Source organism: Thunnus maccoyii, chromosome 15, assembly GCF_910596095.1.
Source record: "Thunnus maccoyii chromosome 15, fThuMac1.1, whole genome shotgun sequence".
In the NCBI taxonomy this organism is placed as follows: Eukaryota; Metazoa; Chordata; class Actinopteri; order Scombriformes; family Scombridae; genus Thunnus; species Thunnus maccoyii.
In genome coordinates this window covers 19,274,240-19,385,710 of record NC_056547.1, presented here as the reverse complement: position 1 = coordinate 19,385,710, position 111,471 = coordinate 19,274,240, and the positions used below count along the sequence as shown (strand labels likewise).

At 39.7% G+C, this 111,471-nt stretch overlaps 8 protein-coding genes across 13 annotated transcripts; 7 read left to right on the top strand and 1 right to left on the bottom strand.

Annotated features, from left to right (window-relative positions):
• Nucleotides 1-2,059: 2,059 nt before the first annotated feature.
• fam133b (family with sequence similarity 133 member B) lies at nucleotides 2,060-9,652 on the top strand. Its single transcript, XM_042436635.1, has 11 exons — nucleotides 2,060-2,223; nucleotides 3,274-3,371; nucleotides 5,716-5,794; nucleotides 6,330-6,449; nucleotides 6,537-6,569; nucleotides 6,754-6,828; nucleotides 7,115-7,213; nucleotides 7,370-7,408; nucleotides 7,531-7,620; nucleotides 8,625-8,675; nucleotides 8,917-9,652. The coding sequence occupies exons 1-11, from the start codon at nucleotides 2,200-2,202 to the stop codon at nucleotides 9,010-9,012; spliced, it is 804 nt and encodes a 267-aa protein (XP_042292569.1). The 5' UTR covers nucleotides 2,060-2,199; the 3' UTR covers nucleotides 9,013-9,652.
• A 13,744-nt stretch (nucleotides 9,653-23,396) lies between these two features.
• LOC121913014 (progranulin-like) lies at nucleotides 23,397-30,599 on the top strand. 2 transcript variants are annotated; one of them, XM_042435629.1, is made up of 13 exons: nucleotides 23,397-23,535; nucleotides 23,649-23,721; nucleotides 26,285-26,342; nucleotides 26,654-26,797; nucleotides 27,096-27,224; nucleotides 27,403-27,573; nucleotides 27,685-27,816; nucleotides 28,020-28,190; nucleotides 28,302-28,433; nucleotides 28,637-28,807; nucleotides 28,919-29,050; nucleotides 29,229-29,399; nucleotides 29,982-30,599. In XM_042435629.1, exons 4-13 carry the CDS (start codon nucleotides 26,654-26,656, stop codon nucleotides 29,988-29,990), a joined length of 1,362 nt encoding a protein of 453 aa, XP_042291563.1. In that variant the 5' UTR covers nucleotides 23,397-23,535; nucleotides 23,649-23,721; nucleotides 26,285-26,342; the 3' UTR covers nucleotides 29,991-30,599. The 2 variants fall into 2 exon arrangements, with proteins under 2 accessions (XP_042291563.1, XP_042291562.1); XM_042435628.1 differs by having other exon boundaries at nucleotides 26,928-27,224.
• A 10,726-nt stretch (nucleotides 30,600-41,325) lies between these two features.
• On the top strand, nucleotides 41,326-67,223 carry LOC121913768 (progranulin-like). 3 transcript variants are annotated; one of them, XM_042436572.1, is made up of 17 exons: nucleotides 41,326-41,476; nucleotides 41,590-41,662; nucleotides 44,278-44,335; nucleotides 44,641-44,784; nucleotides 45,083-45,211; nucleotides 45,390-45,560; nucleotides 45,672-45,803; nucleotides 46,007-46,177; nucleotides 46,289-46,420; nucleotides 46,624-46,794; nucleotides 46,906-47,037; nucleotides 47,241-47,411; nucleotides 62,242-62,373; nucleotides 62,577-62,747; nucleotides 62,859-62,990; nucleotides 63,194-63,364; nucleotides 67,182-67,223. In XM_042436572.1, exons 4-17 carry the CDS (start codon nucleotides 44,641-44,643, stop codon nucleotides 67,200-67,202), a joined length of 1,980 nt encoding a protein of 659 aa, XP_042292506.1. In that variant the 5' UTR covers nucleotides 41,326-41,476; nucleotides 41,590-41,662; nucleotides 44,278-44,335; the 3' UTR covers nucleotides 67,203-67,223. The 3 variants fall into 3 exon arrangements, with proteins under 3 accessions (XP_042292506.1, XP_042292504.1, XP_042292505.1); XM_042436570.1 differs by having other exon boundaries at nucleotides 44,915-45,211; XM_042436571.1 differs by lacking the exon at nucleotides 67,182-67,223 and adding an exon at nucleotides 63,948-64,555 and having other exon boundaries at nucleotides 41,327-41,476; nucleotides 44,915-45,211.
• Nucleotides 67,224-73,314: 6,091 nt separating this feature from the next.
• On the top strand, nucleotides 73,315-76,225 carry LOC121913101 (progranulin-like). Its single transcript, XM_042435770.1, has 6 exons — nucleotides 73,315-73,548; nucleotides 73,874-74,017; nucleotides 74,148-74,444; nucleotides 74,645-74,818; nucleotides 75,277-75,420; nucleotides 75,737-76,225. Exons 2-6 carry the CDS (start codon nucleotides 73,874-73,876, stop codon nucleotides 75,863-75,865), a joined length of 888 nt encoding a protein of 295 aa, XP_042291704.1. The 5' UTR covers nucleotides 73,315-73,548; the 3' UTR covers nucleotides 75,866-76,225.
• A 432-nt stretch (nucleotides 76,226-76,657) lies between these two features.
• On the top strand, nucleotides 76,658-82,933 carry LOC121912619 (zinc finger protein 333-like). Its single transcript, XM_042434853.1, has 7 exons — nucleotides 76,658-76,928; nucleotides 78,793-78,891; nucleotides 79,206-79,358; nucleotides 80,049-80,174; nucleotides 80,329-80,361; nucleotides 81,495-81,653; nucleotides 81,738-82,933. Exons 1-7 carry the CDS (start codon nucleotides 76,739-76,741, stop codon nucleotides 82,472-82,474), a joined length of 1,497 nt encoding a protein of 498 aa, XP_042290787.1. The 5' UTR covers nucleotides 76,658-76,738; the 3' UTR covers nucleotides 82,475-82,933.
• Nucleotides 82,934-83,645: 712 nt separating this feature from the next.
• Nucleotides 83,646-104,367, top strand: LOC121912617 (serine/threonine-protein phosphatase 6 regulatory ankyrin repeat subunit A). Of its 2 annotated transcripts, none has more exons than XM_042434850.1 (29): nucleotides 83,646-83,965; nucleotides 92,389-92,472; nucleotides 93,291-93,369; nucleotides 95,653-95,723; nucleotides 96,285-96,485; nucleotides 96,559-96,646; nucleotides 96,819-96,961; nucleotides 97,123-97,230; nucleotides 97,317-97,421; nucleotides 97,997-98,075; nucleotides 98,275-98,389; nucleotides 98,721-98,803; nucleotides 98,885-98,948; nucleotides 99,076-99,144; nucleotides 99,327-99,467; nucleotides 99,583-99,694; nucleotides 99,868-99,894; nucleotides 100,312-100,386; nucleotides 100,527-100,728; nucleotides 100,910-100,997; nucleotides 101,150-101,267; nucleotides 101,389-101,608; nucleotides 101,719-101,806; nucleotides 101,897-101,980; nucleotides 102,085-102,233; nucleotides 102,320-102,402; nucleotides 102,673-102,755; nucleotides 102,866-102,957; nucleotides 103,042-104,367. In XM_042434850.1, the coding sequence occupies exons 1-29, from the start codon at nucleotides 83,939-83,941 to the stop codon at nucleotides 103,338-103,340; spliced, it is 3,177 nt and encodes a 1,058-aa protein (XP_042290784.1). In that variant the 5' UTR covers nucleotides 83,646-83,938; the 3' UTR covers nucleotides 103,341-104,367. The 2 variants fall into 2 exon arrangements, with proteins under 2 accessions (XP_042290784.1, XP_042290782.1); XM_042434848.1 differs by lacking the exon at nucleotides 83,646-83,965 and adding an exon at nucleotides 90,224-90,394.
• btd (biotinidase) lies at nucleotides 104,347-108,507 on the bottom strand. Of its 2 annotated transcripts, XM_042434852.1 has the most exons (7): nucleotides 108,420-108,507; nucleotides 108,028-108,188; nucleotides 106,915-107,064; nucleotides 106,586-106,740; nucleotides 105,491-105,668; nucleotides 104,818-105,393; nucleotides 104,347-104,738 (listed from the first exon to the last, which is right to left on the bottom strand). In XM_042434852.1, the coding sequence occupies exons 2-7, from the start codon at nucleotides 108,079-108,081 to the stop codon at nucleotides 104,466-104,468; spliced, it is 1,386 nt and encodes a 461-aa protein (XP_042290786.1). In that variant the 5' UTR covers nucleotides 108,082-108,188; nucleotides 108,420-108,507; the 3' UTR covers nucleotides 104,347-104,465. The 2 variants fall into 2 exon arrangements, with proteins under 2 accessions (XP_042290786.1, XP_042290785.1); XM_042434851.1 differs by having other exon boundaries at nucleotides 108,028-108,477.
• Nucleotides 108,508-108,582: 75 nt separating this feature from the next.
• dmac1 (distal membrane arm assembly component 1) lies at nucleotides 108,583-110,189 on the top strand. The gene is made up of 2 exons (XM_042434854.1): nucleotides 108,583-108,955; nucleotides 109,861-110,189. Exons 1-2 carry the CDS (start codon nucleotides 108,745-108,747, stop codon nucleotides 109,923-109,925), a joined length of 276 nt encoding a protein of 91 aa, XP_042290788.1. The 5' UTR covers nucleotides 108,583-108,744; the 3' UTR covers nucleotides 109,926-110,189.
• The last annotated feature ends 1,282 nt before the right edge of the window (nucleotides 110,190-111,471 follow it).

The window sequence follows — 111,471 nt, the reverse complement described above, 5'->3', positions numbered from 1 at the left end:
TACTGTGTTGCACCAGTTGAATAAAAAGCAGCTTTTTATGAATGTTGTTTTGGACTCATTTATACCTGTGACTGATAAATTAACAAATTGTTCGGCAAATGTTGATTTAATTTGTAATTAAACTTAGAAATGCAGTTTGCGCCACACTTTTCTTAACAATATGCTTCTACTTCATACCAGCACAAAGGATCAGATGAATGCATTTTTAGATACAAATGTAGTTGTCATGAATTTGTGTTTTCAGTAAATAAACTGATGAAGAGCATGTGCACATGGCCTAGTACTAAGTGGTGTAAATATACATGGTAAATAATTCTCTCAAATGACGAATGCACCTTGGCAGAGGGTTGTATTATGACACACACTCAAGTATGACTGGTTGACTACATTTTGTGTGGCATCAAGACCAAAGTAACAACATAAGAATGAGGAAAAAAAACATCTACTATTCTTCATGTTTGCAAAAAAGGTCCATACTCATGACTCCAAAGAGTTTCTAGAGAGCTGATGTTAAGGTGCAGGAGCTTACTGAAGGCCCATGTTTAATTATCCTGGCTTGGGAGCCACACTATGGAAAGATACTGCTCTACACAGTGTCAACAAATGCACCTGAGAGACAGTACTGCTGAAACAAACAACAACCTCAGAGCCAGATGAGAGGGTGATACTCATACAGAAGATGGCAGTAAAGCAACTCCCAGCTGCCGTAGAACATCATAGATGAAGAAGGAGAGCCAGCATCTGAAGAAAAGTGCAAGGCTGATAATGATGTGCAGTTCATGCACATGCAGGATGAACTCCTTAATACATCATCATACATGATGTGCAGTTCCTGTATCTTCCAAGCACAAGCATCATGTAATACAGTGCACGCTGAAAAGGTGAGAACAGGTGGGAAAATGTCACATACAGATGGTAAGTGAAACAGTGGAATCTACTCGGCCCGTGCTTATCACTCACTGACTCCTTCACTGTCTGTAGCCAACCATACAACAAGACAATTCATGGAAAAACAGTGATTTCCTGCAAATATTTTGTGGGCATCACCAAACTAAATTAGAAGATCAGATGTTATTAAAGTTGTGGTGGATGCTGCAGAGGCTTGAGGAGAATTTAGGCCTAGAGGAACCACATAATTAGAGATTGACACCAGTCATTTGGGTAGGTGTTTTCAATGCTATTAAATAAAATACAATACAATGATGGAAACAGTGTAGAGGAATCTATGGATAGATATGGATTAGTATGCTTGAGTGATGGTAAAGGAAAAGGTTTTATATGAGATCAGAAGCATGGTGAACATTGGGCAAGAATGTGTCAGGAGAGGGAATCGGACACTAAGGCAACAATTGTTTAAACTTGAACTGATGATAACTCTGATGCTGTTAATCTACATTTCTTAATGGAGGAAATGAGCGAAGCTATGAAGAATGAGGGGAGAACAGCAGCTAGAAAAGATGGCTATGAGATATTTAAGAGATAAGATGATTCTGTAACATGAAATACTGGATTTTAGAAACACTTTTTGGAGAGAATGAACCTTTCCTGCCTCCTGGAAGCAAACAGTAGTGATCCCAATTCTAAAGCCAGGGAAAGATGCTTTGCAGTGTGTTTTATTTTCCAGATTAATGAAGAAGTGGAGAAGCTGGGAGTAGGAGAGGTATGGGTGGCCCCTTTAATAGCTATACTGGTCAAGTATCTCACCATGAATACCAACATGAGAAGTGGATTTCAGTAGCCTATTTTAGAAAACATGTATGACATAGCAGTGCCTATGGAGACATGGTGACAGAAAGACCAACAATAATCTGTTTTGGCTGTGAGCTCAGCAGTGTTTATGGTGTGCCTGCACATGTTGGGGTCAAGGGAAAGTATGTTGAAATGAAAAGGACACTGAGGAGAGATGTAGACCTGAAAGTATGCTTTGGAAAAAATATGTAGAACAGCAAGATGGCAGAAAAAGAAGGGGCTCCACCACCACAAAAACAGTGTCAGGAATGCAATCTCACACTGACCAGTGGGAGGCAGCAGTGCGCCGCAATGCGTCTGCCGGAAATTAGAAGGAGTAAGAAGGAGAGGAAGCCGAAGAAGAGCAAAAAGCTGCAGAATAACCCATTTTGAAGCGGCTAGGTCAATGTTAGCAAGGTAACACTAATGATTGTTCATGCAGTTGGACATATTTCCCATTGCTAACTCGACATGGGGAAGAGAGACAATCGAGTGGTGAGTAATTTTACATATGCTTTGTATAAATCTGAGAAAGTAGCCAGTTAGCTGGGTTACACATAAACAGAGCCTGAGGATAGCGCAGCAACTAGCGTTAGCATAGCTACGCTAGCTGATGCTAGGCCTTGACAGTGGCGATAGCGCAGCAACTAGCGTTAGCATAGATAGATACGCTAACTGATTCTAGTAGTCCTTATCAGTTAAGCCACTCGTTAACAAATATATTTTTTGGAAATGCAACAGAATGTTTTTCAATCAATGTCAGATTGTGTAGGCTATAATTAGCTCCGTGAATGGTGTTATAGTTAACGTTAAAAGCTTGAGGCCAGCTCTAGCAACAAATGCTAACTCTAGCTCATAATATTTAGCTCTAGTTTAGACGTGGTGATGATGATGATGATGATGATGCTACGCAGCGTTTTTTCGTTGCTGCAGTCTGTAGTCTGGATTTAGCCCTGAAACACTCGCAGAAACCTGTGAAGCTAATAATAATGGTTTATTTGTTTGTCTTGTTACTCTATGTGTTTAACGTTAGCCGAGTGCTATTGGTAAACATTAGCGCTTTGCTAATGCCAAGTGAAACGTGTTGTTGTTGTTGTTTTTCTTCTATATTTAGTCTATTTTTATGGCCAACAGAATTGCTTGCTGACAGTCTGGGCGGTATTAAGTTTGGTATTTTATTTGCCAGTTTATGTAGAACAGCTAACTACACCGTAATTTTACTATTTTCACTGAAGTTACTAAGTACAAGTCGCAAATGTTATGGTAATTGCATTTTTATGATTATTTTGGAGGTGTAGTATTTGATTATCTTTAATTGCTTTTCATCAATGTTATAACACGTCTCTCTACTTATAAAGCTGGCAAATGTGTTTATTTCAATAATCTCCATTACAAGTGCGTAAAATGGAAGATATTTTAAATTGTATCAAAGTGTTGTATACCTCACTGGCACGAATTATGCTTGTTCTCTAAGTAATAAATGGAAAAACAATAAAACTGAAGTTTAAAAACCGTGTAAAATGTTTGTCCTGTATGATATTTCAGGCTTACATTAACCCCATTGCTGCTGCACGAGCCAGGGGACCGGTACAGAACGCCGGACCAAGCATACAGGATTATTTAAGTAGACCTCGACCAACATGGTGGGTACAGGACAGACCTTCCCAGACACCTACACTGACATAAATATTTGTTCCTTGGTAATACAATTAAAATATCTGACAAGACACTTTCTCACAGCTGTAGTTCTGTTACTTCCACTTTCCAGTCTTTCTATATATCACAGCTTGATGTAGCATTTAAGGATGTTGTTGTTGGGAGGATTTACATTTTGTATAGCCAGGGGCTCTCCCTACAGACAGCCAGAATCAGCACCAACGTCTTATGGGCAAAAATAGATAAAGAAACAGTAAAAGACAAACTTAAATAGGCCACAGCTCACTGATTTGGATTATACTTATTCATTGTGTGGAGTTGGCAGTGATGTAGGTATGATTGTACTTTATCCTTCAAAAGATGTAATTAAGGAAAAGTGAGATCACTTTCAAGAGAGAGGATACTTCTTAAGACAAATTGTTTTTCAGCATTGTGACCTGCATGTGTGTCTAGTTTGTGCCAAAGGGACTGACATTTTTTCATATTGCTAGACAGAAATTGGGTTTTTCTGAAGTTTGATGATGTAATAACACACATCCTCATTAACTCAGCATAACAGACTCATAGGTACATGATTCCTTAGGTTTTCCATTCATAGAGTGAGGTAGTTTTGTTCAAATTTAATGTCACTGCATCAAAAATGTGAGTTTTCATTCAGCTTGTCTTGCAGAAAGTAAAATTCTTGTTTGTGGCAGGGTTGAGCTGATTTAGAAAGATATGAATGGATGTGAACAGGGTATTTTCTTGCTTATCCCTTTACTCCAATTGGATTTTGAGTGGATACCTTAAATCAATCAATCCAGATCTTACCACATCTGAGATAGCTCTGATAACTGAGAATTCTTCAGTAAAATGAGCTCTAATCTTAGCCACAAGGGGGCACAATTAATTCATTATGTGCCACAATCCACTGCCAGTATGAAAGTATCTTTTGCATGGATGCAAGAGCTCCATCGACAGACAGATTTCTGTCAGAAGTGAATTGTTCTGTCCTAGTCTGTTTATTTTGACCACTAAGGCAAAAAAAGATTTTACTCTGCCATCGCATTTCCGCTTTTCGCTTTGTATACAGTTAAACAGCAGGGGAAAGAGACGCTCGTTGTTCCAGACATCAACGCTTGTTCCGGCTTCCCGCAGTTGTATATGCATCGATATACAATTATGTTTACATAATACAATTTAATTCTTACAAGAATAAAACAGAGGATTGTGTTTATATAACACAATTTCACTCTTGCAATAATAAAAGGAAGGAATAGTAAAGAGTATATTTTTGTGCCTCTTTATTTTAAAATGGGCGAAATCATAACCTCCTTGGCAGAAGTAACTATATAAAATGAATGATAAACAAAAGTAGAACGTGGTTGCTCAACAACTATGCTAAAACAGACTTACGGCTGCTGACCTGTCGTTAAAACAAACCAGGAAATCTGGCCTTGCCTTAGTTGACAGCTAGTCTTTCAACTGCCAACAGAGTGCACAGGCTGCCAGTGCCACTAGGAGGATCCTGGCCTCTCTCAGCATGGCAAGTTTCTTTAATAATATATTTTTAAAAAAGCAGTTGTTTATTAATGAAAATGAACCAATAAGAGTTTTAACAAAGAACCAAATTGACAAGAGTAATGATTGTCAGTGTGCAGTCACATATGTTAATATGAAAGTGACAAGAATTTTAACTTTTTTCATTTACTGACTTATGTAGATTCTGGTTGACTTTAAAGTTGACAGATAAGTACAGATATTTGTATTATTTTTATTCTAAGATATAGTTGGATAGTTAAAATAAGTTGGCCTACAAGTTTTTTTTTGTTCAGTAAGGAGAGAAATAGGACTTCTTCATCACTAGTAGCATACTTTTTGGAGGTTAAATGTTTTATTTTATACATTTGATGCATAAATTGGTGCCTTTGCCAGGGATAAAAATGATGGCCAGAAGGCACCAAATTGCACCACTGGGGGGGGGGGGGGATTCCTGGTGACTTTGTATGACAACCTGGACACCAGCAAAAAAAAATTCAGTTGAAAAATTTTTTATCATCAGCACGGGTGCTTCTGCATTATGCAAAGAGAAAGGTGTTGTCACTGTCTCCTTTTCTGGCACAGCAGTAGTAGTTAAATGACTTAATTGAATTGTAGTTAATATGCATTTAGAGAACAGGTAAGAATCTTGATCAATTGAAGAAAGTGAAGAAAAGCACAATTAAACCCAAATCTCCAGAATGGTTGTGCTTCATTTTGAGTGGACCTGATCCTCCCACATATCTGCTGACAAAAGTGATGGATTTACATCATAACTTGTCTTACTAAATATTTTTCTTGTGTTTTGATCAGGGAAGAGCTAAAGGAGCAGTTGGAGAAGAAGAAGAAAGGGTCTCGAGCCCTGGCTGACTTTGAGGACAAAATGAACGAGGTGTGTTTGTAGTATGTAGACTGATGTATTGACCCATGATGATCACCCATCAGCACCTGCTGTGAGTGTCAAGAGGGATTTGGCAAGGCAAAAAATTCTGTACAGTACCTAATACAGATGTTGCCAAACTTATTGGTACTCTTGCATTTTATTGAAATAATGCACCAATAATGCATGTTTTCCCTGAACAGTGTTGAAATTAAAATATCTTCCATTATCAATGCATGTCTATGTTTGGTTTGCAGTGGAAGGAAACCAAAAAGTTGTGAAAATAACTTGATTCATGTCTGTCCTACAAAAACGTTCTAAAATAGCAGTCAGATTCAACTTAATATCAACTTAATACCTTTTTTTTTTTTTTTTTTAAAAAGGTGGAAGGGTACCAATATTTTTGGCCATGTCTATATATTATGTTTTAAGTTTACTACAAGACTGTTTTGTATTAAGTTGAAAGTGTAGCTGCATCTGGGGAACAATAAGCAATACAGTAGAAGGGCTCAAATACTAAAATTGTACAAATATTTACTGTTTTCAGAAATGGAGGAAAGAACTGGCCAAAAACCGAGAAAAATTATTAGGTGGAAATGACAAAGAGAAAGACAAAAAGGCAACGGACAAAGAGAAAGAAAAAGAGGAGAAGAAAGAGAAAAAAGAGGTACGGTATTCTCCATTCATCAGACTTTACAAGTATCTCTATTTTAAAGTTCATCATTTCTCACTTTTGCTTTTCATTTGTCTTTAGAAAAAAAAGAAAGAGAAGAAGAAATCCAACAGGGTGAGGAGAGACCTCCAGTATTTTGATGGCTGACTGTGCCACAGTACTGCTTTACACACATACGCGCACACACTGTTGTTCTTTGAGCGAGTCTCTTTTTGAATTTTAATGTAGTGTTCCACTTTTCCAACAAGCAAATAACCTCAAGTCTAATGAACCCTGCTTTCATTGTGTTTTGGTCAAGCATTCTTCATCTTCTTCCCCCTCCTCATCGAGTTCTGATTCCTCCAGCAGCTCCTCCTCAGAATCTGAAGACGAGGTAAGTCACTACAGACTTAAATAGTAAAATTTCTTTCCAAATTACTAAACATAAACATTTTGTGTTTACTCTAAAAAAAGAAAAAAAAAGGGTACCAGGGTTTTAATAAAGATCAGTGGGATGTTGTTGATAATTGGAGCAAATTGGTTGACAATTAACAACTGGTCAGAAAAAATTGGACGATATACAGTTTTAATCCTGAAATCCAGCTCCATAACTCCCTTAAATTGTTGTACATATAATGCAGCATTACACTATTTGACTGCATTTCTATTTGTGTGTGCAGGATGAAAAGAAGAGTGTGAAGAAAAAGCGGAAAAGAAAGAAGTCATCAGCCAGGAGAGCATCAGACAGCTCAGAAGCAGAATCCGATGCAGAAATCAAGGTTTTTATGTCTCTTTTTTTTGACAGCACAGTTTGATTCTCTTTTTCAGTATACTTTATTGGAAACAGGCTCCAAAAATGTGTCATCAAACAATATTGCTATAAAATTACTTATAAATTAGTCAATCTAAATGTTCTTGTTTTATTTTCCAAGAAGAAGAAGAAACGAATCAAGGAAGAAGGAGATAAAGATAAGGTAATTTACTCTCATTGAGTATTTCTTGAGCTGTATTTATGCAGGTCAAGTTGAGTCACACAGTTTTTCGTTCAGGTGTTGTAAAGCATTTATAAATGTGCTGTAAATCTTGTGTCCCTCAGGAGGAAAAGAGCCGTAGAAGAAAAAGGAAGTCTGAGCGGAGTTATAAAGACTCATCTTCAGAGTCGTCTGCTGACTCTGAGGGAGAAGAGGTACTAAGCATTATTACATTGTTTCAGATGAAGAAAATTCTGAAAGCTTCTTATTTAACCCATAAAATTTAATTTACTAAAAGTTTGTCAATTGTCCCACTTGAATGAATATGAATAGACTTGATAATTAATCCATCACCTTCTCTCTCCCTCTTTGTTCCTTTTACTTCTTTGTTACTGCTATTTAAATTTTCGAGGGTAAAAATCAAGTATCGCAGCAACTATTTTTTGCTGTTGACATCAAAATGTACTAACGTTTTTTAGTCTTGCTTTAGTCTATCTTTTTAGCCATTTTTGTTTGACCTTTCACCGATCAAGCATTTTATAAGAAAGCTCTGTGACTGTCAGCAAATCGTTGAGTTCTCCCACGTACTGCAATATGTCCTTATTTTATTTCAAAATTTAATCAGAGGATAAACCCCTTGAGATGCACCATCTTGTTTTTGAGGGGGTCTTCAAGCACAGAAAATAATAGTTACAACATTTAAACAAAGCAAAATACATTAGTAATGACAATTATCATTGATTTAAATAATACAATAACATGAAACAATCAACATGGTAACATCAACATGAAGGGTAACATACACAGAAGGGTTCTCACACCATCCCAAAGCCCACCTGCCACATCTGTTACACAAGTCATCTGCACAAAGAGTGAACAAGAAATGAAATAAATGAATAGATAAAATATCATGTCAAAGTATTGAGTCTACTTATAAACAAAAATGAGGGTACATACAATCAAAAATAAGAACAAGTAGATTTAAGGTAGACAAGCGAAGAAGTTTTGAAGTCAAAAAGTTAAAATTGTGTCTCCCAATATCTTTAAAGACTCCAGGCACTGTGTGTCTGAGTGAATATGATGATGAAATTTGGTTTGGTGTAGAATCCCTTGGTAAACACAAGATTATTATGAATCAATGCTGTTACATGGAATTCATTTTTAGGAGTGGGAGTTGCTCAGGTCTTCCCGCTTTAATTTTGACTTTTCCCTCCCATAGGCTGAAGCCAAGAAGAAGAAGAGAAGTAGCGAGGAAAAGGAGAAAATCACAGTGAGCATTTTTCTTAAATGACGGTCCAACTTACTGAGAACAAATGAAATTTCAGTTAATTCATTTCAATTCAAAATGTATTTCTATAGAGATGTTAAGTCTAATAAAGAAAAACATATGTACAGCTACACCTTCTAACAAACCAGTACTGTGAATTCATCTGTAGAATTACTGTTGAAGTGAAAAAACACCTTATTTGGAAAAGCTTGCAGTGCTTAACATGAATGTTTTATGTACACAGGACAAATCCAAGAAGAAGAGGAAAAAGAAGCACAAGAAACATGGCAGAAAAAAGAAAAAGAAGGCAGCATCTCAGTCAGACTCAGAGCTCGACTAACAACCGTTGCTTTACGGTTCTCTCATGACAGTTCACAAGTAGTGTTATTTTTGCCTTTGACTACCAAAAACTTCTCCCATCCAGCTTTGGTCATCACACTTGAACAAGGAGACCTACAGACTTGTAATGCTGGGGTTCTGTGATTTGAAATGAAAACGAGGGAAGCACCCATCCCTCTTAAGTGGCAACTACCGGTACATATCTTTTGTTTTTTATCACCATGCTTTTTGTAGATAGTTGTTTGAGTTACACTCAACGACAGGACTGAAGTGAATTCCACAACTTTTGTTGTTTTTTTTCCCCCTCATCTCAGAGATTTCAGTGTGACTGGCACTCACTGTCACCTTCAGTATGCTGGCCCTCTAGGAGTTCCTCTCTCTGCTTCATACCTGACATCTTGCATTTCTAGTTGCTGGATGAGGCTGTTATGCTAGTGCCTGTGTGATGCATGTAGACCAGATGACCTGATGTCTCGCCAGCCTCATATTGAAGTTGGACTTGTGATAAGAAATGTGAGCTATACAGTCAACATTTATACAAGGGATAATTGTTCAGTTCGATGAATTGTTACACAGCAGTGTAAATGTATAATCAATGGGAATTCATTAATAAAGTATTGTTTTAGCCTTTATTGTGTTAACTTGGGTACAAACTTTTACTGTGTGCTGTTTTTTTCCCCTTTATTTTTGGGGTGTATATATGGGCAGAACTGGGCAGTTTTCCTAAACCACACTATGACAAAGCCCATGGGAAGCAGAGGCATCAAATGGTTCAGGATGAGATCCAAGCTGAGGTGGAGGAAGAACGCCACAGCAAGATGGTCAGTATGTACAAACAAGGCACCTGGACCAGGTGGGGAGCATGCAGAACCTTGCAAGATCACCTGATCAGAGCTCTGGAGAGCCGAACCATTGCACATCAAGTTTCTCATCCAATTAGTCTACAACATTCTCCCAAGCCCAGCCAACCTGCGTAGCTGGGGCATGGCAAGTACTCCAGCATGCCGACTGTGCCAGAAGAGAGGCACCTTGGAGCACATCTTGAGTTGCTGCCCAAAAGCATTGGGGGAAGGACAATACCGCTGGTAGTTCTAAGGTCTGTGGCAGACGCAATTAGCACAGCGATGCAAAACAGCAAGAATCAGTGTGCCCCCAAACAGTCCATTACCTTTATCAGAGCTGGGGAGAGGGTAAAGCATCAGCCTAGCTCCTCAGGAGGGCGTCTGTCACTGCACAGGACTGGCAGCTCCAAATCGACCTAGGAAGGCAGTTCAGGTTCCCAGAAAACATTGCAACTACTTCCCTCCACCTAGACATGGTGTTAACATTGGAGTCTACAAAGCAAGTGGTCCTGCTGGAACTTACTGTCCCCTCGGAAGACCGGATCGAAGAAGCCAGCAAGTGTAAAAAGGGCGAAATACGCTGATCTTGTCTCAGAGTGCTGGAGCAATGGCTGGAGAGCCCGCTGTGAGACAGTTGAAGTTGGGTGCCGGGGCTCTGTTGGCCATTCATTACAGCGAGCTGTCAAACTCCTTGGAGTAAGAGGACTGCAGTGCAGAGGAGCCACAAAGAACATTCTGGCCTTGCAGTGGCTGTGGATCCGGAAGGGGGATCCGTGGTTTAGGGCACCATTTGGACACAGGTTGGGGATTGATCATCTCTAGGTGAGGGTGTCTGATGAATAAAAACCCCTTAACACCCTATGACCTTGGGTTCATCACTGATGTGTCCAAATAGCACCAGAAGGTGTATTATAGAACTGATATGCAAACGTTTGGGCACATCTTGACAACACAGCCTCTTAAGGATATGGATAGTGTGGTTGAAAAAGTGATTTAAATACGTTTAATTAAAGATGACATTTTTCATGAAAAGAAATGGTGGTCTTCGTACTTGAGAACAAAGCATCTTCAAAGAGCTTTAGATTTCATATTATATGACATAAGAGTAATTGTCTGTCTTTGCAAACATGTGTACTCGCACTTCATTTGGTACTCAAATGGTTAAGGAGTAGAAAGCAAGGCTGGAGATAAGTCTAACCATCAAGTACCACAAACAAATATATAGTCATAATTCCTAGAGAGAGAGAGAGTAGGTGCGTGTGCGTGTGCGTGTGTGTGTGTCCACTACGCGGCCTCAGCCAGTCTTAGACTGGATTCATCCTCCTGAGAAACAGTGAACCAAAGCTGTTTCACTGAACCTACTGCAACAGTTCTCATCTGGCTGTTACTCTGGTGACCCGAGGATCACTGAGTCTGCTTCGCTTTGCTCGGCGCTTTCCGGGAAGTTCCTCATCGTCAGCACTTCATCACCATGGAAACAATAGGAAAACCATCTACCAAGCTTCTGTCTCAGAGTTGATGCAATTTTTATTGGCTGTAGTTAGAGTCTTGACCTTCATTGCGTTTTTGACTCGTTTTTGATAACATTGATTTACTAATTCATTCATTCTGTCGGCAATAAATTGTTGAATTAATTCACCCATTCATTCATGCATCCATCCATCTATTCATTCATTCATTCACTCATTCATTTTAATTGTATATATGTACATATGCTTAGTGTTTCCCTATTCATCCCTTTTCATTGGTAGTTCAATAAATATATTGATTTATAACCAAGTTGTTGTATCTGTGTATTCATTTATATCAGAGATGGGGGTCACTGTATTCAGAGGTCATGGCTTTCAGATATAAGACTGATTAATTCGATTTAATTATTTTTCCTCCTAATTAATTAATTATCAATTAATTAATCAGTGGAGGTGGTGCCCCTATCAACTTAACGAGTACATAATATTAATTTCAAGTGTAGTGTTATTCCTACATGACTAAACATAAAAAACATTTTGTGACCCTACACACCTCACTCCAACCCTGAAAGACGAAACTAAATTGAAGGGATATCTTGATCCCAATCTGAATCGTTCTGATTGTTTATTCTCAATTAGATCTTTATTGTTTTTTCCAACACAATACAGCTCTACAGTCTGCACTTGGCTTAAAGTAAGCTTGAATATAAATGAATGTAGACAATTCAGTTTAAATAAGGCCAGTTTGACAGCTCTGCATTAAGAAAACATAAACTGTATAACAGCTTTACCTTTGATGGATTTGCATAGAGTCTTAAAGTATTGTATAATTAATAGGTTAACTCTAAAATATGTGTTATCAAACAATATTGCCATAAAATTACTTATAGATTATTCAATTTGAATGTTCTTGTTTTATTTTCCGAGAAGAAGAAAAAAATCAAGGAAGAAGGAGATAAAGATAAGCTAATTTACTCTCATTCAGTAAGTCATTAGCAGAAACTTTTTCATGTTATCAATTAGGCTGACCTCGTCAATACTTCCACAAATATGAGATGCAGTTAAATATAAAGTTGCTGCAAGCTATTTCTTGTGCTGTGTCTATGCAGGTCAAGTTGAGTCAAACACTTTTGAGTTCAGGGGCCAGACGCATAAAACTCTGTGTAGATTCATGAATAAAACTGTGTGTACGCGCAAAGCCAGAATAAAATATACGTATTCTTTTCGTCAGATTTATAAAGCTGTGCGTACGCATGGTTCTGTTTTATAGATCTCAGTCATTAAAGAACTGGACACACGTGCACGAGCCTAATTTCCACTCCCACAATGAGCCATAAATGGAGGAAGACACGCACTGATCCAGCTGTTTTCGTATCAGTTCGCCGCCTGTTCCACCAGTCTGTATAGCTGTCAAACGGGATAGAGGAAATGCCGTTTACCGATTGTGTTGCACCGGCGAGGTTGTCCAACAGCAGAACAGCTGTCACTACGCACGACCATTACGCACGGCTTTATATCGTCCAAATCATGAATTCATCACACGGACCTGTAAACCATCATCAGCAGTGATATCTCAGAAATGTAATCAGTGATTAGTTTGTAGCGCTCATATCTAAACCGACTTTACAAGGTGTGACAAAACTAAGGATAAAATAAAAAGAATATTATGAGCAAAATAAAATGTTGACTCCTATGTAAACTAAATGAATGGTTAAACTAATCACACAAATGTAATTAATCAATGTTATGTTCATAAATGTGCCTTTGATTGGCATTTTACAAATCTCTGTGTAAACGCAAAAAAAAACAACAACTAACAAACAAACAAAAAAAACCTAACAAAAATGTTTTGCTGAAAGATTCCGTCTCTCACCTCATATTTCATCTTCACCTCATCAAATCACCCTCAGATCGCTTCAGGACAACATGTGTATGCCTGGCCTAAAGAATGCGTGAGGTGTGTTTATAAGCGGGAAATGGCGTATGTGCGGTTTTTGAGTGTACGCATCATTTATGCATCACGTCCCAGGTGTTATAAAGCATTTATAAATGTGCTGTAAATCTTGTGTCCCTCAGGAGGAAAAGAGCCGTAGAAGAAAAAGGAAGTCTGAGCGGAGTTATAAAGACTCATCTTCAGAGTCGTCTGCTGACTCTGAGGGAGAAGAGGTACTAAGCATTATTACATTGTTTCAGATGAAGAAAATTCTGAAAGCTTCTTATTTAACCCATAAAATTTAATTTACTAAAAGTTTGTCAATTGTCCCACTTGAATGAATATGAATAGACTTGATAATTAATCCATCACCGTCTTTCTCCCTCTTTGTTCCTTTTACTTCTTTGTTACTCTTATTTAAATTTTCGAGGGTAAAAATCAAGTATCGCAGCAAGTATTTTTTGTTGTTGACATCAAAATGTACTAACGTTTATAGTCTTGCTTTAGTCTATCTTTTTAGCCATTTTTGTTTGACCTTTAGCCGATCAAGCATGTTGTAAGAAAACCCTGTGACTGTCAGCAAATCGTTGAGTTCTCCCACGTAATGCAGTATGTCCTTATTTTATTTCAAAATTTAATTAGAGGATAAACCCCTTGAGATGCACCATCTCGTCAAGCACAGAAAATAAAAGTTATAGTAACTAACTGATGAAAAAAACTACTCCATCTGTCTTTTGGTACAGATTTGTGGTGATGTGTGTTCATGTCGTGACGCTCTGAACCAACCAGACATTTCCTGAAGAAAAGCTTTCCGTTTGTTGAGCGGTCGTTATCACGTTTAACTGTGATTGGCACAACGGTTTTAACTGGATGAGAAAGTATTTCACATTTATTTAATCACCACGCCCACCGATCTATGTTCACCTTCGTTGCGCTGCTGCACATACATGAAACAAAGTAGCAGGTGCGCATAGAGACGCCCATACAGTCGGTGCGCCTAAGACATACCACCTTGCGCTTGTCGTTGCACTTGCGTGGTTAAAACAAGGCCCCCTGTGCCCACTATGTGGTGTTAGAGAACACCCACTTATTATACGTTATGTTGCAGTATAGTATATCATGTGTACACCACACCATGTGAATTTTAAGTAAGTTGATGATGTTTGTCACATAAGGCTGATTTCCTGTTGTCAGCAGGTGGTGCTATGACTATGACTCAATATGAGCAGGTAGATGTCCTCAGGCCTGGACTCTTATCGAACTTGTGAAATTTGGAGCAGATCGGACAATATAAAGTCAAGTTACAACAGTTTCCTCTTTCATGGCGAAACATGCAAGTCTTCCGCATCGCCATGGCAACACTGTTCCATGGAAACTCAAAACCGCAATTTTGCATTGCACTTGTTTGTGTAGGTGAAATGAATGTTGCATCAATTACGAAAGAAGAACTAGAAAAGGTTATCTGAAGTATACGGTGACCCCGATCCTAAGAAGTGATCGTTGGAAAAGGGGGGCTAAATGCAAGAACTAGAGACTTTACAAGACAGGCATGACTCCATATATGGGATTATTATTGATTATCTTGCAGGAACAGGTGTCTGCAGACAGTGAAGTGTGACTACACACAAGGTGCTTGTGTTGACAGTTGTGTTGGGCACAGGATGAAAGTATAAAGTGTTTGTATGAGCTGTTGAAGATGCTCCTCTTGCTGCAGAGCTCGGAGAGCCTGTATGCATATGCTTTAGTGATTTATTAAAGGCAGTTGGACGGTAGGAAAAATACTGTGTCTCTGGTATTTAATTACCTTTGTCACCTAACTAGACAGGCTGACATTTCAGCTGCAACAGTCAGTGGAGTTGTGAAAAATTCCATAAATGTAAATTGCCTAAAATGGTGTGTTATCATATGACCTATGACATCATCATTTGAGTTATCGACTATTCCTTCACAATTTAGTATCACATTAGTCTGAGGGTTATATCAACCAAATGTCAAATGAATGTAATAAACCCTCTAGGAGGAGTTTAAAAAAGTTTGCATAAAATACAAGAAAAACACACAAAATTCAAAATGGCCGACATCCGGTTGGGCAAAGCCCAATCGCTCTATATTCTTGCAAAATTCACGGGTTCTGATGTGTGCGCCCAGTTTTGTGAGCTTTCAAACACCCCTAGCACCTCAAAAACAGCTTCCTGTTTCATGGCAAATTATGCATCACAATGGCAACAGCATTTGATGAAAACTCAAAACCTTTGCAATTTTGCATTGCGAGGGTCTTGAGATTTTGTTGACCAAAGTTGAGGTGATATGGAGGAAAAAAATAATATTAGAAGTGTACTGTTGTATAAATTACTATATTGTTGTATTTATTCTTTGACGATTGTTAATCCAGTGTAGAAGTGTGTTCAACTGATCAGTTTTGTCTTTAAGGAACATGATGCATTCTTGACCCTGTCCATTGACCTCTTAAATGTTGTAATCACATCGTTCTGTTTTAAGCAATATCTTACCAACAAGGTGCAATATGCAACTTGTTTGTGTGGTGGAATGAATGTCAAGTCAATTAGGAAAGAAGAAATAGAAAGGGCTATCTGAAGTGCATGATACACAGTGACCCCGATTCTAAGAAGTGATCATTGGAAAAGGGGGGCTAAATGCAAAAGCTGGAAACTGTACAAGACAAGCATGACTCCATATATGGGATTATTATTGATTATCTTGCAGGAACAGGTGTCTGCAGACAGTGAAGTGTGACTACACACAAGGTGCTTGTGTTGACAGTTGTGTTGGGCACAGGATGAAAGTATAAAGTGTTTGTATGAGCTGTTGAAGATGCTCCTGTTGCTGCAGAGCTCAGAGAGCCTGTATGCATATGCTTTAGTGATTTATTAAAGGCAGTTGGACGGTAGGAAAAATACTGTGTCTCTGGTATTTAATTACCTTTGTCACCTAACTAGACAGGCTGACATTTCAGCTGCAACAGTCAGTGGACCTGTTGAATCCTCTGGGAGGAGTTTTGAAAAATTCCATAAATGTAAATTGCCTAAAATGGTGTGTTATCATATGACCTATGACATCATCATTTGAGTTATCGACTATTCCTTCACAATTTAGTATCACATTAGTCTGAGGGTTATATCAACCAAATGTCAAATGAATGTAATAAACCCTCTAGGAGGAGTTTGAAAAAGTTTGCATAAAATACAAGAAAAACACACAAAATTCAAAATGGCCGACGTCCGGTTGGGCAGAGCCCAATCGCTCTATATTCTTGCAAAATTCACGGGTTCTGATGTGTGCGCCCAGTTTTGTGAGCTTTCAAACACCCCTAGCACCTCAAAAACAGCTTCCTGTTTCATGGCAAATGATGCATCACAATGGCAACAGCATTTGATGAAAACTCAAAACCTTTGCAATTTTGCATTGCGAGGGTCTTGAGATTTTGTTGACCAAAGTTGAGGTGATATGGAGGAAAAAAATAATATTAGAAGTGTACTGTTGTATAAATTACTATATTGTTGTATTTATTCTTTGACGATTGTTAATCCAGTGTAGAAGTGTGTTCAACTGATCAGTTTTGTCTTTAAGGAACATGATGCATTCTTGACCCTGTCCATTGACCTCTTAAATGTTGTAATCACATCGTTCTGTTTTAAGCAATATCTTACCAACAAGGTGCAATATGCAACTTGTTTGTGTGGTGGAATGAATGTCAAGTCAATTAGGAAAGAAGAAATAGAAAGGGCTATCTGAAGTGCATGATACACAGTGACCCCGATTCTAAGAAGTGATCATTGGAAAAGGGGGGCTAAATGCAAAAGCTGGAAACTGTACAAGACAAGCATGACTCCATATATGGGATTATTATTGATTATCTTGCAGGAACAGGTGTCTGCAGACAGTGAAGTGTGACTACACACAAGGTGCTTGTGTTGACAGTTGTGTTGGGCACAGGATGAAAGTATAAAGTGTTTGTATGAGCTGTTGAAGATGCTCCTGTTGCTGCAGAGCTCAGAGAGCCTGTATGCATATGCTTTAGTGATTTATTAAAGGCAGTTGGACGGTAGGAAAAATACTGTGTCTCTGGTATTTAATTACCTTTGTCACCTAACTAGACAGGCTGACATTTCAGCTGCAACAGTCAGTGGACCTGTTGAATCCTCTGGGAGGAGTTTTGAAAAATTCCATAAATGTAAATTGCCTAAAATGGTGTGTTATCATATGACCTATGACATCATCATTTGAGTTATCGACTATTCCTTCACAATTTAGTATCACATTAGTCTGAGGGTTATATCAACCAAATGTCAAATGAATGTAATAAACCCTCTAGGAGGAGTTTGAAAAAGTTTGCATAAAATACAAGAAAAACACACAAAATTCAAAATGGCCGACGTCCGGTTGGGCAGAGCCCAATCGCTCTATATTCTTGCAAAATTCACGGGTTCTGATGTGTGCGCCCAGTTTTGTGAGCTTTCAAACACCCCTAGCACCTCAAAAACAGCTTCCTGTTTCATGGCAAATGATGCGTCACAATAGCAACAGCATTTGATGAAAACTCAAAACCTTTGCAATTTTGCATTGCGAGGGTCTTGAGATTTTGTTGACCAAAGTTGAGGTGATATGGAGGAAAAAAATAATATTAGAAGTGTACTGTTGTATAAATTACTATATTGTTGTATTTATTCTTTGACGATTGTTAATCCAGTGTAGAAGTGTGTTCAACTGATCAGTTTTGTCTTTAAGGAACATGATGCATTCTTGACCCTGTCCATTGACCTCTTAAATGTTGTAATCACATCGTTCTGTTTTAAGCAATATCTTACCAACAAGGTGCAATATGCAACTTGTTTGTGTGGTGGAATGAATGTCAAGTCAATTAGGAAAGAAGAAATAGAAAGGGCTATCTGAAGTGCATGATACACAGTGACCCCGATTCTAAGAAGTGATCATTGGAAAAGGGGGGCTAAATGCAAAAGCTGGAAACTGTACAAGACAAGCATGACTCCATATATGGGATTATTATTGATTATCTTGCAGGAACAGGTGTCTGCAGACAGTGAAGTGTGACTACACACAAGGTGCTTGTGTTGACAGTTGTGTTGGGCACAGGATGAAAGTATAAAGTGTTTGTATGAGCTGTTGAAGATGCTCCTGTTGCTGCAGAGCTCAGAGAGCCTGTATGCATATGCTTTAGTGATTTATTAAAGGCAGTTGGACGGTAGGAAAAATACTGTGTCTCTGGTATTTAATTACCTTTGTCACCTAACTAGACAGGCTGACATTTCAGCTGCAACAGTCAGTGGACCTGTTGAATCCTCTGGGAGGAGTTTTGAAAAATTCCATAAATGTAAATTGCCTAAAATGGTGTGTTATCATATGACCTATGACATCATCATTTGAGTTATCGACTATTCCTTCACAATTTAGTATCACATTAGTCTGAGGGTTATATCAACCAAATGTCAAATGAATGTAATAAACCCTCTAGGAGGAGTTTGAAAAAGTTTGCATAAAATACAAGAAAAACACACAAAATTCAAAATGGCCGACGTCCGGTTGGGCAGAGCCCAATCGCTCTATATTCTTGCAAAATTCACGGGTTCTGATGTGTGCGCCCAGTTTTGTGAGCTTTCAAACACCCCTAGCACCTCAAAAACAGCTTCCTGTTTCATGGCAAATGATGCATCACAATGGCAACAGCATTTGATGAAAACTCAAAACCTTTGCAATTTTGCATTGCGAGGGTCTTGAGATTTTGTTGACCAAAGTTGAGGTGATATGGAGGAAAAAAATAATATTAGAAGTGTACTGTTGTATAAATTACTATATTGTTGTATTTATTCTTTGACGATTGTTAATCCAGTGTAGAAGTGTGTTCAACTGATCAGTTTTGTCTTTAAGGAACATGATGCATTCTTGACCCTGTCCATTGACCTCTTAAATGTTGTAATCACATCATTCTGTTTTAAGCAATATCTTACCAACAAGGTGCAATATGCAACTTGTTTGTGTGGTGGAATGAATGTCAAGTCAATTAGGAAAGAAGAAATAGAAAGGGCTATCTGAAGTGCATGATACACAGTGACCCCGATTCTAAGAAGTGATCATTGGAAAAGGGGGGCTAAATGCAAAAGCTGGAAACTGTACAAGACAAGCATGACTCCATATATGGGATTATTATTGATTATCTTGCAGGAACAGGTGTCTGCAGACAGTGAAGTGTGACTACACACAAGGTGCTTGTGTTGACAGTTGTGTTGGGCACAGGATGAAAGTATAAAGTGTTTGTATGAGCTGTTGAAGATGCTCCTGTTGCTGCAGAGCTCAGAGAGCCTGTATGCATATGCTTTAGTGATTTATTAAAGGCAGTTGGACGGTAGGAAAAATACTGTGTCTCTGGTATTTAATTACCTTTGTCACCTAACTAGACAGGCTGACATTTCAGCTGCAACAGTCAGTGGACCTGTTGAATCCTCTGGGAGGAGTTTTGAAAAATTCCATAAATGTAAATTGCCTAAAATGGTGTGTTATCATATGACCTATGACATCATCATTTGAGTTATCGACTATTCCTTCACAATTTAGTATCACATTAGTCTGAGGGTTATATCAACCAAATGTCAAATGAATGTAATAAACCCTCTAGGAGGAGTTTGAAAAAGTTTGCATAAAATACAAGAAAAACACACAAAATTCAAAATGGCCGACGTCCGGTTGGGCAGAGCCCAATCGCTCTATATTCTTGCAAAATTCACGGGTTCTGATGTGTGCGCCCAGTTTTGTGAGCTTTCAAACACCCCTAGCACCTCAAAAACAGCTTCCTGTTTCATGGCAAATGATGCGTCACAATAGCAACAGCATTTGATGAAAACTCAAAACCTTTGCAATTTTGCATTGCGAGGGTCTTGAGATTTTGTTGACCAAAGTTGAGGTGATATGGAGGAAAAAAATGATATTAGAAGTGTACTGTTGTATAAATTACTATAATGTTGTATTTATTCTTTGATGATTGTTAATCCAGTGTAGAAGTGTGTTCAACTGATCAGTTTTGTCTTTAAGGAACATGATGCATTCTTGACCCTGTCTATTGACCTCTTAAATGTTGTAATCACATCGTTCTGTTTTAAGCAATATCTTACCAACAAGGTGCAATATGCAACTTGTTTGTGTGGTGAAATGAATGTCAAGTCAATTAGGAAAGAAGAAATAGAAAGGGCTATCTGAAGTGCATGATACACAGTGACCCCGATTCTAAGAAGTGATCATTGGAAAAGGGGGGCTAAATGCAAAAGCTGGAAACTGTACAAGACAAGCATGACTCCATATATGGGATTATTATTGATTATCTTGCAGGAACAGGTGTCTGCAGACAGTGAGGTGTGACTACACACAAGGTGCTTGTGTTGACGGTTGTGTTGGGCACAGGATGAAAGTATAAAGTGTTTGTATGAGCTGTTGAAGATGCTCCTCTTGCTGCAGAGCTCAGAGAGCCTGTATGCATATGCTTTAGTGATTTATTAAAGGCAGTTGGACGGTAGGAAAAATACTGTGTCTCTGGTATTTAATTACCTTTGTCACCTAACTAGACAGGCTGACATTTCAGCTGCAACAGTCAGTGGACCTGTTGAATCCTCTGGGAGGAGTTTTGAAAAATTCCATAAATGTAAATTGCCTAAAATGGTGTGTTATCATATGACCTATGACATCATCATTTGAGTTATCGACTATTCCTTCACAATTTAGTATCACATTAGTCTGAGGGTTATATCAACCAAATGTCAAATGAATGTAATAAACCCTCTAGGAGGAGTTTGAAAAAGTTTGCATAAAATACAAGAAAAACACACAAAATTCAAAATGGCCGACGTCCGGTTGGGCAGAGCCCAATCGCTCTATATTCTTGCAAAATTCACGGGTTCTGATGTGTGCACCCAGTTTTGTGAGCTTTCAAACACCCCTAGCACCTCAAAAACAGCTTCCTGTTTCATGGCAAATGATGCGTCACAATAACAACAGCATTTGATGAAAACTCAAAACCTTTGCAATTTTGCATTGCGAGGGTCTTGAGATTTTGTTGACCAAAGTTGAGGTGATATGGAAGAAAAAAATGATATTAGAAGTGTACTGTTGTATAAATTACTATATTGTTGTATTTATTCTTTGATGATTGTTAATCCAGTGTAGAAGTGTGTCCAACTGATCAGTTTTGTCTTTAAGGAACATGATGCATTCTTGACCCTGTCTATTGACCTCTTAAATGTTGTAATCACATCGTTCTGTTTTAAGCAATATCTTACCAACAAGGTGCAATATGCAACTTGTTTGTGTGGTGAAATGAATGTCAAGTCAATTAGGAAAGAAGAAATAGAAAGGGCTATCTGAAGTGCATGATACACAGTGACCCCGATTCTAAGAAGTGATCATTGGAAAAGGGGGGCTAAATGCAAAAGCTGGAAACTGTACAAGACAAGCATGACTCCATATATGGGATTATTATTGATTATCTTGCAGGAACAGGTGTCTGCAGACAGTGAGGTGTGACTACACACAAGGTGCTTGTGTTGACGGTTGTGTTGGGCACAGGATGAAAGTATAAAGTGTTTGTATGAGCTGTTGAAGATGCTCCTCTTGCTGCAGAGCTCGGAGAGCCTGTATGCATATGCTTTAGTGATTTATTAAAGGCAGTTGGACGGTAGGAAAAATACTGTGTCTCTGGTATTTATCCGACCTTGTGCGCATCAGATGGAGTGGCGGCCTTGGTATCGCTACTGGAGTTCAGTTGACACGGCTCTGAAATGTCATTCTTATCGGACACTGTGTGAATGCATAAAATCTTATTTCCTAGTTGAAATTTGGTCTTAGATGTCTCAGAATCATGTCCTTTTGTGACACAATGTCCGCTGCTGCTTTGGTGATTTTATCAACAGGATCAAACTAAATACTTGCTGCAGAAGTGCGGCAACAATGTATTATCCATTGTTGAGTTGTCGTTATCACGTTTAATTGTGATTAACACTGTTAACTGTTTCAGAGCTTTGAGACCAGTGATGTGATTGGCTAGGAGAGTATTTCACATATATTTAATCACTACACCCACTTTTCTATACTCACCTTCACCCAGCCCTTTTACACATTTCACTGCTGCACATAAATGAAACAAAATAGCAGGTGCGCATAGAGATGCCCATATAGTCCGTGCGCCTAATACTTACCACCTTGCACTTGTCGTTGCACTTGCACGGTTAAAATAGGGGCGGAGCTGACGAAAGCCAATGTGAAATATGTCTGAAATGAGACGTGCTGGCATTTTCTCAATATGACTATCAACAGATCATTTTCATTGTCTATTTTTGCTGAGAACTGTGCGCGTCACACAGAAAAAATAGGCGAGACCCCGAATCTCTAGATTTGGCACCTACGTGTGAGATGTGTGGCATACGCGGGCTGTGTGGCTGCTCTGATCTGTTAGCATGGGTGCCAAAATGAAAAACAAGAGGTTCTGCAACGCACACACGTTGCTCATGCAGGCTGTGTCCCAGGTGTCACCACTGCAGGTCAGACTGTGTGGTAGACGCCAGGGCAGGGAACGTCTCTGTCAGGGAACTCCAGCACGGAGATTCGCTGACATACTGACATACGGAGCTTCTTCCTAGCACACATGCCTGTACCTACTGTGGATATGTGTGGGTTTACTGTGGGGCATTGTAGGCAGGGCAAATCCACACTAATCCCACATGGGCCCCATGTAGATTAGCCTATGCAGGGCCCACAGCAGTTTTGCCCTTGGGGCCCCTATGTGGGCTTTCTGTAGGCAAGCCCACAGTTGGACTTGCCCACAGAAAACCCACATGGGCCCCCCTGTGGGATAGTCCGTGCAGGGCCCAAAGCAGTTAACCAAAAGGACTGGAATATAAAATTTAAATCTCTACATTTGATATGAAACATATTGGTTTTTGTCACTTTATTTGAAGAGAATTGATTTGCTGTAGTTCTTGTCACTGTTTGTTAAACGTTTTGATCTGTGAAGGTCTTTTGATTGTTTTTCTCACCCTAATAGTGGAAAATGATTATCTGATCACCATCAGCTGTGCTACTAGGGTGTGGCCTATATAACATACCAGTGCCTGTGTCTTACTATGATTGCTGATCTTGAAGAAGGCCTGAGGGTCGAAATGTCATCCAAATAAAAGGGAAATGCATATGGAGCCAGAGTGTGCAACACTTTTTTCCTGCTCTCAAGTCTGCTTCCAGTGATCAGCACCTCACTACAACCCTTGGTGGGCGTTACTTTTCCATTATGTACAAAAGCTTCAGAAACCTTGTGTTCAGATTTTTTGTTTGTTCTTATTGATTTTGTCGAGTATTTAACATTGTGGTTCCCCATGAACAGAAGGACCAGAAGATAAATGGCAGAGATCCACTGATGCCCCTGATTTTTTCTTCTAACCTAGCTGTGAATAAATGTAAGTGTTTGAAACATAAACTTAATTTATTACTGCTACTTTCAACAAGTGCAATTATTCTGAATATGCATCAATACTAATCTATGCTGCAAGTTGGACCCTTTGAGCTGTGGGGCCAACTGTGAGCCTGCAGCATGCCCTGCAGGTGCAGCCCACTGTGGGCCCTATTACTGGCCTGAAATGCGGGGCTCTCATGGACCCCACACTATGGGGCCCAGGTGGTGCCCCAGTGGGGCCCACACAGCCCACCTTGGTATGCTGCAGGCCGACAGTAGGTCCCAAATGGGCCCACACAGCCCACTTGGGCATGCTGCAGCCCCACAGTGGATCCCAGTGGGACCCACACTCAGTGTGGGCTGTTCCACTGGGGCACCACCTGGGCCCCATAGTGTGGGGCCCACACGTGCCCTGCATTTCACACTGGTAACGGAGCCCACAGTGGGCTGCCCAAACAGGGCCCAGCAAACATGTCCCTGTGGGGCCCAAGTGGGGCCACTGCAGGAAGATAAATGAGGCCCACAGTGTTTACTGGGTAGGAAATGTCAGACAGTGCCAATTTCAAAGCTTTACAAATACTCTGATTCTTCAAACCTTGTGCAAACATTCGGCAACAGTGGGTTCCTCTAAGCAGCTGTGTAAGCTGTGTAAGTTACTGATGCCCACAATGCAGGGGAAGACTACAAGAAGATAGCAAAGTGTTGTCAGCTTGCAGTTTCCACAGTGTGAAATGTAATTAGGAGATGGTAGTTTAGGGAAACTGTGGAAGTCAAGATGAGATCTGGAAGATCAAGAAAACTCTCATAGAGAACACAACCCCCATTTGACTGTAAAAATTTGCAGGAAGATTTAGCAGACTCAGGAGTGGTGGTACACCGTTCCATTGTGCAGTGATGCTTATACCAACAAGACTTTCATGAAGAGTTAGTAGAAGAAAACCTTACCTGCGTCCTCATCATAAAATCCAATGTCAGAAGTATACAACAGAACATCAGGTGCCTGATGCATTTTGGAAACAAGTGCTGTGAACTGATGAAGTTAAAATAAAACTCTTTGGCCACAATAAGTTAAGGTATGTTTGGAGAGGAAAAGGAGCAGCATTTCATGAAAATTACACCTTGCCAACTGTTAAGCATGGGAGTGGATCTATCATGCTTTGGGGTTGTGTTGCAGCAGCCAGTGGCACAGGAAACATTGCACGGGTGGAGGAAAAAATGGATTCCAATCAATTACCAGCAAATTCTAGAAGCAAACATCCCACCGTCTGTTAAAAAAAAAAAAAAAAAAGCTGAAAAGAGGATGGCCTCTACAACAGGATAATGATCCTAAACATACCTCGACATCCACCATGGACTACCTCAAGAGATGCAAGCTGAAGGTTTTGGAATGGCCCTCACTTAAACATAACTGAAAATCTGTTGGTGGATCTTAAAAGAGCTGTGCATGCAAGATGGCCCAAGAATATTGCAGAACCGGAGGCCTTTTGCAAAGAAGAATGGGAGAAATTTATGACATACAAAGTATCTACGCATTGACGTTTGCAGAAAGTATTGTGTTTTATATTCCACATCCTAAAGAGGCTGTGTTTACATCTTTTCAATTTAAAAATCATCAAAATATGTCATTTGTCAAAGGGTGTCCAAACTTTTGTATACAACTGTATAGAAATCAAACAAAGCAAATATTCATATGACCCAACTACCACTGGATTTGCATTCACTGTTTGTTACCCTGCCCACTTTTTATATCAAGCCATCATTCTGCCCAGTCTCACTTCCCTAAAATTTGTGTATAGCTGCTGTAACAAACACAATAACTATTACGCTAACCTCATATGCCACTTGAGTTACTGCAAGTAGTTTCAATAGTTTCACAATGTACAATCTATCATTAAACTGCTGTATATCACACTAAGGGTGTTACTGAACCAAACAATAATGTGAGATTGTTTTATAGCCTCCTTAGTAGTTGAGGGTTACAGACCCAGTTGCCTTGTGCAGTTGATCTCAACCAGTTCATAACCAACCGACCTACCAGAATATCATGTGTTTCCTCATAGCTGTTATGACTGAATCGTTTTTGACTTAAGAGGGAACTTATAATCTTGATGATACTTTAATGTCTAGTGTAAAACACAGATACATTTTAAACTATGCTAAACAGAAGTTCAGTTCTGAAATGTGCTTTAGTTGGTTTTATGGTTTTAAAAGTCATATTAGCATAACATTTGAACCTTTCACCCTACTAATGTCTTTCTAAATAGACAATATTTCTGAGTGAAGCTTTAGCAGTAAGTTTTGTATTTAAACAATGTAATTATATCACAGGTTAATGTGAGCTTGTAAACTCTTATGTGTGTGTGTATGTTTTTGCAGCATCATACAATAATTACCAAACCCTCCTTTTAAAATCCAAGTGTGGCTGAATGGGGGTGTACCTCCAGAAGCACCTTACTGTCCTAATTTGACAGTCATAGGATGTGGGTGTGACATAAAGTCCAGCATCCAGTTTGTTTAGTGGGAGGGCCAAACCTACCATATAAAGAGTGGCGGTGTCTGTTGTTCAGTACAGGGGAGGTGTGAGGCGTATGTCAGGAGGCTGTTGAATCACTTCACAGACAGAAGGTAAGCAAAAATCTATGAATCCTTATCAAACCCTTGGCGTAACTGCCACCAGTATGGTGTTTTATAAACAGTCACAGCTTTTATTTATTATGACTATACAGTGAGGTTATATTTCTTTAATACATGCTAAAATGAAACTAAAAGTTGCCAGCAACACCTCAACGAAATGACAGTAAAAGTGTAAGATGTAGTTTAAGTCACAAATTGACTGAGGAACTGGAAAGAATGTGCAGTTGTTGCTCTAAAATTGCCCACAACGTATCACATTTGGCTGAATCAAATAAACTTCATGTTAATTATCTCTTGTCCAGATGTTGAGGATCACTTTATGGCTGTTGGTGGGAGTGTGTGGGTTTGCATCTTGCAACAACATATGCCCTGATGGGAACGTCCTCTCAGATCTCTCCACCTGCTGTATGACTACAGATGGATATCGCGCTTGTCCATATCCCAACGTAAGTCAGACATGTTCATACACTGCATAACTTGACCTGTACTTGTGAAGACTTGACATATTGGTCCGGAAAAGTGTTGTCAGTATTTCATTGATATTCTCTGCGTGTCTGTATTCATGTGCGTCTCCAGGCTGTGTGCTGCTCCGACTTGGAGCACTGCTGCCCCTCAGGGTTTCAGTGTAACCTGGGTACCCAGATGTGTGAGAAAGTAAATCAGCCATGGATGAACATACCCATGGTGAAGAAGGAAGCTTCAGAGAAACCAAGCACCCTTCTTATACCCTTCTCTCCCCTTCAGGAGCTCAAAAACAACCTAGACCAAAAAAAGAGTTCAGTTGTCAACTGTGACAACAACCATAACTGTCGTGGTGGCGAAACCTGCTGCAGAACCATATACGGTACCTGGTTCTGTTGCCCCTTCGCCTCTGTGAGTTGACCCAGTAAATACTCCTGCAATAAGAAATGACAGTAATTTTCATGGCATCAATTCAAAGCTTGTAACTCAAATGTTTCAATTGCAATCAAATTTACAATTCAGTGTTGTCATCTTGAGGAGTGTTAATGCTCTTTTGAATTGATTATTGTATAAAATGTCTGTCTTGTAGGCCACGTGTTGTGCTGATCGCAGAAACTGTTGTCCATATGGCCAAATCTGTGCCCGTGACGGGAAGTGTGTGAGGCGAGGCCTGAGATATCCTTTCTCCCCTATACAAGCTCTATCTTCAGTCCCTGCCTCTCTCATTTCAACCTCAGAGGACAAAGACAACCTGCAGGAGGTAGGACATATCACACTGTATGTATGTCACTACTTTATCTGAACGATGGTGGTGAAGAAGGAAGCTGTAGAGAAACCAATTACCCTTCTTCTACCCATTTCTCCCCATCAGGAGCCCAAGAACAACCTAGACCAAAAACAGAGATCAGATCATCTGTGTGAACATGGTCTCAAATGTCGTTTTGGCCAAACCTGCTGCAGAGGCGAAGGGGATAATGCCTATTTCTGTTGCCGCCACCATGCTGTGAGTTGACTCAGTAAATACTCTTGTGCAATAAAACACATTACAGTAATGTAATATTCTTTATTCTCTATTTTCATGGCATCAATTCAAAGCTTGTAACTCAAATGTTTCAATTGCAATCAAATTCACAATTTAGTGTTGTCATCTTGAGGAGTCTTAATGCTCTTTTGAATTGATTATTGTATAAAATGTCTGTCTTGTAGGCCACGTGTTGTGCTGATCGCACAAACTGTTGTCCATATGGCCAAATCTGTGCCCATGACGGGACGTGTATTACGCGAGGCCTGAGATATCCTTTCTCCCCTGAACAAGCTCTATCTTCAGTCCCTGCCTCTCTCATTTCAACCTCAGAGGACAAAGACAACCTGCAGGAGGTAGGACATATCACACTGTATGTATGTCACTACTTTATCTGAACGATGGTGGTGAAGAAGGAAGCTGTAGAGAAACCAATTACCCTTCTTCTACCCATTTCTCCCCTTCAGGAGCCCAAGAACAACCTAGACCAAAAACAGAGATCAGATCATCTGTGTGAACATGGTCTCAAATGTCGTTTTGGCCAAACCTGCTGCAGAGGCGAAGGGGATAATGCCTATTTCTGTTGCCGCCACCATGCTGTGAGTTGACTCAGTAAATACTCTTGTGCAATAAAACACATTACAGTAATGTAATATTCTTTATTCTCTATTTTCATGGCATCAATTCAAAGCTTGTAACTCAAATGTTTCAATTGCAATCAAATTCACAATTTAGTGTTGTCATCTTGAGGAGTCTTAATGCTCTTTTGAATTGATTATTGTATAAAATGTCTGCCTTGTAGGCCACGTGTTGTGCTGATCGCACAAACTGTTGTCCATATGGCCAAATCTGTGCCCATGACGGGACGTGTATTACGCGAGGCCTGAGATATCCTTTCTCCCCTGAACAAGCTCTATCTTCAGTCCCTGCCTCTCTCATTTCAACCTCAGAGGACAAAGACAACCTGCAGGAGGTAGGACATATCACACTGTATGTATGTCACTACTTTATCTGAACGATGGTGGTGAAGAAGGAAGCTGTAGAGAAACCAATTACCCTTCTTCTACCCATTTCTCCCCTTCAGGAGCCCAAGAACAACCTAGACCAAAAACAGAGATCAGATCATCTGTGTGGACATGATCTCCGATGTAATGTTGGCAAAACCTGCTGCAGAGACTATAAGGATAATACCTATTTCTGTTGCCCCTTCGCCTCTGTGAGTTGACCCAGTAAATACTCCTGCAATAAGAAATGACAGTAATTTTCATGGCATCAATTCAAAGCTTGTAACTCAAATGTTTCAATTGCAATCAAATTCACAATTTAGTGTTGTCATCTTGAGGAGTCTTAATGCTCTTTTGAATTGATTATTGTATAAAATGTCTGCCTTGTAGGCCACGTGTTGTACTAATCGCAGCAACTGTTGTCCACATGGCACATTCTGTGCCAATGACGGGAGGTGTGTGAAGCGAGGCCTGAGATATCCTTTCTCCCCTATACAAGCTCTATCTTCAGTCCTTGCCTCTCTCATTTCAACCTCAGAGGACAAAGACAACCTGCAGGAGGTAGGACATATCACACTGTATGTATGTTACTATTTTATCTGAACGAAGATCCACTCAGAAAAAGTTAAAGGCCCTGACTTTAACTTTATCTGAATGGATCTTTTCCCTGATGGAGAAAAGATTATGTCTTTTCTCAATCAGGATTTGGCAACATCTGAAGTCAAATGTGCTAAGAGTTTGTGGGTTGTTTGCACTATCAATCAAATCTGATAGAACCTGATCCACACAATCCTAATTAAGATTATTAGCTGAGTTTTTGAGTGTTAAACCTGCAATAATCAAGATTTTTCTATTATCAATCAGTCAAAAATGTATGTGTATGTGAAGGGTTTCACTTGTGAGAATTATGTGTGTGTTATCCTACTCTGCTCCCCTGAGCTCTATGAAGCGCTTCAACTCAATTTTATGGAATAAAAACAGCCACAGCCTCTGATTCATTCTCATCACTCTTGTTGCTGGTTGCATCAGACAACTGTTTGAATCTCATTGCACTGACTATAAATTTACATGCTTATGAATCTTCACCTTTACTGCAGTAATTTAGGAGGCAGTATGTTGTTCTAACATTGGTACTGATTTCAGGACCAGTGATGTGCAGACGGTCGGCACTGCTGTGATTATGAATATATCTTTGGCCACTCCTCCTTGACATGCAGAAGATCTGAAGTACTTTCAGATCCCCTCAGGAACACAGGAAGACACAAAAACAGACTGAGGATGTGTTGCTAATGTTTCTGCACTGCGCTTACTAACTATGCATTACAGCTTCAGTAGAGAAAATGAACACAAACTGATCAGATTTTTTGATTATTCACAGACCTACAATACAGTCTAATGAGTAAATAATCTGCTTACAACCTCAAATGATTGTTTCCCTTATCCATTGTGCATTTCATTTTCAAATTCATATTTTATTTGTCACATACATAATCATACACAGTACAATGTGCAATGAAATGCCTTATGTACCTGTTCTGGATCAGTTACCACAACAGTAAACAAAACAGTAATTTGAAAGAGCGATTCAAATTAGACACATGTAAACAGTACACAGAGTTCCAGAGTCCTAGTTCAGTTTCAGTCTAGTGCGATTTCCTGCAAAAAACAAAAAAATCATGCCAAATCATGCTAAGCTTTATTCCTTTCATGATCTTCCTATTGAAGCATAATAAAAATAATAAAAAAAATATGCAAATGTGATTGAAAATTTCTCCATCTGTTTTGTTGTCTCATGCCACCTGAACTTGATGTGTCACTGGGCCATAGACCACTCACCTGACCTTCCAATCATTTGATATAGTTATTACATTTGGATATTATAATTTAGTGGTGAAGTAGAATTATAGCTGACCTTCTAGTTAGCCTACTACCCTTCAGTGAACTGTGGTCTTCATCAAGGTGCTCATACTTTGTAAGGAAAAAAATGCCCTACTCTGCCTCTGATTGGCTATTACTCGTTATCTTTGTTGGTTAGATTGGTTAGGTTTAGGCATGAGGAGTGAGATGATTGGGTTAGGTTAACAATATCAGGGTCAGAGCCAATCACAGGCAGTGTAGGGTGGGTAATGCCCACTGGTACACTTTGGCCCAATCCCAAACCAGTACCTACCCACTACCACTTCACCACCAAGTGTCACTCCAAATCAAGTTACACTCACAGCTGTGGAGGGCACGTCTAATTGTCTTTGATTTATTGATTGGGACAATGAGCAGTTTTTAAACATTAAAGATGCACTGCACTGGAGTTAACTCGAGGCTAATTTGCATCCGATGTCCCCCACAATCAAAACATACAACAGCACAACAACAAACAGTACAAAGCAAAAAACACACAGAGCACACCATACATAATATAAAATACAAAGCTACACACAACAGCACATCACATACACCCACAATGTCAATTAGAAATTAATAATGTAAACTTGTCAAATTAAAAGCAAGACTACCTGTGCTAATGAGAAGATCATAGATGGAGTTTAGACTCAGTGGTCACACAGCTGATTCGTCTTTAGTAGATTTATTTGGTCTTGAATGTATTGATTGAAGGGGGAGAGTATAAATGGATAGCCAAATTATGGGACGCCCCTGCCACTCTACCAGAACCAAACTTTCTATCACTTTACAGCTGTTAGTGGCTCCGACTGGCTTCCTATCACCGTTTCTGTTGTAGCTTCTAGGAACACTGGTTTTGTTTTCTGTTTGAACACTTTATCCTTGTATGAGACACGGAGACAGCTGTTGTTAACATGGACCAACAAACCACCACCGGCTCCTGAATTCTGATGGGCAGCGTCAAGTAATAATGTCAGGCAAAGGACATAAGTAGCTAGAAAAGCTCTTCAGTGAAGCTAAAGTTTTTAAACTTGACATTAGAGTTGTTTAAATGTCCAGTTTATCTGCTGCTTCTGCTTTACATTACAGTAATGTTAATGTAGCTGATAGTTTGGATGACTTGACTGCAGATGCATTCCCACAGTGTGTCGTTTGTCAATTCAGTTTGACAATTACTGTAATTGACACCATACAAGTTAAATTTCTGCTTCATGCTCTGACAGATTTTCTCAAAGGAAAGGCTTTTACATTTGCAGAGTGAGTGAAGGACTCAGGAGAGAAGAGACAGAAGTGAGGAAGAATCGCAGGATGTAACATTAATGGTGTCGAAAGAAAAATGAGGAAGAAAGTAAGGAACTGATTCAAGAAGGAAGAAGGTGCAACTGATTGAAGATTTAAAGAAAGAGTTTAAGGAGGAAAGAGAAACACATAGAGGCAGCCCAGGTGTCAGAGACATGAGTAAATACAAAGCAGGAGGCAGAAAAAACTGGTAAGGTCTGTAAGATTAAAACCTGCTATGAAAGGACTTACAAATCTTTTAATACAGGTACTAACACTACACAATAACTCTATTAACATGATGTTTTCTGAAGATGTTAAAAGGTTGTTGACCTCAGTAACTGTTGTAAACACAGCAGTAAAACTGACAGATAGTTTCAGTCATTAGAAAACACAAAATGCAGATTAATCTGACTGATTCATCTTTGAGTCAAACTGTTGTCTTAAATTGTTTTTAAGTTTGTTTTTAATTCTTCATAAATCAGTTTTGTTATTTCGTTATATTATAAATCTATATTAAGGACCATATAGACGGTGTGAGATTTGTTTTTAAGATAGAGACTGATTGGTCCATTTATCATCCATAAGGTCTATGTTTATTTACAATTTACAATTTCATTTAGCAGACACTTTTATCCAAAGCAATGTACATCTGAGAGCTGATACAACACAAGCAGGGATCTAGTCAGGAGAGAACAACGTGAGTAATTGTCATAAAGCTAAGTTTGAGTCCGATAGGACGTAGATGCTTAGAGTGCATAGAAGCAGATTTTTGTTGTTGCTGGAGGGTGTAAATGGATAGCCAAATTATGGGACGCCCTTGCCACTCTACCGGAACCAAACTTCCTGTCACTTTACAGCTCTTAGTGGCTCAGACTGGCTTCCTATCACTGTTTCTGTTGTAGCCTCTAAGAATGCTTGTTTCATTTTCTGTTTGAACACTTTATATTTAAGCTGATCTTCAAGTTCAAGGTACAATAGTTTCAAGTCGCACCATCCGTCGCTATCTGAATGAAAATGGGCTCCATGGTAGAAGACTCAGAAAGACCCCGCTTCTAAGAGGCAGACGCAAAAAAAAGCCAGGCTGGACTTTGCCAAAAATGCACATTGACAAGTCAAGGTCCTTCTGGGAGAATGTGCTTTGGACAGATGAAACACAATTAGAGCTTTTTGGTAAACCGCATCAACCCTATGTTTACAGAAGGGTCTTCCAGCAGGATAATGACCCCAAACATACATCAAAAAGCACCCAAGAGTGGATGAGAAGACAACGTTGGACTGTTCTGAAGTGGCCTGCTATGAGACGGCACCCATCAAACCTGAGAGAACTGCTCCAGTTCTCACCAGAAGGAGAGTGACCCAAACTACCAGTGAAGAAGTATAGAGACTTAATTCAGAGTTACAGAAAGTGCTTCACTGCAGTTATTGCCTCAAAAGGCTGTGCTACAAATATTAAGTTAAGGGTACCAGTTTTTTTCGCCAGGCCATTTTCATTTGTTTTATTATTGTAAATAATATGTTGTAAATCAAAAGCAAAGTTTCAGTCATATTCAATGTGAAATAAAGAATGATGGATAGCATATACTTCTGTCAAATTGATACAGAGATTTTTTTTTTTTTAAAGGTGGAAGGGTACCAATATTTTCAGCCACATCTATTCATAATGTTTTAAGTTTACTACAAGACTGTTTTGTATTTAGTTGAAGGTGTAGCTGCATCTGGCAAACAATAAGCAATACAGTAGATGGGCTCAAATACTCAAATTGTACAAATATTTACAAGAATTCGAGTTCTGATTCCTCCAGCAGCTCCTCCTCAGAATCTGAAGACGAGGTAAGTCACTACAGACTTAAATAGTAAAATTTATTTCCAAATTACTAAACATAAAAAACATTTTGTGTTAAGTCTAAAAAATGGATTCCAGGGTTTTAATAAAGATCAGTGGGATGTTGTTGATAGTTGGAGTAAATTGGTTGACAATTAACAACTGGTCAGAAATAATTGGACTCTATGCAGCTCAAACTGATGGATTTCAAAATGGTTTTGATCTGTAATCCTGAAAAAAACTCCTTAATTTGTTTTACATATAATGGAGCATTACATTATTTGACTGCATTTCTATTTGTGTGTGCAGGATGAAAAGAAGAGTGTGAAGAAAAAGCAGACAATAAAGAAGTCATCAAAGCACCACTGGCTCCCCCTGCAGTAAGTCTAAGCATAGTGCCACCCCAAGCGCTCATTCAATAATTCCTGTCATAATCACGACCAGACATATCACCAAACAAACTTATGGTGTGAATTTTAATAATCTCTATGCGCACATAAACCACCATCTACTAATCAAACCCTTAAGAGAACTTTGCCAGTGACCCTGAATATGGCACTTTTGAATATTAGATCGGGATATTTATTATTAATCACCTGATTTTAGATAATAATATTGATTGCATGTTTAATACGGATGGACCAGCTGCTCTTATTGAAACCTCACCACCAAACTGCAATTTTTCATACTCCTCCAGGAAAGGTTAAAAAAGATGGGAGTAGAGCAACCATCCTCTCTGCGTTGCTTGGTTTTAAAGATATTACATTTGATAAATACACATTTTTTGAATATCACTCCATTATTTTTAACAGCCGTCCTGTACTGTGTATCATAGTTCACAGGCCACCCAAACGATGCTCTTCCTTTGTTTTCGATTTTTCAGAAGTACTCTCAATAATCCACACCAATTATGAATTGTTATTTTACGTCATTTTAACTTCCATGTGGACAATCAATCAGACTCTTTTACCTTGGAACCTTTTAAATTTGCTGAATTGTGTGACTTTTATCCAACATGTTACTCAGCCAACTCATAAGAGAGGCCACACTTTAGACCTTGTAATAACACACGGCCTACCTGCCAATATGTCTTCAGTTGTGGATGTAGGCATCTCTGATCATTTCTGTCTTTTTTACTGTCAGTGGTTTTCTACAACAGTATATTCCAGAATGAACTGTCTTACTGCTGAAGTGGCTGATTGATTGATTGATTGAAATTATTTATTAACAATATAAAAGATATACAGCATATATAAATAAATGAATCATGTATGCACAGCCTCAACCAGGAGGCATCATATCTTAAACATAATAAAGCTCAAGAGCTTATTTCCATTGTGGTCCTTTGGGTGTAGCTGTGTGTTTGACTGTTAATGTTTAAGTGAGTATATGAGCACAATTAGTATAAGTTAATGCGTGTGAGTGTGCACGTGTGTTCATGTGTGTATGTTTGTGGGAGGTGGAGGGGCGGCAGAGAGAAGGCAGCAGTACAATATGTATTCAGTACAGTGTATCCTACCAATTCAATAATTAATTAAAATGATTGAATTATTGAAACAGATGAAATAGTTATATGTAGGACCAGCTGCTACTCAGCCAGCGCTTTAGGGAGGACTTCAAGTTTCCAATAGAACTAATTGACTTAAGTCTTGCAGGTAACACATTCCACATAACTGCTACTTTATATAAAAACAAGTCCTTTCCCACACAGCTTTTAAATCTGCATGGCACAAAATCAGTGGAGCTCCCTCTAGTGGGATAACTGTGGACATCGCTGACCTGAGAAAAATAATTACTGAGATATTGTGGTACCACATGATTGACAATCCTGTGAACAATACATATTTTGATATATGATCTCTCCTCTACTCTGAGCCACTTGAGGCTAATAAAATGATCAGGGAGAAGATATGTGTTCTCTTTTTCAGTATACTTTATTGGAAACAGGCTCTGGTAGTAAAAATGTGTTATCAAACAATATTGCCATAAAATTACTTATAAACTATTCAATCTGAATGTTCTTGTTTTATTTTCCAAGAAGAAGAAGAAAATTTACTCTCATTCAGTAAGTTATCAGCAGAAACTTTTTCATGTGATCAATTAGACTGACCTTGTCAATATTCCCACAAATATGAGATGCAGTTAAATATAAAGTTGCTGCAAGCTATTTCTTGTGCTGTGTCTATGCAGGTCAAGTTGAGTCAAACAGTTTTGAGTTCAGGGGCCAGACGCATAAAACTCTGTGTAGATTCATGAATAAAACTGTGTGTACGCGCAAAGCCAGAATAAAATATACGTATTCTTTTCGTCAGATTTATAAAGCTGTGCGTACGCATGGTTCTGTTTTATAGATCTCAGTCATTAAAGAACTGGACACACGTGCACGAGCCTAATTTCCACTCCCACAATGAGCCATAAATGGAGGAAGACACGCACTGATCCAGCTGTTTTCGTATCAGTTCGCCGCCTGTTCCACCAGTCTGTATAGCTGTCAAACGGGAAAGAGGAAATGCCGTTTACCGATTGTGTTGCACCGGCGAGGTTGTCCAACAGCAGAACAGCTGTCACTACGCACGACCATTACGCACGGCTTTATATCGTCCAAATCATGAATTCATCACACGGACCTGTAAACCATCATCAGCAGTGATATCTCAGAAATGTAATCAGTGATTAGTCTGTAGCGCTCATATCTAAACCGACTTTACAAGGTGTGACAAAACTAAGGATAAAATAAAAAGAATATTATGAGCAAAATAAAATGTTGACTCCTATGTAAACTAAATGAATGGTTAAACTAATCACACAAATGTAATTAATCAATGTTATGTTCATAAATGTGCCTTTGATTGGCATTTTACAAATCTCTGTGTAAACGCAAAAAAAAAAAAAAAAAAAAAACAACTAACAAACAAACAAAAAAAAAACTAACAAAAATGTTTTGCTGAAAGATTCCGTCTCTCACCTCATATTTCATCTCCACCTCATCAAATCACCCTCAGATCGCTTCAGGACAACATGTGTATGCCTGGCCTAAAGAATGCGTGAGGTGTGTTTATAAGCGGGAAATGGCGTATGTGCGGTTTTTGAGTGTACGCATCATTTATGCATCACGTCCCAGGTGTTATAAAGCATTTATAAATGTGCTGTAAATCTTGTGTCCCTCAGGAGGAAAAGAGCCGTAGAAGAAAAAGGAAGTCTGAGCGGAGTTATAAAGACTCATCTTCAGAGTCGTCTGCTGACTCTGAGGGAGAAGAGGTACTAAGCATTATTACATTGTTTCAGATGAAGAAAATTCTGAAAGCTTCTTATTTAACCCATAAAATTTAATTTACTAAAAGTTTGTCAATTGTCCCACTTGAATGAATATGAATAGACTTGATAATTAATCCATCACCGTCTTTCTCCCTCTTTGTTCCTTTTACTTCTTTGTTACTCTTATTTAAATTTTCGAGGGTAAAAATCAAGTATCGCAGCAAGTATTTTTTGTTGTTGACATCAAAATGTACTAACGTTTATAGTCTTGCTTTAGTCTATCTTTTTAGCCATTTTTGTTTGACCTTTAGCCGATCAAGCATGTTGTAAGAAAACCCTGTGACTGTCAGCAAATCGTTGAGTTCTCCCACGTAATGCAGTATGTCCTTATTTTATTTCAAAATTTAATTAGAGGATAAACCCCTTGAGATGCACCATCTCGTCAAGCACAGAAAATAAAAGTTATAGTAACTAACTGATGAAAAAAACTACTCCATCTGTCTTTTGGTACAGATTTGTGGTGATGTGTGTTCATGTCGTGACGCTCTGAACCAACCAGACATTTCCTGAAGAAAAGCTTTCCGTTTGTTGAGCGGTCGTTATCACGTTTAACTGTGATTGGCACAACGGTTTTAACTGGATGAGAAAGTATTTCACATTTATTTAATCACCACGCCCACCGATCTATGTTCACCTTCGTTGCGCTGCTGCACATACATGAAACAAAGTAGCAGGTGCGCATAGAGACGCCCATACAGTCGGTGCGCCTAAGACATACCACCTTGCGCTTGTCGTTGCACTTGCGCGGTTAAAACAAGGCCCCCTGTGCCCACTATGTGGTGTTAGAGAACACCCACTTATTATACGTCATGTTGCAGTATAGTATATCATGTGTACACCACACCATGTGAATTTTAAGTAAGTTGATGATGTTTGTCACATAAGGCTGATTTCCTGTTGTCAGCAGGTGGTGCTATGACTATGACTCAATATGAGCAGGTAGATGTCCTCAGGCCTGGACTCTTATCGAACTTGTGAAATTTGGAGCAGATCGGACAATATAAAGTCAAGTTACAACAGTTTCCTCTTTCATGGCGAAACATGCAAGTCTTCCGCATCGCCATGGCAACACTGTTCCATGAAAACTCAAAACCGCAATTTTGCATTGCACTTGTTTGTGTAGGTGAAATGAATGTTGCATCAATTACGAAAGAAGAACTAGAAAAGGTTATCTGAAGTACACGGTGACCCCGATCCTAAGAAGTGATCGTTGGAAAAGGGGGGCTAAATGCAAGAACTAGAGACTTTACAAGACAGGCATGACTCCATATATGGGATTATTATTGATTATCTTGCAGGAACAGGTGTCTGCAGACAGTGAAGTGTGACTACACACAAGGTGCTTGGTTTGACCGTTGTGTTGGGCACAGGATGAAAGTATAAAGTGTTTGTATGAGCTGTTGAAGATGCTCCTCTTGCTGCAGAGCTCGGAGAGCCTGTATGCATATGCTTTAGTGATTTATTAAAGGCAGTTGGACGGTAGGAAAAATACTGTGTCTCTGGTATTTAATTACCTTTGTCACCTAACTAGACAGGCTGACATTTCAGCTGCAACAGTCAGTGGACCTGTTGAATCCTCTGGGAGGAGTTTTGAAAAATTCCATAAATGTAAATTGCCTAAAATGGTGTGTTATCATATGACCTATGACATCATCATTTGAGTTATCGACTATTCCTTCACAATTTAGTATCACATTAGTCTGAGGGTTATATCAGCCAAATGTCAAATGAATGTAATAAACCCTCTAGGAGGAGTTTGAAAAAGTTTGCATAAAATACAAGAAAAACACACAAAATTCAAAATGGCCAACGTCCGGTTGGGCAGAGCCCAATTGCTCTATATTCTTGCAAAATTCACGGGTTCTGATGTGTGCGCCCAGTTTTGTGAGCTTTCAAACACCCCTAGCACCTCAAAAACAGCTTCCTGTTTCATGGCAAATTATGCATCACAATGGCAACAGCATTTGATGAAAACTCAAAACCTTTGCAATTTTGCATTGCGAGGGTCTTGAGATTTTGTTGACCAAAGTTGAGGTGATATGGAGGAAAAAAATGATATTAGAAGTGTACTGTTGTATAAATTACTATATTGTTGTATTTATTCTTTGATGATTGTTAATCCAGTGTAGAAGTGTGTTCAACTGATCAGTTTTGTCTTTAAGGAACATGATGCATTCTTGACCCTGTCTATTGACCTCTTAAATGTTGTAATCACATCGTTCTGTTTTAAGCAATATCTTACCAACAAGGTGCAATATGCAACTTGTTTGTGTGGTGAAATGAATGTCAAGTCAATTAGGAAAGAAGAAATAGAAAGGGCTATCTGAAGTGCATGATACACAGTGACCCCGATTCTAAGAAGTGATCATTGGAAAAGGGGGGCTAAATGCAAAAGCTGGAAACTGTACAAGACAAGCATGACTCCATATATGGGATTATTATTGATTATCTTGCAGGAACAGGTGTCTGCAGACAGTGAGGTGTGACTACACACAAGGTGCTTGTGTTGACGGTTGTGTTGGGCACAGGATGAAAGTATAAAGTGTTTGTATGAGCTGTTGAAGATGCTCCTCTTGCTGCAGAGCTCGGAGAGCCTGTATGCATATGCTTTAGTGATTTATTAAAGGCAGTTGGACGGTAGGAAAAATACTGTGTCTCTGGTATTTAATTACCTTTGTCACCTAACTAGACAGGCTGACATTTCAGCTGCAACAGTCAGTGGACCTGTTGAATCCTCTGGGAGGAGTTTTGATTTTTTTTTGGTATTTATCCGACCTTGTGCGCATCAGATGGAGTGGCGGCCTTGGTATCGCTACTGGAGTTCAGTTGACATGGCTCTGAAATGTCATTCTTATCGGACACTGTGTGAATGCATAAAATCTTATTTCCTAGTTGAAATTTGGTCTTAGATGTCTCAGAATCATGTCCTTTTGTGACACAATGTCCGCTGCTGCTTTGGTGATTTTATCAACAGGATCAAACTAAATACTTGCTGCAGACGTGCTGCAACAATGTATTATCCATTGTTGAGTTGTCGTTATCACGTTTAATTGTGATTAACAACGTTAACTGTTTCAGAGCTTTGAGACCAGTGATGTGATTGGCTAGGAGAGTATTTCACATATATTTAATCACTACACCCACTTTTCTATACTCACCTTCACCCAGCCCTTTTACACATTTCACTGCTGCACATAAATGAAACAAAATAGCAGGTGCGCATAGAGATGCCCATATAGTCCGTGCGCCTAATACTTACCACCTTGCACTTGTCGTTGCACTTGCACGGTTAAAATAGGGGCGGAGCTGACGAAAGCCAATGTGAAATATGTCTGAAATGAGACGTGCTGGCATTTTCTCAATATGACTATCAACAGATCATTTTCATTGTCTATTTTTGCTGAGAACTGTGCGCGTCACACAGAAAAAATAGGCGAGACCCCGAATCTCTAGATTTGGCACCTACGTGTGAGATGTGTGGCATACGCGGGCTGTGTGGCTGCTCTGATCTGTTAGCATGGGTGCCAAAATGAAAAACAAGAGGTTCTGCAACGCACACACGCTGCTCATGCAGGCTGTGTCCCAGGTGTCACCACTGCAGGTCAGACTGTGTGGTGGACGCCAGGGCAGGGAACGTCTCTGTCAGGGAACTCCAGCACGGAGAGTCGCTGACATACTGACATACGGAGCTTCTTCCTAGCATACATGCCTGTACCTACTGTGGATATGTGTGGGTTTACTGTGGGGCATTGTAGGCAGGGCAAATCCACACTAATCCCACATGGGCCCCATGTAGATTAGCCTATGCAGGGCCCACAGCAGTTTTGCCCTTGGGGCCCCTATGTGGGCTTTCTGTAGGCAAGCCCACAGTTGGACTTGCCCACAGAAAACCCACATGGGCCCCCCTGTGGGATAGTCCGTGCAGGGCCCAAAGCAGTTAACCAAAAGGACTGGAATATAAAATTTAAATCTCTACATTTGATATGAAACATATTGGTTTTTGTCACTTTATTTGAAGAGAATTGATTTGCTGTAGTTCTTGTCACTGTTTGTTAAACGTTTTGATCTGTGAAGGTCTTTTGATTGTTTTTCTCACCCTAATAGTGGAAAATGATTATCTGATCACCATCAGCTGTGCTACTAGGGTGTGGCCTATATAACATACCAGTGCCTGTGTCTTACTATGATTGCTGATCTTGAAGAAGGCCTGAGGGTCGAAATGTCATCCAAATAAAAGGGAAATGCATACGGAGCCAGAGTGTGCAACACTTTTTTCCTGCTCTCAAGTCTGCTTCCAGTGATCAGCACCTCACTACAACCCTTGGTGGGCGTTACTTTTCCATTATGTACAAAAGCTTCAGAAACCTTGTGTTCAGATTTTTTGTTTGTTCTTATTGATTTTGTCGAGTATTTAACATTGTGGTTCCCCATGAACAGAAGGACCAGAAGATAAATGGCAGAGATCCACTGATGCCCCTGATTTTTTCTTCTAACCTAGCTGTGAATAAATGTAAGTGTTTGAAACATAAACTTAATTTATTACTGCTACTTTCAACAAGTGCAATTATTCTGAATATGCATCAATACTAATCTATGCTGCAAGTTGGACCCTTTGAGCTGTGGGGCCAACTGTGAGCCTGCAGCATGCCCTGCAGGTGCAGCCCACTGTGGGCCCTATTACTGGCCTGAAATGCGGGGCTCTCATGGACCCCACACTATGGGGCCCAGGTGGTGCCCCAGTGGGGCCCACACAGCCCACCTTGGTATGCTGCAGGCCGACAGTAGGTCCCAAATGGGCCCACACAGCCCACTTGGGCATGCTGCAGGCCCACACTGGGCCCCAGTGGGGCCCACACAGCCCACCTGGGTGACCAGGGGCATGCTGCAGCCCCACAGTGGATCCCAGTGGGACCCACACTCAGTGTGGGCTGTTCCACTGGGGCACCACCTGGGCCCCATAGTGTGGGGCCCACACGTGCCCTGCATTTCACACTGGTAACGGGGCCCACAGTGGGCTGCCCAAACAGGGCCCAGCAAACATGTCCCTGTGGGGCCCAAGTGGGGCCACTGCAGGAAGATAAATGAGCCCCACAGTGTTTACTGGGTAGGAAATGTCAGACAGTGCCAATTTCAAAGCTTTACAAATACTCTGATTCTTCAAACCTTGTGCAAACATTCGGCAACAGTGGGTTCCTCTAAGCAGCTGTGTAAGCTGTGTAAGTTACTGATGCCCATAATGCAAGGGAAGACTACAAGAAGATAGCAAAGTGTTGTCAGCTTGCAGTTTCCACAGTGTGAAATGTAATTAGGAGATGGTAGTTTAGGGAAACTGTGGAAGTCAAGATGAGATCAGGAAGAACAAGAAAACTCTCATAGAGAACACAACCCCCATTTGACTGTAAAAATTTGCAGGAAGATTTAGCAGACTCAGGAGTGGTGGTACACCGTTCCATTGTGCAGTGATGCTTATACCAACAAGACTTTCATGAAGAGTTAGTAGAAGAAAACCTTACCTGCGTCCTCATCATAAAATCCAATGTCAGAAGTATACAACAGAACATCAGGTGCCTGATGCATTTTGGAAACAAGTGCTGTGGACTGATGAAGTTAAAATAAAACTCTTTGGCCACAATAAGTTAAGGTATGTTTGGAGAGGAAAAGGAGCAGCATTTCATGAAAATTACACCTTGCCAACTGTTAAGCATGGGAGTGGATCTATCATGCTTTGGGGTTGTGTTGCAGCAGCCAGTGGCACAGGAAACATTGCACGGGTGGAGGAAAAAATGGATTCCAATCAAATACCAGCAAATTCTAGAAGCAAACATCCCACCGTCTGTTAAAAAAAAAAAAAAAAAGCTGAAAAGAGGATGGCCTCTACAACAGGATAATGATCCTAAACATACCTCGACATCCACCATGGACTACCTCAAGAGATGCAAGCTGAAGGTTTTGGAATGGCCCTCACTTAAACATAACTGAAAATCTGTTGGTGGATCTTAAAAGAGCTGTGCATGCAAGATGGCCCAAGAATATTGCAGAACCGGAGGCCCTTTGCAAAGAAGAATGGGAGAAATTTATGACATACAAAGTATCTACGCATTGACGTTTGCAGAAAGTATTGTGTTTTATATTCCACATCCTAAAGAGGCTGTGTTTACATCTTTTCAATTTAAAAATCATCAAAATATGTCATTTGTCAAAGGGTGTCCAAACTTTTGTATACAACCGTATAGAAATCAAACAAAGCAAATATTCATATGACCCAACTACCACTGGATTTGCATTCACTGTTTGTTACCCTGCCCACTTTTTATATCAAGCCATCATTCTGCCCAGTCTCACTTCCCTAAAATTTGTGTTCAGCTGCTGTAACAAACACAATAACTATTACGCTAACCTCATATGCCACTTGAGTTACTGCAAGTAGTTTCAATAGTTTCACAATGTACAATCTATCATTAAACTGCTGTATATCACACTAAGGGTGTTACTGAACCAAACAATAATGTGAGATTGTTTTATAGCCTCCTTAGTAGTTGAGGGTTACAGACCCAGTTGCCTTGTGCAGTTGATCTCAACCAGTTCATAACCAACCGACCTACCAGAATATCACATGTTTCCTCATAGCTGTTATGACTGAATCGTTTTTGACTTAAGAGGGAACTTATAATCTTGATGATACTTTAATGTCTAGTGTAAAACACAGAAACTATGCTAAACAGAAGTTCAGTTCTGAAATGTGCTTTAGTTGGTTTTATGGTTTTAAAAGTCATATTAGCATAACATTTGAACCTTTCACCCTACTAATGTCTTTCTAAATAGACAATATTTCTGAGTGAAGCTTTAGCAGTAAGTTTTGTATTTAAACAATGTAATTATATCACAGGTTAATGTGAGCTTGTAAACTCTTATGTGTGTGTGTATGTTTTTGCAGCATCATACAATAATTACCAAACCCTCCTTTTAAAATCCAAGTGTGGCTGAATGGGGGTGTACCTCCAGAAGCACCTTACTGTCCTAATTTGACAGTCATAGGATGTGGGTGTGACATAAAGTCCAGCATCCAGTTTGTTTAGTGGGAGGGCCAAACCTACCATATAAAGAGTGGCGGTGTCTGTTGTTCAGTACAGGGGAGGTGTGAGGCGTATGTCAGGAGGCTGTTGAATCACTTCACAGACAGAAGGTAAGCAAAAATCTATGAATCCTTATCAAACCCTTGGCGTAACTGCCACCAGTATGGTGTTTTATAAACAGTCACAGCTTTTATTTATTATGATTATACATTATATTTCTTTAATACATGCTAAAATGAAACTAAAAGTTGCCAGCAACACCTCAACGAAATGACAGTAAAAGTGTAAGATGTAGTTTAAGTCACAAATTGACTGAGGAACTGGAAAGAATGTGCAGTTGTTGCTCTAAAATTGCCCACAACGTATCACATTTGGCTGAATCAAATAAACTTCATGTTAATTATCTCTTGTCCAGATGTTGAGGATCACTTTATGGCTGTTGGTGGGAGTGTGTGGGTTTGCATCTTGCAACAACATATGCCCTGATGGGAACGTCCTCTCAGATCTCTCCACCTGCTGTATGACTACAGATGGATATCGCGCTTGTCCATATCCCAACGTAAGTCAGACATGTTCATACACTGCATAACTTGACCTGTACTTGTGAAGACTTGACATATTGGTCCGGAAAAGTGTTGTCAGTATTTCATTGATATTCTCTGCGTGTCTGTATTCATGTGCGTCTCCAGGCTGTGTGCTGCTCCGACTTGGAGCACTGCTGCCCCTCAGGGTTTCAGTGTAACCTGGGTACCCAGATGTGTGAGAAAGTAAATCAGCCATGGATGAACATACCCATGGTGAAGAAGGAAGCTGCAGAGAAACCAAGCACCCTTCTTATACCCGTCTCTCCCCTTCAGGAGCTCAAAAACAACCTAGACCAAAAAAAGAGTTCAGTTGTCAACTGTGACAACAACCATAACTGTCGTGGTGGCGAAACCTGCTGCAGATCCATATACGGTACCTGGTTCTGTTGCCCCTACTCCTCTGTGAGTTGACCCAGTAAATACTCCTGCAATAAGAAATGACAGTAATTTTCATGGCATCAATTCAAAGCTTGTAACTCAAATGTTTCAATTGCAATCAAATTTACAATTCAGTGTTGTCATCTTGAGGAGTGTTAATGCTCTTTTGAATTGATTATTGTATAAAATGTCTGCCTTGTAGGCCATGTGTTGTGCTGATCGCAGAAACTGTTGTCCATATGGCACATTCTGTGCCCGTGACGGGAAGTGTGTGAGGCGAGGCCTGAGATATCCTTTCTCCCCTATACAAGCTCTATCTTCAGTCCCTGCCTCTCTCATTTCAACCTCAGAGGACAAAGACAACCTGCAGGAGGTAGGACATATCACACTGTATGTATGTCACTACTTTATCTGAACAATGGTGGTGAAGAAGGAAGCTGTAGAGAAACCAATTACCCCTCTTCTACCCATCTCTCCCCTTCAGGATCTCAAGAACAACCTAGACCAAAAACAGAGACCAGATCATCTGTGTGAACATGGTATCAAATGTCGTGTTGGCCAAACCTGCTGCAGAGGCAAAGGGAATAGGCCCTATTTCTGTTGCCGCCACCGCTCTGTATGTTGACTCAGTAAATACTCTTGTGCAATAAGACACATTACAGTAATGTAATATTCTTTATTCTCTATTTTCATGGCATCAATTCAAAGCTTGTAACTCAAATGTTTCAATTGCAATCAAATTTACAATTCAGTGTTGTCATCTTGAGGAGTCTTAATGCTCTTTTGAATTGATTATTGTATAAAATGTCTGCCTTGTAGGCCACGTGTTGTGCTGATCGCAAGAACTGTTGTCCATATGGCACAATCTGTGACTATGACGGGACGTGTGTGAGGCGAAGCCTGAGATATCCTTTCTCCCCTGAACAAGCTCTATCTTCAGTCCCTGCCTCTCTCATTTCCACCTCAGAGGACAAAGACAACCTGCAGGAGGTAGGACATATCACACTGTATGTATGTCACTACTTTATCTGAACAATGGTGGTGAAGAAGGAAGCTGTAGAGAAACCAATTACCCCTCTTCTACCCATCTCTCCCCTTCAGGATCTCAAGAACAACCTAGACCAAAAACAGAGACCAGATCATCTGTGTGAACATGGTATCAAATGTCATGTTGGCCAAACCTGCTGCAGAGGCAAAGGGAATAATGCCTATTTCTGTTGCCGCCACCGCTCTGTATGTTGACTCAGTAAATACTCTTGTGCAATAAGACACATTACAGTAATGTAATATTCTTTATTCTCTATTTTCATGGCATCAATTCAAAGCTTGTAACTCAAATGTTTCAATTGCAATCAAATTCACAATTTAGTGTTGTCATCTTGAGGAGTCTTAATGCTCTTTTGAATTGATTATTGTATAAAATGTCTGCCTTGTAGGCCACGTGTTGTGCTGATCGCAAGAACTGTTGTCCATATGGCACAATCTGTGACTATGACGGGACGTGTGTGAGGCGAGGCCTGAGATATCCTTTTTCCCCTATACAAGCTCTATCTTCAGTCCCTGCCTCTCTCATTTCAACCTCAGAGGACAAAGACAACCTGCAGGAGGTAGGACATATCACACTGTATGTATGTCACTACTTTATCTGAACGATGGTGGTGAAGAAGGAAGCTGTAGAGAAACCAATTACCCTTCTTCTACCCATTTCTCCCCTTCAGGAGCCCAAGAACAACCTAGACCAAAAACAGAGATCAGATCATCTGTGTGAACATGGTTACAAATGTCTTGTTGGCGAAACCTGCTGCAGAGGCAAAGGGAATAGGCCCTATTTCTGTTGCCCCCTCCGCTCTGTATGTTGACTCAGTAAATACTCTTGTGCAATAAGACACATTACAGTAATGTAATATTCTTTATTCTCTATTTTCATGGCATCAATTCAAAGCTCGTAACTCAAATATTTCAATTGCAATCAAATCCACAATTTAGTGTTGTCATCTTGAGGAGTCATAATGCTCTTTTGAATTGATTATTGTATAAAATGTCTGCCTTGTAGGCCACGTGTTGTGCTGATCGCAGAAACTGTTGTCCATATGGCACAATCTGTGCCCGTGACGGGAAGTGTGTGAGGCGAGGCCTGAGATATCCTTTCTCCCCTATACAAGCTCTATCTTCAGTCCCTGCCTCTCTCATTTCAACCTCAGAGGACAAAGACAACCTGCAGGAGGTAGGACATATCACACTGTATGTATGTTACTATTTTATCTGAACGAAGATCCACTCAGAAAAAGTTAAAGGCCCTGACTTTAACTTTATCTGAATGGATCTTTTCCCTGATTGAGAAAAGATTTACGTCTTTTCTCAATCAGGATTTGGCAACATCTGAAGTCAAATGTGCTAAGAGTTTGTGGGTTGTTTGCACTATCAATCAAATCTGATAGAACCTGATCCACACAACCCTAATTAAGATTATTAGCTGAGTTTTTGAGTGTTAAACCTGCAATAATCAAGATTTTTCTATTATCAATCAATCAAAAATGTATGTGTATGTGAAGGGTTTCACTTGTGAGAATTATGTGTGTGTTATCCTACTCTGCTCCCCTGAGCTCTATGAAGCGCTTCAACTCAATTTTATGGAATAAAAACAGCCACAGCCTCTGATTCATTCTCATCACTCTTGTTGCTGGTTGCATCAGACAGCTGTTTGAATCTCATTGCACTGACTATAAATTTACATGCTTATGAATCTTCACCTTTACTGCAGTAATTTAGGAGGCAGTATGTTGTTCTAACATTGATTCTGATTTCAGGACCAGTGATGTGCAGATGGTCGGCACTGCTGTGATTATGAATATATCTTTGGCCACTCCTCCTTGACATGCAGAAGATCTGAAGTACTTTCAGATCCCCCCAGGAACACAAGAAGACACAAAAACAGACTGAGGATGTGTTGCTAATGTTTCTGCACTGTGAGCGCTTACTAACTATGCATTACAGCTTCAGTAGAGAAAATGAACACAAACTGATCAGATTTTTTGATTATTCACAGACCTACATTACAGTCTAATGAGTAAATAATCTGTTTACAACCTCAAATGATTGTTTCCCTTATCCATTGTGCATTTCATTTTCAAATTCATATTTTATTTGTCACATACATAATCATACACAGTACAATGTGCAATGAAATGCCTTATGTACCTGTTCTGGATCAGTTACCACAACAGTAAACAAAACAGTAATTTGAAAGAGCGATTCAAATTAGACACATGTAAACAGTACACAGAGTTCCAGAGTCCTAGTTCAGTTTCAGTCTACTGCGATTTCCTGCAAAAAACAAAAAAATCATGCCAAATCATGCTAAGCTTTATTCCTTTCATGATCTTCCTATTGAAGCATAATAAAAATAATAAAAAAAATATGCAAATGTGATTGAAAATTTCTCCATCTGTTTTGTTGTCTCATGCCACCTGAACTTGATGTGTCACTGGGCCATAGACCACTCACCTGACCTTCCAATCATTTGATATAGTTATTACATTTGGATATTATAATTTAGTGGTGAAGTAGAATTATAGCTGACCTTCTAGTTAGCCTACTACCCTTCAGTGAACTGTGGTCTTCATCAAGGTGCTCATACTTTGTAAGGAAAAAAATGCCCTACTCTGCCTCTGATTGGCTATTACTCGTTACCTTTGTTGGTTAGATTGGTTAGGTTTAGGCATGAGGAGTGAGATGATTGGGTTAGGTTAACAATATCAGGGTCAGAGCCAATCACAGGCAGTGTAGGGTGGGTAATGCCCACTGGTACACTTTGGCCCAATCCCAAACCAGTACCTACCCACTACCACTTCACCACCAAGTGTCACTCCAAATCAAGTTACACTCACAGCTGTGGAGGGCACGTCTAATTGTCTTTGATTTATTGATTGGGACAATGAGCAGTTTTTAAACATTAAAGATGCACTGCACTGGAGTTAACTCGAGGCTAATTTGCATCCGATGTCCCCCACAATCAAAACATACAACAGCACAACAACAAACAGTACAAAGCAAAAAACACACAGAGCACACCATACATAATATAAAATACAAAGCTACACACAACAGCACATCACATACACCCACAATGTCAATTAGAAATTAATAATGTAAACTTGTAAAATTAAAAGCAAGACTACCTGTGCTAATGAGAAGATCATAGATGGAGTTTAGACTCAGTGGTCACACAGCTGATTGGTCTTTAGTAGATTTATTTGCCCTTGAATGTATTGATTGAAGGGGGAGAGTATAAATGGATAGCCAAATTATGGGACGCCCCTGCCACTCTACCAGAACCAAACTTTCTATCACTTTACAGCTGTTAGTGGCTCCGACTGGCTTCCTATCACCGTTTCTGTTGTAGCTTCTAGGAACACTGGTTTTGTTTTCTGTTTGAACACTTTATCCTTGTATGAGACACGGAGACAGCTGTTGTTAACATGGACCAACAAACCACCACCGGCTCCTGAATTCTGATGGGCAGCGTCAAGTAATAATGTCAGACAAAGGACATAATTAGCTAGAAAAGCTCTTCAGTGAAGCTAAAGTTTTTAAACTTGACATTAGAGTTGTTTAAATGTCCAGTTTATCTGCTGCTTCTGCTTTACATTACAGTAATGTTAATGTAGCTGATAGTTTGGATGACTTGACTGCAGATGCATTCCCACAGTGTGTCGTTTGTCAATTCAGTTTGACAATTACTGTAATTGACACCATACAAGTTAAATTTCTGCTTCATGCTCTGACAGATTTTCTCAAAGGAAAGGCTTTTACATTTGCAGAGTGAGTGAAGGACTCAGGAGAGAAGAGACAGAAGTGAGGAAGAATCGCAGGATGTAACATTAATGGTGTCGAAAGAAAAATGAGGAAGAAAGTAAAGAACTGATTCAAGAAGGAAGAAGGTGCAACTGATTGAAGATTTAAAGAAAGAGTTTAAGGAGGAAAGAGAAACACATAGAGGCAGCCCAGGTGTCAGAGACATGAGTAAATACAAAGCAGGAGGCAGAAAAAACTGGTAAGGTCTGTAAGATTAAAACCTGCTATGAAAGGACCTACAAATCTTTTAATACAGGTACTAACACTACACAATAACTCTATTAACATGATGTTTTCTGAAGATGTTAAAAGGTTGTTGACCTCAGTAACTGTTGTAAACACAGCAGTAAAACTGACAGATAGTTTCAGTCATTAGAAAACACAAAATGCAGATTAATCTGACTGATTCATCTTTGAGTCAAACTGTTGTCTTAAATTGTTTTTAAGTTTGTTTTTAATTCTTCATAAATCAGTTTTGTTATTTCGTTATATTATAGATCTATATTAAGGACCATATAGACGGTGTGAGATTTGTTTTTAAGATAGAGACTGATTGGTCCATTTATCATCCATAAGGTCTAAGTTTATTTACAATTTACAATTTCATTTAGCAGACACTTTTATCCAAAGCAATGTACATCTGAGAGCTGATACAACACAAGCAGGGATCTAGTCAGGAGAGAACAACGTGAGTAATTGTCATAAAGCTAAGTTTGAGTCCGATAGGACGTAGATGCCTAGAGTGCATAGAAGCAGATTTTTGTTGTTGCTGGAGGGTGTAAATGGATAGCCAAATTATGGGACGCCCTTGCCACTCTACCGGAACCAAACTTCCTGTCACTTTACAGCTCTTAGTGGCTCAGACTGGCTTCCTATCACTGTTTCTGTTGTAGCCTCTAAGAATGCTTGTTTCATTTTCTGTTTGAACACTTTATATTTAAGCTGATCTTCAAGTTCAAGGTACAATAGTTTCAAGTCGCACCATCCGTCGCTATCTGAATGAAAATGGGCTCCATGGTAGAAGACTCAGGAAGACCCCGCTTCTAAGAGGCAGACGCAAAAAAAATCCAGGCTGGACTTTGCCAAAAATGCACATTGACAAGTCAAGGTCCTTCTGGGAGAATGTGCTTTGGACAGATGAAACACAATTAGAGCTTTTTGGTAAACCGCATCAACCCTATGTTTACAGGAGGGTCTTCCAGCAGGATAATGACCCCAAACATACATCAAAAAGCACCCAAGAGTGGATGAGAAGACAACGTTGGACTGTTCTGAAGTGGCCTGCTATGAGACGGCACCCATCAAACCTGAGAGAACTGCTCCAGTTCTCACCAGAAGGAGAGTGACCCAAACTACCAGTGAAGAAGTATAGAGACTTAATTCAGAGTTACAGAAAGTGCTTCACTGCAGTTATTGCCTCAAAAGGCTGTGCTACAAATATTAAGTTAAGGGTACCAGTTTTTTTCGCCAGGCCATTTTCATTTGTTTTATTATTGTAAATAATATGTTGTAAATCAAAAGCAAAGTTTCAGTCATATTCAATGTGAAATAAAGAATGATGGATAGCATATACTTCTGTCAAATTGATACAGAGATTTTTTTTTTTTTAAAGGTGGAAGGGTACCAATATTTTCAGCCACATCTATTCATAATGTTTTAAGTTTACTACAAGACTGTTTTGTATTTAGTTGAAGGTGTAGCTGCATCTGGCAAACAATAAGCAATACAGTAGATGGGCTCAAATACTCAAATTGTACAAATATTTACAAGAATTCGAGTTCTGATTCCTCCAGCAGCTCCTCCTCAGAATCTGAAGACGAGGTAAGTCACTACAGACTTAAATAGTAAAATTTATTTCCAAATTACTAAACATAAAAAACATTTTGTGTTAAGTCTAAAAAATGGATTCCAGGGTTTTAATAAAGATCAGTGGGATGTTGTTGATAGTTGGAGTAAATTGGTTGACAATTAACAACTGGTCAGAAATAATTGGACTCTATGCAGCTCAAACTGATGGATTTCAAAATGGTTTTGATCTGTAATCCTGAAAAAAACTCCTTAATTTGTTTTACATATAATGGAGCATTACATTATTTGACTGCATTTCTATTTGTGTGTGCAGGATGAAAAGAAGAGTGTGAAGAAAAAGCAGACAATAAAGAAGTCATCAAAGCACCACTGGCTCCCCCTGCAGTAAGTCTAAGCATAGTGCCACCCCAAGCGCTCATTCAATAATTCCTGTCATAATCACGACCAGACATATCACCAAATCAAACCAAACCATATCACTTATGGTGTGAATTTTAATAATCTCTATGCGCACATAAACCACCATCTACTAATCAAAGCCTTAAGAGAACTTTGCCAGTGACCCTGAATATGGCACTTTTGAATATTAGATCGGGATATTTATTATTAATCACCTGATTTTAGATAATAATATTGATTGCATGTTTAATACGGATGGACCAGCTGCTCTTATTGAAACCTCACCACCAAACTACAATTTTTCATACTCCTCCAGGAAAGGTTAAAAAAGATGGGAGTAGAGCAACCATCCTCTCTGCGTCGCTTGGTTTTAAAGATATTACATTTGATAAATACACATTTTTTGAATATCACTCCATTATTTTTAACAGCCGTCCTGTACTGTGTATCATAGTTCACAGGCCACCCAAACGATGCTCTTCCTTTGTTTTCGATTTTTCAGAAGTACTCTCAATAATCCACACCAATTATGAATTGTTATTTTACGTCATTTTAACTTCCATGTGGACAATCAATCAGACTCTTTTACCTTGGAACCTTTTAAATTTGCTGAATTGTGTGACTTTTATCCAACATGTTACTCAGCCAACTCATAAGAGAGGCCACACTTTAGACCTTGTAATAACACACGGCCTACCTGCCAATATGTCTTCAGTTGTGGATGTAGGCATCTCTGATCATTTCTGTCTTTTTTACTGTCAGTGGTTTTCTACAACAGTATATTCCAGAATGAACTGTCTTACTGCTGAAGTGGCTGATTGATTGATTGATTGAAATTATTTATTAACAATATAAAGGATATACAGCATATATAAATAAATGAATCATGTATGCACAGCCTCAACCAGGAGGCATCATATCTTAAACATAATAAAGCTCAAGAGCTTATTTCCATTGTGGTCCTTTGGGTGTAGCTGTGTGTTTGACTGTTAATGTTTAAGTGAGTATATGAGCACAATTAGTATAAGTTAATGCGTGTGAGTGTGCACGTGTGTTCATGTGTGTATGTTTGTGGGAGGTGGAGGGGCGGCAGAGAGAAGGCAGCAGTACAATATGTATTCAGTACAGTGTATCCTACCAATTCAATAATTAATTAAAATGATTGAATTATTGAAACAGATGAAATAGTTATATGTAGGACCAGCTGCTACTCAGCCAGCTCTTTAGGGAGGACTTCAAGTTTCCAATAGAACTAATTGACTTAAGTCTTGCAGGTAACACATTCCACATAACTGCTACTTTATATAAAAACAAGTCCTTTCCCACACAGATTTTAAATCTGCATGGCACAAAATCAGTGGAGCTCCCTCTAGTGGGATAACTGTGGACATCGCTGACCTGAGAAAAATAATTACTGAGATATTGTGGTACCACATGATTGACAATCCTGTGAACAATACATATTTTGATATATGATCTCTCCTCTACTCTGAGCCACTTGAGGCTAATAAAATGATCAGGGAGAAGATATGTGTTCTCTTTTTCAGTATACTTTATTGGAAACAGGCTCTGGTAGTAAAAATGTGTTATAAAACAATATTGCCATAAAATTACTTATAAACTATTCAATCTGAATGTTCTTGTTTTATTTTCCAAGAAGAAGAAGAAAATTTACTCTCATTCAGTAAGTTATCAGCAGAAACTTTTTCATGTGATCAATTAGACTGACCTTGTCAATATTCCCACAAATATGAGATGCAGTTAAATATAAAGTTGCTGCAAGCTATTTCTTGTGCTGTGTCTATGCAGGTCAAGTTGAGTCAAACAGTTTTGAGTTCAGGGGCCAGAAGCATAAAACTCTGTGTAGATTCATGAATAAAACTGTGTGTACGCGCAAAGCCAGAATAAAATATACGTATTCTTTTCGTCAGATTTATAAAGCTGTGCGTACGCATGGTTCTGTTTTATAGATCTCAGTCATTAAAGAACTGGACACACGTGCACGAGCCTAATTTCCACTCCCACAATGAGCCATAAATGGAGGAAGACACGCACTGATCCAGCTGTTTTCGTATCAGTTCGCCGCCTGTTCCACCAGTCTGTATAGCTGTCAAACGGGAAAGAGGAAATGCCGTTTACCGATTGTGTTGCACCGGCGAGGTTGTCCAACAGCAGAACAGCTGTCACTACGCACGACCATTACGCACGGCTTTATATCGTCCAAATCATGAATTCATCACACGGACCTGTAAACCATCATCAGCACTGATATCTCAGAAATGTAATCAGTGATTAGTTTGTAGCGCTCATATCTAAACCGACTTTACAAGGTGTGACAAAACTAAGGATAAAATAAAAAGAATATTATGAGCAAAATAAAATGTTGACTCCTATGTAAACTAAATGAATGGTTAAACTAATCACACAAATGTAATTAATCAATGTTATGTTCATAAATGTGCCTTTGATTGGCATTTTACAAATCTCTGTGTAAACGCAAAAAAAAAAAAGAAAAACTAACAAACAAAAAAAAAAAAACTAACAAAAATGTTTTGCTGAAAGATTCCGTCTCTCACCTCATATTTCATCTCCACCTCATCAAATCACCCTCAGATCGCTTCAGGACAACATGTGTATGCCTGGCCTAAAGAATGCGTGAGGTGTGTTTATAAGCGGGAAATGGCGTATGTGCGGTTTTTGTGAGTACGCATCATTTATGCATCACGTCCCAGTTGTTATAAATCTCGTCAAGCACAGAAAATAAAAGTTATAGTAACTAACTGATGAAAAAAACTACTCCATCTGTCTTTTGGTACAGATTTGTGGTGATGTGTGTTCATGTCGTGACGCTCTGAACCAACCAGACATTTCCTGAAGAAAAGCTTTCCGTTTGTTGAGCGGTCGTTATCACGTTCAACTGTGATTGGCACAACGGTTTTAACTGGATGAGAAAGTATTTCACATTTATTTAATCACCACGCCCACCGATCTATGTTCACCTTCGTTGCGCTGCTGCACATACATGAAATAAAGTAGCAGGTGCGCATAGAGACGCCCATATAGTCGGTGCGCCTAAGACCTACCACCTTGCGCTTGTCGTTGCATTTACGCGGTTAAAACAAGGCCCCCTGTACCCACTATGTGGTGTTAGAGAACACCCACTTATTATACGTTATGTTGCAGTATAGTATATCATGTGTACACCACACCATGTGAATTTTAAGTAAGTTGATGATGTTTGTCACATAAGGCTGACTTCCTGTTGTCAGTAGGTGGCGCTATGACTATGACTCAATATGAACGTGTAGATGTCTTTCAGTCTGCGAAATCTGGGGCAGATTGGACAATATAAAGTCAAGTTACAATAACTTCCTCTTTCATGGCGAAACATTTAAATTTTCTGCATCGCCATGGCAAAGGCCTTCCCAGACAACTCAGTTCCACACCTGTAAATTGCAAAATGGTGTGTTGTCACATGACCTATGACATCGTCGTTTGAGTTATCGACTATTCCTTCGCAATTTTGTATCACATTAGTCTGAGGGTTATACCAACCAAATTTCAAATGAATCCGATAAACTCTATAGGAGGAATTAAAAAAAGTTTTCATAAAATGCAGGAAAAACGCACAAAATTTAAAATGGCGACATCCAGTTGAGCGGAGCTAATGAAATGTCTGAAATGATGAGAGTAATGTGTGTACCAAATTTTGTGAATATCGGAGAAACTTTATCCCAACTACAGCCCGCCTTGCTTTAGGGGGCACTATGGAGCCCGCTAGACAGGCATATGCCCAATCGCTCTATATTCTTGCAATATTCACGGGTTCTGATGTGTGTGCCCAGTTTTGTGAGCTTTCAAACACCCCTAGTACCTCAAAAACAGCTTCCTGTTTCATGGTGAATGATGCATAGCAATGGCAACAGCGTTTGATGAACAAAGTTCAGTTGTTAGAGAACACCCATGTATTATACGTCATGTTGCTGTATATCATGTATAGACAGCACCATGAAAATTTCATGTAAATCGGATGATGTTTGTCACATAAGGCTGATTTCCTGTTGTTAGCAGGCGGTGCTATGACTATGACTCAATATGAGCAGGTAGATGTCCTCAGGCCTGGACTCTTATCCAACTTGTGACATTTGGAGCAGATCGGACAATATAAAGTCAAGTAACAACAGTTTCCTCTTTCATGGCGAAACATGTAAGTCTTCCGCATCGCCATGGCAACACTGTTCCATGAAAACTCAAAACCGCAATTTTGCATTGCACTTGTTTGTGTAGGTGAAATGAATGTTTCATCAACTACGAAAGAAGAACTAGAAAAGGTTATCTGAAGTACACGGTGACCCTGATCCTAAGAAGTGATCGTTGGAAAAGGGGGGCTAAATGCAAGAACTAGAGACTTTACAAGACAGGCATGACTCCATATATGGGATTATTATTGATTATCTTGCAAGAACAGGTGTCTGCAGACAGTGAAGTGTGACTACACACAAGGTGCTTGTGTTGACAGTTGTGTTGGGCACAGGATGAAAGTATAAAGTGTTTGTATGAGCTGTTGAAGATGCTCCTCTTGCTGCAGAGCTCAGAGAGCCTGTATGCATATGCTTTAGTGATTTATTAAAGGCAGTTGGACGGTAGGAAAAATACTGTGTCTCTGGTATTTAATTACCTTTGTCACCTAACTAGACAGGCTGACATTTCAGCTGCAACAGTCAGTGGACCTGTTGAATCCTCTGGGAGGAGTTTTGAAAAATTCCATAAATGTAAATTGCCTAAAATGGTGTGTTATCATATGACCTATGACATCATCATTTGAGTTATCGACTACTCCTTCACAATTTAGTATCACGTTAGTCTGAGGGTTATATCAACCAAATGTCAAATGAATGTAATAAACCCTCTAGGAGGAGTTTGAAAAAGTTTGCATAAAATACAAGAAAAACACACAAAATTCAAAATGGCCGACGTCCGGTTGGGCAGAGCGAATGAAAACCAATGAGAAATTTGTCCAAAATGATGAGAGTAATGTGTGTACCAAATTTCATGAATACTGGAGCAACTTTATCCCAACTACGGCCTGCCTTGCGTTAGGGAGCACTATGGAGCCCGCTAACACGCATAAGCCCAATGGCTCTATATTCTTGCAAAATTCATGGGTTCTGATGTGTAAGCCCAGTTTTGTGAGCTTTCAAGTACTCCTAGCACCTCAAAACAACTTCCTGTTTCATGGTGAATGATGCATAGCAATGGCAACAGCGTTTGATGAACAAAGTTCACCACTATGTGGTGTTAGTGAGCACCCATGTATTATACGTCATGTTGCTGTATATCATGTATAGACAGCACCATGAAAATTTAATGTAAATCGGATGATGTTTGTCACATAAGGCTGATTTCCTGTTGTTAGCAGGCGGTGCTATGACTATGACTCAATATGAGCAGGTAGATGTCCTCAGGCCTGGACTCTTATCCAACTTGTGACATTTGGAGCAGATCGGACAATATAAAGTCAAGTTACAACAGTTTCCTCTTTCATGGCGAAACATGCAAGTCTTCCGCATCGCCATGGCAACACTGTTCCATGAAAACTCAAAACCGCAATTTTGCATTGCACTTGTTTGTGTAGGTGAAATGAATGTTGCATCAATTACGAAAGAAGAACTAGAAAACGTTATCTGAAGTACACAGTGACCCTGATCCTAAGAAGTGATCGTTGGAAAAGGGGGGCTAAATGCAAGAACTAGAGACTTTACAAGACAGGCATGACTCCATATATGGGATTATTATTGATTATCTTGCAAGAACAGGTGTCTGCAGACAGTGAAGTGTGACTACACACAAGGTGCTTGTGTTGACGGTTGTGTTGGGCACAGGATGAAAGTATAAAGTGTTTGTATGAGCTGTTGAAGATGCTCCTCTTGCTGCAGAGCTCGGAGAGCCTGTATGCATATGCTTTAGTGATTTATTAAAGGCAGTTGGACGGTAGGAAAAATACTGTGTCTCTGGTATTTATCCGACCTTGCACGCATCAGATGGAGTGGCGGCCTTGGTATCGCTACTGGAGTTCAGTTGATACGGTTCTGAAATGTCATTCTTATCGGACACTGCGTGAATGCATAAAATATTATTTCCTGGTTGAAATTTGGTCTTAGATGTCTCAGAATCATGTCCTTTTGTGACACAATGTCCGCTGCTGCTTTGGTGATTTTATCAACATGATCAAACTAAATACTTGCTGCAGACGTGCTGCAACAATGTATTATCCATTGTTGAGTTGTCGTTATCATGTTTAATTGTGATTAACACTGTTAACTGTTTCAGAGCTTTGAGACCAGTGATGTGATTGGCTAGGAGAGTATTTCACATATATTTAATCACTACACCCACTTTTCTATACTCACCTTCACCCAGCCCTTTTACACATTTCACTGCTGCACATAAATGAAACAAAATAGCAGGTGCGCATAGAGATGCCCATATAGTCCGTGCGCCTAATACCTACCACCTTGCACTTGTCGTTGCACTTGCACAGTTAAAATAGGGGCGGAGCCAATGTGAAATATGTCTGAAATGAGACGTGCTGGCATTTTCTCAATATGACTATCAACAGATCATTTTCATTGTCTATAAGAAGATAGCAAAGTGTTGTCAGCTTGCAGTTTCCACAGTGTGAAATGTAATTAGGAGATGGTAGTTTAGGGAAACTGTGGAAGTCAAGATGAGATCAGGAAGATCAAGAAAACTCTCATAGAGAACACAACCCCCATTTGACTGTAAAAATTTGCAGGAAGATTTAGCAGACTCAGGAGTGGTGGTACACTGTTCCATTGTGCAGTGATGCTTATACCAACAAGACTTTCATGAAGAGTTAGTAGAAGAAAAAGTAGTAAGTTTGGCTACCTCTTGACAAATAACATATTGGTGATTTTTCAATTGAAAAGATGTAAACACAGCCTCTTTAGGATATAAAAAAACAATATTTTCTGCAAACATTAATGCATAGTTACTTTTTATGTCATAAATTGAAAAAATAAATACATCAAATTATTATCATCATGTTTGGTCACCTTAAGAAATCTCAGATTCTTTTTACAAAGTCTCAGACCTTAATCAGTTCGTTAGGCCTGAGGCATGTCAACAGTTGTCATTAGGAAATATCAGTTGGTACCAATTTCAAAGCTTTACAAATACTCTGACTCTTCAAACCTTGTGCAAACATCCGGCAACAGTGGGTTCCTCTAAGCAGCTGTGTAAGACTCTGAAATTGAAAGTTATTGATGCCCACAATGCAGGGGAAGGCTACAAGAAGATAGCAAAGCATTGTCAGCTTGTAGTTTCCACAGTGCGAAATGTAATTAGGAGATGGTAGTTTAGGGGAACTGTGGAGGTCCAGATGAGATCTGGAAGATCAAGAAAACGCTCAGAGAGAATTGTTCGTATTCTGGTCAGAAAGGCAAACCACAACCCCCATTTGACTGTAAAAACCTGCAGGAAGATTCAGCAGACTCAGGAGTGGTAGTACACTGTTCCACTGTGCAGCAATGCTTCCTTACCTGCGTCCTCATCATAAAATCCAATGTCAGAAGTATACAACAGAACATCAGATGCCTGATGCATTTTGGAAACAAGTGCTGTGGACTGATGAAGTTAAAATAAAACTCTTTGGCCACAATAAGTTAAGGTATGTTTGGAGAGGAAAAGGAGCAGCATTTCATGAAAATTACACCTTGCCAACTGTTAAGCATGGGAATGGATCTATCATGCTTTGGGGTTGTGTTGCAGCAGCCAGTGGCACAGGAAACATTGCACGGGTGGAGGAAAAAATGGATTCCAATCAAATACCAGCAAATTCTAGAAGCAAACATCCCACCGTCTGTTAAAAAAAAAAAAAAAGCTGAAAAGAGGATGGCCTCTACAACAGGATAATGATCCTAAACATACCTCGACATCCACCATGGACTACCTCAAGAGATGCAAGCTGAAGGTTTTGGAATGGCCCTCACTTAAACATAACTGAAAATCTGTTGGTGGATCTTAAAAGAGCTCTGCACGCAAGATGGCCCAAGAATATTGCAGAACCGGAGGCCCTTTGCAAAGAAGAATGGGAGAAATTTATGACATACAAAGTATCTATGCATTGACGTTTGCAGAAAGTATTGTGTTTTATATTCCACATCCTAAAGAGGCTGTGTTTACATCTTTTCAATTTAAAAATCATCAAAATATGTCATTTGTCAAAGGGTGTCCAAACTTTTGTATACAACCGTATAGAAATCAAACAAAGCAAATATTCATATGACCCAACTACCACTGGATTTGCATTCACTGTTTGTTACCCTGCCCACTTTTTATATCAAGCCATCATTCTGCCCAGTCTCACTTCCCTAAAATTTGTGTTCAGCTGCTGTAACAAACACAATAACTATTACGCTAACCTCATATGCCACTTGAGTTACTGCAAGTAGTTTCAATAGTTTCACAATGTACAATCTATCATTAAACTGCTGTATATCACACTAAGGGTGTTACTGAACCAAACAATAATGTGAGATTATTTTATAGCCTCCTTAGTAGTTGAGGGTTACAGACCCAGTTGCCTTGTGCAGTTGATCTCAACCAGTTCATAACCAACCGACCTACCAGAATATCACATGTTTCCTCATAGCTGTTATGACTGAATCGTTTTTGACTTAAGAGGGAACTTATAATCTTGATGATACTTTAATGTCTAGTGTAAAACACAGATACATTTTAAACTATGCTAAACAGAAGTTCAGTTCTTAAATGTGCTTTAGTTGGTTTTATGGTTTTAAAAGTCATATTAGCATAACATTTGAACCTTTCACCCTACTAATGTCTTTCTAAATAGACAATATTTCTGAGTGAAGCTTTAGCAGTAAGTTTTGTATTTAAACAATGTAATTATATCACAGGTTAATGTGAGCTTGTAAACTCTTATGTGTGTGTGTATGTTTTTGCAGCATCATACAATAATTACCAAACCCTCCTTTTAAAATCCAAGTGTGGCTGAATGGGGGTGTACCTCCAGAAGCACCTTACTGTCCTAATCTGACAGTCATAGGATGTGGGTGTGACATAAAGTCCAGCATCCAGTTTGTTTAGTGGGAGGGCCAAACCTACCATATAAAGAGTGGCGGTGTCTGTTGTTCAGTACAGGGGAGGTGTGAGGCGTATGTCAGGAGGCTGTTGAATCACTTCACAGACAGAAGGTAAGCAAAAATCTATGAATCCTCATCAAAACCTTGGCGTAACTGCCACCAGTATGGTGTTTTATAAACAGTCACAGCTTTTATTTATTATGACTATACAGTGAGGTTATATTTCTTTAATACATGCTAAAATGAAACTAAAAGTTGCCAGCAACACCTCAACGAAATGACAGTAAAAGTGTAAGATTCAGTTTAAGTCACAAATTGACCGAGGAACTGGAAAGAATGGGCAGTTGTTGCTCTAAAATTGCCCACAACGTATCACATTTAGCTGAATCAAATAAACTTCATGTTAATTATCTCTTGTCCAGATGTTGAGGATCACTTTATGGCTGTTGGTGGGAGTGTGTGGGTTTTCATCTTGCAACAACATATGCCCTGACGGGAACATCCTCTCAGATCTCTCCACCTGCTGTATGACTACAGATGGATATCGCGCTTGTCCATATCCCAAAGTAAGTCAGACATGTTCATACACTGCATAACTTGACCTGTACTTGTGAAGACTTGACATATTGGTCCAGAAAAGTGTTGTCAGTATTTCATTGATATTCTCTGCGTGTCTGTATTCATGTGCGTCTCCAGGCTGTGTGCTGCTCCAACTTGGAGCACTGCTGCCCCTCAGGGTTTCAGTGTAACCTGGGTACCCAGATGTGTGAGAAAGTAAATCAGCCATGGATGAACATACCCATGGTGAAGAAGGAAGCTTCAGAGAAACCAAGCACCCTTCTTATACCCTTCTCTCCCCTTCAGGAGCCCAAGAACAACCTAGACCAAAAACAGAGATCAGATCATCTGTGTGAAAATGGTCACACCTGTCCTGTTGGCCAAACCTGCTGCAGAGGCATAGGGAATAATGCCTATTTCTGTTGCCCCCACCACGCTGTGAGTTGACTCAGTATATACTCTTGTGCAATAAGACACATTACAGTAATGTAATATTCTTTATTCTCTATTTTCATGGCATCAATTCAAAGCTCGTAACTCAAATGTTTCAATTGCAATCAAATTCACAATTTAGTGTTGTCATCTTGAGGAGTCTTAATGCTCTTTTGAATTGATTATTGTATAAAATGTCTGCCTTGTAGGCCATGTGTTGTGCTGATCGCAGAAACTGTTGTCCATATGGCACATTCTGTGCCCGTGACGGGAAGTGTATGAGGCGAGGCCTGAGATATCCTTTCACCCCTGAACAAGCTCTATCTTCAGTCCCTGCCTCTCTCGTTTCAACCTCAGAGGACAAAGACAACCTGCAGGAGGTAGGACATATCACACTGTCTGTATGTCACTACTTTATCTGAACGATGGTGGTGAAGAAGGAAGCTGTGGAGAAACCAATTACCCTTCTTCTACCCATCTCTCCCCTTCAGGAGCTCAAGAACAACCTAGACCAAAAACAGAGATCAGATCATCTGTGTGAAAATGGTCACACCTGTCCTGTTGGCCAAACCTGCTGCAGAGGCATAGGGAATAATGCCTATTTCTGTTGCCCCCACCACGCTGTGAGTTGACTCAGTATATACTCTTGTGCAATAAGACACATTACAGTAATGTAATATTCTTTATTCTCTATTTTCATGGCATCAATTCAAAGCTCGTAACTCAAATGTTTCAATTGCAATCAAATTCACAATTTAGTGTTGTCATCTTGAGGAGTCTTAATGCTCTTTTGAATTGATTATTGTATAAAATGTCTGCCTTGTAGGCCATGTGTTGTGCTGATCGCAGAAACTGTTGTCCATATGGCACATTCTGTGCCCGTGACGGGAAGAATATGAGGCGAGGCCTGAGATATCCTTTCACCCCTAAACAAGCTCTATCTTCAGTCCCTGCCTCTCTCATTTCAACCTCAGAGGACAAAGACAACCTGCAGGAGGTAGGACATATCACACTGTATGTATGTTACTATTTTATCTGAACGAAGATCCACTCAGAAAAAGTTAAAGGCCCTGACTTTAACTTTATCTGAATGGATCTTTTCCCTGATTGAGAAAAGATTTACGTCTTTTCTCAATCAGGATTTGGCAACATCTGAAGTCAAATGTGCTAAGAGTTTGTGGGTTGTTTGCACTATCAATCAAATCTGATAGAACCTGATCCACACAACCCTAATTAAGATTATTAGCTGAGTTTTTGAGTGTTAAACCTGCAATAATCAAGATTTTTCTATTATCAATCAATTAAAAATGTATGTGTATGTGAAGGGTTTCACTTGTGAGAATTATGTGTGTGTTATCCTACTCTGCTCCCCTGAGCTCTATGAAGCGCTTCAACTCAATTTTATGGAATAAAAACAGCCACAGCCTCTGATTCATTCTCATCACTCTTGTTGCTGGTTGCATCAGACAGCTGTTTGAATCTCATTGCACTGACTATAAATTTACATGCTTATGAATCTTCACCTTTACTGCAGTAATTTAGGAGGCAGTATGTTGTTCTAACATTGGTACTGATTTCAGGACCAGTGATGTGCAGATGGTCAGCACTGCTGTGATTATGAATATATCTTTGGCCACTCCTCCTTGACATGCAGAAGATCTGAAGTACTTTCAGATCCCCTCAGGAACACAAGAAGACACAAAAACAGACTGAGGATGTGTTGCTAATGTTTCTGCACTGTGAGCGCTTACTAACTATGCATTACAGCTTCAGTAGAGAAAATGAACACAAACTGATCAGATTTTTTGATTATTCACAGACCTACAATACAGTCTAATGAGTAAGTAATCTGTTTACAACCTCAAATGATTGTTTCCCTTATCCATTGTGCATTTCATTTTCAAATTCATATTTTATTTGTCACATACATAATCATACACAGTACAATGTGCAATGAAATGCCTTATGTACCTGTTCTGGATCAGTTACCACAACAGTAAACAAAACAGTAATTTGAAAGAGCGATTCAAATTAGACACATGTAAACAGTACACAGAGTTCCAGAGTCCTAGTTCAGTTTCAGTCTAGTGCAATTTCCTGCAAAAAACAAAAAAATCATGCCAAATCATGCTAAACTTTATTCCAGCATAAGCATAATAAAAATAATAAAAAAAATATGCAAATGTGATTGAAAATTTCTCCATCTGTTTTGTTGTCTCATGCCACCTGAACTTGATGTGTCACTGGGCCATAGACCACTCACCTGACCTTCCAATCATTTGATATAGTTATTACTTTTGGATATTATAATTTAGTGGTGAAGTAGAATTATAGCTGACCTTCTAGTTAGCCTACTACCCCTCAGTGAACTGTGATCTTCATCAAGGTGCTCATACTTTGTAAGGAAAAAAATGCCCTACTCTGCCTCTGATTGGCTATTACTCGTTACCTTTGTTGGTTAGATTGGTTAGGTTTAGGCATGAGGAGTGAGATGATTGGGTTAGGTTAACAATATCAGGGTCAGAGCCAATCACAGGCAGTGTAGGGTGGGTAATGCCCACTGGTACACTTTGGCCCAATCCCAAACCAGTACCTACCCACTACCACTTCACCACCAAGTGTCACTCCAAATCAAGTTACACTCACAGCTGTGGAGGGCACGTCTAATTGTCTTTGATTTATTGATTGGGACAATGAGCAGTTTTTAAACATTAAAGATGCACTGCACTGGAGTTAACTCGAGGCTAATTTGCATCCGATGTCCCCCACAATCAAAACATACAACAGCACAACAACAAACAGTACAAAGCAAAAAACACACAGAGCACACCATACATAATATAAAATACAAAGCTACACACAACAGCACATCACATACACCCACAATGTCAATTAGAAATTAATAATGTAAACTTGTCAAATTAAAAGCAAGACTACCTGTGCTAATGAGAAGATCATAGATGGAGTTTAGACTCAATGGTCACACAGCTGATTGGTCTTTAGTAGATTTATTTGCCCTTGAATGTATTGATTGAAGGGGGAGAGTATAAATGGATAGCCAAATTATGGGACGCCCCTGCCACTCTACCAGAACCAAACTTTCTATCACTTTACAGCTGTTAGTGGCTCCGACTGGCTTCCTATCACCGTTTCTGTTGTAGCTTCTAGGAACACTGGTTTTGTTTTCTGTTTGAACACTTTATCCTTGTATGAGACACGGAGACAGCTGTTGTTAACATGGACCAACAAACCACCACCGGCTCCTGAATTCTGATGGGCAGCGTCAAGTAATAATGTCAGACAAAGGACATAATTAGTTAGAAAAGCTCTTCAGTGAAGCTAAAGTTTTTAAACTTGACATTAGAGTTGTTTAAATGTCCAGTTTATCTGCTGCTTCTGCTTTACATTACAGTAATGTTAATGTAGCTGATAGTTTGGATGACTTGACTGCAGATGCATTCCCACAGTGTGTCGTTTGTCAATTCAGTTTGACAATTACTGTAATTAACAACATACAAGTTAAATTTCTGCTTCATGCTCTGACAGATTTTCTCAAAGGAAAGGCTTTTACATTTACAGAGTGAGTGAAGGACTCAGGAGAGAGGAGACAGAAGTGAGGAAGAATCGCAGGATGTAACGTTAATGGTGTCGAAAGAAAAATGAGGAAGAAAGTAAAGAACTGATTCAAGAAGGAAGAAGGTGCAACTGATTGAAGATTTAAAGAAAGAGTTTAAGGAGGAAAGAGAAACACATAGAGGCAGCCCAGGTGTCAGAGACATGAGTAAATACAAAGCAGGAGGCAGAAAAAACTGGTAAGGTCTGTAAGATTAAAACCTGCTATGAAAGGACTTACAAATCTTTTAATACAGGTACTAACACTACACAATAACTCTATTAACATGATGTTTTCTGAAGATGTTAAAAGGTTGTTGACCTCAGTAACTGTTGTAAACACAGCAGTAAAACTGACAGATAGTTTCAGTCATTTGAAAACACAAAATGCAGATTAATCTGACTGATTCATCTTTAAGTCAAACTGTTGTCTTAAATTGTTTTTAAGTTTGTTTTTAATTCTTCATAAATCAGTTTTGTTATTTCGTTATATTATAAATCTTATAATTATTAAGGACCATATAGATGGTGTGAGAATTGAGATTTGTTTTTAAGATAGAGACTGATTGGTCCATTTATCATCCATAAGGTCTATGTTTATTTACAATTTACAATTTCATTTAGCAGACACTTTTATCCAAAGCAATGTACATCTGAGAGCTGATACAACACAAGCAGGGATCTAGTCAGGAGAGAACAACGTGAGTAATTGTCATAAAGCTAAGTTTGAGTCCGATAGGACGTAGATGCCTAGAGTGCATAGAAGCAGATTTTTGTTGTTGCTGGAGGGTGTAAATGGATAGCCAAATTATGGGACGCCCTTGCCACTCTACCGGAACCAAACTTCCTGTCACTTTACAGCTCTTAGTGGCTCAGACTGGCTTCCTATCACCGTTTCTGTTGTAGACTCTAAGAATGCTTGTTTCATTTTCTGTTTGAACACTTTATATTTAAGCTGATCTTCAAGTTCAAGGTACAATAGTTTCAAGTCGCACCATCCGTCGCTATCTGAATGAAAATGGGCTCCATGGTAGAAGACTCAGAAAGACCCCACTTCTAAGAGGCAGACGCAAAAAAAAGCCAGGCTGGACTTTGCCAAAAATGCACGTTGACAAGTCAAGGTCCTTCTGGGAGAATGTGCTTTGGACAGATGAAACACAATTAGAGCTTTTTGGTAAACCGCATCAACCCTATGTTTACAGGAGGGTCTTCCAGCAGGATAATGACCCCAAACATACATCAAAAAGCACCCAAGAGTGGATGAGAAGACAACGTTGGACTGTTCTGAAGTGGCCTGCTATGAGACGGCACCCATCAAACCTGAGAGAACTGCTCCAGTTCTCACCAGAAGGAGAGTGACCCAAACTACCAGTGAAGAAGTATAGAGACTTAATTCAGAGTTACAGAAAGTGCTTCACTGCAGTTATTGCCTCAAAAGGCTGTGCTACAAATATTAAGTTAAGGGTACCAGTATTTTTCGCCAGGCCATTTTCATTTGTTTTATTATTGTAAATAATATGTTGTAAATCAAAAGCAAAGTTTCAGTCATATTCAATGTGAAATACAGAATGATGGATAGCATATACTTCTGTCAAATTGATACAGAGATTTTTTTTTTTTTAAAGGTGGAAGGGTACCAATATTTTCAGCCACATCTATATATGATGTTTTAAGTTTACTACAAGACTGTTTTGTATTTAGTTGAAGGTGTAGCTGCATCTGGCAAACAATAAGCAATACAGTAGATGGGCTCAAATACTCAAATTGTACAAATATTTACAAGCATTCGAGTTCTGATTCCTCCAGCAGCTCCTCCTCAGAATCTGAAGACGAGGTAAGTCACTACAGACTTAAATAGTAAAATTTATTTCCAAATTACTAAACATAAAAAACATTTTGTGTTAAGTCTAAAAATGGATTCCAGGGTTTTAATAAAGATCAGTGGGATGTTGTTGATAGTTGGAGTACATTGGTTGACAATTAACAACTGGTCAGAAATAATTGGACTCTATGCAGCTCAAACTGATGGATTTCAAAACGGTTTTGATCTGTAATCCTGAAAAAAAAAACTCCTTAATTTGTTTTACATATAGTGCAGCATTACACAATTTGACTGCATTTCTATTTGTGTGTGCAGGATGAAAAGAAGAGTGTGAAGAAAAAGCAGACAATAAAGAAGTCATCAAAGCACCACTGGCTCCCCCTGCAGTAAGTCTAAGCATAGTGCCACCCCAAGCGCTCATTCAATAATTCCTGTCATAATCACGACCAGACATATCACCAAACAAACTTATGGTGTGAATTTTAATAATCTCTATGCGCACATAAACCACCATCTACTAATCAAACCCTTAAGAGAACTTTGCCAGTGACCCTGAATATGGCACTTTTGAATATTAGATCGGGATATTTATTATTAATCACCTGATTTTAGATAATAATATTGATTGCATGTTTAATACGGATGGACCAGCTGCTCTTATTGAAACCTCACCACCAAACTACAATTTTTCATACTCCTCCAGGAAAGGTTAAAAAAGATGGGAGTAGAGCAACCATCCTCTCTGCGTCACTTGGTTTTAAAGATATTACATTTGATAAATACACATTTTTTGAATATCACTCCATTATTTTTAACAGCCGTCCTGTACTGTGTATCATAGTTCACAGGCCACCCAAACGATGCTCTTCCTTTGTTTTCGATTTTTCAGAAGTACTCTCAATAATCCACACCAATTATGAATTGTTATTTTACGTCATTTTAACTTCCATGTGGACAATCAATCAGACTCTTTTACCTTGGAACCTTTTAAATTTGCTGAATTGTGTGACTTTTATCCAACATGTTACTCAGCCTACTCATAAGAGAGGCCACACTTTAGACCTTGTAATAACACACGGCCTACCTGCCAATATGTCTTCAGTTGTGGATGTAGGCATCTCTGATCATTTCTGTCTTTTTTACTGTCAGTGGTTTTCTACAACAGTATATTCCAGAATGAACCATCTTATTGCTGAAGTGGCTGATTGATTGATTGATTGAAATTATTTATTAACAATATAAAGGATATACAGCATATATAAATAAATGAATCATGTATGCACAGCCTCAACCAGGAGGCATCATATCTTAAACACAATAAAGCTCAAGAGCTTATTTCCATTGTGGTCCTTTGGGTGTAGCTGTGTGTTTGACTGTTAATGTTTAAGTGAGTATATGAGCACAATTAGTATAAGTTAATGCGTGTGAGTGTGCACGTGTGTTCATGTGTGTATGTTTGTGGGAGGTGGAGGGACGGCAGAGAGAAGGCAGCAGTACAATATGTATTCAGTACAGTGTATCCTACCAATTCAATAATTAATTAAAATGATTGAATTATTGAAACAGATGAAATAGTTATATGTAGGACCAGCTGCTACTCAGCCAGCTCTTTAGGGCGGACTTCAAGTTTCCAATAGAACTAATTGACTTAAGTCTTGCAGGTAACACATTCCACATAACTGCTACTTTATATAAAAACAAGTCCTTTCCCACACAGCTTTTAAATCTGCATGGCACAAAATCAGTGGAGCTCCCTCTAGTGGGATAACTGTGGACATCGCTGACCTGAGAAAAATAATTACTGAGATATTGTGGTACCACATGATTGACAATCCTGTGAACAATACATATTTTGATATATGATCTCTCCTCTACTCTGAGCCACTTGAGGCTAATAAAATGATCAGGGAGAAGATATGTGTTCTCTTTTTCAGTATACTTTATTGGAAACAGGCTCTAGTAGTAAAAATGTGTTATCAAACAATATTGCCATAAAATTACTTATAAACTATTCAATCTGAATGTTCTTGTTTTATTTTCCGAGAAGAAGAAGAAAATTTACTCTCATTCAGTAAGTTATCAGCAGAAACTTTTTCATGTGATCAATTAGACTGACCTTGTCAATATTCCCACAAATATGAGATGCAGTTAAATATAAAGTTGCTGTAAGCTGTTAGCTGTGCTGTGTTTATGCAGGTCAAGTTGAGTCAAACAGTTTTAAGTTCAGGTGTTGTAAAGCATTCATAAATGTGCTGTAAATCTTGTGTTTCTCAGGACTAAAAGAGCCGTCATCTGCTGAGTCTGAGAGAGAAGAGGTAGAAAGCAGAAATCACTCAGTAGAACGTCCCTCCCATAAATAGACTTGATCATTAATCCATCACCTGCTTTCTCTGTCTTTGTTCCTCTTTTACTTCTTTGTTCCTATTTAACTTCTTTGTTCCTCTTTTATTTAAAATTTAGAGGGCAGGAAATTAAGTATCACAGCAAGTATTTTTTACTGCTGACATCAAAATGTACTGACACTATTTTTTTAGTCTTTCTTTAGTGTATCATATCAGCCCTTTCTGGTTGACCTTTAGTCAATCAAGCATGTTGAATTAGTTGTAAGAAAGCTCTGTCAGCAAATCAGTGAGTTGTACTGCAGTATGTCCTTATGTTTTGCTTCTTCCTTTTTGTCTACAAGCAAATGACCACAGGCTGACCATGCCTGTGGAAAGAAAAGAAAAGCAAAATTTTACACTTTATCATCTATATTCTCAAATTGTAGCCAGCCAACATGAATCTACTAGTGAAACGCTGAACATCTCCAGTCGCACTTTAAACACTGCAGGTGCACGAAAAAACCTTAAGTGAACAGAGAAATCTTCCCACAGCAACTTCTAGTAAATTTGACATGTTAACCAGCTTTGAGAAAACAATTTATTCCAGAAATTGGTTCATTTGGTTTGGTGTAGAATCTGTTGTAAACACAAGAGCTGTTGCAGTTAAAGATTCTTGTAGAAAGTCTATTATTGTGCAACAGTGTTGTTACATGAAATGGGTTTTTAGGAGTGGGTGTAGCTCAAGACTTCCCTCTTTCCATGGTTTAATTTTGACTTTTCCCTCCCATAGGCTGAAGCAAAGAAGAAGAGAAGTAGCGAGGAAAAGGAGAAAATCACAGTAAGCATTTTTCTTAAACGACAGTCAAACTGTGCACAAAGCAAATTTCAGTTTATTCATTTCAATTCAAAATGTATTTGTATAGAGGTGTTCAGTCTAATAAAAAACCTTATATGCACATATCTTTTGTTTTTTATCATCATGCTTTTTGTAGATAATTGTTGTTTGAGTTACACTCAACGACAGGACTGAAGTGAATTCCACGTCTTTTGTTTTCTTTCCCCCTCATCTCATAGATTTCAGTGTGACTGGCACTCACTGTCACCTTCAGTATGCTGGCCCTCTAGGAGTTCCTCTCTCTGCTTCATACCTGACATCTTGCATTTCTAGTTGCTGGATGAGGCTGTTATGCTAGTGCCTGTGTGATGCATGTAGACCAGATGACCTGATGTCTCGCCAGCCTCATATTGAAGTTGGACTTGTGATAAGAAATGTGAGCTATACAGTCAACATTTATACAAGGGATAATTGTTCAGTTCGATGAATTGTTACACAGCAGTGTAAATGTATAATCAATGGGAATTCATTAATAAAGTATTGTTTTAACCTTTATTGTGTTAACTTGGGTACCAACTTTTACTGTGTGCTGTTTTTTTTCCATTATTCTGGGGAAACAAAGCAGATATTCATATGACCCAATTACCACTGGATAACGGTCAGGTTTTTTTTTTTTACCTTTTTGCAGACACCTATGGCGGCTCTAACAGAGGTTGATGGCAGCGCCCTTGAGGCTGGAGTCATTCGCTGTGGTTTGTATTTACTGTTTGTTATCTTGCCCACTTCTTATATCAAGCCATCGTTCTGTGCAGTCTTATCTAAAACTTATGTTCAGCCGCTGTAACAAACACAATAGCTATTAAGCTAACCTCATATGCCACTAAGGGTGTTACTGAGCCAAACAATAATAACGTTATTATTTTATGGCCTCTTTAGTAGAGAGTTACAGACTCAGTTGCCTCATGCAGTTGACCTCAACCAACAGTCAGGAAACACCAGCCCACCAGAATATCATGTGCTTCCTCGTAGCTGTAATGACTGAAGTGTTGTGAAAGGCTTCACATGTGAGAATTATGTGTCACCCTGCTCTGCTCCACTCCGCTCTATGAAGCACTTCAACTCAATTTTATGGAATTAAAACAGCCAAAACTTTGGATTCATTCTCACCAATCTTGTTTATGGTCACATCAGACAGCTCTTTTCAGTGAAAAAGGTTTAAAAACCCACTGTACACTTATTGTGCAATGATTTGGTAATGGTTTATCTCAACCAATTACTCTTTTTGATATTTTGATCATCTCCCTCTTGCCTCCCAAAAATAGAGGAGGAGCAACCTCCTCTGCCTCTATGGACGAGCCTCCTCTGGTACACTACCTGTCCAGCAGCAAACAGCAGACAGATAAAGTTAGAGACTAGCTAGTGAAGCACTTATCAGCTAAATATTTCCTTCAGGAGATGGTGTAGTGCAAGACAGAGCTAATATGTGCCATGTAGCCAAAAAACAAACAAACAAACAAAAAAAACAGTTACCGCAGGTTTAACTTTGATTGCTGCTTAATTGGTCATGAATATTTAATATTATAGAGAAATACATAGCATTAGAAACCAGATTTAAGGGGCTTAAAAAGGCATAGAAGACTAGTTAACTAATATATAAATACATATATATTAATAATTACATATTTAGATAATAACCAGAGGGTAAATGGTTTTTACCTTTTCTGCCGACACCTATGGCAGCTCTAACAAAGGATGGCGCCCTTGAGGCTGGAGTCATTCGCTGTGATTTGCACTAGCTATTAAGCTAACCCCATATGCCACTTGAGCTATTGCAATTAGTTTCAATAGTTTCACAATGTACAATCTATCATTAAACTGCTGTATATCACACTAAAGGTGTAACTGGGCCAAAAAATAATAACATGAGATTATTTTATAGCCTCTTCAGTAGTTGAGGATTACAGACCCAGTTGCCTTGTGCAGTTGATCTCAACCAGTTCATAACCAGCCAACCTACCAGAATATCACGTTTCCTCATAGCTGTTATGACTAACGTGTTTTTGACTTAAGAGGGAACTTATAATCTTGATGATACTTTAATGTCTAGTGTAAAACACAGATACATTTTAAACTATGCTAATCAGAAGTTCAGTTTTGAAATATGCTTTAGTTGGTTTTATGGTTTAAAAGTCATATTAGCATAACATTTGAAACTTTCGCCCTACTAATGTCTTTCTAAATAGACAATATTCCTGAATGAAACTTTAGCAGTAAGTCTTGTGATTTAAACAATGTAATGATATCAAAGGTTAATGTGAGCTTGTAAACTGTTTCATGTTTAACCTGTGTGTGTTTATGCAGCATCATACAATGATTACCCAACCCTGGCTGACTAGGGTTGTTCCTCCAGAAGCCCCTTACTGTCCTAATCTGACAGTCACAGGACATGGGTGTCATATAAAGTCGAGCATCCAGTTTGTTTAGTGGGAGGGCCAAACCTACCATATAAAGAGAGGCGGTGTCTGTTGTTCAGTACGGGGGAGGTGTGAGACGTATGTCAGGAAGCTGTTGAATCACTTCACAGACAGAAGGTAAGCAAAAATCTATGAATCCTTATCAAAACCTTGGTGTAACTGCCACCAGTATGGTGTTTTATAAACAGTCACAGCTTTTTATTTATTATGACTATACAGTGAGGTTATATGTTTGAAAAGTACAACTTTAATTTATGCTGAATTGAAACTGAAAGTTACCAGCAACACCTCAACGAAATGACAGTAAAAGTTTCAGATGTAGTTTAAGTCACAACTTGACTGAGGAACTGAAAAGAATGTGCAGTTGTTGTTCTAAAACTGCTCACAATGTATCACATTTAGCTGAATCAAATAAACTTCATGTCAATTTTCTCTTGTCCAGATGTTGAGGATCACTGTATGGCTGTTGGTGGGAGTGTGCGGGTTTGCATCTTGCAACAACATATGCCCTGACGGGAACATCTGCCCTGATCTCTCCACCTGCTGTATGACTAGAGATGGATATCGCTGCTGTCCATATCCCAAAGTAAGTCAGACATGTTCATACACTGCATAACTTGACCTGTACTTGTGTAGACTTGACATATTGGTCCAGAAAAGTGTTGTCAGTATTTCATTGATATTCTCTGCGTGTCTGTATTCATGTGCGTCTCCAGGCTGTGTGCTGCTCCGACTTGGAGCACTGCTGCCCCTCAGGGTTTCAGTGTAACCTGGGTACCCAGATGTGTGAGAAAGTAAACCAGCCATGGATGAACATACCCATGGTGAAGAAGGAAGCTGCAGAGAAACCAAGCACCCTTCTTATACCCGTCTCTCCCCTTCAGGAGCTCAAAAACAACCTAGACCAAAAAAAGAGTTCAATTGTCCACTGTGACAACTACCATGCCTGTCCTGATGGCACCACCTGCTGCAGACACCCAGGAGGTGTCTGGTTCTGTTGCCCCATCTCTCCTGTGAGTTGACCCAGTAAATACTCTGCGATAAGACACATGACAGTAATGTCATATTTTTAATTCTCTATTTTCATGGCATCAATTCAAAGCTTGTAACTCAAATGTTTCACTTGCAATCACATTCATAATTCAGTGTTGTCATCTTGAAGAGTGTTAATGCTCTTTTGAATTGATTGTTGTGTAAAATGTCTGCCTTGTAGGGCAAGTGTTGTCTGGATGGCTACCACTGTTGTCCATATGGCTTTGACTGTGACCTTACCTACACGCACTGTGTGAGGCAAGGCCTGAGATATCCTTTCACCCCTAAACAAGCTCTGTCTTCAGTTCCTGCCACTCTCATTTCAACCTCAGAGGACAAAGACAACCTGCAGGAGGTAGGACATATCACACTGTATGTATGTCACTACTTTATCTGAATGACAATCCATTTGGATAAAGTTAGAGGCCCTGAAAACGTAATTTCTCAATCAGCTTCTTATTATGTATTGGGGCCTTACATGATCACACAGTCTTCTCCCAAAGAGTGAGGCGCTTATCAGCTAAATATTTCCTTCAGGAGTTGGTGTAGTGCAAAAGAGAGCTAATAGGTGCCATGTGGCCAAAAAAACCCACCAACAACAAAAAGTTACTGCAGATTTTGATTGTTGCTTAATTAGTCATGAATATTTAATGTTGTATAGAAATACATAGCATTAGAAACCAGGTTTTTAGGGGCTTAAAAAAGGCATAGAGGACTAGTTAATTAATATATAAATACATATATATATTAATAATTACATATTTAGACAGTGACTAGAGGGTAATGGTCAGTTTGTTTTTACCTTTTGTGCAGACACCTATGGCAGCTCTAACAGAGGCTAATGGCGGCACCCTTGAGGTTGGAGTCATTCGCTGTGATTTGAAGTTCTACTGCTCAGCGGGGACAACTTGCTGCAAGAGAGCGAAAGGCCAGTGGAGCTGCTGTCCCTACCCACTGGTACGGATTGTGCATTTTTGCAATTATTTTAGATTAGGTGTGAAAATGTGTGTAAAGATATCATAAAGGAAAGGCATACTGATTGTTTACTAAAAGTGCTTAGAGGAAACAGGAATATAGAGGGTTTCAAGCAGAGAAATATTAAATGATCAACATCTTTTAACATTGTGTTTATTCACCACATTATAAACATGACAAACTGATTTGAATTTCATTGCACTGACCATAAACTTAGATGCTCATAAATCTTCACCTTTACTGCAGTGATTTAGGAGGCATTATGTTGTTCTAACGGCAGGATTGGTACTGATTTCAGGGCCAGTGTTGTGCAGATGGACTGCACTGCTGTGAATATGGATATACCTGTGACCCCTCCTCCATGAATTGCAGACAATGGTACTCTCAGATCCCCTCAGGAACACAAGAAGATGCCAAAACAGACTGAGAGCATGTTGTTAATGTTTTTGCACCATGAGTGCTGTGTCATCATTTTGGTACAGTTCAAATCTAACCATGTATTACAACTTCAGTAGAGAAAATGAACACAAACTGATCAGATCACAAACTGATTATTGTTTACAACCTCATATGATTTCTCTTATCCATTGTGAATTTCATTTTTGATGATTGGTAATGTATATCTGGTTATCACAAGGGATGGTATGTCAACATTCATTTTCAGTATCATTTTTTTCTTTTTTTGGAAATAGCCAAATCATGGCTAACTTTATTCCAGCATCAAATCGTTTCATGATATTGCAAATAAACTGATTTTTTTTAAAAAATAAAAAATATGGAAATGTGAGTGAAATATTCTCCATCTGTTTTGCTGTCTCATGCCACCTGAACTTGATGTGTCACTAGGCCATAGACCACTCACCTGACTTTCCAATAATTTGATTAGTTATTATATTTGGATATTATGACAGATTTAGTGGTGTAGTGGAATCATAGCTCAGCTTCTAGTGAGCCTGCTGCTCTCCATTGAACTGTGATCTTCATCAAGAGGCTCATACTTTTTAGGAAAATACGAAAATTCCATTTTAATTCCGCCTTATTTTTTCCCACCTGTATTCGGCGAAGACCCGCCCTACTCTGCCTCTGATTGGCTATTACTCGTTGCCTTCGTTTGGTTCGATTGGTTAGATTTATGCATGAGGAGTAAGATGATTGGGTATCAGGGCCAGAGCCAATCAGAGGCAGAGTAAGGCGGGCCTTCGCAGTATGTTGGTGGGAAAAAAAATAACGCCGACTGGTACATTTCCAGTGGTTCCCATGTATATCGTTCCGGGTCAAGGCGTTTACTAATGGTGTACATATGAACCAAATGGAAGAACTAAAACTATTCGTCTCCGAGCGGCTCAAAGCTGCTGCTTCTGAAATATTTGGCGCTATTGAGAAAACAGTAACGGACTACGAGGAGCGGGCTTGCCGTTTGAAGGAAGACAACGACCGCCACCGTTCTCTTCTGGACATTATCCTCAAAACCAAGTTACCACAGACAGAAGGTTGGTCCGTCCGATAAATCTGCCTGCCAACACAGATGTTAACCGAGTCACTGGTGCTCGAAGAAATGTTGTTGTTGCTTCTAAAATCGATAACGGTTCAAACAGTGTGCCGCCACAAAGCTAACGTTAACATTATTGTAATCTTGTCAAGCCTTTTCTTACATTGGTGCATATTGTTGAGTGGAATTACAGATTTATAAAGATTTCCCGACAACACTGAAGACACTAAGAGAATGCTATTATCTTCTCAGAGTGTTATTGTTATTAAGAAAACCAGCCAAGTAAAACTAACGTTAACCTAGCTTAATTGCAGGTGTAGAGAAGTCACCAAACGTTATATGTTTATCAATGAGGGAGTGGATCTCTATATAAAAACCTATTACATTAGTGTTAAACGCTAGGTTTTAATTCTCTAGCTTGTGTATAGTACACGGCTCAAACAAATTAGGTATAATCATTTGCAGTTGATATGATAACGTTGCAGTAAGTTTTGATTGTTCAGGTGCAAGTGGCAACTAAGCTGCTAGTTATGCCTGTTGCACATTTAACACGGGATGTAATAATTTTGGCACTTCACTACAGCCTCTATTCTATTTGAATGAAAAACAAAACTACACACAACATAAACAATATACCAATAAAGCACAACAACTACAACAACATGTAATTGGAAACTGAAGCAAAACAGAAGGTATGCAGGCATATTGTAGGCAAATAAAACATTTCTTTCATTTTGCCTTGGCATCTATTTGATTCCATTCAAAATATATGGTCAAATAGGAATTGTGAGCTTGATACCCGAGGAGGTTTAGTGAAGCCAAAGCTGCAGACGGATGTCTCGACAGATATATAATATATATCTTTTTTTTTTTAAGTTGCTTTTTTAAAGTTTCTCCGCCAGCAAATGCACTAACTACTGTATGGCAATTGCCAGCATAGCACAACTACATGACAGTGACATAATAGTGGCTGTCAGGGTCACTGTGCACCTATTAAATGGATATTTGACAATGAAAAGACAATATGGACTAATGGCATAGTTTCTGATCAATATTATGCCTGCTGCCAGACTTGATTGATATATAAAACATGTCATTGAGTAAAAGGTCTCACTCGTCAATAGGCCTTTTTCACAGAAGACATTTTGACATGTAACAGTAGGAAAATCACAGATGTAGCCTAAATAATAAACTTAATGATGACTGCATTACATTTAGCTGCTTCAGTTTCAAGGTCGTAGTTTTATGCATGCTGGCTCACTGTCACACTGTTATGGTTTACTGGGATGCTTGAATAGAACTGAGCCATCGTTAAAGTTATTAATAACAGCTGTGGTTTTTGGACTATGAGAACTTAAAACGAATGCTGTGAAAAAGTCCTTTTGGCATGCTTAAAATGTGTTATATCACTCATTTTCATCAACATGAATGTTTTGAATGCCTGTTTTTCTCTGCATCAAAAAGGAAAACAGTTGCTACCCTATGTTACAAGCAGTGTTTGTAAGCAAATGCTCACACTCTGGCAGCTGCTAGCGTGACATGCCACCCAAAAGTGTGTTACAGAGGTGGCAGCTGCCAGCAGCAGTCCATATCAAACTGACATGCCATGACCATGACAGTGGCTTCATGTTATGGTCACTGTTCACTAGCTCTTAAATGTCAGAACCAACTGGCCATTGTTCCTCTTGTTTTCTGAGACACCATCATCTTTGCTCAGAAGGAGGAAAAATGTCACAAGAAAATGGCAAATGTTTGGAATGTAGCTGATCTACTTTTGTTGTTGTTTTGGTTCTTTTTTATTATTCCTCTCAATACATTCATCTTTAGATCCAACCTGCTTTGTGTTCTACTCTTTTTTTCTGCAGCAAGCCAGGCAACCAAAAGTACCCCTGCTCCTGCAGGACCAGGTGCATCAGATTCATATCCTACCCCCAGGGCCAGAGAAACCTCCAGCCAGCCCAATGGTAGGAATTTAGTCTAACCCTTCTGTAGAATCAATTCATTAAGTTCTTCTGTGAAACTCAACAAAATGTTATTAATTTGTGGGAAAACCCTGTTATTTAGAATAAAGATCTTGAAGTCATCTCTCCTCCAACATGGACACCAATAACCATTATTAGTCACTCCAATGTAAAAAGATAAGTCAGTCATTGCAGTGGAAAAACATATTACTGTTGACTGTGATGTGTTAATCGATCAGTGTTGAAGTGAACTCTAGTAATTCTGTTAAATGTCATACGGTGTAAAGTCACTAAATTAGATCTTCCTTTTTTTTCAGACTTGCAGTGTGTCTTCACCTCACGCACTGACTTTTTCAAGTTTGCATCCGATGGCAACTGTCCCTACTGCATCAAGGGAATTCAGGCCTCAGAGAAACATTTGATGAGAAGGCATTATCTATTCGCTGTTCATTTTACTGAGAGTGGCACTGGTAAGTTTTATTAGCAATCAAAATCAATCAAACATGAGCTTTTAAAGCACACAATCTGGAATTAAAATCCCATACCATCTCGGTTTGTTAACTTTCGTCATATTTAATTCTTACAATGGAAACTTTATAAATAATATGAGGGTAGTCTTTTATTGTGTCATTTTGGATACGGTAGCTGTCTTGCACATTTTAGTCCATTTACCCTAAACCACTTTACATCACTCCTACATTTTTCAAAACATACTATAGCTATTTAGATAGACAAATACATTTTTCTTCCAGGTGGAGATTGGTTCAGTTTATGTCACTAAAGCCAAAGTCTTCCAGGTTGTGTTTAAGTGCTTGTGTATACATTCTTTGTGTTTTTGGTTTAATTTTCGGGGAAAAAAAGGTAATGAAGGCATTGCTTTTCCCTCTAAAATCTCTGTCGTAGCCACACGGCCATGTACATTTTTTCAAAATCAACAACTGATTTAGTAATTAACAATTAAAAGGTTGATGTACTAATGGCACAGTTGATAGGACGTTAAGTATGATAGATTACCTTAATCTAGCTACATTGTTTAAGTATGCAAGCTGATTTCCACAACATGGAAATGTACTAAAATATGCTAAAACAATGTTCTTGTAAGCGTCCAGCCATTTAAGGTTTTTGCTCGTAGTTAGTCGGCTACGTTTTTTTCTTTTCAGAAAAATTTGTTGTACCGTGTATGTGCAAAGACAGGATCAAAGGCAGAAGTCACTGGCACTGCCCGTACTGCACAAAGATCATATTTCGGAAATGTAACTTTGAGGTGCACCTATCCAAGCAGCATGGTAAGTACAGTGTCTTGGCATCCTCATAACTTTGCATTTTACTATTCCTTGTTTTGTTTTTGTTTGTTTTCAAAAGCACCTTTTCAGATCTGTTCTGTTTTAGTGCCTCCACTAATATTTTTTTTCACTGACTAGTGTGTGTTTTACTTTACAGGTTATGCAATACTGCAGCAAGGCCACGATCCAGGTTAGTTTACCATATGTCTAATGCTCCTCAGTTGTCCATGAATGGTGTCATTTTAACACTGTTACAGAACTGATAGTTAATATTTATCGCATAGGTTACATCTTCTCTGGTGCGTGGAACCCATCTGCTCCTTTTGAAAAATATGGTTAGTTTTCAGTGAAGATCTGTAAAAACCAAAAACAGTGTGCTGTGTTAATAGGCAGCATGGGTGGTACAGCCACATATTTGCATTTACTAAGCCTGATAAGTAGTTTGATGGAGTATTGACTGAAAGAAACATAGATATTTGGCAGTCTGTCACTTAAATGCACAATATGTAATTTCAGCGGCTAGGGGTCTCTCAAAAAATCAGTGTTTCTCCGACGATGTACGGCGACCACCGGACGTCTGGTACAGGCTGTTAGCCGAGCTGCTGCTAACACTTGTTCGGTTTATTTCTCTTATAACGTAAGATCCAGACGTTCGGCTGGTTTCTCCCGGGAGCCGAATTATCCGCAGAGGTCTCATCCTCTCCAAAAACAAACGTATACGCAGATTAAAATCGTTAAAAATACTAATTAAAGCTGTTTCACCTAAAAAATCAATATTTCTCCAGTGATGTTTGGTGACCACCGGACTTCCTGGAGGGGCTGTTAGCTGAGCTGCTGCTAACGTTTGCCCAGTTTATTTATCTGATAACTTAAGATCCAGATCCTTCTTCTTGCTAAAAGATAAAGTTAAAAGCGACCTAAATTTATCATGAAAATGTGGCTTAAAACTGAATAAAAGTCAATTTATAACAGTTTCTGTGGAACAACTACAATGCTGATGTATTATCTTGTATGTGTGTAAGTTACGCTTTGGTAGACGCCATTGTAGAGGACAAACACAGCGCTGTATGCATCTTGTGTGTGTTTACTCTTTGATAGAGGAGGTATGACGGCATTGACAGGCGACCAAATGAAACGGTCCGTTACTTTGATTAAATTACAAATTTCTTTGGATTTGAAAATTGTTGGAAACATTTGGGATAATCTAAGTGCACAACTCAACAAAATATATAACATAGGCCTAGTTGTTTTTAGACATTTTAATGTGGAATAATTACATATTATACCTTTTAATAAAACACAGTGAACCACTCTTCCCCTTAGAGATGGATCAACCCTCCATCTCTGTCTTTGAGGAGGAGGTCCCCTTGAGTCCTGAACCCTGGTGTCAGCAAGAGCTCAGCAGTCTGAACCAGGAGCACCAACAGGCCTCACTGCTGCTTCAAGTTAAAGAAGAACAGGAACAAGAAATGCGGAGACAAGGTCTGATTAAAGAGCATTCTATGCAGCATGTTTAAAAAGTTGTCATGCAAACAACTAAATATTTTTTTCCCTTTTTATCATCAGCGAGTCATCAGGAGGTGCAGTACACAGATCCTCTACCGAGCAAAGGCGAGCAGATACAAAAAGGTAACAGTCAAATAGGAGAACAACATCTGGAGGCAGATCATGGCCAAGACTCTGCACTCAACATCATCTGTGTGGACAGTTTTATCCAAGATCTCAGTGAAATCAACAGCGGGGAAAGCAGAAAGAGACATTCTCTTCCTAATTCTTCAACCAAGACTCTTGAAACTCAGCCTGATAACGGGGTTACTGAAATACGGGAGCCAGCTCGAGAATCTCTGCACATCACTGCAGGCGGTGCTGTTGCTGAGAACGGAAGAAGCAGCAAGATTGAGGAGTGCAAGAAGAACAACGCAGGTTTAAAGGCACTCGATTCAAACCGGAAAAAAAAATGTTTTAAAAGATCTTTACCTTCCGTGAGTTTAAATATACAGAAATCAACAAAGTTATCTGTCAGTCAGAATCACACAGGAGCTTATTGTTGTAAAGCATGCGGAAAGACTTTCCATTACATGTACACACTTCGAGCACATGCCCAAACACACACGGGGGATAAAATCCATATTTGTGGAATTTGTGGAAAACACTTAGAGGACACAAAGAGTTTAGTCCAACACCTACAGAACCACACAAAGAGAAACAAATGCGGTATATGCGGCAAGCAATTTTCTAATAATTCCCGTCTGAAGCGGCATAGGAGATTTCACAGACCAAAGGGTCTAAATGTCGTGTCATAAGCTTAAAAACCACAGATGGGCCAAATCTGACAGACGTCATAAAAGCATCAAAACCTGCCATGAATATTGGAATGTGATTGACTACAGTAAATCCACTTGATGGGAGATACCAGGGCAGTGGAGAACAAATGGGACAAATAACTTGTATGTTGTTGTTTATTGTTTGTTATCATTGCGTTCATATAATGAATTGTTTCAGTATTGTGGCTCATGATACAATTTTGTAGACTTTCAACAGTTTTTTTTATTTTTTTTAGGTCAGATTACTTTCTTAAACAGTGATAAACTGTTTTATATGTGCCTTACTAACACCTTATTTCAATGTAAATAATTGATTAACTCAGTTTTAGATTTGAAGTATTTTCTTTTTGTTACAAACATATAAACAGCCTTGACCACTGTTATATTTTGTTTCTTCCTCTTCCAAATAAAAGTGCAATACTTGAGTAAATACCATAACAGGAAGCCAAGCAGTGAAACTTCACAATTCCTCTATTTTTGTTCAGTTTTATTCATGTATTTTTAAATGTTGTGTCAATTATATCATCTTACCGCACAGCTAAGGCTATTCACATATTTTGCGGTAGTGGTGGTGCTATATCACATGTCAAAGTGAGTCCACATATCCCCAAAATCAGTTTTTGAGAATAATATTCTCATATTACTCTATATAATAATACCATGAGCTGAGATTTAGCTATGCTCTGGACATGTTAATGTTAAGTCTATTACAGGCTCTAAGCTAATTCTGTCTTCAAGATTAAATCTTATGACCAAAGATGCCTCTCTTAATAATATCCAGAAACATTTTGGTGTTGGGCTAAAATTACTTGACCTTTCAGAGTTTGTATTGAAAGCATCATCAGTACCATTATAAACACAGAAAATATATCTCGTTACACTGAGCTTTCCCATGACAATTAATAGTGTCAAGTGTCACAAAAATGTTTTTTTCCTCTAATGTTTAAGGGTCAATTGTCAATGTCTTTGGAAGAAATATACAGATAACAGAACTGAAATGTATATTTATCCACAATTATTATCAATATTGTGTGGACTAAGGGAATCACTGCCAAGTTACAATAAAGTAACAGGCTATTTATAAGTGAACAATATTATCACAGGTTTAGTGATAAAAGGTTGGGAAGTCAAAGATTAATGCAGCAGAGAGGAGCTGTCCCATCAGCCAATCAGTGGCCTTGGTGTTAATGTCGTTAGTAGTGATGGTAATGATGTCCAGTATGCTGTGTGCAGTATGTTGACTGCCGTGTTATGGTCCCAACTTTCCCGTTTTGTCATTCCTGTCCCATGTTGTGGTGAGTTTGTCTATGGCAGGAAGGAAGAGGGGAAGCTGCACCGTTTGACTCCACTCCGGAGAGTCTGTGCTCAGTCAGTTTCCCCCCCGGTTAATCATCAGCAACTACCGGGCGAGTTACTGCCTCCGTTTACTGTAACACGGGGAATATGGCCGTGTTGAAGATACGAGACCAGGTAATGTTAACTATACATCTGTTTAACCAACAGTTAACGTAATGTTAACTCGCCGGTTACACTTTGATAAACACCAGTTCACAGCTCGTAGCTTGAGTGTTTTATGTAGCCATATCACAGACTGTTAACTTAATTGTAGTGGTAGCTTAACTTAGGCTACATAAAACAACAAAGTTTACGGCGAGTTAAAACAGTCTGGTAAATGAAAAGTTAGAAACGAAGGTCCAATGGCTAAATCAAGCTAATGTTACTTAATGTTAGGTTAGCTATCGTTGAGCTCTTACCGTTAACTGACATCTGACACGTTAGCTAACTAGCTAGCGGTTACCAGTAAACAGAAAACCAGTTAACTAGCGTAGCTAACGTCACGTCACCTATTGCCTTGTGTTAACTTAGTTCAATGAAAACGGCCAGTTCCATGTAAAACAAAAACAATGGCAACATGGTCGTTTGTCTGTTTTCTTCGGTGTTTTTGACTGTTGCTGTTTGTTTCTGTTTCTGGTGATGATGGACTGTTGAACACAGCTGGAAAGCTACGAGATTAACATGGTGGCTAACTCCCTTTCTGTAACTGTTAGCAGCTCTTTGAGCTCTTGCGAGACAAGATTTCCCGTTGTAAAGTTAATATAAAGCTGGTGAAATGTATCATTTTGAATTGAATCGCGCTTTTCAGAATCATCTGACTGCAGGCCGATCTCTACCCAGGGAGCTTGCTTTGTCAGCTGTCTTATTTCAGCTCCCTGCTCGTTTTCTCTGGGGCAGCTGCGGGCAGTCACCTGTTGCCGAGGATAAGGAAGCTGTCAGACTAAAATAGCAGGTGGTACTGATTCCAAACTCTCCAGCTGAGTCCATGAATTAGACACTATCCACAAACTCAAATCAGCTGTTGTGAACAGTACTGAACTAAAGGCAATAAAGCCATTGTAGTGTCTATCAGACGCACCTGAATCTCACTAGCCATTTTGTTTAAGAACCTCCTTCTGATTTTCCACATTAAGGAAAATAAAATAAAACAATTACTATTCAGCTAGAAACCATCACATTTGGTGCCAGTATTTGTATAATCTTTTGATGTATTGGTTAACAGAAAATCTGTGATATTTGTAGTTATTAATCATTTAAAGTAAAAATAGATATTTTCTGGGCACAGATTCAGATTCATTTCATATAATTGTTAATTTAATACAATAGTTTTTGAATTGCTAGTCAGACAAAATTTGCAATTCAAAACCAGTTTGTGCTCTGGTACCTTGTGTTGTAAATTTCTTATACTTTTACATTTTATAGACTAAATCATTATCTGATTAAACAGAAAAATTCAATACAATCAAATGACAGTAATAGTTTGTTGTATTGTTTGAAGTAAGTGTGACTAACACATTCTTAGTCATCCTATTACAGTTGTATGCAAGAGTTTAGGCACCCCTTAACAAATAACATATTTTGGTGGTTTTTCAATTGAAAAGATGTAAACACAGCCTCTTTAGGATATGGAAAAAAAAACACAATATCTTCAGCAAACGCTACATACATAGTCAGTACTTAGTAACACCCCCTCTGGCAGATATCACAGCTTGCAAACACTTTTTGTAGCCAGCTAAAAGAAGGAAAATGCTTCTAGTTCTGCAATATTCTTGGGCCATCTTGCATGCACAGCTCTTTTAAGATCTACCCACATATTTTCAATTATGTTTAAATCAGGGGACTGTGAAAAACCTTCAGCTTCCCTCTCTTGAGGTAGTCCATGGTGGATGTCGAGGTATGTTTAGATCATTATCGTATTGTAGAAGCCATTCTTTTTTCAGCTTCAGCTTTTTTACAGACAGTAGGATGTTTGTTTCCAGAATTTGATGGTATTTAGTGGAATCCATTTTTCCCTCCACCCGTGCAATGTTTCCTTTGCCACTGGCTGCAACACAACCCCAAAGCATGATAGATCCACCTTCATGTTTAACAGTTGACAAGGTATTCTTTTCATGAAATGCTGCTCCTTTTTTCTCCGAACAAACCTGTACTTATTGTGGCCAAAGAGTTCTATTTTAACTTCATCAGTCTGCAGCACTTGTTTCCAAACGCATCAGGCTTCTGTAGATGTTCTGTTGTATACTTCTGACATTGGATTTTATGATGAGGACGCAGGTAAGGAAGCATTGCTGCACAGTGGAACAGTATACCACCACTCCTGAGTCTGCTGAATCTTCCTGCAGGTTTTTACAGTCAAATGGGGGTTGTGGTTTGCCTTTCTGACCAGAATACGAGCAATTCTCTCTGAGCGTTTTCTTGATCTTCCAGATCTCATCTGGACCTCCACAGTTCCCCTAAACTACCATCTCCTAATTACATTTCGCACTGTGGAAACAACAAGCTAACAATGCTTCGCTATCTTCTTGTAGCCTTCCCCTGCATTGTGGACATCAATAACTTTCAATTTCAGAGTCTTACACAGCTGCTTAGAGGAACCCACTGTTGCCGAATGTTTGCACAAGGTTTGAAGAGTCAGAATATTTGTAAAGCTTTGAAATTGGTACCAACTGATATTTCCTAATGACAACTGTTGACATGCCTCAGGCCTAACGAACTGATTAAGGTCTGAGACTTTGTAAAAAGAATCTGAGATTTCTTAAGGTGACCAAACATGATGATAATAATTTTATGTATTTATTTTTTCAATTTATGACATAAAAAGTAACTATGCATTAATGTTTGCAGAAAATATTGTTTTTTTTTATATCCTAAAGAGGCTGCGTTTACATCTTTTCAATTAAAAAATCACCAATATGTTATTTGTCAAGAGGTGGCCAAACGTTTGCATACAACTGTATGCATTTCTTCAGAACTGGCTTAAATGGTAGAATGAATACTATAGTACCATAGTAGAATACTGTTCTGTAATTCTGGAGTTTGGTAAAAATGTGAACTTCAGTCAAAGTGGGTCAGTGACTGTACAGCTCTGTGGCCTGTCATGGCCTGGCCTGATCTGACCAGTCTTCCGGGCAGGCAGCACACACGCAACAAGCGGAAGAGTGTGTGATTAGATCCCCCTCTCTATTCTCCATTGTTCTCTGTAGTGCTTGCTGACAGAGAATGGGACAAAGGGGCAAAAATAGTCACGGAGAGGACAGGAATGGAGACAAGAGTGAATGTCATCGTTGACAATGGCTTGTACTGTCCTCTAGAGGGCGCCATATAGCTTTGGAGCATGCTGAAGTGTCCTAGCCAGGCTATGGTCCTGCCTGAACAGAGAGGTGGTGGAGAATGCAAGAAAAACAGAAGGTCAAGCACATAAGAGAGCTAACTGTATAGTAGTTCTGTGTTTGTTTACATGCTCAGGGCTTCTCAGATGTGTCCATGATGCATACATCTGCAATATGTTGATAATCGCAGCAATTGCTTTGGGTACCCATTTTTTGTATTCTCTGAATTAAGTGACTGCTATAGTTAGGATACACACCACCAAGCCAACACATGTCATCAGCCATCACCAAAATTTTTAAAATGTAAAATAGGTAACAACAAATTCCGTTCAAGCACTATATTAATAGACTGCAGTATAATAAATACATGATTTGGATAGCCCTGGAAAGAAATAAAAAGTAGCACCATTCACAAAAGTGTCAACATGAAGGTGAGGGTATTCATGTGTTGTCATGGTCAGAGTGTGCATGCATTCCATACATGTAATGTCATGACAGCAAAGCTTTATTACTGACCAGCCACTCTTGAATCTTTATAATCTTTGAAATCGCTGGATGTCAGCATCTTCATTGCTGCTGTGTGTGTGGATACGTGTGCCAGCAAACACACCCACATGTGCTGGCCTTTGTATTTCTGGTCTAGGATTACATTACACCCATTGCATCCTGTTGCAGGGTCAGAGCAGAGGTCAGTGCAAGCTGCATACTTTCACTCACATGTGTGAGTAAAGCTCTTAGGTTGTACTGGGATTTTGTTGTTGGGTATGTGTGATAATAGAGTGCTTGCATCCTCTCATTGTTGCAGTGAGATTGGGTTTATCTTCTGTATGTTTTTCCTGGTGTCCCATCGCTGCAGGAGCACTGCTATAAATGGAGCAGGCATTTTGTCTGACACAGGAAAAAAACTTGTTTAACACATCACACAGACACATGGTCAGACTGTAGTCCTTATTTATGGATACTCATCCTTGTTTGCTGTTGACCACTCAGCACTGTATTTAAAACTTGTTCTGTCACATGATTGCTGAGCTTGGCTTTGCTTTTGAGTTCTGTTTACACCTTTAAACACACGTGAATAGGACGTATACACACACCTCACAGAATGAGTCATTGCAAACAACAACAAATCTGCTTTGTAAATATCTTTGGGCTACATTCCTGGGAGTATACTCAGTGTTAGCTAGTGGGATAGACAAAACATTGGCTGTCTGTTTTATATGTTTTGCTTCTTAAACATCATATTTTATTTGTGCCTCTGCAATTCTGTAATGGCATCTCAGTTGCTGGAGCAGCAGAGAGGTTGTTCCATATTAAAATTATAAATGGTAAGTCCATTAGACTTCAGATTTAGGCCCGCAGAAAGACTCCATCCAACTGAATCTCTCTCTCTCCCATTTGCCCTCCCTTGCTCAATCTCTCCCTCTGAGTTAATGGGGTTGTGTGGCTTGGCAAGATTACTCTTTTTAGGATCTGTGTTGAATATGAAGGAGACTGAGACAAACACACACAGACATGCACGTACAGACTGGTCTTGTTAGCTACCCTCACATTCTCTGGCAAAGCCAGTTTGTTCCAGTTTTATAATGAGGAGATGGGGACTTTTGAAGCGATGCCACCGATACTGGAACACACATACGCACAATGATCTGGTATCCATTTTCTTTTATTCTCTTGACATTTATGAGAAGGAAAGGCTTCTTTTAGTTTGGTATCAAGTTTATGAAATTACAGACCTATAATCAAAATTTTTTTTTTGTAATTTCTAAAAACAGCACAACATTGTAGTGCAAAATGTTTGTGCCATGCTGTGTGGGTTACAGTCTTTTTTAGCTCGACCATTACTGTAATGCACAATATATCAACAAAGTCAAATGTCAGCGTTGTTTTGAGTGGATTAGCACTGAATCCATAAAACAAGGATCTATAAATCATGATACAGATGTACACATACAGATATCCAGACAGGAACTGAAGTTCGCCCATTCCACAACATCGCATTGATCACTGATGATGGCAAGAATCAATAGTGCTGCAACATCATTCCACTTCCATTTTTGTTATTACACTTTTTAGAGCAGCGATAGCAACTTTCATGGGGGACTCAGCGTTGGCATTATCCAGCAAGTAACCTGATAACAGTCTGGCATCAAAATAGTCCAGTGTTTCTCGCTTTTCTCTTTTGTTTCCTCTTCTATTTATCTACCTCTCTGTCTCTTCACATTCTGTACTTTTGGTCATCTAGTCCGTCTGTCAACTTTCTGTAACCAGTTTGCGCCCCTTTGTTGTCCTTAGCCCTTCCTCTTTGTCCTTTGCTCCATTCATCCTCAGGCTTCTTTGTCTGTTGTAGTGCTCTAATTACCTGTCTACAATTATTCTCTCTCTTTCCCCTCCCTCTAACCCTTTCCCTAATCCTAATCCTACTAACCTTTTCACTTTCTCTCCTCTCTCCCTCTTTCCCCACCCACTCCTCCTCCTCCTCCCCCTCCTCCTCCTCACCCCCCTCACTATCTCTTCTTGAAAGAGCTTGCTTCAGCAGTCTGCCTGAAACGAGCGATACATACCCACACATACATCGGTGCTACGGCCCCTGTCCACACTAATCACAGTCTGTGCAAGCGTGTGTGTGTGTGTGTGTGTCTGCATCTGACGTGTGTTCCTGGCTGCAGCACACCAGTGAGGATATGTAGCTTCCTGTGTGCCGTCGGGCAGCCCAAGCTCATTCTGCCGCATGCCGCTTACCGCCACCATTACGCAGAGGAATTCCCTGCTGTCTCTGCTACTGCTGCTCACAGAGAGTGCGAGTGTGGGTTAGAGAGAGAGAGAGGAGGAGAGGAGACATGCAGCACAGCAACACTGGCAGATGAAGGACAGAGCTGGATTCCACTTTGGATTTTTACATCGGGATGTGCAGCGTACGTTTACAAGGACAACACCGCGTTTATGGGATTTATTGCTGACCTTTGTGCTCCTGATTTGTGCATGTATGTAAGAGGGAACAGCGTGTATTTGTGTGTGTGTGTGTGTGTGTGTGTGAGAGTGTGAGCGATTGTGTCGCTGTGTGTGTGAATGCTTGTTCCTGATGCGGTCAGAGCGGGCTAGTCGTGTGTGTATCGTGGTGCTGGAGGAGGTGGAGGAGGATGAGCCCTCTTCTTCACCCCCACCTCCTCGGCCCAAATCGTCCCCAGACCGCAGATCCCATCATGCCTCTCGGAGGGCTGCTGCTCAGGAGGACAAGGTGAGACGGGCCCTTCTGTTTAGTCCCCCATTGATTGATTGCATTGGAATCTGCTGAAATTCTTTGTTTCAGGTTTTGTCACGTTTAAGGTTTATGCAGTTGTTTTTTTTTGTGTGAACGACAGCGTTCACCAGGGTTTTTAAATAGACGACCGCACTTCTCATACCTGGCCCGAAGTTTAAACCTGTGCTGAAGAACACAGTTACACAGCCCATTTCATAAAAATACAATGCACTGCCAACACATGTCATCCTAAATATAGCACAAGTATAGTCACCAATTTAGCCCTGCCATATGAGATGACTGCTGGTTTGTGTAGATTATCAGCAAAGCCTCGGCCTTTGTAGTCTCCAGCATTGTCTGTATAAAGGGCAAGCCTAGCACTGAAACATGGTAATACGTCTTTTCATCCTATGAAAGCTGCTCTTTGAAGTGTATAGTACGGAGGGGGTAGGCCAATCTGAGACAGAAGATGTACTGGCTCTGATGACAGGGTTCGTGCTGTTTGTGTGTGTACCTTCTCCGATCCCTGACTCAATTCCTGTGGTCATCAGTGTAATAGGCATGACACCGATGCCGACATGTCTGACAGCCCCGCTTATTTTTAGGATGGATCAAATGAGAGAAGGTTGGGGAAAACAGAGTGGCTGAGAGTAAGGTGCAGGTCCATATCATAGTACTTATATACTACGGAATGGCATAACTTAAATCTCCCTTTCCCTTGGTAGCACTTGCTAGGAAAAGGGTGCATAAGTGACAAAGTGTTACCAATGAATGGACACAGTGCTTCCATTGACTTAATGTGCTTGATAGACTGCAAATGAGGGAACGGCAATATAATTTAGAAGGCCTTTGACATTTGAAGCCTCCAATAAATCTGCATCATCGTGTCATATGTACTACCAGGAATTTTGCTTATTTCATCGAGGCATTTTCACCAATACTGCAGCAAAGGGCAAAGCAATGATAACAGTAAACTGTTTATTATTAATATTATTCCCTTAGACTGATTGCTCATCAAAACATATGAAAACAGAAATATTCTGCCATAGTCATAAAATAGAGAGTAACGCTATAAGAAAAGTTGAATAAAATTACTTTGTCCCTCATAGTGACAAATAATGATTTAATGTGATAATATGTTAGTTAATTAATTATTTTCAATGTTTTAGGTTCTATTTATTACACAAGATAAAAATAAAAAACGCCCAAAGACATAAAAATAGCCACAAATATAAATACATCACAAGAGTACTGTATTGAGTTGAATTGTGAGCTGAAAAGAGTGCCACTTCCTTTAACCTTTGATTTGAATGCTGTGTTGCCCACCAACAATTTTTTGAAGGTTAATGATTAGGGTTGTGCAACACTGTTTTCGAGTCCCACTCAGTATCAGCCCAGTATCAGACGGCACCATTCTGCCATGCCAACTTTTCACATTCGTGCACAGAAGCATAGCTGTGACTAAGATGAGAAATGATAATAAAAAAGTGTGCTCCGGGTGTTTTTGTATCTCTTATTCATTTGCAGCCTCCTCCCACTGGGGGAATTTGTCATCTACTCTTTGTATAACTTGTTTATTGCTCCAATAAATAGTTGTGCAGAGGAAATGTTTGAATATAATAACCCTGTCATTTTCGTCCACATTCCGCTTGTCTTTTACATAGCTATTTACATGGTTATCAGCTGGCCTTGCACCACTAACGACAGAGCACAGCTTTAACCCTTCACGTACTCAAACATTTATATTAGGGTGTGTGCTTATGTGTGTATGCTACATGTCATAAAGAAATCAGTGATCTACAGCCAGTTGTGACCTAGGGCCTGGGATTATAGCATCTGTGTGTGAGAGTCAAGCGCTCACACACAGACAACTCTCCCACTTTTAATGCTCATAACTCTTACTGATAACACAGTCGTCAGCATAGAAAATTACTGCCTTACAAATCTAGGATGTAGTAGTGTATCATCAGCTCTTCTTTTGGTCTCTGTAGCCGTCTCTGCTGAGAGCCATCTTCAACGTGGACCCAGATGAAGTCCGCTCCCTCATATTCAAGAAAGAGGATGTCAATATTCAGGTGAGTCACACTACTTTTCTCCCATTTTATTTGATAGTTTTGTTCAGATTGCACCCCTGTGTATCTGTCTTTCACATTGTAGCCTCAAACACATACCATATAAACAAGGATCAAGGTTACTATTGATCTGAGCTCCTATTCATCTCTTTACTGACTGAAAATGCCTTCAGGCAGCTTCTTACTTTACCCATCTTACGTAACTGTCAACCAGGGCAGGGCACATAAACTGTTCCTGACACTCCATCACTTCCTATTGTTTAAGGACATAACCTTCACCTGATTTAGCTCCTTTTTTTTTCTCTCATTACTTTCGCTTTCTGGCCCCAGAACACATTTTCTCAGTTTACACATCATTCTGTCCTATGCTTTGTTTTTCTCTCTGCGTTACTGTCTTTCTGTGGGACTATAATGCTGGGGTCATCACACTGAGTCTTCCTGGAGTCAGCAACACTGGCCCGGGCCTGTTGCAGTCACATGACATTTGTTTATAGCCCCACTCTGCTGATTGCTCTCTACTGCACTGAAAGAGAGGGGCGGGGGTGCAGCAGCAGGGTGTGTTGACGTGATGGAGGGAAGGAAAGAATACAAGTGAACAGATGACAGACATTTTCTGTTAGTGGGTCTAGTCTCATGTTTCTTGCGGTTTGCAGCAGTGTGAGGTCTATAGATTTTGCTTCGGCATGTGATTTGTGCCTTTACTCATTCATTGTGTCTGTTTGTGTATGAGCATGTGTCACAAGGCTTATGTTTGCATGAAAAAGAGAAATAATACACATACTTAAACGTGTGCTCTTCTCTGTTGTGGGATCCTCTGTCAGGACAATGAGAAGCGGACGCCTCTGCATGCTGCAGCCTACCTGGGAGACGCTGAGATCATTGAACTGCTCATCCTCTCAGGTAAACAACAGAGCTTCCCATGAGCACTAGCTGCTGGCCAAACCGCCGGCTACTTATTTAAGTCTAGCCGGCTACTTAATTATATTAAATTTTGATTCTAATAAAATAGTTTTGATTAACAAGTTGCAATTTGCTATGCGTGTACATTTACGACCACTAGCTTCCGCTTCAAAACAATGCAAGCATGATGGTAGAGAAATGTGCCTATCTGTCTCTATCAGTCCCACCCCTACATGATCGATATGAATGTGTGTGTGTGTGTGTGCACTCAGCTGAGAGGATGTGTCCTGCCAACTAAAGAGCAGAGACAAAACACATTAAGAATTGCATTGATTGCACAGACAGGGGACATCCTCATTAAATGGGCTACTTTGGAAAAGACCGGTGGCAGAAACTTGATGATTGCGCAGTAACTATCAAAAAAAGTCCACTGAAAGCGCTGCATTTTCCATAAACGCCACACAAAGGTTTATGGGCTTAATGAATGAACAAACTAATTAATTATCTTTTATTTACAATGCACTTTTTACAGCAGAGTCATCTCTAAGCCAAATTGCAAACACACACTAAAACAGGCAATGACGTCAAAGTAACAGGAAAATGAAGGTATGTGTCAGCCTCACACTCAGGATGATAGTGAAGATAAAAATGAAGACGAAGATGACTAGAAGTTGAGTTGATTCAGTAGACTCACATGATTTGAGTCAAGGGATTCACATGTTTTGTTAGTTATTTTTGGCATAGGTTTATTTTATAAATAATTAAATTTAAAACCAATACATAACCTAGATAAGACATGGGATTAAAAACATGTTCCCCCTTAAAATAACCTTGTTTATTTTCATTGAATGAGAGTGTATTTATGTTACTAGTAAAACAATACATTACTATCACTGTGACATGTCTTGATAAACCTTACAGTGAAGGTGTCAATGAATAATTAAAAAATAATTACAAGGTCTAATGATTCTTAATTATAAAAGTTCTGATCAGTCAGGAATAGGCGTAGTTTTAAATATTAATAGCTATTTGCAGACTGTGTGAGCTAAAATGCACAAGAAGCCTAATTCTCCTTTACAATAATTCACTACATGTTTACAATCGGGTAGGCAAACTCGTTAAAATATGCAGTAATTAAGAACAGTGTATAAGTTGGAATAGAGGCATTAGAATGTGCCAGAGGCCACCAATTTTGGGCTTAACGGCCAAAACTTTTCTCCCAGGGAACATGCCTAGCTGGCTACTTGTTCCCACTGGTTACTCCATATCCTTGTGGAAAGCCCTGAAATACTACAGTATAGCTCCGCTAGCTACATTCTGTCAACCTGTTCAGCAGTCTATTCTATTGAATATCCTCCAAACACACATCTACCTCTAGTATTATTTCTATTTGAAAGTTTACTCATCCATCCACATCCACACAAGCTGTTAGCAGCCATTCCTCTATTCATCTGGCTGTGTGTTTCACTTGTGCATCCATATAAACTCTCATGGATTAATTAATTCCTGCACATTCATTCATGAATCAATCAGACTCACATTGCACTTTTGTTGAGTGATAAAATCTACCATTGCGAGTGAGTAAGATACTTGTCAGTATCTTAAGATAAGTTCACCTTAAGAGAAATGCTAGAATAACTTGAGCTGGATGCTAATGTAGTGGATTAATCTGCCTTATTTTAAGACGATATCACCCGTTTCAACTATTTTAATGTGAAACAAATTCGAAAACAAGACAATTATCTATTTTTATCTGCATATCTGCTCACTCCTCCGTGACTATCACTCTGTCTCTGGGTGACTGGTGACACTGCTTGTGATTTATCAATCATCTGATAGGGTCTATACCGGCTTGGCCTTCTATGAGGTGGGGTCAACACAAGCGTAGGGTGTAAGGTGGTTGTGCGTGTGTGTGTGTGTGTGCTAGTGTGTGTTTACTGTTTCTCAATAATGTGAAGAGATAGCAACAGGTGCAGTTTCAGGGCTATTTTAACCCCCAAGCTGTGCCAAACAGGATCATGGGAGTTTTATATCTTCCAGGCACTATTGGCTCACATGACCCCCCCTCCCCCCTCTCCCATAAGTCATGAAAAAAAGAGCCTTTTAGACTTTTAATGTGTGTTTAAGCTTTTTACTCTTCGTCTTAGTCGTACAATGTAATTTTTGAAGAGCAGACATTTTTTCAGGTTTTCACCTTGTATAGCTCTGCTGTATCTGCTAATGTTTACATTTATCTTTCTTCTTCTCTCTCTCTCTCTTTCTCAATCTCTCTTTTCATCCAAGGAGCCAGAGTTAATGCCAAAGATAATAAGTGGCTGACTCCTCTTCACCGAGCTGTCGCCTCTTGTAGTGAGGTAACAAATTACACAAACACACACACACTAATTTGTACTCTATCGAATGACTACTGCAATCCTGTGTCTCTTTTTCCCTTTGTCACAGGTAATGAAATGAGTCTCATAACTTGGTTATTATGACTATCTGATAGACAAATTCGACCTGTCTAAGGGGGATTTCCTAATCAAAATAGCACTGTGGGAAAAAAAATCTTTGCGGCATTGTGCTTAGTTTCTGCTTACCTCATAGTCATGAGATTGAAAAGAATGCCACCATGAAAATCGTAAAATCTGACCGAAAAGGGACAATTGGATGTATTCACTGTGCAGTGTGTTGGTGTTTGATAAAGCTTTAAATCTCTTTACCTACCCTGCCCGGTCTTGGGCAACATGCCCACTCTAACACAGCTCCTTGCTGCTGGTATGAAAACACCCTAAGAATAGCAAAGACTTTTAAAACCACCCACACACACAACCAAGCTACCTGCACACCCTCACATGTGCTTTGTCAGAACACTGAGGCATGTTAGAAAATAGACCTTCTGTCTGCATAATCTGACCTATGTCCTCTCCGTCTAGGATGCAGTGGCGGTGTTGCTGAAGCACAGTGCAGATGTTAACGCTCGGGACAAGAACTGGCAGACGCCGCTCCATGTAGCTGCTAGTAACAAGGCAGTACGCTGTGCTGAGGCACTGGTCCCACTGCTCAGCAATGTCAATGTGTCTGACCGGGCAGGACGCACTGCCCTGCACCACGCTGCCTTCAGTGGACACGTAGAGGTTGGTCTCTTTTACTTAAAGACACACAAAGACACACACGACAGCACCTTTTTCAATTGCTTTTGTGTGACAGATGGTGAAGTTGCTGCTGTCCAGAGGTGCCAACATTAATGCATTTGACAAGAAGGACAGGAGAGCCATCCACTGGGCAGCCTACATGGGTAAGATTGTTGTAATGTGGGGTTCTATTATCAGACTAGACAAACCCTCTGTCTCTCACTGGCCCTACATACTGCTCGCTATGTGTGCTAACTCCCCTAGTTGAGGTAAAAATGAACATGTCTGGACTGGACTGAATCTGACTCATACTCTCCCCTTCCTAATGTGTTTCAGGTCACCTGGAGGTGGTGAAATTATTGGTGGCCAGTGGAGCAGAGGTCGACTGTAAGGACAAGAAGGCCTATACCCCACTCCATGCAGCTTCCTCCAGTGGCATGAGCAGCACAGTGCACTACCTGCTGGGCCTGGGGGTCCATGTCAGTACACATATACTATGCACGCATTAAACTAGCTAAACTAAAATATAAAATAAGATATTTTAGATGATATTAATATAGCATTAAAGTTAAAATGCAAAAAATACCGTGTTCCTCAAAAATCACACATAAACACAGACTGCTTCTCTCTCTCTGCTTAGGTGAACGAGGTGAATGCCTATGGTAACACTCCACTCCATTTGGCCTGTTACAACGGACAGGATGTGGTGGTCAGCGAGTTGATCGAGGCGGGGGCTAACGTCAACCAGGTGTGTGTGTGCGTCTCTGTGTTTGAGATAGAGTGAGCGTGGTAATTATGTGTGTTTAACTGTACTGTTTGTTACCTTTTCTCCAGGTGAATGAGAGGGGGTTTTCTGCTCTCCACTTTGCTTCTTCCTCACGTCAGGGGGCACTGTGCCAGGAGCTGCTGTTGGCCCACGGAGCTCACATCAACATGCGGGTGTGTCCATATGCATGAAAGTTTAGCTCAGGAATTGTGTTTCCTGTCTATTTAGGTTATATGAATGTATAAAAATGAGCCATATAAATATATCAATAAAAGCATGTGTGATCATGTGTCAGCATGTGTCTCCATGCCAAAATATTCCTATGATTCCAATTGTTAATAGACTGTAATCAACAGAAACCTCCTACTTACATGTATGCTTGTTTGTTGCTCAGTAGCTACCAGAAAGTTGAAATGACAGTGTTGTTAACACTTTGGTAGCTCAGATGGAATCTGATATGAGGTTCCCGCAGCCTCAAGATGCACGGCCATATGGAAGATGAAGGGGGAGGGGGGGTGGCTCCCTCAGGCTGCAAGCTGTTCTGGGAATATGTGTGTGGGTGTGTGTGTCGTCCACAGGGGGGTCTTCACATAGCTTTTGCTAATTCTGAGCTCTCTATAACACTACAGCAGCGTCTAAAGTACCTCTACATGTACTGCAACGCTGATATTTTGACTTTATAGAAAAATCATAATCATGTTTTTTATCCCTCTCTGCCTCTCCCCCGTCTCTCCCTCCATCTGTCCAGAGTAAGGATGGGAAGACTCCCCTCCACATGGCAGCTACCCATGGCAGGTTCTCCTGCTCGCAGGCCCTCATTCAAAATGGTGAGAGCTCCTACAGTGTGCTGTCTGCTTTAGGACTGAAGTGAAATTTGCATGTGCGGGTAGTGATTATAAATGTTCTTCATGTGTGGCACAATATGCAAAATGATTTTCATCCATTTTTTTTTTTTTTTTGCTGCAGGTCCTTATGTTGTTTTCATGGGAATACTTAAATCCATCTCTTTTATTTATATGTGTGTAGGAGCTGAGATTGATTGTGAGGACAAGAGCAGAAACACTGCCCTTCACATCGCTGCCCGCTACGGCCATGAGCTCATCATCACAGCGCTCGTCAAACATGGAGCCAACACCGCCAAGTTAGTAGCAACTGACATTTAATCATCTGTGAATCTTCTCATTCAATGTAATCTACGCTTCAGTGATAAGAAGCACATTTCCATGATTTTTCCACTTTAGAACAATAACTTTCCACTCTTGAATTTTTTATTGTCGCTCTACTAATGAGCCTTATTAGTGTTAAACAAATTCCTCTTGGCGTATGAATGAAAACATTATAAAGCCTGAGGACATGTTTAAACTTGGGATAAACCTCTCTTTCAATGGTTTTTCTTTTTTTCTATCATTCTAAATGCAAAATACCCTCCATGTCATGCAATGACTTGTCTTCTATACCTTTTATCTTTTCAGGAGAGGCATTCACGGGATGTTCCCTCTACACCTGGCAGCTCTCAGCAGCTTCTCAGATTGCTGCAGGAAGCTGCTGTCCTCAGGTACATTAATGCTGATGCCTTTCTTTTCACTGGAATCACCTAGTTGACACCAAAATTGACGCTGTTTGCATATTTGCTCAGGATTTGACATAGACACCCCTGATGACTTTGGAAGGACCTGTCTACATGCTGCTGCAGCTGGAGGGTGTGTCATTATTCCTGCTCACCACCTTTCTATTGTTTCATAAGCTCTAATTCAATGAAATAATTTCCCTGCAATTTCCATAGATTGGTATGTCAATAAAATCTACTGATGCTGTCTCTCTGACCAGGAACCTAGAGTGTCTGAATCTGCTGTTAAACATAGGTGCAGACTTCAACAGGAAAGACAACTTTGGAAGGTGAGTTAAGCAAAGTTTAATTCTTTTGATGTTAAGCCAATAGAGCGCAGGGGTCACAACGATAGTGCAAACATGACTGCTAGGAAAAGAAATAAAATAACAAGAGCTGAAGACAATAGTAGAGTGAGAATATGAAATCCTCACTGGCACTGATAATGATATTATCCCTCTTACCATCCCAGGACTCCACTACACTATGCATCAGCTAACTGTAACTACCAGTGTGTGTTTGCCTTGGTGGGCTCCGGGGCAAGCATCAATGAGCTGGACCAGAGAGGCTGCAGCCCTCTGCACTACGCTGCTGCAGCTGACATGGATGGAAAGTAAGTTCTACTGTTTAATTGATCCAACTAATAGTAAAGTACCCAAAGAATCCTCAATGTCAGATGGAGGTTTCCTTCTCTTGTTTGTTTCTGAATGTTGTTTTGTATTTGACAGATGTGTGGAGTACCTGTTGAGGAACAATGCTGATCCAGGAGTGAGGGACAAGCAGGGTAACACTGCGGTGCACTATGCCTCAGCTTATGGACGCACACTCTGCCTGGAACTGGTGGGTCCACCTACCACCGTGAATGAAGATGTGTTTCTAGAAAACCTGCAAATCATGCAAACTAAATAAATATGTTCACTTCCATGTCCTAAAAGGTTTTAAAATTGTAGCGAAAGCTCAGTTCCAAAAAATGTCATGATATCACAAGCAAACTTTGTATGTGTTTGTTTCAGATGGCGAGTGAAACACCTCTTGATGTGGTAAGGTTTTATCTAATACTTACACTCATTATATGCACCTTACTCAGTGTGCCCTTACAGTGACTCTTTGTGAAAGTGGCTCCATCTGCTGGACAGATGGGGAATAGAGTGAGAGATCATCTGCTGGGCAGATGGAGCTACTGTGAAACCTCTTTTATCTTGTTATTGGTTAGCTAACAATACAATCACAAGAAAGATTTTCCTTTTTTAACCTAAAATTAGTCGAGACACATGCTTATGCAAAGCACTGTCTCTCTCTGGTGCAACTGCTTCAGCATTGTTAATAATGCAGAGTAATGTGACCATGACCAGTTTATACTGTAATGTAACTGTGGCAGTGACTTATTTGTAAACATAAACATATTGTGTAAACCTTGTTCTGAAATGAGTAATATGTGAACCGCCTCACTATTTCAGTTAATGGAGACATCAGGAACAGACATGCTAAGTGATTCAGACAGTCAGGCTCCTATCAGCCCACTCCACCTGGCGGTGAGTTCAAGGATTGTGTCTGTATTAGGTTGTTTGTATCTCTGCCAAGTTAACTCTCTCTTTATCTAGCCATCTTTGACCAGGTACATTACCAGTTAACATAAATCAAGTGTGTGTGTGTGTATCCTCCATTCATCCAGGCATACCATGGACACTGTGGCGCATTAGAGGTCCTCTTGTCCTCCCTGCTGGATGTGGACGTTCGCAGCCCAGAGGGCCGGACCCCCCTCAGCCTGGCCTGCTCCAGGGGTCATCAGGAATGTGTCTCCCTGTTGCTGCACCACAGCGCCTCACCCATGACCCGTGACTACACACACAAAAAGACGGCTATACATGCTGCAGGTATACATATAATGTGTATATATAAGCAGGAAATCCCCCAGACACGTACAATAGTTTTGTTGAAATGCCTTAACATCACATGAGTGGGTTTTATTGTGTGGCTGTTAGAAAGGAAAATCTGTTGTTATTTTAATAATGTAGGTCATGACCCAGTGTGTGTGTGTGTGTGTATCTGCCATAGCTATGAATGGACACCCAGAGTGCCTGCGCCTGCTCATGAGCAACAACGACCAACACATTAATGTGGACATAAAGGACACCAACGGACAGTGAGTGTGTATGTGTGTGCGTAGACAAAGTAGCTTAAGCTAGAGGCTTTCTGTGAGTTTATTTTACTACTCATTTGTAAGTAGTTTCACTTGAACAGTAAATAAAATAAACAATGTTATTGTGTGTTGTCATTTTTCCACAATTTGTAAAGGACCCCTCTGATGTTGGCAGTAGTGAATGGACACACAGAGTGTGTGTACTCCCTACTCAGTCAAGGAGCCAATGTGGAGGCTCAGGACCGCTGGGGCAGGACGGCCCTACATAGAGGGGTGAGATAGTCAAACATACCCACTAAAATTGCAAATATATTGTCATATTCTATTATATTATAAGAATTGTTTAATCATTTACCATTTAGAGTATTTTCCATGATCCTTTTTTTCCACACAGGCAGCGACAGGCCAGGAGGAGTGTGTGGAGGCCCTGCTCCAGCGGGGGGCCAGTGTGTGTGTGAGGGACATTCAGGGCCGCTCCCCTCTTCACCTGGCATCTGCTTGCGGCCGGGTCGGTGCCCTGGGTGCCCTGCTGCAGGCTACCAGCACCTCTCACACTCACACACACCTCACTGACAACCAGGGCTACACACCACTGCACTGGGCCTGCTACAACGGTACTGAAACACTTGAAAACATCATTTGGGTTTCTGTCTGAAGGAGAAATCTGTTTTATGTCTGTTCCGCTCTTTCTACTTCTCTCATCTTTTCCTCTCTTTCTCTTTAGGATATGATGCGTGTGTGGAGGTGTTGTTAGACCAGGAGGTTTTTAAGAAGATTAAGGGCAACGCATTCAGCCCACTGCACTGTGCTGTGTAAGACAATGTGTTTGTTTTTTCATTAATGCTTTCATGCAGATAGACTCTGGTTTGAGGGTATGTGACAGTATGTGTTGTGTGTTTCAGTATGAACGATAACGAGGGAGTGGCTGAGATGTTAATTGACTCCCTGGGCACTAATATCATCAACACCACTGACTCCAAGGGCAGGTGAGAGATGCAAACAGACTCAAACGACATCATGTTTTTATGAGTTGTTCAGGGTGAGCACAAGCTCCGTTCTTACATCGTTAACCATGTTCTTGTTGACGCAGGACCCCCCTTCACGCCGCAGCTTTTTCGGACCACGTCGAGTGCGTCTCCCTGCTGCTGAGCCACGGAGCTCAGGCCAACGTAGTTGACACGCACACGCGCAGGACACCGCTGATGATGGCTGCTCTTAACGGACAGACCAACGCTGTGGGTCAGTACACCTACTGACACAAATACACTGTTAGTCTTTGATTTCTAAAGCTTTGACATATAACCATCTCTGTTCATGTGTTGCAGAGGTGTTGGTGAGCAGTGCCAAAGCAGACTTTACACTACAGGATAACAACAGGAACACAGCCTTACATCTGGCTTGCAGCAAGGTAACACACACATATACGGAGGAGAGAGAGATGCCACTTCATTCACTGGTCATGTTGAATTATAGATTCCTTAATGTTCTGCAAAGCAAACTTGTCCTTCATGTTGGACAAGGAAAGTAAGATAAATGTTCCAGGTGAAACAGAACCTTCTTAAAAGTGGTTCTCAATAATTAATGATGGCCAAGTTGGTGGAGGGCGGACTGTACTTTGATGATATGCAAGACTTCGTTTTTCACTGTCCATCACTTTGTTGCTCTCTGCTCCTGTCAGGGTCATGAGACGAGTGCCTTGTTGATTCTGGAGAAGATCAGCGATAGGAACCTCATCAACTGCACCAACGCTGCTCTCCGGACGTACGTAGTCCTGTCAGTTTGCAGGCAGACTCTCAGCTGTACAGCAAGGTGACCTACTGACCTCATGTTGGCCTTATTTTAACAGTATATCTCCCCACATCTCCCTGCAGACCCCTGCATGTCGCAGCCAGAAAGGGTTTGACGGTGGTTGTCCAGGAACTTCTGAGGAAAGGAGCCAGCGTGTTAGCAGTGGATGAGAATGGTCAGCATTCATTCTTACTGCTTTATCCCATGTTTCACTCTTCACACACACACTCCTTCAGTGTTTCTTCTCTCTCATCTCTAGGTTACACTCCAGCTCTAGCCTGCGCTCCCAACCGTGATGTTGCTGACTGCCTGGCCCTCATCCTCAACTCCATGATGCCCACCTCACCTATGGTCACCATAGCAACTTTGCCTGCACTCTCTCTTACTCAAACAGTCATCAACCATCACCCCACCTCCAACCACATCTCCAAAGGCGTGGCCTTTGACAACCCGCCTCCTCTGAGGCCTGACCACGCGTCCTACTGCAGGCCGGAGCGCCTGCTGTCTTCCATCTCTGGTGATGATGAACTGAATGACTCAGATTCAGAGACATACTGACGACACACCCCTGCCATGGGACAGAGACTCACAATTCTGGCAGGCTAGCCAGCCACTCAGGAGCCTTAATAGATCACTGACAAGGGACAAAAAGGAGAGGAAAGAGGGAGAAAATGGAGCCAGTGTGTGCGGATTATTATTATTTTAGTAAGCCTTCAAATCTGAAATGAACCCATGTTGTAAACCAGATGTTTGTTTCCTTAAGGTGCATACCCATGGGGAAGAAAATGTACTAAAATATAGAATAAGGTGAATACACACTACATTTCTTTCAGACAGTATCACTGGATGGTCATTAAAATGACCAGTGTCTTTTTAAATATAAAGCAATGTCATATTTCTTTTTAAATGATGCTCCTCTTTGCTGATATCTTTTTGGAGTTGTTTCAAGCCTTTTCACCGTTTTTCTTCAACTATTGATACAAGAGCATTTACTGAAGAAAAGCTCAGAGGACTATGATTGTCTAAGGGAAAAAGAGAGGGACAATCTTATGGGACCAGGTGATAAATTAACTCTTTTCCCTACTTTACTTTTGAGTTCTTCTTCAAGCTGTCACGACAGACACTGATGCCTGAGACTTGGTAACGCCAGGTCATTGTTTTTGAACCACTTCTCAATTCCTAGAAGAGGAAGTCATCATTGAATCCTATGAATTTACTCTGAGCGGAGAGAGACTGAATCCTCGGGAGCTGATTCTGACAGCAGGTGGATGTAAGAACTATTTACTGTTGATCAGTTCAGGAGTCAGTCAGTCAACCACCCGAATGAGCGGCCCCAAGGAACTTTTAACTTGCAATGCTGTAACTACTTAACGTCTGTGTACTGTACTGGAGACAGGGAAAAGTGGCTGACACTGTGTATCTGTGTGTGAGACAGTGTGTGTGTGTTTGTGTGAGTGTGAGAGAGAGTAAGAAATTAATAAATATTGCCTTTTTAGGAACAAGCAACTTTCAGGCAGAGGATGAACGCTACTTGGTGCAATGTTTGTAAAGATTGAGTAATGAATGAATAAAGATATTTGTTTTTATTTTTTTTTTTGAGGTTTCAAATAATGTGACAGAATACAAATGTGTGCAACTTTGGTCAGACAATTTCTTTTTTTTAATAATCAGATGTATCTCAGTTCATTCATTGTCCAGCTGATACATGCGGCCATACAGACAGGCAGTGACCAGGCCACCTGTCATGTTTGAATGTTTCATAGTCACCCTGCCATCTGCAGTTTTCTCCAGATGTTGTGGCTGCTCCAGGACCAGACGGCTAGCCAGAACTGACGGGTACACATATTTGGTCCCAAACTTCCCCTCTAAGAGGAAATCCATTTTGGTCTCTGCATCTTCCACTTCCTGTCCACAGGAACTGGTGTCCAACCCTGCACAGCGGATTACTGCACACACCTGTAGACAGAGATAAGATAAATGTGACAAGTGTCACTTAAAGCAGTTTTAAATGTCCCAAATTATTCTCAGTCCCTACCTGCAGAGCGTAACGTCCGTTGACAATGTGTGTTCCAGCAAATGCTCCAAATGCGTAGAGCTCTTCACTGCTCTTTAAGCGCTGGTACTGCAAGTGACAGCAGAAAGTGCCATCACACACATTCAGTTCTCCTTCTGTGTCGTTAAGGAGGATAAATTTAAAAGGGTCGTACATCATGGATGAGGTGAAGGTGGAGGAGGGAGCGACTGGAGGAGGAGAATCAAAACAGCTGTCTTTGTGGCAGAACCTTGAGTCTGTAGCTATAGATGATGTGGACTCACTCCGAACATCCACTTCCTCTGTGGCCACGCTCTGCCTCACCGGCACTGGGTCTAAAACTGGCACCCTGGCTACTAGCAGCCTGCCTTCCTCTGGGTCTCCTCTCTGGGCGTGGTGGTAGACGGCAGAAAAAGGGGTGTAGATGCCGCTTCCTGTCATGATCAGTCGGTCATCACGAATGTTAGCTGCAAGAAGGGTGACGTTGGCACCCAGGCTGAACGCCTGCTGGAACTGGATTGTGTCCAGCAGAGGGAGCTGGTTCATCCAGGCTGTGGGGAAGATCACCTGACGCACACCCTGAAAGAGAGTTAGATCAGGGCAGATGAGGACCAAACACAGGAATGTAGAGTTGGTTATAAATTTTGAGCAGGGATGTGTGTATATATTTTCTTACCTTCTCCACCAGGGTAACAGTAGGCATGTGGAACAGGATGTCGAAGCAGGTGATAAGGCCAAACTTCCCAGCGAAAGGTGTATCAAATGTGATGATCTCTGGTTGTGGCGGCATGTCAAAGGCGTCCTCGAAGTAGAGGTTCTGTTTATGGTAGCGTGCTACCAACAGGCCATCTGAGCTGTATGAAACCATGAGGAAGCATTGATTTTTAACCTTCGGTAGTGGTGGAAGAAATATTCAGACCAATACAGCAAAATAAAATACTCCATTACAAGTAAAGGTTGCTCATGAAAAATCCTACCTAAGTAAAAGTACTTTAGTATCAGCAGCAAAACATACTTAAAGTATTAAAATAAAAGTAGTGGTTTGGTCCCTCTGACTGATATATTATTATATATGACATCATTAGATTATTAATACTGAAGCATCAGTGTGTAAGCAGCATGTTACTGTTGCAGTTGCTAGAGGTGGAGCTAGTTTGACCTACTTTATATACAGTTTGCTAGTTTAGTCCAGTGGTTCCCAGCATAGGGGTCGAGCCCCTCCAAAGGGTCACCAGATAAATCTGAGGGGTTGTGAGATGATTAATGGGAAAGAAGAAAAAACAAAGTTCTGATACACAAATCTGTTTTCAGCAACTCATAGACAAATGTGACCCCGACTACACACTGCTTTTTGTAAGACATCAAAAGCCAAAAAGGTTGGAAACCACTGATTTCGTCTTTAACAATGTGTTGTATTTTTAAAACTTGTTATATTATCCATTGTGTCAAATCTTCATCTGAAAAGTAACTAAAGCTGTCAAATAAATGTAGTGGAGTAGAAAGTACAATATTTCCCTCTGAAATGTAGAAGTGGAAGTATGAAGTAGCATCAAATGGAAATACTCTAGTAAAGTACAAATACCTCATAATTGTACAGTTCTTGAGTAAATGTACTTAGTTACTTTATGTCACTGACCTCAGATTATTCATCATGTTTCTGTCTGTAGCTGTAGCTGTTGGATCACACTAGTTGGAGGAAATGACACATTTTTGCACTTGCTGGACTTAAGCTGAAATGCCTCTAAAGTGTATTTGAAGGTCTGCATTGCACCTGAAAACCACGTTGGTGTTGAACTGCCAGCGTCCATCAGGGGGACAGGAGGAGGAGGAGGGGTCCGTCTTCAGGGTGCAGGGCTGCAGGTCGGCCATATTGGCCACCAAGTAGAGGCTGTAACGACGAGCCATGCAGCTCAACCGCTGGAGAACCTGAGAGACACAACCACACACAAATGAGATTTATATTCTGACTGTGCATAAATTAAGGCACAGAGCAGACTATGGTGTCTCCATGTCAAGGTAACTCAACAGACAGAATACTTGCCACCTTACAAATATCACCTAAATGCTTAAAATGTAAAATCTAAAAGAATGTTTGTGCACTTCAGTGTTGTTGTATCTGCCCGGCTCTGTGCAGGGGTTCCAGCTCTCCTGCTGGGGGTCAGGAATGGTCTCTAGGTAACTATAGATGGATGTACGGCTGAAGTTGAAACCCTGAAGACCATCCTCTGGAAACACCAGGATCTGTGCACCCTGAAAGAGAGAGAGATGTGATCGGCACAGATTAATTTAACCTACCTGCTGTGGTATTAAACACACTTCTTTATGTGAACATTAAGAGAGATAAAACACCTCACAATTGCTAACAGTTAATGTTCTGCAATTTATAGTAGATAGCAACCGAGTCATTACTTAAAGGGTTTGGGGACCACAACAGTGAAACAGCTGAGTTAAAAATAAACAATGATGGAATGTGGTTTTACTGTTTGACAAGAAAAACTGTTTTATACTCTAAGGAGTTTTACATTGAGTTACTTTAAAGCGCCCAAATGAACATTAAGACAGGTTTTGCTTGCTGTAATCATTGCTCCTGTTTATACTGACCATTAGAAGATCCCTTCATAATGAACTTACAATGTAGGTGATGGAGATGGAGATTTGGAAGTTAATCTGAAGATTATACGAGTCTTCAATCGTCTGAGTCAAATACCTTGGATATCTTTTAGTTAAAATGTCCCTCTTTATGTCTCGACAGTGTTTTCCTGTTCAGCTGCAGTAGAAGGACCATAACAAAAAGAGGGAATTTGGCACTAAAAAGATAGTGACTTTAAAAGATATTGAATTGATTTTGAATAATTTAGTCGACTGTAGCCTCATATTAAATAATAAACGTTAAAATACAAAATAAACGTTTAAATACATTTTTGCACAGAAGGAGGCCTGTGGATTTTGCCCCCCATCATTTACATTGTAATGAAGGGATCTCTTGATGGCCAGTATGAAGAGGAAGAATGATTGCAGCAAGAAAAACGTGTATCATTGTTCAGTTGGGCTCCTGACTGTTGTTTTAGGACGCACTAGGACGTTTGTGAACCTATCCTTTAATTGGAAGCCAATTAACTCGATTTTCAAAGCTGTTATGCACCTGACACACCATGAACTCTGTTGTTATTGCAATGAGCAACATTTCTTTGCTCCTGTCTCTTTGCTCCATACCTGCTGGGCAGCCAGGGCAGCCTGCTCCTGGTAGATATCCAGGTTTTTCTGCATGTGCTGGAGGGCAGCGGGGCGGGATATGGGCACATGAGGCTCCGGGTTCAGGATTAAGCGGTGTTCGTACACTGCAGCAACGTACGAGGAGTCCACATTGCTAGGCTCTGTTTGACCAATGACAAACAAACTGACCCACACAGCGACGACGAAAAACATGGTTTCTTCTCTGAGGGACAGAAATTGGGTAACCCAGCCTGACTAGAGTTACACCACATTACCAAAGAGGTCAGAACAAAGTCCTTCTTCAGGCAGAAGTCAACAAAAGCAGACTCAGTTTAATCATTGCCTGGTTTAGAGGTGATGTAACTAGACTGTACGAATCTGGGTTCACATACGTGTTGCTGCAGTCGTAGTTAAACATCTCTCTGTGTCGCACTGTCAAAGCCTAATGGACAGAAAAGAGCTGACACAAACAAAGCGTTTTATATTGAAAATACCAAACAGGAAATATAAAGCATGTGACCCGGAAGTACTCTATAAATCTGACCTTTACTATAACAGCATGAGAAACGTCTGCAGTGAGCTTTGTGCTTAATGTTTGAGCATTTAAGGACAATTTGAAGAAACAGACTTCCAGCTCGCTTGACGTTTCCATACGCTCTTATATTAGTGTATTGACATTAACATTAACATTAGCATTAGCTCACGTCCTGCAGTACAATGTCAGCAGCACCAGAAGCAGCAGCAAGAGGAGCAGACGCCCCAGTGTCAAAATCCAACCAGATGCTCAAGAACTGCTGGAGTTGCCGGCTCGTCTCCGGCGGTGGTTTGCTCCTGTCCGGGGCTTATGTGTTCAACGCAGCCCGGAAAGTGATGCGCCAAGGCGGCCCTACATCTATGGGGACCGTGGCGCAGATTACATTCGCTGCATGTGAGTTGAACAGCAGTTCAGTAGCTTGTTTATGTAGATCAGTCATGAAAAGTGATGTGGAACTGTTCAGTGTGGGGACCCAAACTGAACAGTTTTCAGTTGAAACAACATGATTTATGTGTGTCCTTTAAGTTTCATGTTCCACCTGTCACACCAATGTATTTCTGCACCAAAATACTGTACTGTTCCTTTAATTGACATCACTAAGAGGAAATGTCATAATTTAAGAGTTTTTTTCAAAACACATTATTACAATAAAAACTTTACAGGGAGTGTTAGAGATCAAATAAAATAATCACAAAACACAAGCAGACATAAAATTGTACAATGTAAAAAGATACTACAGAAATTAAGACAGAAAAATAAACTTAAAAAAGTGAATAAGCAATATTGCAAACCAACTTAAATCATGATGTTCGTTTGAGAGTTTAAGGAAGACAAATACAAATAATGGTGAGTTTTGTTTTTCTTTTAGAACATCTTTCTTTCAAAACATTGTCTGACAAGTATAACATATCCACCTCGTCACGTAAAAAACATTTTTTTAATGAAATTTTCAAAGTGTTTTTGCATAAAATATGATTTTTTTCATTTAGCTGCATGCTAAGTGCGGTGTTAGATTTGACCACAGAGAGAATTTCAGCCATATTACTTTGAATCTTTCCACCCCCCCACAGGCTTTTAATGTAAAATTTAATTTAAAAAAAAAATAGTGCCTGAGCTTGCAAAATATGATTTGTTGCAGATCTAATATATTCTTCATGCTATGAAATACAAAATTCTGCACTTTGTTATGATCAAAAATCTTGAAATTCCAATCTGAACAGTTTCCATGGAATGATCCAGATAATGTTACCTGTTAACGACTGTAAAGTAAGAAATACAAACCTGTGTTTCTGTTTCAGGTTTGGCTGCGTGGGGGATTGTTATCATCGCTGACCCGGTTGGAAAATCAGAGAGGAAGACGTAAAGACTATTCTGGAACAAATAACTGCATAATAAATGTGTAAAATATCTCAAACATGGACTGCAAGATGTCATTCATGGGACAGTAATGACACCAAGCCAAGGAAGCCACTGTTGAGATGTCAAAGAAAACATGATCTGTTATGTGTGTGTGTGTGAGGTTTGATTTGTGTTGGCACTGTGTGGACTGACCAAGCATCCTGTAATATTGGAAGCTATTCAGTAGTTGAATTAAAGATTAAATAAATCATATATTTGGTTAAAATTGCTTCTTAAAATGTGTTATCATTGAAATGTTATGCACAAAACAATCCAGGGATGGCAGTCATGAATTATATTTAATGTCTGTTAAAAGGTACAAAGAGTACTGTCAAGATAATATATTATTATGGAACTGAAGAATCCTTGCAAGATAGATATAACATGCAGGGTCTGTATCTCAGAGTTTTTGCTTGTTGTTCTATACTGCCAAATAATCTAAAAATTGAAATGCAAAAACAAACAATCTTCCATATTTATTGGATGATGTTTCTTTCTTAAAATCATTGCATGTTCATTCACAAACTGGAACAGAAAAATTAGTAACACAATAGACAAACATACGAGGATCCTACTGAGCCTACTAGTATGTTTTTATTACATAATATAAATTACAGCAATGAACTTATTCTAGCCAATAAGAATCAGATTTGCCCTGATGTTGGCTGGTTTTGAGGTTTACATTATTAAATCATCTTATAACATTTTAAGTGCAAAAATGTTTATGACTCCTGATAATGACACAAGAACAGAATCCACAACATCTAGTCTACTCCAGATGTTCTGGTCCAGATACCTAATGAGTTTCCAGGTTTCTTACTCTAGTGCTCTAGTTTACTGCTCTCAGTGTTCCTGACTATGGAATTGCTTCAAAACTTGTTACAGTAAATCGTTGTTTCCTGATGCTTGTTGATGCAGAAACTAAACATTTTTCTAAGAACAGTTTATCAGCACATTAGTTACAGGACCTACGCAGGTAGCATATCCATCTCTTTCCTTACGCATTAAGATCCTAACCATTAACTGGCCTATGTAGCATTAACTCTAGAAAGGTTAGAGGATTCTGAGACAAGTAAAAAAAAAAAAGGAGTAATCTGATGTAATGTCATGAGAGGTCACCAGGGCAGGCTAGGATGAGGCAGTGCAATATAACTGGAAAAAAAAAAAAAAAAGGCACAAATAGAAGGTTCAAAAAGAAATTGAAGTTTTATCCTCCAGTAAGCAAGTTATGTACAGGTAACTCAGGTCATTTCTTCAATCCAAATCAAAGTCCAAGAACCAACTTAAAACATCCCAGAGGAGAAAAAGGTTCTTTAAAAATTCAACAGAATTCCAAAAAATGCTCAACATAAAGTGTCAGCTTCTTCCACTTGAACAGTTCTTAGTCATAAAGGTACTTTCCTGAATGTAGGTGGTCTTTTCAAGTGCGTTTGCCCAGCTGCTTCCAGCCATGCGTTCTCTGTCCCTCTGCCTTCTGTCAAGTTCCCAAGTCCTGCTTTAATTAGGTGGCT

What these genes read in the sequence shown, in the direction of transcription:
- LOC121913101 (XM_042435770.1), top strand. Translation starts at nt 73,874, where the DNA reads ATGTTGAGGATCACTGTATGGCTGTTGGTGGGAGTGTGCGGGTTTGCA. An exon ending in GCTGCTGTCCATATCCCAAA is followed by an intron (nt 74,018 to 74,147) that starts GTAAGTCAGACA and finishes GTGCGTCTCCAG; the next exon opens with GCTGTGTGCTGCTCCGACTT. An exon ending in TCTGTTGCCCCATCTCTCCT is followed by an intron (nt 74,445 to 74,644) that starts GTGAGTTGACCC and finishes TCTGCCTTGTAG; the next exon opens with GGCAAGTGTTGTCTGGATGG.
- LOC121913014 (XM_042435628.1), top strand. Translation starts at nt 26,654, where the DNA reads ATGTTGAGGATCACTTTATGGCTGTTGGTGGGAGTGTGTGGGTTTGCA. An exon ending in ACAAAGACAACCTGCAGGAG is followed by an intron (nt 27,574 to 27,684) that starts GTAGGACATATC and finishes TCTCCCCATCAG; the next exon opens with GAGCCCAAGAACAACCTAGA. An exon ending in TCTGTTGCCGCCACCATGCT is followed by an intron (nt 27,817 to 28,019) that starts GTGAGTTGACTC and finishes TCTGTCTTGTAG; the next exon opens with GCCACGTGTTGTGCTGATCG.
- LOC121913768 (XM_042436570.1), top strand. Translation starts at nt 44,641, where the DNA reads ATGTTGAGGATCACTTTATGGCTGTTGGTGGGAGTGTGTGGGTTTGCA. An exon ending in GCGCTTGTCCATATCCCAAC is followed by an intron (nt 44,785 to 44,914) that starts GTAAGTCAGACA and finishes GTGCGTCTCCAG; the next exon opens with GCTGTGTGCTGCTCCGACTT. An exon ending in TCTGTTGCCCCCACCACGCT is followed by an intron (nt 62,991 to 63,193) that starts GTGAGTTGACTC and finishes TCTGCCTTGTAG; the next exon opens with GCCATGTGTTGTGCTGATCG.
- LOC121912619 (XM_042434853.1), top strand. Translation starts at nt 76,739, where the DNA reads ATGAACCAAATGGAAGAACTAAAACTATTCGTCTCCGAGCGGCTCAAA. An exon ending in GCACCTATCCAAGCAGCATG is followed by an intron (nt 80,175 to 80,328) that starts GTAAGTACAGTG and finishes TTTACTTTACAG; the next exon opens with GTTATGCAATACTGCAGCAA. An exon ending in ACAAGAAATGCGGAGACAAG is followed by an intron (nt 81,654 to 81,737) that starts GTCTGATTAAAG and finishes TTTTATCATCAG; the next exon opens with CGAGTCATCAGGAGGTGCAG.
- LOC121912617 (XM_042434848.1), top strand. Translation starts at nt 90,239, where the DNA reads ATGCGGTCAGAGCGGGCTAGTCGTGTGTGTATCGTGGTGCTGGAGGAG. An exon ending in GCAGCTGACATGGATGGAAA is followed by an intron (nt 99,468 to 99,582) that starts GTAAGTTCTACT and finishes TGTATTTGACAG; the next exon opens with ATGTGTGGAGTACCTGTTGA. An exon ending in GCACTGGGCCTGCTACAACG is followed by an intron (nt 101,609 to 101,718) that starts GTACTGAAACAC and finishes CTTTCTCTTTAG; the next exon opens with GATATGATGCGTGTGTGGAG.
- fam133b (XM_042436635.1), top strand. Translation starts at nt 2,200, where the DNA reads ATGGGGAAGAGAGACAATCGAGTG. An exon ending in AGAAGAAAGAGAAAAAAGAG is followed by an intron (nt 6,450 to 6,536) that starts GTACGGTATTCT and finishes ATTTGTCTTTAG; the next exon opens with AAAAAAAAGAAAGAGAAGAA. An exon ending in CTGACTCTGAGGGAGAAGAG is followed by an intron (nt 7,621 to 8,624) that starts GTACTAAGCATT and finishes TCCCTCCCATAG; the next exon opens with GCTGAAGCCAAGAAGAAGAA.
- dmac1 (XM_042434854.1), top strand. Translation starts at nt 108,745, where the DNA reads ATGTCAGCAGCACCAGAAGCAGCAGCAAGAGGAGCAGACGCCCCAGTG. An exon ending in GCAGATTACATTCGCTGCAT is followed by an intron (nt 108,956 to 109,860) that starts GTGAGTTGAACA and finishes TTTCTGTTTCAG; the next exon opens with GTTTGGCTGCGTGGGGGATT.
- btd (XM_042434851.1), bottom strand. Translation starts at nt 108,240, where the DNA reads ATGTTTTTCGTCGTCGCTGTGTGGGTCAGTTTGTTTGTCATTGGTCAA. An exon ending in AACACCAACGTGGTTTTCAG is followed by an intron (nt 105,669 to 106,585) that starts GTGCAATGCAGA and finishes GGTTTCATACAG; the next exon opens with CTCAGATGGCCTGTTGGTAG. An exon ending in CTGTTACCCTGGTGGAGAAG is followed by an intron (nt 105,394 to 105,490) that starts GTAAGAAAATAT and finishes ACTCTCTTTCAG; the next exon opens with GGTGTGCGTCAGGTGATCTT.